Below are 132,473 nucleotides of genomic sequence, written 5' to 3'. Positions count from 1 at the left end.
GTACTTACTGTAAATGAAATCATTTATGTCAAGTTGTGTAACCTTAAATGTCTGTGTTTGAAAACCATGTTGGGGAAATCTGTTATTCTGGTGTCTTGAGTATTGTTAAGCTGAGGGTCAAGGGGGGTGGTAACTGGTAAGATAATTATGGTTTCATATTTCATAGTGACAGACTGTGTCTGTCAAAGGGGGAATGTGGTGAATTATGAATCAATAATTCTTACAATATCTCATGTTCTTGGACATAGCATATGGTGATCTGTTGTTTAGTTCGTCAGACTAGCTGGCTGGCTTAATTGGGGTCTGTCTTTGATATTCAAGGACCACCTGGGGACAGGGGTTGTTTTTACTGTGCCTTTTGTTTGAGTCCTGAGATCCTGACTCACACCTAGGGCAATCAAATGCTAAACATGGGTTCAAAGTGGCCACTCAACAAATGGCTGATCAATGCGTAAGCTGGGGTTGACTTCAGGGTAACAGTGAACACGCCTCTATTCTCACCTCTTGTAAACTGTACTTAATGTCATGCAATTGAATGTAACCAGTTCAGTCAGTTGGCCAGTCACTACCTGGTGGCTGGTCAAGGCCAGCCAGGCCTATGCTATGCTATGCTGTGTACTTCGAAATAAACATCAAGGAACATCTTACTCTGTCTGCTGCCGTCTCACAATTATCTCAATGCTCTCCCAGTGTTTTGGTTAAGTTTGTATGGTCTCGTGTCATAAGATACGACATGTGTGTGTGTGTGTGTGTGCGTGCGTGCGTGCGTGCGTGCGTGCGTGCGTGCGTGCGTGCGTGCGTGCGTGCGTGTCACTTTATTTCTCTCTGGTTGCAGACAGATCAATGATGATGTAAAACAAAATGAAATGAATAAAATTCTTTAAACAAGCTTCATTGGGTTTCCTGTTTTTGGAACGTTGTATTTTTTATTTGTTTGTATTTGTTAGGGTTAGGGTTACCATAACCCTAACTAACCCTTGCACTGTTAGGATTAGGGTTACCATAACCCTAACTAACCCTTGCACTGTTAGGATTAGGGTTACCATAACCCTAACTAACCCTTGCACTGTTCTGCACTGTTAGGATTAGGGTTACCATAACCCTAACTAACCCTTGCACTGTTAGGATTAGGGTTACCATAACCCTAACTAACCCTTGCACTGTTAGGATTAGGGTTACCATAACCCTAACTAACCCTTGCACTGTTAGGATTAGGGTTACCATAACCCTAACTAACCCTTGCACTGTTAGGATTAGGGTTACCATAACCCTAACTAACCCTTGCACTGTTAGGATTAGGGTTACCATAACCCTAACTAACCCTTGCACTGTTCTGCACTGTTAGGATTAGGGTTACCATAACCCTAACTAACCCTTGCACTGTTAGGATTAGGGTTACCATAACCCTAACTAACCCTTGCACTGTTAGGATTAGGGTTACCATAACCCTAACTAACCCTTGCACTGTTAGGATTAGGGTTACCATAACCCTAACTAACCCTTGCACTGTTAGGATTAGGGTTACCATAACCCTAACTAACCCTTGCACTGTTAGGATTAGGGTTACCATAACCCTAACTAACCCTTGCACTGTTCTGCACTGTTAGGGTTAGGGTTACCATAACCCTAACTAACCCTTGCACTGTTAGGGTTAGGGTTACCATAACCCTAACTAACCCTTGCACTGTTAGGATTAGGGTTACCATAACCCTAACTAACCCTTGCACTGTTCTGCACTGTTAGGATTAGGGTTACCATAACCCTAACTAACCCTTGCACTGTTAGGGTTAGGGTTACCATAACCCTAACTAACCCTTGCACTGTTAGGATTAGGGTTACCATAACCCTAACTAACCCTTGCACTGTTATGATTAGGGTTACCATAACCCTAACTAACCCTTGCACTGTTAGGATTAGGGTTGCCATAACCCTAACTAACCCTTGCACTGTTAGGGTTAGGGTTACCATAACCCTAACTAACCCTTGCACTGTTCTGCACTGTTAGGGTTAGGGTTACCATAACCCTAACTAACCCTTGCACTGTTAGGGTTAGGGTTACCATAACCCTAACTAACCCTTGCACTGTTCTGCACTGTTAGGATTAGGGTTACCCTAACCCTAACTAACCCTTGCACTGTTCTGCACTGTTAGGAGGTAAATAAAATGCCTGATATGTTGACCTTCCTGGAGCCTCCGACCATCGGCAAGCATTATTATTAAGGGACCAAGAAGTCATGAAGTGACTTTGGTCACTTATTAGGGACCAAGAAGTCACGTAGTAACTTATTAGGGACCAAGAAGTCACGCAGTGACTTTGGTCACTTATTGTTTTTGTGTTTATTTTTCTTCTTCTCCTTCTCCTTCTTCTTCTTCCGCCAAAAATAGCTGTTCTGACTGAATGGTGCAGTCGGTTTTCGCGAAACGCGGTAATCTGGTAGAGGGCCATGCCAAACGGTGAATATGCGAAGCCCAAGACGATTGGCCAAATGGTGGCGCTATAGCGCTCAATTGAAAATGCTAACTTTGAACGTGCATAGCTCATGAACCGTTTGACCGTTGGCAATGACACTTTGATACCCATATGCGTCTCCTCATGCTGAACAACTTTCGTGTTCTAACTTTTGACCTCTGACCTTTAGATCACCCGCCATTTTGAATTATATGATCAGTACTTCTTCTCCTTCTCCTTCCGCCAAAAATAGCTGTTCTGACTGAACCGTGCAGTCGGTTTTCGCAAAACTTGTCAACATGATAGAGGACCATGCCAAACGGTGACTATGCGAAGCCCATCATGATTGGCCAAATGGTGGCGCTATAGCACTCAATTGATGCAAAACTTGCAAACTTTGAACGTGCATATCTCATGAACCGTTTGACCGTTGGCAATGACACTTTGATACACACATGTGTCTCCTCATGCCGAACAACTTTCGTGTTCTGACTTTTGACCTCTGACCTTTAGATCACCCGCCATTTTGAATTATATGAAAAACAGTTCAAATGTAACTCCTCCCAGAATCTTTGCTCAAAATGCACGAAAACGTCTACACGTGAACTTTGGACCTATATGGACAAATAATCGTAGCACATTTTTTCTAAGTGAAAAAATGAAGTTTTTATGAACCAATAAAAATTGCTGGTTTGTGAAAATTATTCTTCTGCCTCTAATACACACATATGCTTATGTCACTTTACTATGCGAAGCCCATCACGATTGGCCAAATGGTGGCGCTATAGCACTCAATTGATGCAAAACTTGCAAACTTTGAACGTGCATATCTCATGAACCGTTTGACCGTTGGCAATGACACTTTGATACACATATGTGTCTCCTCATGCCGAACAACTTTCGTGTTCTGACTTTTGACCTCTGACCTTTAGATCACCCGCCATTTTGAATTATAGGAAAAACAGTTCAAATGTAACTCCTCCCAGAATCTTTGCTCAAAATGCACGAAAACTTCTACACGTGAACTTTGGACCTATACGGACAAATAATCGTAGCACATTTTTTCTAAGTGAAAAAATGAAGTTTTTATGAACCAATGAAAATTGCTGTTTTGTGAAACTTCTTCTGCACCTAATACCTATATGAATACTGAATGATGTTACTGTGTAGAATGAGTCGACTGACTGTGTCTGCATAGCTCAGTCGGTAGAGCTCTCGCCTTCGGACCACAAGGTTGTGTGTTCAAATCTGGGTAATGACAACTCAGTGACTGCATTACATTGTGTCCTGCAAGATTTGTGATGACTCAACTATAGAAATATTGAAGTAGATTTGACCCATTAGGCCCATTAGGCCCATTAGGACATGGCATCACAATAATAGATACTAGTAACTGTAATAGTGTAATAAGTCTAATTTTGTAATAAGTGTATTTAGTGTAATAGTGTAATAGTAGTGTAATAGTGTCATAAGTGTAATATTGTAATATTGTAATATTGTAATATTGTAATAGTGTAATAGTAGTGTAATAGTGAAATAGTGTAATAAGTCTAATTTTGTAATAGTGTAATAAGTGTATTTAGTGTAATAGTGTAATAGTGTAATGGTGTAATAGTAGTGTAATAGTGTAATAGTGTAATAAGTGCAATGTGTAATACCGTACTGTACTGTACCATACTGTGCTGTACCATACTGTACCATATGGTACTGTACTGTACCATACTGTGCTGTACTGTACTGTACTGTACCGTACCGTACTGCACCATACTGTACCGTACTGCACGCACGCACGCACGCACGCACGCACGCACGCACGCACGCACACACACACACACACACAAACACACAGTAGTAATGGATAAAGACATGCCCAAAATGAGGACACACCTTCTTGTTACCAAATCACTGAATGGTTTTAATGTTTACAATATAGTCACTGATTGTCTCTGTGTAGGTCAGTCAGTAGAGCTCCCGCCTTCGGTCCACAAGGTTGTGAGTTCAAATCCCGGTACCGACAACTCAGCTCGTCAGTCTCATTTGTGCTTGTTGTTCTTATTGCGCATTGTTCTTCTTCTATATTGGTCCCGCTTTATCGCTGCTTGCAGCTATATTTGTTTTTGTGTTTTTTTCCTTCTCCTTCTCCTTCCGCCAAAAATAGCTGTTCTGGCTGAACCGTGCAGTCGGTTTTCGCGAAACTTGTCAACATGGTAGAGGGCCATGCCAAACGGTGTCTATGCGAAGCCCAAGGTGACTGGCCAAATGATGGCGCTATAGCACCCAATTGAAAATGCAAACTTTGAACGTGCATATCTCATGAACCGTTTGACCGTTGGCAATGACACTTTGATACACATATGTGTCTCCTCATGCCGAACAACTTTCGTGTTCTTTTGACCTCTGACCTTTAGATCACCCGCCATTTTGAATGATATGAAAAACAGTTAAAATGTATCTCCTCCCAGGATCTTTGATCAAAATGCACAAAAACATCTACACGTGAACTTTGGACCTATACGGACAAAATATCGTAATACTTTTTGTTTAAGTGAAAAAATTACGTTTTTATGAGCCAACGAAAATTGCTGTTTTGTGAAAATTCTTCTTCTGCCTATAATACATACATGCTGCGTCATAAGCTTATGTCACTTTACAGTATAGTAGAGGGGCATGCCAAATAGCACTGGAAGCAGTCTTACTCCAATAGGCCAAAGGGGGGCGCTATAGCAATATTTTGAAAATAAAACCTTTGAACAGTCATAACTCATGCCTCGTGTGTCCACATGTTCCTTGACTCATCTGTCACTTTGACCAGTAAGCTCCGCCCTCAGATATTCCGCCATTTTGAGCAGTTTTAAAAATGCTTATACCTTATTTTCTGCCTGGATCTTTGAGAGATTTGCGTGACACGTTCTACACACAATCTATGGACCATTATCTGAAATACCAGTTGAAGAGAAGTTTGTACGTGAAAAGAATTGCAGCAAAACACACATGGATAATGACATGCCCAAAATGAGGACACACACTTGTTACCAAAACACTGAATGATGTTACAATTTACAATGAAACAACTGACCATATAGCTCCAGATAGCTCAGTTGGTTGAGCTCTCACCTTCAGACCACCAGGTTGTGTGTTCAAATCCGGGTAACGACAACTCAGCCTGTGATTCTTATTTGTGCATATTGTTCTTTTTGCGTATTGTCTTCTTTCTTGGTCCCGCCTTATCACTGCTTGCAGCTATATTTATTATTATTATTATTATTATTATTATTATTATTATTATTATTATTATTATTATTATTATTATTATTATTATTATTATTATAGCTGATTTGAGGAGAGGAGAGGAGAGGAGAGGAGAGGAGAGGAGAGGCTGATGCTGGCCTCCATCTCTCTCTCTCTGCAGCATCACATGGCCTCCTGGCCACTAGAGGGCGCTAGAGGAGCATCTCAGAGGGGAGGGGACGGGAGGGGAGGGGAGGGGGGAGGGGCTGATGCTGGCCTCCATCTCTCTCTCTGCAGCATCACTTGGCCTCCTGGCCACTAGAGGGCCCTAGAGGAGCATCTCAGAGAAGAGGAGAGGAGAGGAGAGGAGAGGAGAGGAGAGGAGAGGAGAGGAGAGGAGAGGAGAGGAGAGGAGAGGAGAGGAGAGGGGAGGGGAGGGGAGGGGAGGGGCTGATGCTGGCCTCCATCTCTCTCTGCAGCATCACATGGCCTCCTGGCCACTAGAGGGCGCTAGAGGAGCATCTCAGAGGAGAGGAGAGGAGAGGAGAGGAGAGGAGAGGAGAGGAGAGGAGAGGAGAGGAGAGGAGAGGAGGGGAGGGGAGGGGAGGGGAGGGGCTGATGCTGGCCTCCATCTCTCTCTGCAGCATCACATGGCCTCCTGGCCACTAGAGGGCGCTAGAGGAGCATCTCAGAGGAGAGGAGAGGAGAGGAGAGGAGAGGAGAGGAGAGGAGAGGAGAGGAGAGGAGAGGAGAGGAGAGAGGAGAGGAGAGGAGAGGAGAGGAGAGGAGAGGAGAGGAGAGGAGAGGAGAGGGGAGGGGAGGGGGGAGGGGCTGATGCTGGCCTCCATCTCTCTCTGCAGCATCACTTGGCCTCCTGGCCACTAGAGGGCGCTAGAGGAGCATCTCAGAGGAGAGGAGAGGAGAGGAGAGGGGAGGGGAGGGGAGGGGAGGGGAGGGGCTGATGCTGGCCTCCATCTCTCTCTGCAGCATCACATGGCCTCCTGGCCACTAGAGGGCGCTAGAGGAGCATCTCAGAGGAGAGGAGAGGAGAGGAGAGGAGAGGAGAGGGGAGGGGAGGGGAGGGGAGGGGAGGGGAGGGGCTGATGCTGGCCTCCATCTCTCTCTGCAGCATCACATGGCCTCCTGGCCACTAGAGGGCGCTAGAGGAGCATCTCAGAGGGAGAGGAGAGGAGAGGGAGGAGAGGTGGTGCTGATGCTGCTGATGGCCTCCATCTCTCTGCAGCATCATCCTCTCTCACTCACACACACACACACATGCTAAGCTGTTAGCATCCTCTCTCACACACACACACATGCTAAGCTGTTAGCATCCTCTCTCACTCACACACACATGCTAAGCTGTTAGCATCCTCCTCTAGACTCTCACTCACACACACACGGAGCAGACATGCTAAGCTGTTGTTAGCTCCTCACGCTAAACTGCAGCATCACTATAAACAGAGAGTGTGTGCGTGTGTGTGTGTGTGTGTGTGTGTGTGTGTGTGTGTGTGTGTGTGTGTGTGTGTGTGTGTGTGTGTGTGTGTGTGTGTGTGTGTGTGTGTGCTAGCATGAGGCTAGCGTCTCCATGCTAAGCTCGGGCAGTGAGGAACCAGAGGAGAGATGGAGATGGAGCTGAAAGAGGACGAGATGACATCATCATCATCATCATCATCATCAACGTTGTTGTTGTCCTGCTGTAGGAATAAGAGGTAAAACCCTTTATCTGTACCTGTTAATATTACTGTTGTTACATTACAGTTAATATGACCACCAGCAACGCCCGTTACCCCCCCCCCCCCCCACACATGCACACACACACGCACGCACACACACACACACACGCACACGCACGCACACACACGCACGCACACAACACACACTGGACACGCACTACTGCTGCTATTCTGTGCTCTTGCGTTTAAATTGTTGTCTCGTGCGTGTGCGTGTGTCTGTGTGTGTGTCTGTGTGTGTGTGCGTGTCTGTGTGTGTGTGCGTGCGTGCGCGTGTGTGAGAGAGAGAGGTTTTCTATGCAATGTAATGTTAATCTGCTCACAGACACATTGACGCTGCTTGTCATTGAATGCAGACATTAAATGATGGTTTATTATGAGATCAAAGGCCCACAATAACCCGTAGAATATGTATTCTGATCAATAACATATAGCCAGCTAACCCTAGGATCAATAATATAATAGTCATCTAACCTGCAGTATAAGAGCTCTGTGTGTTAATTATAGAGATGTAATTTCTGTCTGTCCATCAATCGTGACATCACTACATTGTTACAGACATGTATTTATAATGGATGTGTTCATCTCTCCTCATGTAATAATGTTAATGTGAGGCTCGGCTAGCATGTTATAATGTAATACATACATACATACATGTAATACTGTTGGTAGCATGTTACTCATGTGTTACTCATATGTTACTCTAACAATGTTACTAGTATAACATGACATATAAAACATGTAATGATGATAATGTGAGGCTCGGTTGATGCTGGAGTTGGTTGGTAGCAACATGCTATACTAGGCTATAGCAGGACAGCTGTATTATATAACTCAATGATCTAATATGTTCATTAAATATGACAGTATAAGGACTTGTGTGTGTTGTGTAGAAGTGGTTGTACAGTGTGTGTACACTGTGTGTACTGAATGTGTACACTGTGTGTACTGAATGTGTAGTATATTGTGTACAGACTAGAGACTAGAGTGTAATCTTCAATCACATTAGTGTGAGACTGTCGCTCCGTCAGACCACACGGGCTCATATGTGGTCAAAGTCCGCCCTCTGGAGGCGCCCTGCGGCCACTGCATGAAGGTGGGTCCGTTCAGGCGCAGTGCGGATAAAAAAAAACGGGACAGATCTACCAGCTCACCTAACGCTGCTGTTTGGTCTGAGAGAGATCTATCCTCTGGGGCAGATGTGCTGTAGATCTGATATTTCACTGCAGGGGCCTAGCGGCGCTTGAATTGTAGCAGGTGTGTGTGTGTGTGTGTGTGTGTGTGTGTGTGTGTGTGTGTGTGTGTGTGTGTGTGTGTGTGTGTGTGTGTGTGTGTGTGTGTGTGTGTGTGTGTGTGTGTGTGTGTGTGTGTGTGTGTGCGTCTGTGTGTGTGTGTTTATTTGTTAATTATTTGTTATTGAAACAATATAAACCCAATTAAATAAAGCTTGTTATTCAGAACCTTTTAAGATTTGCAACAATGTTGCAAACTTCTCTTCAATGAGTTACGTATATAATTATCTACTACATCCAAATTCATCCAAATTAAAGTTATTCATATATATATATATATAATTGGCTGGTCAAAGGCCTATGCTAATCATCAAATTATGCTGAATGAATATATATATATATATATATATATATATATATATATATATATATATATATACACACACACACAGGTCCATCTCAATTAATTTGAATATTTTGTGAAAGTTCCTTTTCTTCCGTAATATAATAAAAAAAGTTAATCTTTCATATATTCTCATTTCATTGTGCAGTATTTAAAACCTTTTTTTGTTTTAATCTTGATGATTATGGCATACAGCTCATGAAAATCAAAAAATCATATCTCAATGATTTAGAATATTTTATAAGACCACTAAAAAATATATTTAGAAATTTCGACCATCTGAAGAGTATATTAATGTATGCAGTTAATACTTGGTCTGGGCTACTTTTGAACAAATCATTTAATCAATGGTGCGTGGCATGGAGGTGATCAGCCAATGGGGCATGGCATGGAGGTGATCAGCCTGTGGCACCGTTGAGGTGTTATGGAAGCCCAGGTTTGCTTTGATAACAGCCGTAAATTAATTTGTATTGTTCAGTCTTATGTCTCACACCTTCCTCTTGACAATACAACCTAGATTCTGTGTGGGGTTCAGGTCAGGCCAGTTGGCTGGTCAGTTAAGCACAGTAATACCATGGTCAGTACAGCAGTTACTAGTAGTTTTAACTTTTGGTCATGCCTGCCCATCTGTACCTGCATAGATTGATTGGTCATGTCTGTCCATCTGTACCTGCATAGATTGATTGGTCATGCCTGTCCATCTGTACCTGCATAAATTGATTGGTCATGCCTGTCCATCTGTACCTGCATAGATTGATTGGTCATGCCTGTCCATCTGTACCTGCATAGATTTATTGGTCATGCCTGTCCATCTGTACCTGCATAGATTGATTGGTCATGCCTGTCCATCTGTACCTGCATAGATTGATTGGTCATGCCTGTCCATCTGTACCTGCATAGATTGATTGGTCATGCCTGCCTGAGGCCTGTCATCATGTGCTTGTTTCTAGAATGCAGCAGATTAGTTTTTCTTCACACCAGAAACTCACGTCTTTGTTTATGATTAAATATTAATGAGAAGCCTCTCTGACAGTATCCTAAATGTTAGCCTCACAATGTCAAACGTCTAATGCAAAGTTATTGTAAAGAAAGTCAGCAGTCCCTAGAGGAGATAGCCTATACTGTACAGTTGTATCCTGAGCTTTACTGGGCAACTCCACAACAACAGAGTCCGCCCTTGATTATGGAATTACTACATCATTGAAGACATCAAAGGTCATAATTGAATTGTAATTTTTGCTGAATGGATTTTCATTGATTGTTGTCCATGTTGTCTGCTGCTATGCTATGGGATACTGTCTTGTAAAGTGAGTTGATAGAAACTAGCTGTTGTTAGACTCTGCAGTCTTCAATACTCAACACTACTTTTAGGCATTTAGCAGACGTTCTTAATCCAGAGCGACTTACATTAAGCACTAACAAAAACAAATAACAAAAGCATGGCGTACATCACATATATAAAAAGTAGTTATCATGACTCAAGCGTAAACTAAGAACGTAACAGTGGAGTATCTATGTGAACTATACATACTATATTATATTATACACATGTGTACTATAAAGTGCTATGACTACATCAAAATGCAATTCTAGTGCTGTCTACGTAACAAGCTATAAGTACTACTTCAATACTAGTACTAATAGTAGTACTAGTAGTACTAGTAGTACTAGTAGTACTAGTAGTAGTACACTCTGCAGTCTTCAATACTCAACACTACTACTTCAATAGTAGGCTGCCTGGGAGAGGAGAGTGGAGAGAGGAGAGAGGAGAGAGGAGAGTGGAGAGTGGAGAGTGTGCATGTTGTCTTTGAGGAGCTCCTATGTCCAGCTGAGGGTTTGTGTAAACCAACATGATTGTGTTTGAGAAACACAAACATTGAATGCCATTGACAATGGATGGCCAGCTTTGAATGTTTGTGTAAACACAAACGCCACTGTGCCCAGGCAGATTTCCCCAGGCCAAGGTAATAACATATGCCACTGTCTATAGGACTGCACAGGGAGCAAACCAGAGCAGAGCTAGAGAGCCAACCTGGCCAGTGGGCTTTAAATACTTCTCTGTTTGTTTTGAACACCCATTTCATGTGGACACCTAACCCTGCATGAGGTGAATACACAAAACACAGTTTGATTGTGCAACAAAGGACTCACTTTTTTATTTTGGACTATTTGGCCTAGTTTTGGGTAATTGGTGGAGCTGATTCAAGTCCCTTGTTTGCACACACTACAAAGTGTGACACCATCCATTCCCACAAATGACAGTGATATGATATGAATCCAGCCATGCCCAGAACAGATCCATTCTCCAGGCATTCACACATACCGACAGTAATCCAAAAGACGGATTTCCCTCCAGTAATCAATAAAGCTATATCAGATATCTTTTTGTGTATCTCTTCAAAGGTGAGTGAGCAGTTGTTCAGCAGAAAGGGCTTTTCTAATATCCTTGCCAAGTTGTATTAGCCTTTGGTGGTGAGGTTAAACTTTATAAATTAATGTCTTTCTCATTGTACGTTAGAGTTATACTTAACTTTATAAATTAACTTCTTTCTCATTGTACGTTAGAGTTATACTTAAAGGTGATAGGCCTATATACAATTACGTTTTCAGCCAAAATTTAAAATATAATATATATATATATATCTTTCCCTATATTATGATGCTGAGGTGTTCTCCTGCAACAGGGCACTCTCCCTTTGGCCCCAACTGGCTGAACTGACTGTTTATATCCACTAGAGTTTACTGTTCTCCTCTGGCTGAACTGACTGTTTATATCCACTAGAGTTTACTGTTCTCCTCTGGCTGAATGGACTGTTTATATCCACTAGAGTTTACTGTTCTCCTCTGGCTGAAGGACTGTTTATATCCACTAGAGTTTACTGTTCTCCTCTGGCTGAAGGACTGTTTATATCCACTAGAGTTTACTGTTCTCCTCTGGCTGAAGGACTGTTTATATCCACTAGAGTTTACTGTTCTCCTCTGGCTGAAGGACTGTTTATATCCACTAGAGTTTACTGTTCTCCTCTGGCTGAAGGACTGTTTATATCCACTAGAGTTTACTGTTCTCCTCTGACTGAACTGACTGTTTATATCCACTAGAGTTTACTGTTCTCCTCTGGCTGAAAGACTGTTTATATCCACTAGAGTTTACTGTTCTCTGGCTGAACTGACTGTTTATATCCACTAGAGTTTACTGTTCTCCTCTGGCTGAATGGACTGTTTATATCCACTAGAGTTTACTGTTCTCCTCTGGCTGAAGGACTGTTTATATCCACTAGAGTTTACTGTTCTCCTCTGGCTGAAGGACTGTTTATATCCACTAGAGTTTACTGTTCTCCTCTGGCTGAAGGACTGTTTATATCCACTAGAGTTTACTGTTCTCCTCTGGCTGAAGGACTGTTTATATCCACTAGAGTTTACTGTTCTCCTCTGGCTGAAGGACTGTTTATATCCACTAGAGTTTACTGTTCTCCTCTGACTGAACTGACTGTTTATATCCACTAGAGTTTACTGTTCTCCTCTGGCTGAAAGACTGTTTATATCCACTAGAGTTTACTGTTCTCTGGCTGAACTGACTGTTTATATCCACTAGAGTTTACTGTTCTCCTCTGGCTGAATGGACTGTTTATATCCACTAGAGTTTACTGTTCTCCTCTGGCTGAAGGACTGTTTATATCCACTAGAGTTTACTGTTCTCCTCTGGCTGAAGGACTGTTTATATCCACTAGAGTTTACTGTTCTCCTCTGGCTGAAGGACTGTTTATATCCACTAGAGTTTACTGTTCTCCTCTGACTGAACTGACTGTTTATATCCACTAGAGTTTACTGTTCTCCTCTGGCTGAAGGACTGTTCATATCCACTAGAGTTTACTGTTCTCCTCTGGCTGAAGGACTGTTTATATCCACTAGAGTTTACTGTTCTCCTCTGGCTGAATGGACTGTTTATATCCATTAGAGTTTACTGTTCTCCTCTGGCTGAAGGACTGTTTATATCCACTAGAGTTTACTGTTCTCCTCTGGCTGAACTGACTGTTTATATCCACTAGAGTTTACTGTTCTCCTCTGACTGAAGGACTGTTTATATCCACTAGAGTTTACTGTTCTCCTCTGGCTGAAGGACTGTTTACATCCACTAGAGTTTACTGTTCTCCTCTGGCTGAAGGACTGTTTATATCCACTAGAGTTTACTGTTCTCCTCTGGCTGAAGGACTGTTTATATCCACTAGAGTTTACTGTTCTCCTCTGGCTGAAGGACTGTTTATATCCACTAGAGTTTACTGTTCTCCTATGGCTGAAGGACTGTTTATATCCACTAGAGTTTACTGTTCTCCTCTGGCTGAAGGACTGTTTATATCCACTAGAGTTTACTGTGGCAGCGGTGGCCGAACGGAGAGCGGCGCGGTCTAGATACCGGAAGGTTCCCAGTTCGAACCAGCCGTCCGACACGTTAAAATTACCACCGCTGAAATGCCCTTGAACAAGGCATCAACCACTACGATGAAATGTGTTCTATGAGCAGGGCCTGGCTGGAAACAAGTTCTTGAGCTTAGCCCAGATACCCTGGGTAAATATAGATTTCATTTCATTTCATTTCTCCTCTGACTGAACTGACTGTTTATATAGAATAGAATAGAATAGAATAGACTTTTATTTGTCATTGCACACAAAGCATACACTGAGCATACAACGAAATTTCAAGGGAGCTCCCACATAACCGTAGTACATAAATAAAACATAACACATAACATACAACACGAAGTAAAGTGCATGGTGATATTATAAAGTGCATGATGGATGAGAAGGGAACCAATAAATTAACACAGTCCAATTAGAGACAGAATGCATGATGCATATGAGGGGACAGTCAATGCTCATGTCGTTCGTTTAGCAGTCTGACTGCGTAGGGTAAAAAGCTGTTTTTCAGTCTTGAGCTACCAGCACTGATGGACTGGTATCTCCTCCCTGAGGGGAGGAGGTGAAAGAGATAATGTGCTGGGTGTGACTGGTCTCTGATGATACGGTGGGAGAGGCCGAGGCAGCGGGAGGTGAAGACGGAGGTGATAGATGGTAGAGGGGACCCGATGATCCTACCTGCCGCCTTTACCACCCTCTGTAGGGCCTCCTGCTCTGCCTTTGTGCAGCTGGAGAACCACACAGACACACAGTAAGTCAGTACACTCTCGACAGCACAATGGTAGAAGTTTACAAGTAGATTTCTTGGCAGGTCAGCTTCTTTCAGCTTCCGTAGGAAGTATAGGCGTTGCTGAGCTTTCCCGATCACTGAAGCGATGTTGGTGCTCCAGGACAGGGTCTCACTCACACTGAGACCCAGGAACTTAAACTCTGTGACCACCTCTACTGCCTCGTTGTTAATGAGCAGAGGGGAGTGGTCCGGCCTTGACTTCCTAAAGTCTACTATAATCTCCCTTGTCTTCTTTATGTTGAGCTGTAGGTTGTTATTAGCACACCAAGCTGACAGGCCTTCCACCTCTCTCCGATAGGCAGACTCATCGTTTTTCCTTATGAGCCCCACAACTGTGGTGTCATCTGCAAATTTTATGATGTGATTGGAGGAGAAGGAGGGAGAACAGTCATGTGTGAGCAGGGTGTATAATAGAGGGCTGAGCACGCACCCCTGCGGAGCACCAGTGCTGAGGGACAGAGTGGATGAGGTGAATTTGCCCAGCCTGACGGCTTGCGTGCGGTTTGTGAGGAAGTCCAGTACCCAATTGCACAGTGTGTTAGACAGACCCAGTGTTCGGAGTTTGCAGATGAGTTGGCGAGGTAAGATGGTGTTGAAGGCGGAACTGTAGTCGATGAAGAGCATTCTTACATAGGTGTTTTTCCCCTCTAGATGTTTCAGAACAGTAAACTCTAGTTATATCCACTAGAGTTTACTGTTCTCCTCTGGCTGAAGGACTGTTTACATCCACTAGAGTTTACTGTTCTCCTCTGGCTGAAGGACTGTTTATATCCACTAGAGTTTACTGTTCTCCTCTGACTGAACTGACTGTTTATATCCACTAGAGTTTACTGTTCTCCTCTGGCTGAAGGACTGTTTATATCCACTAGAGTTTACTGTTCTCCTCTGGCTGAAGGACTGTTTATATCCACTAGAGTTGACTGTTCTCCTCTGACTGAACTGACTGTTTATATCCACTAGAGTTTACTGTTCTCCTCTGGCTGAAGGACTGTTTATATCCACTAGAGTTGACTGTTCTCCTCTGACTGAACTGACTGTTTATATCCACTAGAGTTTACTGTTCTCCACTGGCTGAAGGACTGTTTATATCCACTAGAGTTTACTGTTCTCCTCTGGCTGAAGGACTGTTTATATCCACTAGAGTTTACTGTTCTCCTCTGCCTGAACTGACTGTTTATATCCACTAGAGTTTACTGTTTTCCCCTGGCTGAAGGACTGTTTATATCCACTAGAGTTTACTGTTCTCCTCTGGCTGAAGGACTGTTTATATCCACTAGAGTTTACTGTTCTCCTCTGGCTGAAGGACTGTTTATATCCACTAGAGTTTACTGTTCTCCTCTGACTGAACTGACTGTTTATATCCACTAGAGTTTACTGTTCTCCTCTGGCTGAAGGACTGTTTATATCCACTATAGTTTACTGTTCTCCTCTGGCTGAAGGACTGTTTATATCCACTAGAGTTTACTGTTCTCCTCTGGCTGAAGGACTGTTTATATCCACTAGAGTTTACTGTTCTCCTCTGGCTGAAGGACTGTTTATATCCACTAGAGTTTACTGTTCTCCTCTGACTGAACTGACTGTTTATATCCACTAGAGTTTACTGTTCTCCTCTGGCTGAAGGACTGTTTATATCCACTAGAGTTTACTGTTCTCCTCTGGCTGAAGGACTGTTTATATCCACTAGAGATTACTGTTCTCCTCTGGCTGAAGGACTGTTTATATCCACTAGAGTTTACTGTTCTCCTCTGGCTGAAGGACTGTTTATATCCACTAGAGTTTACTGTTCTCCTCTGGCTGAACTGACTGTTTATATCCACTAGAGTTTACTGTTCTCCTCTGGCTGAAAGACTGTTTATATCCACTAGAGTTTACTGTTCTCCTCTGACTGAACTGACTGTTTATATCCACCAGAGTTTACTGTTCTCCTCTGGCTGAAGGACTGTTTATATCCACTAGAGTTTACTGTTCTCCTCTGGCTGAATGGACTGTTTATATCCACTAGAGTTTACTGTTCTCCTCTGGCTGAATGGACTGTTTATATCCACTAGAGTTTACTGTTCTCCTCTGGCTGAACTGACTGTTTATATCCACCAGCGTTTACTGTTCTCCTCTGGCTGAAGGACTGTTTATATCCACTAGAGTTTACTGTTCTCCTCTGGCTGAATGGACTGTTTATATCCACTAGAGTTTACTGTTCTCCTCTGGCTGAAGGACTGTTTATATCCACTAGAGTTTACTGTTCTCCTCTGGCTGAAGGACTGTTTATATCCACTAGAGTTTACTGTTCTCCTCTGGCTGAAGGACTGTTTATATCCACTAGAGTTTACTAGTCGGGACGTCGGGGGGGATTTAAACTTTTTGCCAAATGCAGCGTGAGGCTGTGACGGTGTGTTCAACCCAGCAGTATTATAATGAAAACGCGATGTGATTGCGATGTATAATATTATCCCCATATCTTAGTTTCACCAACATTGTTCATGTGAAATAGTATGTTTATGATTTAATATGTAGGCCTATTGAAATTATGAGAAGCGCTATGTATAGTGCATGGTCTGGGTGGTGTGAAAACACCAGCAGCTAGCACCCCTCAGAACTCGGAGGATCCTAGAAGTCACAGAAGTCGGACCCCCATACAATATCCTGGTTACTTCAATATCGTTCATGTGGAGTTGGTTGTATGTGCTGTTGAAATGCTGGAAGTGGAAGTGATTAATAGTATCATGTCACGGTTTGTGTTTGTCACCACCGTGGCGACCACGTCTAGTACAGTCACTGGAAGGGGCTATCATGCCCCCCCGGAATTATACTTCTAATCAGTGTTTTCTTATTGGAAAAAAATTGCTGAAAATGATGAGCTATGATAAAAAGTTGTCAAAATGTCCCACCTACCTCAAAACCCCCTTTTTGGTATATGGCTCTGGCGAAATTGTGTAAAGGCAAATATTAATTCACTAAAATTACATAAATAGACATGGTGGTCTGAAATTGGTCATGGAGTATCTTGACACACAGGGGTAAGTAGCAGAACAGGATTTGGTTGGTTGCTACCATTATATTCTTAAATATGACCCACATCATCCTCAGAAACACCCAAAAAGATGGTGTCCGCTTGACTAATAACAACAAAGATGGTTATTTTCCAACACATTATGGTGAGTATCACTGCCTCACTTGTATATAGAAAACTTCTCATATCCCTAAGCTTCAATTTGAGCCCAAGATAACCTTTCTATCTTGAAAATTACTCTTTCTGTCGCCAAAATTCTGAACTATACCTCAAATCGGTGAAAATTGTATATTCAGTCAGTATCAACTATACATTTGGAATAAATGAATGAATGACTGAGTTTGAACTCACTCCACATCATGGAATATTTCTTACTTGAATACGCTATGTTAAAAAGTTAGCAAAGTGTCCCATCTACCATTTTTATGCAAATGAGTGCCTCCATTATCAAAATAATCGATTTTCACTATATCTCAGCCAATATTGCACTTAAATGAACAAATAAGGTGTCTAGACCTATGTTTTGAGGGTCAAGGATCTCAGTGAAACTATTCCTAAAGTGACCACATGTGCCCGTGGCATGCTGGTGTACAAATCAGTGCCGATTAAATCAATTCCTCTATCTCGTCGGCTTCTTGTCCATGCTCTCCAGACAGTGTCAAGGAGATCAACCAGTGAGGTTGGTAGGACTGCACTGGAGGACACACTGGATTAAAAAACTCTTTAGTTTCAACCCCCCCTGCCCTTCATCATAGGGTTTTGGTTTTTCCAAAAAAGCTTTATCAGCTCGCTTGTATAAGACACGATGGTTCTCTTCAGAGCAGAGTAGCATGGAGGAAGACGAGCCAGGTCAACTTTAGATTTAGAAATTAGTTTGTCATCTGCCCCCACCACTATTTCACTGAAGACTCACAATTCAAATAGCTCTATAGCTCAAGCCAAGCCATGTGGCCCATAGGGCAGGAGCCTAACAAGTACATTCCCTGGCATGACTAGTATGTCGCAGGGACTTACACCAATCCAACCCTTTGGTATTACCCAGCTGGGGATCGAACCCCTGACCATCCAGTCTCAGGGCGGACGCTCTAACTACAAGGCCACTGAGCTGTTGATGATATCCAGGGCCTACAGAATGGAACCAAATGGACCTGTAAGCCTTGCAGAGCCATGAGGCCCATAGGGCAGGAGCCTATCTCCTGTTTCTGTAGTAGGAGGCAGCTTGATGTACAAGTACACCCCCTGGACATGACGCTAGTATGTAGCAGGGACTTACCCCAATTTACAATTTACAATTTAGGCATTTAGCAGACGCTCTTAATCCAGAGCGACTTACATTAGGCAAGAACAAAAGTATGGGAATACATCACATATATAAAATGCATTTATCAAGAAACATGCGTAAGCTAAGAACGTAACTAGAACATATCTATATAATGACACTATACATATTAAATATACATATATACTATACTATGCTATACATATGTACTATGATGTGCTATAACTACATACAATGCAATTATTGTGCTGTCTACATGACATGCTAGAAGTCTGTTTCAAATGCTATCTAAGTCTAAAAAGTGCTATCTAAGGGGGTAGGATAAGTGCTATGGGCCATGATGGAGTCTGAAAAGGTGGGTCTTCAGACTACGGCGGAAGATTGGGAGTGATGCTGCAGTTCTGATTGCAACGGGGAGTGCATTCCACAGTTTTGGGGCCAGAAGGGAGAAGAGTTTGGGACGTGTGGAGCGTTGTCCCGGCGTTTTTAGTGAGGGTACTTCCAGCTTTCCTGCGTTGGCTGATCTGAGGGCGCGGGAGGGTTTGTAGGGTTCAATCATGCTTGCAAGATAAGGGGGAGCCATGCATCAATCCAACCCTTGATGCTGAATGCCAAGCAGGGACAAGCAGGGAGGTACTGGGTTCCATTTTTCTGAGTCTTTGGTATGACCCGGCCGGGGATCGAACCCCGACCTCCCAGTCTCAAGGCAAACGCTCTGACCACAAGGCCACTGAGCTGTTGATATGCAGGGCCCCTTACGGGTGTGCAACTCTGAATGTACAAATGGAACCAAATGGACCTGTAAGGGTTATGGGGGTCCTTCAAATGTGCCTTGTGCTACACTATATGGAACAGATCCTTAATTAGTATAGTTGGAGCAATGCATCTGTCTGCTGTATGGACAGAGTTGCGAGTCTTCAGTATGGTAAATGGTGCATTTATAAAGCGCCTTTATCCAAGGCGCTTTACATAGATACATTTCATTCACCCATTCACACACACATTCATACACTGATGGCAGCGGAAACCATGCAAAGCACCAACCTGCACATCGGGAGCTGTTAGGGGTTCAGTGTCTTGCTCAAGGACACTTCGACACTAACTCTGGGGGAGCCCGGGTTTTTGCGGTTGCCATCCAGCCACTCTACCCCTGAGCCACCGCCGCCCCAGTGGACGTCACCCGTGCCAAGTTGCTGCGGACAATGGTGGGGGCAAATGACAAACTCCTTAAAACTAAAGTTGACCTGGCTCGTCTTCCTCCATGCTACTCTGCTCTGAAGAGAACCATCGTGTTGCCTTATACAAGCGAGCTAATGAAGCTATTGTGGTAAAAACAAAACCATATGAAGGGCAGAGATGGATGAAAATCCTTGTCATTGGAGACCATGGACAAGAAGACAAAAAGACTGATGAGTTCTATGAACACGATGACTGATTAATGTGACATTTGTGCATTTTGTTCTTTATGGTGCAGGCTAGGGTGGTCACTGTTTGTACACTGTTTACATTTTTGCCTTTGAGTGTGTATAGGAATAGGATGGAATACTGTTACAGGATTGTGTGACTGTTTGAATTTTGTACTGCATATTGCAGGCCATTCTATAGCGTGTATACTGCCGTAGACTATTGTTCATACTAAGGATGTTTTTAGTTTGTGATGTTATGCTACAGTATATTCTAAATTATAAAGCTTGCTTAAAAGCACAGCACCTGTCCAGATACCTTATTTGTAAAGTTATATGCAATATTGGTATCTCTTACTTGGTATAAATGTGACTTTATTGTAATGGCAGCACTGATTTATACACCAGCATGCCATGGGCACATGTGGTCACTTTAAAAATAGTTTCACTGAGATCCTTGACCCTCAAAACATAGGTCTAGACACCTTATTTGTTCATTTAAGTGCAATATTGGCTGAGATATAGTGAAAATCGATTGTTTTGATAATGGTGACACTCATTTGCATAAAAATGGTAGATTGGACACTTTGCCAACTTTTTAACATGGCTTATTCAATAAATATTCCATAATGTGGAGTCAGTTCAAACTCAGTTATTCAATCATTCATTCCAAATGTATAGTTGATACTGACTGAATATACAATTTTCACCGATTTGAGGTATAGTTCAGAATTTTGGCGACAGAAAGAGTAATTTACAAGATAGAAAGGTTATCTTGGGCTCAAATTGAAGCTTAGGGATATGGGAAGTTTTCTATATACAAGTGAGGCAGTGATACTCACCATAATGTGTTGGAAAATAACCATCTTTGTTGTTATTAGTCAAGCGGACACCATATTTGTCTCCACCAGGCCGAAGGCATGGGGAGAGAGTATGTTTTGCACTCCGTCCGTGTGTGTGTGTGTGTCCGTCCGTCCGTGTGTCCGTGTGTCCTTCCGTCCGTCCGTTACCAGCTAATCTCCGGCACCGTTAAGCCGGTCGATGCCAAACTTTGCACACACACTCCCTGGATGCCAATGATTAACCTCTGCCCTGCATTTTCCAGAACGGCCTGTTATAGCGCCACCATGAGGCAGCTTTTCACATTGTTTACCTAAAACTGCACCGATCTGCGTGAAACGTTGCATGCACACTCCCTAGAGGCCAAGCACAAACCTTTCGCCTGCATTTTCCGCATCTGCCTTTTATAGCGCCACCAGGAGGCCGACTTTTGTAAAACAAATGTTTTGATATTACTCCTCCAGATTCTGTCCAAAAATCTCACAAATCGTTACGCAGTATCTCTATGGTCATGTGCTCAAGTCGGATCTGTCCGATATTTCATATTCCATCCTAATTGGCTATAATTGGCTTTCACAGTTTGCAAGATTGCCCCGTTTTGAACAAAAGCCTCAAATCATGAACGCAGCATGCAATTTACGTGAAATCTTTCACACATTTTCTTACTAGGCTGAGGAATATATCCCACCCTTTTCACATTGGCCTGTTATAGCGCCACCAACAGGTTGATTTTTGCAAAACACATTTTTGGAACAAAATGCCTCAAGTCATCCAATTGCCATCAAAGGCAAACATGTTTATATTACTCCTAAACATTTTGCCAAACATCTCACACAGTCCTATCCTCCTGGTGGAGACCTGTGCCCAGAAGGGCACTTTTTCTAGTTCTTTGTGTTTCTGAGGATGATGTGGGTCATATTTAAGAATATAATGGTAGCAACCCCCCAAATCCTGTTCTGCTACTTACCCCTATGTGTCAAGATACTCCATGACCAATTTCAGACCACCATGTCTATTTATGTAATTTTAGTGAATTAATATTTGCCTTTACACAATTTCGCCAGAGCCATATACCAAAAAGGGGGTTTTGAGGTAGGTGGGACATTTTGACAACTTTTTATCATAGCTCATCATTTTCAGCACATTTTTTCCAATAAGAAAACACTGATTAGAAGTATAATTCCGGGGGGGGGGGGGGGGAAGGTACCCCCTTCCAGTGACTAGACTCTGCCTGCGGGCTTGAAGCATGCATTCAACCCGTGCTCGCCAACGGTGACAGGCAGCCGTTGCGGATCATCATAGCGATTTTTCTTCATTGCAATGAATAACTGTGGACAGAGTAGTTCACATTAACGATGCTGTAGTGGCTGGGGCATTTGAGGGGCAATATATATGTTTTATATGCACGATTACAAATAAAAGAGAATGTATATGTTGAGAGCCAGTGATAGTCTCTACTTCCTCATTTGCGACTACTATGGGACTCATCGTGTCAGTCGTGTGATATTGCGATTATGCTACAGTTACCCTTAAAAAAACGTGTCAAGTCAATGTCATTGTTGTAACTAAGATATCGATAGAAATTCATATTTTTTTAATATCATATTTAGCCATACGAGCGCAATATCCATAGCGTCCCTCCCAGCAGCAACAACAATCCCATAGCCTGAAGTGACCTGGCTCGGCCAATAAAATGACAGGGGGAGGGGGGTGGAGCTATTAATTGAATATAAATGTATTTGTACAAACACTGGAAACCTGTCTATATCACCTTTAACTTTATAAACACTGGAAACCTGTCTATATCACCTTTAACTTTATAAACACTGGAAACCTGTCTATATCACCTTTAACTTTATAAACACTGGAAACCTGTCTATATCACCTTTAACTTTATAAAACCTGTCTATATCACCTTTAACTTTATAAATTAACTTCTCATTGTACGTGAGAACTGCTGGACAGTACTTAAGTACTGTACAGTTAGCCCCTTTCGGGACCCTCGGTTACCTTTTCTGAATTTTGGACGGCGGTCCCCTAGGGTCCCCTAGGGTCCCCTAGGGTCCCTCGTAGGTTACCCTAGGGTACCCTAGGGTCCCTCGTAGGTTACCCTAGGGTACCCTAGGGTCCCTCGTAGGTACCCTAGGGTCCCTCGTAGGTTTTTCCACCCTCCATAGGACGCAGATTTACCTACTGTCTGTTCACGGAGACCTGCTCGGTTGCTTGAGTGTTGGTGAGATGTTTCAAAGATGCAACCACAGCTTTAGGAGACAACAGAAACGTGTGCGAAAAGGCGCTAATCGGAGTTGACGTTAAGTATTTTTAATCTTTTTTTAAAGTTTTGGCTTCTCTGAAATCCTCTCTTCCTCACTTCCCATGTCCCGCCTCCAACAACACAACAGCATTATAAACATCCTGCATGTACGTGGTCGGCCAATCAGAGGCAGCTAGCCAGTCTCGGTGCGGGAGGCGGTACAATGGGAAGTCAACAAGGAAGTCAAGGAAGAGAGAGGAGAGGAGTTCAGCGAATCAAAATTTAAACGGAAACTCTGATTAGCGCCTTTTCGGTACAGTAGTAGAGGCTAGTAGGGAGACTGCAGCTGCTAGTAGTACAGACAATAGTAAATGGTAAATGGTGCATTTATATACAGTAGCGCCTTTATCCAAGGCGCTTTACATAGATTGTGCATTACATTCACCCATTCACACACACATTCATACACCGAGTGCGGCGGAAGCCATGCAAGGTAACAACCAGCACATCGGGAGCAATTTGGGGTTCAGCAGCAGCAGCAGCAGCAGCAGCAGCAGCAGCAGTAGTAGTAGCAGTAGCAGTAACTACAGTAGTAGTAGTAGTAGCAGTAGCAGTAACAGTAGTAGTAGCAGTAGTAGTAGCAGTAGAAGTAGCAGTAGTAGTAGTAGCAGTAGCAGTAGCAGTAGTAGTACTACAGTAGTACAGTAGTAGAGGCTAGTAGGGAGACTGCAGCCAGCACGGCCTCAATGAGGCAAAGCCTGGAACAGTTCCTGTTTGTTGTGTTCTTAAAAGTTTAGCCATCAAGTGGTAATTTTTGGCCAGCATTATTTACGTTTGTACGTTGTCGCCGGCTTGCTCTGCATGTCTAAGGACCTTCAGAAGGTAAATAAAATGTACTTGTGGACCTTGTGGTCTACTTCCTGGAGCCTCCTGATAGGCCAGCATTATCATGAACCCGCCCCATGGTGTCTGCATACTGAGCCCTGATTGGCTGCCCCATGGTGTCTGCATACTGAGCCCTGATTGGCTGCCCCATGGTGTCTGCATACTGAGCCCTGATTGGCTGCCCCATGGTGTCTGCATACTGAGCCCTGATTGGTGCCCATGATGTCTGCATACTGAGCCCTGATTGGTGCCCATGATGTCTGCATACTGAGCCCTGATTGGTGCCCATGATGTCTGCATACTGAGCCCTGATTGGTGCCCATGATGTCTGCATACTGAGCCCTGATTGGTGCCCCATGATGTCTGCATACTCAGTATCCAGACATACAGAGTGGCAGTGCCATTGCAACTGATTGGTGCCCCGCGACTCTGGGGGCAGATTGGTCTGCATGCTGTCCAGGCTAGATGGACTCTGGGGGCAGATTGGTCTGCATGCTGTCCAGGCTAGATGGACTCTGGGGGCAGATTGGTCTGTCCATGCTAGATGGACTCTGGCCCCCAGAGTCTGGGGGCAGATTGGTCTGTCCATGCTAGATGGACTCTGGCCCCCAGAGTCTGGGGGCAGATTGGTCTGTCCATGCTAGATGGACTCTGGCCCCCAGAGTCTGGGGGCAGATTGGTCTGTCCAGGCTAGATGGACTCTGGCCCCCAGAGTCTGGGGGCAGATTGGTCTGTCCAGGCTAGATGGACTCTGGCCCCCAGAGTCTGGGGGCAGATTGGTCTGTCCAGGCTAGATGGACATATAACGTTGCTTTAACTCTTCACTGTTTCCACCTGACCGGCTGTAACTCTGTGTGTGCGTGCGTGTGTGTGTGTGTGTGTGTGTGTGTGTGTGTGTGTGTGTGTGTGTGTGTGTGCGTGTGCATGCGCGTGTGCGTGCGCGTGTGCGTGCATGTGCGTGTGCGTGTGTGTGTGTAGCTGACTGGTTTAATGTAAGGCCCGGGGTCGAGGGGTCAAAGTTCAAGGATCGTATAACTATGGTGAGGTTCGGTTAAGTTCTCCCGCTGCACCCCCCCCCCCGCGCTCTGCCCCCCCCCCCCCCCCCCCCCCCCTTCCTCTTCTGACCAGAGAGCTGATTGGCTGAATGCACTGAAACTTCCTCTTGGCTTCTGGCACCTCCCCACTTTTCACTTCCTTCCTGTTCGGTGCTGATTGGCAGATTGGTGGAGGCTGAGAGACAGGAAATAACTGCAGACGTCACCTGACACCTGGGCACCAATGGAAAGACAGCATTTCCCTGCAGAGTATTTCCAGTTGTGTATTGTAGTAAACAGAGTACTTCCTGTATCTATTCAAGGAAGCTCTGAGAAGGAACAGAAGTGGTCACGTGACTGGGCTGCGCCATGACACTTTCATGGGAGCCAAACTCACACTGGAAGTGCAATGAATACATGGCAGTGAATGGAGCCGGCTGGACCAGCTCATAACAAACACTATTTATGAACAATTTACAATTTACAATTTAGGCATTTAGCAGACGCTCTTAATCCAGAGCGACTTACATTAAGCAAGAACAAAAAGCATGGGAATACATCACATATGTAAAATGCATTTATCGCGAAACATGCGTAAGCTAAGAACGTGACTAGAACATATCTATATAATGACACTATACATAAACTATAACTAGAACATATCTATATAATGACACTATACATATAAACTATACATATATGCTATACTATGCTGTACATATAAACTATGAAGTGCTATGACTACATACAATGCACTTATTGTGCTGTCTACATGACATGCTATAAGTCTGTTTCAAATGATATATAATTGAATGCTATACAATTGAGACCTTTTGTAAAGTAATCACTTCTGGAAAAAAACAGAAGACATGTAACACATTATTGTCTGCTGTGTTGCTATTCGATGTGTACACTGTGTCATTTTTATAGAGGTATGGTATCTAAAGAGCACAAAGTACCTGGCAGCCAAATCTCGCGATACTTCGGGGCCAGAAACGATACCTGCTGCTGTTTAGATCCTCAGATAAAATGATATACTGTGCACTCTGTGCACATCGAAGAGTAAGTGATTAGAAAACAACCTGTGATATGTCTTCTGTTATTTTCCAGAAGTGATTACTTTACAAAAGGTCTCAATGGTTTATAAATAATGTTCTTATGAGCTGGTCCAGCCGGCTCCATTCACTGCCATCAGTGCCATGTATTCATTGCACTTCCAGTGTGAGTTTGGCTCCCATGAAAGTGTCATGGCGCAGCCCAGTCACGTGACCACTTCTGTTCCTTCTCAGAGCTTCCTTGTATGTATTGTAGTATACAGAGTACTTCCGGTATGTATTGTAATGTATTTGTACAGATATTTCACTCTGCAACATGTGTGGAGTCATTTAACCCCTTTTGGTGTTTTAAGCATTATGTTATGAACAGCGCTCGAGCGCTCAGTTTTCGGACCCCTCAATGTCGCAACTCTGTCTTACTCTATGGCTCTGGTGTAGACCCGCCTCCTGGCTACTCTGTCCAATAGAAATTAAGCGGGGAAATGCTGTAGCCCCGCCCCCTGGCTACTCTGAATGCTCAGCGATTGAATACTTTGCTTGGTGTGATTATTTTCACTATGACGTCGTACACACTGTACCTTTAAGTATTTCACTATGACGTACACGTTGTACTTGTACCTTTAAGTATGAAGTACTGAAGCTGTACTGTTGTACTTGTACATTGAAGTACTGAAGCTGTACTGTTGTACTTGTACATTGAAGTACTGAAGCTGTACTGTTGTACTTGTACATTGAAGTACTGAAGCTGTACTGTTGTACTTGTACCTTTAAGTACTGAAGCTGTACTGTTGTACTTGTACCTTTAAGTACTGAAGCTGTACTGTTGTACTTGTACCTTTAAGTACTGAAGCTGTACTGTTGTACTTGTACCTTTAAGTACTGAAGCTGTACTGTTGTACTTGTACCTTTAAGTACTGAAGCTGTACTGTTGTACTTGTACATTGAAGTACTGAAGCTGTACTGTTGTACTTGTACCTTTAAGTACTGAAGCTGTACTGTTGTACTTGTACCTTTAAGTACTGAAGCTGTACTCTTGTACTTGTACCTTTAAGTACTGAAGCTGTACTGTTGTACTTGTACATTGAAGTACTGAAGCTGTACTGTTGTACTTGTACCTTTAAGTACTGAAGCTGTACTGTTGTACTTGTACATTGAAGTAATGAAGCTTCACTGCTACTAAAACGCAGAACAAGCTGTCCACCCAAAGACATGACGTTGTTTCTATTGGTTCAGTCGTGAGTTGTCTGTCCAATCAGAGCCAGGTTCATGTTTTGGGTGAACTTCTCGCTACTAAAACTGACACTGCAGCTGAAAACACTGTTGCGTTCTGTTGGCTGCTCATTTGCTGTTACTGTCCAGCAGCCAACCTTCTGTTGGCTGCTCATTGGCTGTTACTGTCCTGAACCTTCTGTTGGCTGCTGATTGGCTCTCACTGTCCTGATCACACAAACCTGAACGAACGTTATGTACGTTTAACCGTGTCAAAGGTCAAAGGTTATGGTTAAACCTAACCTAACAGGGTCAGCGTTAGCGTTAGCATGGTTAGCTAACATAGCTAATACAAGAGAACTGCTTAATTATCTCAGCTCCACTGGTTTATTGCTTCAACGCTTCGATCTGGTTGGATCCGGTTGGATCCGGTTGGATCCGGTTGGATCCGGTTGGATCCGGTTGGATCCGGTTGGATCCGGTTGGTCCGGTTGGTCCGGTTGGATCTGGTTGGATCCGGTTGGATCCGGTTGGTCCGGTTGGATCCGGTTGGATCCGGTTGGATCCAGTTGGATCCGGTTGGTCCGGTTGGATCCGGTTGGATCCGGTTGGGTCCGGTTGGTCCGGTTGGATCCGGTTGGATCCGGTTGGTCCGGTTGGTCCGGTTGATCCGGTTGGATCCGGTTGGATCTGGTTGGATCCGGTTGGATCTGGTTGGATCCGGTTGGATCCGGTTGGATCTGGTTGGATCTGGTTGGTCCGGTTGGATCCGGTCTTCAGGAATATAAGATCCAACCTGATCTAAATGTTGAAGGAATAGACCAGCTGCGAGTATTAACCCTTTGTTTAGATACAGCCTTAACTCTGTCAGGGTTAGCGATAACTCGACTCTATTTCTTCTCTAGGTTAGGTTTAACTCTATCAGGGTTACTGACAGCGTTAGGGTCACTGTTCGGGTTACTGACAGCGTTATCACTGTCAGCGTTATGGTTACTGTCAGGGTTACTGACAGCGTTATCACCGCCAGCGTTCAGTTTATAACTCTGACCCTGATCCAACATTGAGTGATTTATGCTCTAACGTCTCAAAGGTGTTTGTGATGTCAGGACAGTCCAGGTAAGGATGAGCTTTATAGCAGAAAACCTGCGGAAAATATTACAGCACAACACCTGAAATACACTGTCTGTCTGTCTGTCTGTCTGTCTGTCTGACTGACTGACTGACTGACTGACTGACTGACTGACTGACTGACTGACTGACCGACTGACTGATGTGCAGACAGACAGACAGACAGACAGACAGACAGACAGACAGACAGACATGACCTTTGACCTCTGATCAGGCCAGCATAACTCTGCATGCTGATTGGATGGCCTGCAGCATGGCATGAAGCAGCATGGTCACTGTTCAACCAATCACATGTCTTCCTTTCAACCACTGGACACTGGACCAATCATGTGACAGACAGACAGACAGACAGACAGACAGACAGACAGACAGACAGACAGACAGACAGACAGACAGACAGACAGACAGACAGACAGACAGACAGACAGACAGAAGCGTAAACGTTGTTTTTGTAACATGAAACACATATTATATGAATGGACATTTGAGTATTTTGTCCTTTTGGACTTGGAATGTGAGATGTGCTACATTTAACATATTATAATGAGGGAAATACAGTTTGATATCTTACAATATAACATTTACAAGTAAAGTAACAGTACATTTCAGCACAGTACCATTAACAGTAACAGTTTGTAATTGTAACAGCACAGTAGATAAGTGTTGGTAATTGTATTCCATACGCTATGTCATATATAAAAGACAGACATACACGCAGACAGACAGACAGACAGACAGACAGACAGACAGACAGACAGACAGACAGACAGACAGACAGACAGACAGACAGACAGACAGACATATCCACAGAGAACATGGGTTATGATGTTAATTGGTGTTAATTGGTGTTTGTTTTCTAACAGATAAATGGCTCGTTTAAGCTGGGCGCAGCGCGGGTTCTGTCCGGCTGGCAGATGCAGTGTCTAGTTCCTGGTCTCAATGACAACAACAACATGAATGGAACGGCAGAGCAGGTGGACATTTTACCACCTAACTGTATGGTGAAGGACCGATGGAAAGTAGTAAGTTATACCTCTATACCTAAACCTACTCCTTCCACTAAACCTAACCCTTACAGAGCAGCATCTTACCACCTAACTATATGGTGAAGGACCGATGGAAAGTAGTAAGTTACAACACAAACCTTACCCCTTACCAGTACCCCTAACCCGTACCTTACCCCTTACCCTAAACCTACCCCTATCCCTTCCACTAAACCTAACCCTTACCCTAAACCTAACCCTATCCCTTCCACTAAACCTAACCTTTACAGAGCAGCATCTTACCATCCAACTGTATGGTGAAGGACCGATGGAAAGTAGTATGTTATACCTCCATACCTAACCCTTACCTAAACCTAACCCTTACCCTAAACCTAACCCTATCCCTTCCACTAAACCTAACCTTTACAGAGCAGCATCTTACCATCCAACTGTATGGTGAAGGACCGATGGAAAGTAGTATGTTATACCTCCATACCTAACCCTTACCTAAACCTAACCCTTACCCTAAACCTAACCCTTACCCTAAAACCTAACCCTTACCCTAAACCTAACCCTTACCCTAAACCTAACCCTTCCCTAAACCTAACCCTTACCTAAACCTAACCCTATCCCTAAACCTTTTTAACAGCTAAAGAAGATCGGAGGTGGAGGTTTCGGGGAGATCTACAAGGCCTTGGATCTTCTCACCAGGGAGGGTTAGGTTAGGGTGGTGGTGTTAGGGTCTGGGTGGTGTTAATGTATAGATTACAGCTAAAGCAGATCGGAGGTGGAGGTCTGGGTGGTGTTAATGTATAGATTTTTCAACAGCTAAAGCAGATCGGAGGTGGAGGTCTGGGTGGTGTTAATGTATAGATTTTTCAACAGCTAAAGCAGATCGGAGGTGGAGGTCTGGGTCGTGTTAATGTATAGATTTTTCAACAGCTAAAGCAGATCGGAGGTGGAGGTCTGGGTCGTGTTAATGTATAGATTTTTCAACAGCTAAAGAAGATCGGAGGTGGAGGTTTCGGGGAGATCTACGAAGCCTTGGATCTTCTCACCAGGGAGAACGTTGCTCTGAAGGTGGAGTCGGCTCAGCAACCCAAACAGGTTCTGAAGATGGAGGTGGCTGTTCTGAAGAAACTGCAGGGTAACAACATGATAATGACATGTATATTCTAATAACACCATGTCTTTCTCTATGCCCAAATATGGATTGTGTTGTCGTCTAACCTCAATGTGTCGTATGAGGATAAAAGGACATCATTTTAACCCCTAAAGGTGGCCTTACACTAGCCGATTTTTTTCAATCTGAAATCTGATAGCACCACACACTACAGGATAATCAGAGCTGGGCAGAGCAAATATCAAACATTCTTGATGTTGATCGGGCCGATCCCGATCGCGCTTTGAGCGGTCGGGCACCGCCCGATCGTCAAAAATGCCTGATTATCGGCTAGTGTAAGGCCACCTTTAGGCATGGTCATCTGTATAATGTCAGATAACCCTGACCTCTAACCCTAACCCCTAAGTGTAGTGTTAATATGGTACAATAACTGGTACAAATAATAATCTCTACCAGTATAAATTGTAATTGCCTATTGATTCTAAAGTCTAACCTGCTTGTGTTTTCTTTCAGGTAAAAACCATGTGTGTAAATTTATTGGTTGTGGGAGAAATGACAAGTTCAACTATGTTGTCATGCAACTACAGGTACGAACATATGATCATAATGACAGCATAACATACATAACAAACTGTATGTTATGTCATCTCTAACATACAGTATGTATGTTGTATATACATGTACAATACATGTATAACTATGTATTCACAGCAGTAATAACATGTTAACACCTTAAGGGCCCGGGCCTATTTAATCCATTAATAAAATATGCCCATCGTTAATAGCGCCAGGACCACTTTTACCGACGGACCGGATGTTGTTGTGAATGTGTGTGTAGCAGCTAACATTAGCCACACCACTAAAAATGCGATCGACAACAACGGGAGGTAAGATAAAATCTATCGCGACTAGCGACTGGACCGCGGAGGGCCGTCAAACACAGGATCTTTTTTCATAATTAAGCGGGATGATTTAGATCGCAAGTTATTAACGTTTTAAGATTTTCGTTGTCGTCGGCTAAACAGGCAGGGAACATTTTCGATGACGTGTCACTGTTGTGCAACACCGAGGCTTGAGCAACAAGCGCTTCTAGGCTGTGGAGCGATGTGACCCGTTTTCATATCACTAATTTGACGGAGATTGGGAACATGACGTGACCTTGAACTTGACGGTGATCTACGTCATGAGCCTTTAAACTGTTAAACTGTAATTATATATATTTGTATAATTTAAGCAGAGTCGTAACTTGGCAGACCTGTGTTAGTAATAGTAGTTATAACAGTGTAATTGCATGTATTTACAGCAGTAATAACAGCATTATATCATGTGTAATTTAAGCAGGGTCGTAACTTGGCAGACCTGTGTTAGTAATAGTAGTTATAACAGTGTAATTGCATGTATTTACAGCAGTAATAACAGCATTATAACATGTGTAATTTAAGCAGGGTCGTAACTTGGCAGACCTGCGCCGTTCGCAGCCCAGAGGGACCTTCAGTATGAGCACAACGCTCCGCCTTGGGAAACAGATCCTGGAATCTATAGAAGCAATTCACTCTGTAGGGTTCCTGCACAGAGACATCAAGCCTGTAAGTTCAATTCACTCTGTAGGGTTCCTGCACCGAGACATCAAGCCTGTAAGTTGTTGTTATTAGTATTAGTATTAGTATTAGTATTAGTATTAGTATTAGTAGTATTAGTAGTAGTAGTAGTAGTACGAGACATAAAGCATGTAAATACTGCAATGTACAAGACAATTCACTCTGTAGAGTTCCTGCACCGAGACATCAAGCCTGTAAATTGTTATTAGTATTATTATTAGTAGTATTAGTAATATTATTAGTCATGTACACAGCACAATAAGTGCATTGTATGTAGTCATAGCACTTCATAGTATATATGTACAGCATAGTATAGCATATATGTATAGTTTATATGTATAGTGTCATTATATAGATATGTTCTAGTTATAGTTTATATGTATAGTGTCATTATATAGATATGTTCTAGTTACGTTATTAGCTTACGCATGTTTCGCGATAAATGCATTTTACATATGTGATGTATTCCCATGCTTTTTGTTCTTGCTTAATGTAAATCGCTCTGGATTAAGAGCGTCTGCTAAATGCCTAAATTGTAAATTGTATTAGTAGTATTAGCATTATTATTATTATTAGTAGTAGTAGTAGTAGCAGCAGCAGTAGTAGCAGTAGCAGCAGCAGCAGCAGCAGTAGTAGCAGTAGTAGCAGTAGCAGTAGCAGTAGTAGTAGTAGCAGTAGCAGTAGCAGTAGCAGTAGCAGCAGCAGCAGCAGCAGTAGTAGCAGTAGCAGTAGTAGTCCGAGACACCAAGACATAAAGCATGTAAATACTGCAATGTACAAGACAATTTACTTAATCCAGAGTGATTTACATTAAGCAGAACAACACATGGTGATACATCACATACAGAACAATAGAACAACACATGGTGATACATCACATACATAACGTATGGTTACACGGTAACCTTTGTTCTCTGAGTGAAGAGACCATCTCTCCACCCAACATATTTCATATGTAAGGGGAATGTCCCCACTTCACTTGTGACGTGGATATCTCTTTAAGACACACCAGTTGTACTGGCACGCACGGGTATATAAGGCCCAGGTGTGCGTGATTACACTGGTTTATTTGATCGACACCGCTTCTGAGCGACATCTTGGTGGAGAGATGGTCTCTTCACTCAGAGAACAAAGGTTACCGTGTAACCATACGTTCTCTATCGTATCAGAGACCATCTCTCCACCCAACATATTTCATATGTAAGGGGAACTCTGTAAGACACCTCGCGAGGAAGCGAAGCAGTCCCAGAACCCCGAAGACACCGCCAGTGTGCTCCGACCCAGCACATACTAAATTTTGAATTATTTATCATGTATGTTCAATGTAATGTATTTACAACCCCTGGAACGGCCGGACAGCCACGCCATCCGCCGCCAAATGCTCAGGTGCTAGACGCCACCCAGAGCCCGGCCCTGCAAGGCACTAAGGCCCGAGACCGCAGGGGTGAAGGGCCGCCCAAGCCAGCCCACCAGACGCAAGGCTGGCTTGACTGGTGAAGGTGACAATGACACCCGCCGCTGAGTAGCATGCGAGACCAACTCCCCGAAGGGAGCGAATGCTGCATGTTCAGCCGGTATAACCGGGTGAATGTAGACGGAGTAGACTAAGTCGCCGCTGTGCAGATCTCTGTCAGAGACGCACCTTTCCGCAGCGTCCCCAGGTGGAGTGTGCCTGCCCTCCAGGCGGCACTGGTACTCCTGCCTGTTTGTGTGCTGGATAACCTCTGTGATCCATGCACTCTCACTCGAAGCACTCAAAGAGTTGGTCCGTTATTCTGTGGGCCTTGTGTGGCCCTGACGTCCGACTCTAGTGCTCCGATAGGGCAGAGTGGGGACCGACTCCATCTCTGTACGCCGACTGTCTGTATGACGATGGTAGGGCAGAGCTCAACCACCTGGTTGAGACATGCCCTTTTGAAAACATTGGGGAGAAAGGCCGGTTTGGGGCATAAGACTATACCATCATCCATAGGCCTGCAGAGCTCAATATGGATTGACAGCTCGCAACTCCCCCGTTTCTCCTTGCAGATGTGACGCCGACAAGACTGCTGTCTTGAGCATGTCAGGCTCACTGACTAAGGGTCGTAGAGCCTCCAGGGCTAACCCCAGATGGGCCTGATTGGGTCCCTAACCTGAGCCCCTCTGAGCCTCAGGGCACCCTTCAGGAAATGCTCTTCTTTTCTTTGTAACGAGGTTACTGCAGTCTGCAGGGCCTGCGCTCCCGCTCAAGTCAGCCTGCCGAAACTCGGTCAGCTGACTGTTGAAGCCCTGTTCTCAGAACCAGAACGATCCTTATGGTCGCATCACAGTTTTACAAGTAAAAAGTGGATGGCCTTCGTTTTTGTGCATAGTTCCCATCGCGTTTATGCTGCGGAGCTAAGCACACACACAGTGAGAAGGGTGCTGGCCGCCACACTGATACCACATACGGTAGAACCTGATAAATGCTGACAGCGTCGATCAAGAGGCTGTCCCACAGATCTCAGATTGGAGGGCACCTCAAAGCCCATGTGGCAGCGAGGCCCTGTGTGGAATGTGTACATGTTCCTGTTGGGGCTGGCCTGCCTGCCCACCTATCCATTGCAGCCCAAGTCTCCACGGGCTTAATTGGCTCTCTAACACCGTTCAAGTCTGTCACACGTTCGAGACCCTGAGGCCAACGAAAGTTTGTGTGGAAGCAAAAACTGGCTGTTTCTAGCCGCGTTACAGACCGTCACACAGGTAATTTATAGTAGAACTAACTACAACGCTAGCTAGGGCCACGCCGGGCCACTATGCAAAGCTAAATTCCCCTCCAAGTTAGTATTAACCCGGTAAAAGAAAGCGGACTTACCGTCTTTCTTCGACTTGAAGCCTCGGAGAAAGGTAGTTTCCGCGGCACCGAGAAACCTTCTCGTCCTTATGGAAATAATCAGATACCAATCGGGAGACTTCGCTGCGGTGTGTGTTACACATGAGAAGAACGTATGGTTACTTGGTAACCTTTGTTCTCTGAGTGAAGAGACTACCTCTCCACCCAACATATTTCATATGTAAGGGGGAATACCTCTGGATGAGGAGGGAGCTCACTCCGTGGCTTCGGTAGCCGGTCTCCAACACACAGAATTACACCCAGGTGTTTACACAGCCATGCCGTAATACAACCTTATGGTGGTTCTGCTCACCCCTGACAGTCACATTCTGCTGTGTGAACAGACAGAATTATTCGCTGGAACAACGTGGAACGTGTAAACTGACGCTGTCAACGATACGCCCGCGTAGTGCATGACTGTGAATGACAGATAATGCACTGGCCGCATGTTCAGAAGAGCCGGAGACACAAAGTGCACCGTGACTGCCCTCGGCCCTAAGGGGCGGAGGCACAGCCTGAAGGTGGCCCGACTCACTAGAGCAAGGGACCGAGTCCCTGCTTTGCCCTCTAACACATGCCGAGGAGCGCTGTGGACTGTGAGAGTTGACGCCTGCAGGGCCTCTTGTCGAGGTGCCCAAAGTGCTGCAGGTGCCTAGCCACATTGTTGTGGCACTGCACCTCTGAGCGAGCACACATCATTCGGTTATCCAATTTAGGATGCAAAGGCCCTCCCGCCAAGGACTGCGTCCAATCGGGGGGCTAGACATATGCCGAATGGGAGGATACGGGACTCAAAGGTTCCGTCGTCTAAGACAAGCCGGTCAGTGCGTCAGTATGTCCGACCCGGGATCTGAGTATAAACATCCCCGGTCGAGCATGGCAAGCCGGTCGTCTTGGAGGATGGCTTGCCAGACCCTCAGCCCTTCCTTGCCAGGAGAGTGCTGTAAGCAGCACACCACCCCCCCGAAGACATAGTGGAACCCACCCAGGGGTCCACCTGAATTGTCTTCCAGGACAGCCGCTGTCCCGAGAGACAGCGGGTGGGGTCTGGGGCCTTAACTGTCAGGACTGAGGGATGGGCTTAGCCCGCCGAGCACCTTTTAGCCATACCCCGCCGGTTGGCCTGTAACCGGACACGTAGGTCCCTGGAACTGCCAAACCTGACTGGGGTTGCACAGCCTGAGGGCAACCGAGGCAAGCTGCTCACGGCTGCTTGTGGAGGTGCACATCCTGTACACCTCCACAGCCTCCTTAGGATGCTGTAGCAAAGCACTGGCCTTTTTTGGCCAAACATGGCCGACGGCTCAATAGGCAGCGTCATTGGGGGAGCTTGGTCCTCCTATCGCAGCTTGGATTGGGGCCGCCACAGACGGCGCCTCATCAGAGGGCATCGATAGCATTGCCCGCTGCTGCTGCCTGGGGAGCCTGGAAGCCAGTAGCTGGAGCTCCTAAAGGTCCGGGCCATTATGGTCACATAAGCGCCGCATATAAGCCGGTGCTGAAGTAGTGACAAAATAGGCCTGTGTTGACTGGCTGCGCCTAGATGGCCATAGTGCATTCTCGGGATGAGAAGGAGCTTACTTTGTGGTTTCAAACCGGTAACTGGATTATACCATGCAAGTTTACACCTATAGGTGCGTGAACGGCCTTGCCGTGATACACCGTACAGTGTACTCCGCCCGACAGCCGCGGCACACTCCGCTGTGTTACCGAAATTGGCGAAACTACATCACGAACGCGTGAGCTGACACCGTCAGCAATACGCCGTATATACAGTAGTGTGCAAGGGGCTGTGATTTCAGGGCTTGCTCCTGGCAGACTCAGACTCAGACTCAACGCAGACGATGGCTGCCACGGCAGCCATACACTCGTGTGGTGTTTGAATAGACTGTCTGCTCTGATCCCAAGGGATTTGGTAGTTTTAACTACAAAAGAGCCACGATCGAGCCCCGAGAGGGACGACTCAGCGTCAGCTTTCTGAACTGCAGAGTGCAGTGGCTCAATTCGGAGGAAGACTTGCTCCGTGGCTTCCCCCGTCCGCACGGGTTCTACCACGCAGTCTGCACCGGAGTGCGTGAGCGGTTTTTGCCGCAATACACCCCAGGGAGCTCTCTCTCACGAGGCGAGGCAAAAAACACAGCCCTACAGACGCGGAAGTCGCCCCAGCGACAATCCGCCTGTATAGTGTGCTGTGTTCAATGCTAGCCTGGCAGGACTGTTGTTTCGCTGCGCCGCCGCAGGTCAACTCCAGCCCACGGAATATGCCCCACGGATGCGTGAATTGACGCTACGCCAACAATACACCCGTATAGAGCTTTATTCCACTGCCTTTATCAAGGATTACCGCGCCACTTGTCCTGTCTGTGTCCCTGCCCACAGGTCGACAGACAGGCTATACACCACAGGACGCGTGAGCTAACGCTACGTCAACAATACGCCTGTAATGGTGTTTTTGGCTGGTTACCCTGCCTATATACACTATTATTTTAATTATATTATATTATATTATAATAATTATAATTATAATTATATTATAAAGAAAATAAATACACATTCTGTTTGGACATGCTCAAAGACGGGGAGTATAGTAATGTGCTTGAGAAGTGAGGGTCACAGTTTACGCTGCTGTCTCTCAGTCACATATTGATATTCATGTGTTGTTGTTTTGTTTTTGTTTTGTTGCAATTTGTAACATGTTTCGTGTGGATCCCAAAAGACTAGCTGACTGCCATGGCATCAGCTAATGGGGATCTTTCCGAATAACCAAATAAATAAACAACAGCCAGCAGAGCATCTATAATCTCTCTCTATCTCTTCCTCTGGAGGAAGGTCGCACCTGAACTCCACAGCTGAGCTGAGGCACAGAGTGTTTGAGTTGGAGACAACCCTCTGCTCCAACCCTTTTGCATTATATTATATAGTGTATATACGTATGCAGATTTCCACTGTTTGGCCCATGCTTAGAACGGGGATCGCTTTCCAGGGAAAAATTACCCTACGATATATCACCGTGATGTCACGGGGATATCCCCCACAGGATTCCCTACACAGCACTGGAGACCAGACTTTGTTTGTTGTGGAATTAATGTCGCGCTGCATGCGTGAGTTGGCATTCAGCTCGTCCTGTCTATGACAGAACCACCACCGTCGCGTGAGTTGACCAGTCAGCAATACGACAGTACGGTGCGCTGACTGCCTTTCCCAATTCGGAGAACTTGCTCCGTGACGTCACACGGGATTCCCTTCGTGTCGTCTCACTGTCAGTGTGGAGTTTTTGGGAAGTTTCGGAGGATACGCTTGCTCCGTGGCTTCCACCGTCCGCACGGGTTCCACCACGCAGTCTACGCCGGAGTGCGTGAACGGTTTTATGGCCGCAATACACTCAAGCGAGCGCTCTCTCACGAGGCGAGCAAAGACACAGTGCTACAGACGCAGAAGTCGCCCCGGCGACAATACGACTGTGTTGTGCTGTGTTCAATGCTGGCCTGGCAGGACTGTTGTTTCGCTGCGCCACCGCAGGTCAACTCCAGCCCACGGAATATGCCCCACGGATGCGTGAATTGACGCTACGCCAACAATACACCCGTATAGAGCTCTATTCCGCTGCCTTTAGCAAGGGTTACCGAGCCGCTTGTCCTGCTGTGTCCCTCCCCGGAGGTCGACAGACAGGCTATACACCACAGGACGCGTGAGCTAACGCAACGTCAACAATACGCCTGTAATGGTGTTTTTTTTTGTTTTTTTGCTGGTTACCCTGTCAGATTACAAACGAGTTGAATTGAATGAGACAACCCTGAGAGGGGCGAATGTCACGCCAGCTCTCTACCCGCAACCTGCGGTGGGTCTATCCGGTCTCTATTCCAACCCGTATTAATTTAAATTAAGTATTTTTAAAGAAAAGAAAACAGAAACCAATAATTCAGAAGAATTTTGCTGGATGTAGCTGTTAGCTTCTCTGCTGTCGAGACGCCACGTCTGTCTGGTGACTAGTGGAGATCAAAAAATCAGTGTAATCACGCACACCTGGGCCTTATATACCCGTGCGTGCCAGTACAACTGGTGTGTCTTAAAGAGATATCCACGTCACAAGTGAAGTGGGGACATTCCCCTTACATATGAAATATGTTGGGTGGAGAGATGGTCTCTGATACGATAGAGAACAATAGAACAACACATGGTGATACATCACATACAGAACAATAGAACAACACATGGTGATACATCACATACAGAACAATAGAACAACACATGGTGATACATCACATACAGAACAATAGAACAACACATGGTGATACATCACATACAGAACAATAGAACAACACATGGTGATACATCACATACAGAACAATAGAACAACACATGGTGATACATCACATACATAGAGATAGAACAACACATGGTGATACATCACATACATAGAGATAGAACAACACATGGTGATACATCACATTCATAGAAATAGAACAACACATGGTGATACATGACATACATAGAAATAGAACAACACATGGTGATACATCACATACATAGAGATAGAACAACACATGGTAATACATCACATACATAGAGATAGAACAACACATGGTAATACATCACATACATAGAGATAGAACAACACATGGTGATACATCACATACATAGAAATAGTCATCAAGAACCTAACCTCCGTCTAACAGTGGAATAGATATAATGAAACTGTGAGTATTTACTATATAGCGCTATGTCTACATAAAATGCTATTTAAGTAACATTAGTTGAGTCTTTGCATACGCCTGTAACGTCGTCGAGGCTAGGGGAGGGGCTACGGTCTAAGAGGTGGTTTTTCAGACTACGGCGGAAGATTGGGAGTGAGTCTTTAGTTCTGACTGCAATGGGAAGTTCATTCCATAGTTTAGATTGGGAGTGAGTCTGTAGTTCTGACTGCAATGGGAAGTCCATTCCATAGTTTAGATTGGGAGTGAGTCTGTAGTTCTGACTGCAATGGGAAGTTCATTAAATTAACACTGAGGGTTTTTTAATTTCTTAATTGACAAAGCACTTGTTAACTGTTAAGCTTTAAGTTCTGTTCAGGGAAAAACAGTGTCATAGGACTTAAATTAAGTGTCGGAACTGTATTTGGTAGTCAAAGTTAAATCCAACACTTTATTTATTTTAATTGTATTGGTAGGATATCTGTCTTGAGAAGCCAGAAGTGATAGATAGATAGAACAAAAAAACAAAAACAGGAGCGGGATGGGAGCGGGAGTCATTTCAAGTGGGAGCGGGATGGGATCAGGAGTCATTCTACAGGAGTGGGACAGGATGGGATTTTTTTTTAAACTCTGGCCCAGGATTGGGACAGGACAGGATTTTTTCTGTGGGAGTGGGACAGGACAGGAGTGAAAATCCACTCCCGTGTCAGTCTCTAGTCTGTAGTTCTGACTGCAATGGGAAGTCCATTCCATAGTTTAGATTGGGAGTGAGTCTGTAGTTCTGACTGCAATGGGAAGTTCATTCCATAGTTTTAGAGCCAGAACGGAGAAGAGTCTGGGACGTGTGGAGCGTTGTCCTGTTTTAACTACCCTTTTGCTGCCACCTAGCGGCATCAAAATAATTAATAGAAATATTCGGTCCACTCCTAACCGACATTGAAGTGCTACCGACATTCTAAATAATTTAGCATAGCAACAGCTTTTAAAACGAGACTCAATTCTGAATAATTTAGCTTTTAAAACAGTAACTGAGAAACGTAATTGAATAAAAACCCACCAGCTCTATGAAACCAAATAAACGTGACTCTTGTGTGATTTGTGTCTTTGTTTTTTCGCTGCAGTCAAACTTTGCGATGGGCCGACTCCCTTCAACATACAGGAAGTGTTACATGCTGGACTTTGGTTTGGCTCGACAATATACCAATACGACAGGAGAGGTCCGCCCGGTGAGTCTGTCTGTCTGTCTGTCTGTCTGTCTGTCTGTCTGTCTGTCTGTCTGTCTGTCTGTCTGTCTGTAATGGTAACATAATAAATATTGTCTCTCTCGAAACATCTTGAACATGGATTTGATTGGTTGTGGTTCTGGCCACAGACAGATCGGTCACCCTTCAACCTCCCAGACAATAAAATGTTATTAAATGTTATTTGGTGCGTGCGTGCGTGCGTGCGTGCGTGCGTGCGTGCGTGTGACGCGTGCATGTATACATATGTGCTTAATTATATATATAATTATATATATCATTTGTAAACATATTTATATTTCATTTTGAAGCATTTTCATATTTTTATTTGCTTATGTTTGTGTTTTGTTGACCTTTGTTTGACCTTTTGTTGTTTTGTGTTTCAGTTTGAGTTCCTTTGGACACTTATGATTTTATTCTGCATGGAGAGACCTGAGTGACAGCTGTCAATCAATCAATCAATGGATCAATCCATCAATCAGGGCACAATAAGTAGGATGGAGCGTTTGTTTCACTCCAATAGAATTAGATATCAGTAAATTCAGTAGATGAATTTTATGCATCCTGTCATTTTATAATTGTATTATTGTGTTTCCTTTCCTTGTTGTTCTGTGAAAACCTCAATGCGCAACATGTTAACACCCCGAACGCCAGAACACCCGGGGTAATTTAACCCATTAAATCAGACCGCCCGGGGTAATTTAACCCATTAAATCAGAGCGCCCGGGGTAATTTAACCCTTTAAATCAGACCGCCCGGGGTAATTTAACCCTTTAAATCAGACCGCCCGGGGTAATTTAACCCATTAAATCAGACCACCCGGGGTAATTTAACCCTTTAAATCGGAGCGCCCGGGGTAATTTAACCCTTTAAATCGGAGCGCCCAGCGATTTATAGCAGCGGAGCACATTTAACGACGGACCGGATGTTATCCCGGATGTAGCTAAATGTAGCCAAAACACTCTAGAGCTGATCGACAACAACGGGATGTATGATTAATTCTAACGCGACTAGCGACGGGACGGCGGTGGGCCGTCTGACACATAATCTTTTCTTAGAATTGGACGGAATGATTTAGAATGGATCTAGAGTTATTCACGTTTTAAGATTTCCCATCTCGTCGGCTAAACAGGGGGGGAAGATTTTCTATGACGTCCCACGGCTGCACAACATTGAATGTTGCGCAACAGACGCTCCCATACTGTGGAGCGATGCGATCGGTTTTGATATCAATAATTTCCGTCCTTTTGATCAATCTCCGTCTTGAGCGCTGGGCGTTACTAATTGATAGGGCGGAGAACTCCGTCCTGTGCGCTCAGGTTAATATGATTATATTAGGAATTGTTAATATTTTAATGAATATTAATGAGGTTCATATTTGTCTTTTCAGCCGAGGACGGTAGCTGGATTCAGAGGGACAGTTCGTTATGCTTCGGTCAACGCCCACAAAAACAAAGTATGTACATAAGTACACCAATACATCACAGAGTATAATGTATAGTACAATAAGTACACCAATACATCACAGAGTATAATGTATAGTACAATAAGTACACCAATACATCACAGAGTATAATGTATAGTACAATAAGTACACCAATACATCACAGAGTATAAATGTATTGTACAATAATACACCAATACATCACAGAGTATAATGTATTGTAACAGAACAAAACAATTGTTCTTATTCATAATGTCTGTAAATGATTCATTGAAATAACAACAGGACACACAGACACACATCATTATGATTAATGAATGTAATGATTTTGTGTTTAATTGCATTTAATACATTAATAAATTATCCTCAGGAAATGGGTCGGCATGACGACTTGTGGTCGTTGTTCTACATGCTGGTGGAGTTCGCTGTGGGCCAGTTACCCTGGAGGAAGATCAAAGACAAGGTTATTATTATTATTATTATTATTATTATTATTATTATTACATTATTATTATTATTATTATTATTATTATTATTATTATTATTATTATTATTATTATTATTATTATTAAATTATTATTATCGCTGTGGGCCAGTTACCCTGGAGGAAGATCAAAGACAAGGTTATTATTATTATTATTATTATTATTATTACATTATTATTATTATTATTATTATTATTATTATTATTACATTATTATTATTATTATTATTATTATTATTATTATTATTATTATTATTATTATTAAATTATTATTATCGCTGTGGGCCAGTTACCCTGGAGGAAGATCAAAGACAAGGTTATTATTATTATTATTATTATTATTATTATTATTACATTATTATTATTATTATTATTATTATTATTATTATTACATTATTATTATTATTATTATTATTATTATTATTATTATTAAATTATTATTATCGCTGTGGGCCAGTTACCCTGGAGGAAGATCAAAGACAAGGTTATTATTATTATTATTATTATTATTATTATTATTATTATTATTATTATTATTATTATTATTATTATTACATTATTATTATCGCTGTGGGCCAGTTACCCTGGAGGAAGATCAAAGACAAGGTTATTATTATAATATTATTATAGTTACCCTGGAGGAAGATCAAAGACAAGGTTATTATTGTATTATAATATTATTATAGTTACCCTGGAGGAAGATCAAAGACAAGGTTATTATTGTATTATAATATTATTATAGTTACCCTGGAGGAAGATCAAAGACAAGGTTATTATTATAATATTATTATAGTTACCCTGGAGGAAGATCAAAGACAAGGTTATTATTATAATATTATTATAGTTACCCTGGAGGAAGATCAAAGACAAGGTTATTATTATAATATTATTATAGTTACCCAGGAGGAAGATCAAAGACAAGGTTATTATTATAATATTATTAGAGTTACCCTGGAGGAAGATCAAAGACAAGGTTATTATTATAATATTATTATAGTTACCCTGGAGGAAGATCAAAGACAAGGTTATTATTATAATATTATTATAGTTACCCAGGAGGAAGATCAAAGACAAGGTTATTATTATAATATTATTATAGTTACCCTGGAGGAAGATCAAAGACAAGGTTATTATTATAATATTATTATAGTTACCCTGGAGGAAGATCAAAGACAAGGTTATTATTGTATTATAATATTATTATAGTTACCCTGGAGGAAGATCAAAGACAAGGTTATTATTATAATATTATTATAGTTACCCTGGAGGAAGATCAAAGACAAGGTTATTATTATAATATTATTATAGTTACCCTGGAGGAAGATCAAAGACAAGGTTATTATTGTATTATAATATTATTATAGTTACCCTGGAGGAAGATCAAAGACAAGGTTATTATTGTAATATTATTATAGTTACCCTGGAGGAAGATCAAAGACAAGGTTATTATTGTATTATAATATTATTATAGTTACCCTGGAGGAAGATCAAAGACAAGGTTATTATTGTATTATAATATTATTATAGTTACCCTGGAGGAAGATCAAAGACAAGGTTATTATTGTAATATTATTATAGTTACCCTGGAGGAAGATCAAAGACAAGGTTATTATTGTATTATAATATTATTATAGTTACCCTGGAGGAAGATCAAAGACAAGGTTATTATTGTATTATAATATTATTATAGTTACCCTGGAGGAAGATCAAAGACAAGGTTATTATTATAATATTATTATAGTTACCCTGGAGGAAGATCAAAGACAAGGTTATTATTATAATATTATTATAGTTACCCTGGAGGAAGATCAAAGACAAGGTTATTATTATAATATTATTAGAGTTACCCTGGAGGAAGATCAAAGACAAGGTTATTATTGTAATATTATTATAGTTACCCTGGAGGAAGATCAAAGACAAGGTTATTATTGTATTATAATATTATTATAGTTACCCTGGAGGAAGATCAAAGACAAGGTTATTATTATAATATTATTATAGTTACCCTGGAGGAAGATCAAAGACAAGGTTATTATTGTATTATAATATTATTATAGTTACCCTGGAGGAAGATCAAAGACAAGGTTATTATTATAATATTATTATAGTTACCCTGGAGGAAGATCAAAGACAAGGTTATTATTATAATATTATTAGAGTTACCCTGGAGGAAGATCAAAGACAAGGTTATTATTATAATATTATTATAGTTACCCTGGAGGAAGATCAAAGACAAGGTTATTATTATAATATTATTATAGTTACCCTGGAGGAAGATCAAAGACAAGGTTATTATTATAATATTATTATAGTTACCCTGGAGGAAGATCAAAGACAAGGTTATTATTATAATATTATTATAGTTACCCAGGAGGAAGATCAAAGACAAGGTTATTATTATAATATTATTATAGTTACCCTGGAGGAAGATCAAAGACAAGGTTATTATTATAATATTATTATAGTTACCCTGGAGGAAGATCAAAGACAAGGTTATTATTGTATTATAATATTATTATAGTTACCCTGGAGGAAGATCAAAGACAAGGTTATTATTATAATATTATTATAGTTACCCTGGAGGAAGATCAAAGACAAGGTTATTATTATAATATTATTATAGTTACCCTGGAGGAAGATCAAAGACAAGGTTATTATTGTATTATAATATTATTATAGTTACCCTGGAGGAAGATCAAAGACAAGGTTATTATTGTAATATTATTATAGTTACCCTGGAGGAAGATCAAAGACAAGGTTATTATTGTATTATAATATTATTATAGTTACCCTGGAGGAAGATCAAAGACAAGGTTATTATTTTATTATAATATTATTATAGTTACCCTGGAGGAAGATCAAAGACAAGGTTATTATTGTAATATTATTATAGTTACCCTGGAGGAAGATCAAAGACAAGGTTATTATTGTATTATAATATTATTATAGTTACCCTGGAGGAAGATCAAAGACAAGGTTATTATTGTATTATAATATTATTATAGTTACCCTGGAGGAAGATCAAAGACAAGGTTATTATTATAATATTATTATAGTTACCCTGGAGGAAGATCAAAGACAAGGTTATTATTATAATATTATTATAGTTACCCTGGAGGAAGATCAAAGACAAGGTTATTATTATAATATTATTAGAGTTACCCTGGAGGAAGATCAAAGACAAGGTTATTATTGTAATATTATTATAGTTACCCTGGAGGAAGATCAAAGACAAGGTTATTATTGTATTATAATATTATTATAGTTACCCTGGAGGAAGATCAAAGACAAGGTTATTATTATAATATTATTATAGTTACCCTGGAGGAAGATCAAAGACAAGGTTATTATTGTATTATAATATTATTATAGTTACCCTGGAGGAAGATCAAAGACAAGGTTATTATTGTAATATTATTAGAGTTACCCTGGAGGAAGATCAAAGACAAGGTTATTATTATAATATTATTATAGTTACCCTGGAGGAAGATCAAAGACAAGGTTATTATTGTATTATAATATTATTATAGTTACCCTGGAGGAAGATCAAAGACAAGGTTATTATTGAGTGGTGCAAACCACTCCAACAACTGGCTTTGTACCCGGGTACCCGTGTTTGTTCGTACCAAAGAAATCACACCCGTGTGAACTGAGTGGTGTAAGGTATTATATAAGGTAAGGTATTATATAGCCTGATCAGCTCTGATCTGACGTAATGAAATCACACCCGGATGTGATTTCACAACTGGCTTTTTTTGTGCAGAAAAAATGAGCATGGTTGCTACGGTCATCCAGTTCACCCGGGTGTGATTTAATTACGTCAGAAATTATTTTGAACATAGCAACCATGCTCATTTTTTCTGCACACAAAAGCCAGTTGTAGGAGTGGTTTACACCACTCAAAAACGATGGTTGCTATGGTTAGTATGTGACGTCACTGACATCACAGATATCACGTCAGAGTACAGTACAGTAACTATAACAATAAATGTGTAGTTGCACCACTCAGTTCACACAGGCGTGATTTTTATTATTATTAAGGGATTGGAGACATGTTGGGGACAGGGATTGGAGACAGGTATTGGGGACATGTTGGAGACAGGGATTGGGGACATGTTGGGGACAGGGATTGGAGACAAGGATTGGAGACAGGGATTGGAGACAAGGATTGGAGACAGGGATTGGAGACATGTTGGGGACAGGGATTGGGGACATGTTGGAGACAGCGATTGGAGACATGATGGAGACAGGGATTGGAGACATGTTGGGGACAGGGATTGGGGACAGGATTGGGGATTGGAGGTGTGTTCCATCTGCCAGTACTAGCAGGAATTCCCCCGGCCGGCGTCCAACGAGAGGCTGCTGCCCTCGCCTTAGCAGAGGCTGCTGAACCTCACCTTAGCAGAGGCTGCTGAACCTCACCTTAGCAGAGGCTGCTGAACCTCACCTTAGCAGAGGCTGCTGAACCTCGCCTTAACAGAGGCTGCTGAACCTCACCTTAGCAGAGGCTGCTGAACCTCACCTTAGCAGAGGCTGCTGAACCTCACCTTAGCAGAGGCTGCTGAACCTCACCTTAGCAGAGGCTGCTGAACCTCACCTTAGCAGAGGCTGCTGAACCTCGCCTTAGCAGAGGCTGCTGAACCTCACCTTAGCAGAGGCTGCTGAACCTCACCTTAGCAGAGGCTGCTGAACCTCACCTTAGCAGAGGCTGCTGAACCTCGCCTTAGCAGAGGCTGCTGAACCTCACCTTAGCAGAGGCTGCTGAACCTCACCTTAGCAGAGGCTGCTGAACCTCGCCTTAACAGAGGCTGCTGAACCTCACCTTAGCAGAGGCTGCTGCCCTCGCCTTAAAGGTGAAATGAAAAATACGTTTTTCACACTTTTAGACCATCTCCGTGGTCATCATATGGGCATACCTAACAATGGAAGCCAAATAAATGGGACAATTCTAATTTTTGTGTGTTTTATATCAACAGTCCATACAAATATATTTTTTATTACTTCCTGAAAACGAAAACGTGCTGCGTGATGACGTGTCGAGGCCCACATCGATAAAAGCCAATACAAATGAAGCTCACCCGTTTAATTCCCCATATCTCCGCATCCGTCCAAACAGGCCAACACAGCTGCTACTGATTACAAAGATCCTCCGTTTCAACTTAATCATCACGCTAAAATATGTATCTGAAAACATTATAGGGTAGAAATAAGCCACATAACAGTAAACTGGTACAGCTGGCCGTCTATCTGAATTGTAAACAAACACACAGCATGCGCTGGTATAGCATAGCGACCGTCCCTAGCTACCGTCCCATCGCCTGAAGGGATGTGACGCTCTGATTGGTTCAGAAACTTCAGACCGGTGTTTCAACTTGAAACCGTTTGAAACTTCAAAATAAAATGTCCACCATTTCCGTTGCATTACACCTTTAACAGAGGCTGCTGAACCTCGCCTTAGCAGAGGCTGCTGAACCTCACCTTAGCAGAGGCTGCTGAACCTCGTCTTAGCAGAGGCTGCTGAACCTCACCTTAACAGAGGCTGCTGAACCTCACCTTAGCAGAGGCTGCTGAACCTCACCTTAGCAGAGGCTGCTGAACCTCACCTTAGCAGAGGCTGCTGCCCTCGCCTTAGCAGAGGCTGCTGAACCTCACCTTAGCAGAGGCTGCTGAACCTCACCTTAGCAGAGGCTGCTGAACCTCACCTTAGCAGAGGCTGCTGCCCTCGCCTTAGCAGAGGCTGCTGAACATCATCTTAGCAGAGGCTGCTGAACCTCGTCTTAGCAGAGGCTGCTGCCCTCGCCTTAACAGAGGCTGCTGAACCTCACCTTAGCAGAGGCTGCTGCCCTCGCCTTAGCAGAGGCTGCTGCCCTCGCCTTAGCAGAGGCTGCTGCCCTCGCCTTAGCAGATGCTGCTGAACCTCACCTTAGCAGAGGCTGCTGAACCTTGCCTTAGCAGAGGCTGCTGAACCTTGCCTTAGCAGAGGCTGCTGAACCTCGCCTTAGCAGAGGCTGCTGAACCTCGTCTTAGCAGAGGCTGCTGAACCTGACCTTAGCAGAGGCTGCTGAACCTCGCCTTAGCAGAGGCTGCTGAACCTCGCCTTAGCAGAGGCTGCTGAACCTCGCCTTAGCAGAGGCTGCTGAACCTCGCCTTAGCAGAGGCTGCTGAACCTCGCCTTAGCAGAGGCTGCTGAACCTCACCTTAGCAGAGGCTGCTGAACCTCGCCTTAGCAGAGGCTGCTGAACCTCAACTTAGCAGAGGCTGCTGAACCTCGTCTTAGCAGAGGCTGCTGAACCTCGCCTTAGCAGAGGCTGCTGAACCTGACCTTAGCAGAGGCTGCTGAACCTCACCTTAGCAGAGGCTGCTGAACCTCGTCTTAGCAGAGGCTGCTGAACCTCGCCTTAGCAGAGGATGCTGCCCTCACCTTAGCAGAGGCTGCTGAACCTCACCTTAGCAGAGGATGCTGCCCTCACCTTAGCAGAGGCTGCTGAACCTGGCCTTAGCAGAGGCTGCTGAACCTTGCCTTAGCAGAGGCTGCTGAACCTCACCTTAGCAGAGGCTGCTGAACCTCGCCTTAACAGAGGCTGCTGAACCTCGTCTTAGCAGAGGCTGCTGAACCTCGTCTTAGCAGAGGCTGCTGAACCTCACCTTAGCAGAGGCTGCTGAACCTCACCTTAACAGAGGCTGCTGAACCTCACCTTAGCAGAGGCTGCTGAACCTCACCTTAACAGAGGCTGCTGAACCTCACCTTAGCAGAGGCTGCTGAACCTCGTCTTAGCAGAGGCTGCTGAACCTCACCTTAGCAGAGGCTGCTGAACCTCAACTTAGCAGAGGCTGCTGAACCTCGTCTTAGCAGAGGCTGCTGAACCTCACCTTAACAGAGGCTGCTGAACCTCGTCTTAGCAGAGGCTGCTGAACCTCACCTTAGCAGAGGCTGCTGAACCTCACCTTAGCAGAGGCTGCTGCCCTCGCCTTAACAGAGGCTGCTGAACCTCACCTTAGCAGAGGCTGCTGCACTCGCCTTAACAGAGGCTGCTGAACCTCGTCTTAGCAGAGGCTGCTGAACCTCACCTTAGCAGAGGCTGCTGAACCTCGTCTTAGCAGAGGCTGCTGAACCTCGTCTTAGCAGAGGCTGCTGAACCTCACCTTAGCAGAGGCTGCTGAACCTCACCTTAGCAGAGGCTGCTGAACCTCACCTTAGCAGAGGCTGCTGAACCTCACCTTAGCAGAGGCTGCTGAACCTCGTCTTAGCAGAGGCTGCTGAACCTCACCTTAGCAGAGGCTGCTGAACCTCACCTTAGCAGAGGCTGCTGCCCTCACCTTAACAGAGGCTGCTGCCCTCGCCTTAGAAGAGGCTGCTGAACCTCGCCTTAGCAGAGGCTGCTGAACCTCACCTTAGCAGAGGATGCTGCCTTAGCATATGCTGCTGAACCTCACCTTAGCAGAGGCTGCTGAACCTCACCTTAGCAGAGGCTGCTGAACCTCACCTTAGCAGAGGCTGCTGCCCTCGCCTTAACAGAGGCTGCTGAACCTCACCTTAGCAGAGGCTGCTGCCCTCGCCTTAACAGAGGCTGCTGAACCTCACCTTAGCAGAGGCTGCTGAACCTCACCTTAGCAGATGCTGCTGCCCTCGCCTTAGCAGAGGCTGCTGCCCTCGCCTTAGCAGAGGCTGCTGCCCTCGCCTTAGCAGAGGCTGCTGAACCTCACCTTAGCAGAGGCTGCTGCCCTCGCCTTAGCAGAGGCTGCTGCCCTCGCCTTAGCAGAGGCTGCTGCCCTCGCCTTAGCAGAGGCTGCTGAACCTCACCTTAGCAGAGGCTGCTGAACCTCACCTTAGCAGAGGCTGCTGCCCTCGCCTTAGCAGAGGCTGCTGCCCTCGCCTTAACAGAGGCTGCTGAACCTCGCCTTAGCAGAGGCTGCTGCCCTCGCCTTAGCAGAGGCTGCTGCCCTCGCCTTAGCAGAGGCTGCTGAACATCGTCTTAGCAGAGGCTGCTGAACCTCGTCTTAGCAGAGGCTGCTGCCCTCGCCTTAGCAGAGGCTGCTGAACATCGTCTTAGCAGAGGCTGCTGAACCTCGCCTTAACAGAGGCTGCTGAACCTCACCTTAGCAGAGGCTGCTGAACCTCGCCTTAGCAGAGGCTGCTGAACCTTGCCTTAGCAGAGGCTGCTGAACCTTGCCTTAGCAGAGGCTGCTGAACCTCGCCTTAGCAGAGGCTGCTGAACCTCACCTTAGCAGAGGCTGCTGAACCTCGCCTTAGCAGAGGCTGCTGAACCTCGCCTTAGCAGAGGCTGCTGAACCTCACCTTAGCAGAGGCTGCTGCCCTCACCTTAGCAGAGGCTGCTGAACCTTGCCTTAGCAGAGGCTGCTGAACCTCGCCTTAGCAGAGGCTGCTGAACCTCGCCTTAGCAGAGGCTGCTGCCCTCACCTTAGCAGAGGCTGCTGAACCTCGCCTTAGCAGAGGCTGCTGAACCTCGCCTTAGCAGAGGCTGCTGAACCTCGCCTTAGCAGAGGCTGCTGAACCTCGTCTTAGCAGAGGCTGCTGATCCTCGCCTTAGCAGAGGCTGCTGAACCTGACCTTAGCAGAGGCTGCTGAACCTCACCTTAGCAGAGGCTGCTGAACCTCACCTTAGCAGAGGCTGCTGAACCTCGCCTTAGCAGAGGCTGCTGAACCTCGTCTTAGCAGAGGCTGCTGAACCTCACCTTAGCAGAGGATACTGCCCTCGCCTTAGCATATGCTGCTGAACCTCACCTTAGCAGAGGCTGCTGAACCTCACCTTAGCAGAGGCTGCTGAACCTCACTTTAGCAGAGGCTGCTGAACCTCACCTTAGCAGAGGCTGCTGAACCTCACCTTAGCAGAGGCTGCTGAACCTCACCTTAGCAGAGGCTGCTGCCCTCGCCTTAACAGAGGCTGCTGAACCTCACCTTAGCAGAGGCTGCTGCCCTCGCCTTAGCAGAGGCTGCTGCCCTCGCCTTAGCAGAGGCTGCTGAACATCGTCTTAGCAGAGGCTGCTGAACCTCGTCTTAGCAGAGGCTGCTGCCCTCGCCTTAACAGAGGCTGCTGAACCTCACCTTAGCAGAGGCTGCTGCCCTCGCCTTAGCAGAGGCTGCTGCCCTCGCCTTAGCAGATGCTGCTGAACCTCACCTTAGCAGAGGCTGCTGAACCTCACCTTAGCAGAGGCTGCTGCCCTCACCTTAGCAGAGGCTGCTGAACCTCGTCTTAGCAGAGGCTGCTGAACCTCGCCTTAGCAGAGGCTGCTGAACCTGACCTTAGCAGAGGCTGCTGAACCTCGTCTTAGCAGAGGCTGCTGAACCTCGTCTTAGCAGAGGCTGCTGAACCTCGCCTTAGCAGAGGCTGCTGAACCTGACCTTAGCAGAGGCTGCTGAACCCCACCTTAGCAGAGGCTGCTGAACCTCGCCTTAGCAGAGGCTGCTGAACCTCGTCTTAGCAGAGGCTGCTGAACCTCACCTTAGCAGAGGCTGCTGAACCTCACCTTAGCAGAGGCTGCTGAACCTCACCTTAGCAGAGGCTGCTGAACCTCACCTTAGCAGAGGCTGCTGCCCTCGCCTTAGCAGAGGCTGCTGCCCTCGCCTTAACAGAGGCTGCTGAACCTCACCTTAGCAGAGGCTGCTGCCCTCGCCTTAGCATATGCTGCTGAACCTCACCTTAGCAGAGGCTGCTGAACCTCACCTTAGCAGAGGCTGCTGAACCTCACCTTAGCAGAGGCTGCTGAACCTCACCTTAGCAGAGGCTGCTGAACCTCACCTTAGCAGAGGCTGCTGCCCTCGCCTTAACAGAGGCTGCTGAACCTCACCTTAGCAGAGGCTGCTGCCCTCGCCTTAGCAGAGGCTGCTGCCCTCGCCTTAGCAGAGGCTGCTGAACATCGTCTTAGCAGAGGCTGCTGAACCTCGTCTTAGCAGAGGCTGCTGCCCTCGCCTTAACAGAGGCTGCTGTACCTCACCTTAGCAGAGGCTGCTGCCCTCGCCTTAGCAGAGGCTGCTGCCCTCGCCTTAGCAGATGCTGCTGAACCTCACCTTAGCAGAGGCTGCTGAACCTCACCTTAGCAGAGGCTGCTGCCCTCACCTTAGCAGAGGCTGCTGAACCTCGTCTTAGCAGAGGCTGCTGAACCTCGCCTTAGCAGAGGCTGCTGAACCTGACCTTAGCAGAGGCTGCTGAACCTCGTCTTAGCAGAGGCTGCTGAACCTCGTCTTAGCAGAGGCTGCTGAACCTCGCCTTAGCAGAGGCTGCTGAACCTGACCTTAGCAGAGGCTGCTGAACCCCACCTTAGCAGAGGCTGCTGAACCTCACCTTAGCAGAGGCTGCTGAACCTCGCCTTAGCAGAGGCTGCTGAACCTCGTCTTAGCAGAGGCTGCTGAACCTCACCTTAGCAGAGGCTGCTGAACCTCGTCTTAGCAGAGGCTGCTGAACCTCACCTTAGCAGAGGCTGCTGAACCTCACCTTAGCAGAGGCTGCTGCCCTCGCCTTAGCAGAGGCTGCTGCCCTCGCCTTAACAGAGGCTGCTGAACCTCACCTTAGCAGAGGCTGCTGCCCTCGCCTTAGCAGAGGCTGCTGCCCTCGCCTTAGCAGAGGCTGCTGAACATCGTCTTAGCAGAGGCTGCTGCCCTCGCCTTAACAGAGGCTGCTGAACCTCGTCTTAGCAGAGGCTGCTGAACCTCACCTTAGCAGAGGCTGCTGAACCTCACCTTAGCAGAGGCTGCTGCCCTCGCCTTAGCAGAGGCTGCTGCCCTCGCCTTAACAGAGGCTGCTGAACCTCACCTTAGCAGAGGCTGCTGCCCTCGCCTTAGCAGAGGCTGCTGAACCTGACCTTAGCAGAGGCTGCTGAACCCCACCTTAGCAGAGGCTGCTGCCCTCGCCTTAGCAGAGGCTGCTGAACTTCGTCTTAGCAGAGGCTGCTGAACCTCGTCTTAACAGAGGCTGCTGAACCTCGCCTTAGCAGAGGCTGCTGAACCTGACCTTAGCAGAGGCTGCTGAACCCCACCTTAGCAGAGGCTGCTGAACCTCACCTTAGCAGAGGCTGCTGAACCTCGCCTTAGCAGAGGCTGCTGAACCTCGTCTTAGCAGAGGCTGCTGAACCTCACCTTAGCAGAGGCTGCTGAACCTCACCTTAGCAGAGGCTGCTGAACCTCACCTTAGCAGAGGCTGCTGAACCTCACCTTAGCAGAGGCTGCTGCCCTCGCCTTAGCAGAGGCTGCTGCCCTCGCCTTAACAGAGGCTGCTGAACCTCACCTTAGCAGAGGCTGCTGCCCTCGCCTTAGCAGAGGCTGCTGCCCTCGCCTTAGCAGAGGCTGCTGAACATCGTCTTAGCAGAGGCTGCTGAACCTCGTCTTAGCAGAGGCTGCTGCCCTCGCCTTAACAGAGGCTGCTGAACCTCGTCTTAGCAGAGGCTGCTGAACCTCGTCTTAGCAGAGGCTGCTGCCCTCGCCTTAACAGAGGCTGCTGCCCTCACCTTAGCAGAGGCTGCTGAACCTTGCCTTAGCAGAGGCTGCTGAACCTCACCTTAGCAGAGGCTGCTGAACCTCGCCTTAGCAGAGGCTGCTGAACCTCGCCTTAGCAGAGGCTGCTGAACCTCGTCTTAGCAGAGGCTGCTGAACCTCGCCTTAGCAGAGGCTGCTGAACCTCACCTTAGCAGAGGCTGCTGAACCTCACCTTAGCAGAGGCTGCTGAACCTCGCCTTAGCAGAGGCTGCTGAACCTCGCCTTAGCAGAGGCTGCTGAACCTCGTCTTAGCAGAGGCTGCTGAACCTCGCCTTAGCAGAGGCTGCTGAACCTGACCTTAGCAGAGGCTGCTGAACCTCACCTTAGCAGAGGCTGCTGAACCTCACCTTAGCAGAGGCTGCTGAACCTCGTCTTAGCAGAGGCTGCTGAACCTCGTCTTAGCAGAGGCTGCTGAACCTCGTCTTAGCAGAGGCTGCTGCCCTCGCCTTAGCAAGGAAAGCCTGAATACACGACTGGCATATCCTGCACAACAACTTTGAAAACATTTACTTTGTCCTTGAGGGAATGTTTTGATCCCAATAGAATAGATTCTGTTTTACCAAGGAGTAGTGAGAGATACGATCACAGGATTCTACTGAAGTGTGTGTGTGTGTGTGTGTGTGTGTGTGTGTGTGTGTGTGTGTGTGTGTGTGTGTGTGTGTGTGTGTGTGTGTGTGTGTGTGTGCCTGTGCCTGCGCGTGTGCGCGTGCGTGCATGTTTTTTAGGAACAAGTGGGTCAGATTAAGGAGCGTTATGATCACAGAATTCTCCTGAAACACATGCCTCCAGAATTCAACGTCTTCCTCGACCATGTTCTGGCCTTGGATTACTACACCAAGCCAGACTACCAGGTACACATATCACATTACTATATACATATACTGGATTTTACAATAGCTGAGATGATAGAAGACCCTCCGCTACGCGTCGGGTCTGCCTACACCTCTCAGCCATTGTAAAATCCACGGTAACCTGAGACCTCTTGTGGCTTATTGCTTTATTAAACTCTGTTCATTGTTAATGGTGTTTAATGTTTGTGTTAGAGACAAAACAAACATTATACTTTGTTCATTGTTAATGGCGTTTTTAATGTTTGTCTAGACAAAACAAACATTAAACCTGTATATAGGAGGGGCTGGCGCCCCTCAACAATATGTCATGTATACAGGTATGTTATAAATGTTACATATATTCATGTAATGTTTCATATAGATATTATGTAATGAATATATGGCAGAGTTCAACAATAATGCAAAAGACTGTGTAAAGAAATGGGAAACTGTCATCTAACCACATGCTTCAAAGACACGAAAAGAAGAAGAAGAATGAATATTCAACGTTATATTTTCCAGCTGCTGATGTCAGTGTTTGACAACAGCATGAAGGAGAGAGTCATCACAGAAAACGAGCCTTTTGATTGGGAGAAAGGAGGAGGAGATGTTACGCTGTCGACTAGCGCGTCCACGCAGCCGCAGCAAAACACACGGCCCACTGCTGCTATGGGGTGAGAAATATACATGAAAATATATCTATTCATACATTATTAACCCTAATGCAACCTCACACGGCCCACTGCTGCTATGGGGTGAGAAATATACATGAAAATATATCTATTCATACATTATTATGTATATATATATTATTTAATTTTTTTACAGGGCTGTAGTATAATGTATATATATATATATATGTATTATGTATATATTTACAGAGCTGTAGTGACTCCCGGGCCCGGCGACCCCCAGAGGGTTAGGGTTATGTATAATGTAGTATAATGTATATATATATGTATGTATTTTTTATATTTACAGAGCTGTAGTGACTCCCGGGCCCGGCGACCCCCAGAGGGAAAACACAGACGATGTTCTACAAGACGAACACCTCAGCGACCAGGAGAATGCCCCGCCCACACAACCTGGACGGCCAATCGGAGAGCAGGGCAGCCAGGCCCCCGGCGAGCTGATTGGTGGAGGAGAAGGGTGGGAGGAGACTGACTTCAACCGAAACAAACTCAGGATCAGTCTGGGCAAGGTGAGTCAGGTGGACGATTCATACCAGGTACCTCCAGGTACCATACCAATACAGTACATCTACAACACAATACCCTCTACGATTCATACCAGGTACCATACCAATACAGGACGATTCATACCAGGTACCATACCAATACAGGACGATTCATACCAGGTACCATACCAATACAGGACGATTCATACCAGGTACCATACAAATACAGGACGATTCATACCAGGTACCATACCAATACAGTACATCTACAACACAATACCCTCTATCTACCCTCTACGATTCATACCAGGTACCATACCAATACAGTACATCTACAACACAATACCCTCTATCTACCCTCTACGATTCATACCAGGTACCATACCAATACAGGACAATTCATACCAGGTACCATACAAATACAGGACGATTCATACCAGGTACCATACCAATACAGTACATCTACAACACAATACCCTCTATCTACCCTCTACGATTCATACCAGGTACCATACCAATACAGGACAATTCATACCAGGTACCATACAAATACAGGACGATTCATACCAGGTACCATACCAATACAGTACATCTACAACACAATACCCTCTATCTACCCTCTACGATTCATACCAGGTACCATACCAATACAGGACAATTCATACCAGGTACCATACCAATACAGGACAATTCATAACAGGTACCATACAAATACAGGACGATTCATACAAGGTATGTATAATACCAGGTCTTAAAATACAAGGTGAGTCAGGTGGACGATTCATACCAGGTGTTAAAATACAAGGTGAGTCAAGGCTCATACATAGTCTGGATTTTCGGTGGTGAGGTGAGTAAAAACAGAGAGAGGGGCTGGAGCGGTGGCGGTGGTTTGCTCTTCACCGCGGCTCGTGACGTCATGTTGTAGTTCGGTGGTCACCTCACCACCGAAAATCCAGACTATGTGGACGATTCATACCAGGTGTTAAAATACAAGGTGAGTCAGGTGGACGATTCATATGCTATTGTTAATGAAAATTAACATATGACCTTTAATCCTGATAAAAGTAAGTAAAATGCCCGTAATATATATTGTTTTGTGATCATTAGAATGTCTAGAACATGTTGAACTATTTAAAATGTCCACAGCAGCTGGCACAAAAGTATTACAATTAGGGCCGGGACTTTAACACGTTAATTGAGATTAATTAACTACAGAAAATATAACGCGTTAAAAAATTAACGCATTTTAATCGAACTATTTTTTTCACCGCGGAACGTTGTCACTGGACAGTTTTCAGATGGACCGGAGCACCACCCAGTTCACCGAGTGAAGTGTCCGTGTCCTCTTCAGACAATAACACCACCAGACAGTTCACCAGACCGGGGGAAGCCGCTGAGATCACTTTGCTTGTCCCCGTGGATTGAAAATAGGATTTAAAAGACTATCCGATGATAGCGTGGATTACAGCACAGTTGTGTGTAATTATTCAATAAAGAATTTGCATATCACCGAAGACCGCACCTCATCAAGCCTCCAGTATCGGCTCAATGCGAAACATGTTGCACCGAGCCTAGCCTGGAAGCTAACTGGTAGCTCTGGTCCTTAGCGTAGTTAGGACTCAGGAGGAGTTCTATGGTACTTAATTTGATCCTTTTCCCTCACACCCGCGGAAGTGCAGGCTGTGCAGCCCCTCGTTTTTAGCACAAACAAATATGTGAAAGCCTACTTTCCTCCTTCTAACACTATGGATCAGAGCTAACGTTATTCCAACTACCAGTAGCAATTCAAGGACCCGACCAGATGACATGGTTTCTAACTAAACGGTTATGGCCAAATAAAATGTAAAATCTGTTAATGGCTGTTACTGTATGTCCACGGAAGAAACACAGAGGTGCTTTCTTATGGTCATGTCACATATTTCAGCTATAGTAGAAGGCTACATTATGAGAGTCAGGACAGTCCTGTGAGCTTCATATAGTAGAAGGCTACATTATGAGAGTCAGGACAGTCCTGTGAGCTTCATATAGTAGAAGGCTACATTATGAGAGTCAGGACAGTCCTGTGAGCTTCATATAGTAGAAGGCTACATTATGAGAGTCAGGACAGTCCTGTGAGCTTCATATAGTAGAAGGCTACATTATGAGAGTCAGGGCAGTCCTTTGAGCTTCATATAGTAGAAGGCTACATTATGAGAGTCAGGGCAGTCCTGTGAGCTTCATATAGTAGAAGGCTACATTATGAGAGTCAGGACAGTCCTGTGAGCTTCATATAGTAGAAGGCTACATTATGAGAGTCAGGACAGTCCTGTGAGCTTCATATAGTAGAAGGCTACATTATGAGAGTCAGGACAGTCCTGTGAGCTTCATATAGTAGAAGGCTACATTATGAGAGTCAGGGCAGTCCTGTGAGCTTCATATAGTAGAAGGCTACATTATGAGAGTCAGGGCAGTCCTGTGAGCTTCATATAGTAGAAGGCTACATTATGAGAGTCAGGACAGTCCTGTGAGCTTCATATAGTAGAAGGCTACATTATGAGAGTCAGGACAGTCCTGTGAGCTTCATATAGTAGAAGGCTACATTATGAGAGTCAGGACAGTCCTGTGAGCTTCATATAGTAGAAGGCTACATTATGAGAGTCAGGGCAGTCCTGTGAGCTTCATATAGTAGAAGGCTACATTATGAGAGTCAGGGCAGTCCTGTGAGCTTCATATAGTAGAAGGCTACATTATGAGAGTCAGGACAGTCCTGTGAGCTTCATATAGTAGAAGGCTACATTATGAGAGTCAGGGCAGTCCTGTGAGCTTCATATAGTAGAAGGCTACATTATGAGAGTCAGGGCAGTCCTGTGAGCTTCATATAGTAGAAGGCTACATTATGAGAGTCAGGACAGTCCTGTGAGTTTCAGCTCGTAGAATTGGACAAAAAGAAACACCGATTCAATGTGGCTTCCTGTTTCAGGGCGCTCAGGAGGAAGAGGCAGGCAGAGGGGCGTGTCCGGTGTCTCCGGGTCGAGGCGGTGTCCCAGAATCCCCCGGGGCTCAGGTCCGATCTCTGAGATACCGACGAATAAACAGCCCCGAATCTGACCGTCTGTCTGCGGCCGAGGGCCGAGTGGACTACGGGACACGGTAATATAACCTCATTCAGGACGGGAACCCCTGTTGGTGTTTTAACTATTATTTTATACTTTTAACTATTGAAACATAGCACATCTACAAGCTCGTAGCGCAGCACCGAGTGCCGAGCTTGTAGATCTGCTATTTTTCCACTTTCCACATGGCAACACTTCCTTCAGCCAGGTTTTGCCATGTCTGCTTATTATAAGTGACCTTTTGCTTGGTTGCTAGGTCTCATATGGAGATGCTAGGGTCTAATGTATTATGTGTGAATGCTAGGTCTCATATGGAGATGCTTGGTTCTAATGTATTCTGTGTGGATGCTAGGTCTCATATGGAGATGCTTGGTTCTAATGTATTCTGTGTGGATGCTAGGTCTCATATGGAGATGCTAGGGTCTAATGTATTCTGTGTGGATGCTAGGTCTCATATGGAGATGCGTGGTTCTAATGTATTCTGTGTGGATGCTAGGTCTCATATGGAGGTGCTTGGTTCTAATGTATTCTGTGTGGATGCTAGGTCTCATATGGAGATTCTTGGTTCTAATGTATTCTGTGTGGATGCTAGGTCTCATATGGAGATGCTTGGTTCTAATGTATTCTGTGTGGATGCTAGGTCTCATATGGAGATGCTTGGTTCTAATGTATTCTGTGTGGATGCTAGGTCTCATATGGAGATGCTTGGTTCTAATGTATTCTGTGTGGATGCTAGGTCTCATATGGAGATGCTAGGGTCTAATTTATTCTATGTGGATGCTAAGGTCTAATGTATTCTATGTGGATGCTAGGGTCTAATGTATTCTATGTGGATGCTAGGGTCTAATGTATTCTATGTGGATGCTAGGGTCTAATGTATTCTATGTGGTTGCTAGGTCGCGCATGGAGATGCTAGGGTCTCCGTCTCGTCACGTCTACTCGTCGCAGCCGGCTCAGATGCTGTCCATCGACGCTGGTTGCCGTGGCGACCGTCAGACCAGCGCTGGTCGTCAGGGCGACTCTGCAGCGCCCTCTGTGGACCAGGAGGCTCACAGCAACGCCTTCATCCGCTCCGTCCCATTGGCCGAGGAGGAAGACTTCGACAGCAAGGAGTGGGTAATCATCGACAAGGAGGCGGAGCTCAGGGACTTCCAGCCAACCACGTCCGGGACCACCGATGACGAGCCTGAAGAACTCCGCCCCCTAGAGGAGCAAGAGGAGAGACGCAGGCTTAGAGCTTCAGGTAATTAGACTAAATACTACTAGTACTACTACTACTACTACTACTATCTATCTATCTACTATCTACTACTACTACTATCTATCTATCTACTATCTACTACTACTACTATCTATCTATCTATCTACTATCTACTACTACTATCTATCTATCTATCTACTACTACTATATATCTATCTATCTATCTATCTATCTATCTATCTATCTATCTATCTATCTATCTATCTATCTATCTATCTATCTATCTATCTACTACTACTACTACTATCTATCTATCTATCTACTATCTACTACTACTACTATCTATCTATCTACTATCTACTACTACTACTATCTACTACTACTATCTATCTATCTACTATCTACTACTACTACTATCTATCTATCTACTATCTATCTACTACTATCTATCTATCTATCTATCTATCTATCTATCTATCTACTATCTACTATCTACTACTACTACTATCTATCTATCTATCTACTATCTACTACTACTACTATCTATCTACTATCTACTACTATCTATCTATCTATCTATCTATCTACTATCTACTACTACTACTATCTATCTATCTATCTATCTATCTATCTACTATCTACTACTACTACTATCTATCTATCTACTATCTACTACTACTATCTCTCTATCTATCTATCTACTATCTACTACTTCTATCTATCTATCTACTATCTATCTATCTATCTACTATCTACTACTACTACTATCTATCTATCTATCTATCTATCTATCTATCTATCTATCTATCTATCTATCTACTATCTACTACTACTACTACTACTACTACTACTACTATCTATCTATCTATCTATCTATCTATCTATCTATCTACTATCTACTACTACTATATATCTATCTATCTACTATCTACTACTACTATCTATCTATCTACTATCTACTACTACTACTATCTATCTATCTACTATCTACTACTACTACTATCTATCTATCTACTATCTACTACTACTACTATCTATCTATCTACTATCTACTACTACTACTATCTATCTATCTACTATCTACTACTACTACTATCTATCTATCTACTATCTACTTCTACTACTATCTATCTATCTACTATCTACTACTACTACTATCTATCTACTATCTACTACTACTACTACTATCTATCTACTATCTATCTATCTATCTATCTACTATCTACTACTACTACTATATATCTATCTATCTACTATCTACTACTACTATCTATCTATCTATCTATCTATCTATCTATCTATCTATCTATCTATCTATCTATCTATCTATCTACTATCTACTACTACTATCTACTACTACTACTATCTATCTATCTATCTACTATCTACTACTACTACTATCTATCTACTATCTACTACTACTACTACTACTATCTATCTATCTACTATCTACTACTACTACTATCTATCTACTATCTACTACTACTACTACTACTATCTATCTACTATCTACTACTACTGCTACTATCTACTACTACTACTATCTATCTATCTACTATCTACTACTACTATCTATCTACTATCTACTACTACTACTATCTATCTATCTACTATCTACTACTACTGCTACTATCTATCTACTATCTACTACTACTACTATCTACTACTACTACTACTACTATCTATCTATCTACTATCTACTATCTACTACTACTACTACTATCTACTACTACTGCTACTATCTATCTACTATCTACTATCTACTACTACTACTATCTACTACTACTACTACTACTACTACTATCTATCTATCTACTATCTACTATCTACTACTACTACTACTATCTATCTACTATCTACTACTACTACTACTATCTATCTACTATCTACTACTACTACTATCTATCTATCTACTATCTACTACTACTACTACTACTGCTACTATCTATCTACTATCTACTACTACTACTACTATCTATCTATCTACTATCTACTACTACTACTATCTATCTATCTACTATCTACTACTACTACTATCTATCTATCTACTATCTACTACTACTACTACTATCTATCTACTATCTACTACTACTACTATCTACTATCTACTATCTACTACTACTACTATCTATCTATCTACTATCTACTACTACTACTATCTATCTATCTACTATCTACTACTACTACTATCTATCTATCTACTATCTACTACTACTATCTATCTATATACTATCTACTACTACTATCTATCTATCTATCTACGATCTACTACTACTACAGGCTCAGAGCTTCATGATAGTTTGCACTCACGCTAACATGATAGCTAACATTAATGTTACCATGATATATTAATTTGTTTGGCTAAAGGGGCGGAGCTAGTGGTTAATATTACCATGATATTGTGTGTTTAGCTAAAGGGGCGGAGCTAGTGGTTAATGTTACCATGATATTGTGTGTTTGGCTAAAGGGGCGGAGCTAGTGGTTAATATTACCATGATATTGTGTGTTTAGCTAAAGGGGCGGAGCTAGTGGTTAATATTACCATGATATTGTTTGTTTGGCTAAAGTGGCGGAGCTAGTGGTTAATGTTACCATGATATTGTGTGTTTAGCTAAAGGGGCGGAGCTAGTGGTTAATGTTACCATGATATTGTGTGTTTGGCTAAAGGGGCGGAGCTAGTGGTTAATGTTACCATGATATTGTGTGTTTAGCTAAAGGGGCGGAGCTAGTGGTTAATGTTACCATGATATTGTGTGTTTAGCTAAAGGGGCGGAGCTAGTGGTTATGTTACCATGATATTGTGTGTTTAGCTAAAGAGGCGGAGCTAGTGGTTAATGTTACCATGATATTGTGTGTTTAGCTAAAGGGGCGGAGCTAGTGGTTAATGTTACCATGATATTGTGTGTTTGGCTAAAGGGGCGGAGCTAGTGGTTAATGTTACCATGATATTGTGTGTTTGGCTAAAGGGGCGGAGCTAGTGGTTAATGTTACCATGATATTGTGTTTGGCTAAAGGGGCGGAGCTAGTGGTTAATATTACCATGATATTGTGTGTTTAGCTAAAGGGGCGGAGCTAGTGGTTAATGTTACCATGATATTGTGTGTTTAGCTAAAGGGGCGGAGCTAGTGGTTAATGTTACCATGATATTGTGTGTTTGGCTAAAGGGGTGGAGCTAGTGGTTAATGTTACCATGATATTGTGTGTTTGGCTAAAGGGGCGGAGCTAGTGGTCCGGCCCAAACAACACACGCGGGACAGCAGCCGTTGTGGGATGCTAACGCTAACCGAGGAGGAAGCATCGAGGCGGAGCAGTGGTGGAAGCCCCGCCCAGTCGCCCTGTCACTCACTGCCATCGACCCGCCCCCGACGCAGAGAGTCTGAGCCCATTGGACCCCAAAGACAGGTAAGACCCAGAGCCGGCCAATCAGAGGGGAGAGCTGTGTGGGTGGAGCCAATGCACAGGCCGCCTCCTTGAAAGCTACGTTTCACCACAAAGCTATAAATAAATAAATGTGATAAATTAAATGATACATTAATTCACAATAATGACCAACGTATACATAAATATGATAAAACATCTATGGACTCACAGACGTGTAATTACCTTTTCAAGTTAAAAGTACTTGAATTATCCAGCTTGGTGACGATAGACGCAGCAGTGCATTGTGGTCCATTTCACAGTTAAAGGTGATTCAAATGAAGCCCTGATGTGTATTAATTAGTTATTATTAATTACTATAAAAACATGTTGTTTATGAATTAGGTTACTGTACACCACAGGGTACATGTGATGTTTATGAATGAGGTTACTGTACACACCACAGGGTACTGTACACACCACAGGGTACTGTACACACCACAGGGTACTGTCACTGCGCTAAAAGCATGGAATACGGATGTGTATATTACAGGAAACTCCCGTTAAACTTTCCGGTAAACTGAATAAGTGACTGAATTGTACCATCACACCTGTATATTACCGTATATTACTGTATATGCTGCTAAACTTGAGGTTTATGGGCAAAATACAGTGCCCATAATTGCCCGTTAACTCCTTTTCACGCAGTGTGTACTGTACATGACACGCCACAGGTTCGATGCCTCTGGCTTCCATCTGGCTGTTTATTTATTTATTTTTTCATGTATTTAAATTATTATTATTTGATGTTTACATCACTTCCTGTCTTTAGTTCTCATGGATGAAGCAGCAATGTGTTTATGTTGTTGATGTGGACACACACACACACACACACACACACACACACACACACACACACACACACACACACACACACACACACACACACACACACACACACACTGATTATCTCTCTCTGGTGTTTGTGATCAGAACATGGAGGTTCACATTGATTGATTGATTGATTGATTGATTGATTGATTGATTGTCATAATTATACATAAGCATACATATTTGAATAATCAAATATTTGCATAAATAAATATTTGCATAAGCCTATGTATGGTGTGTGTGTGTGTGTCTGTGCGTGCGTGTGTGCGTGTGTGTGTGCGTGTGCGTGTGCGTGTGTGTGTGCGTGTGCGTGCATGTGCGTGTGCGTGTGCGTGCATGTGTGTGTGTTAGAATAGAAGTGGTTCGCTGGTGGTTCAGTAAATGGTTTATATTTAACTCTAACAAGTAAAATATTTTAAAATACAACTGAAGATCAAAGGCAGGAATAAAAGAACAATCAGTCAGTTTAATGTTTGATGTTCTTTTTATTCCTGTTTTTCATTCAAATAATACTTTTCATTGGTTTATAGAACATTTAAAGGCTCAGTTTACCGTTTTCAAATCAGCGTCACGGTTAGTGACAATGCTAGTTAGCATTGTTGTAGCAATGCTAATAGAAACATATGGAATCAGTTAGCTACAGTGTTGTAGCAATGCTAATGGAAACATATGGAATCAGTTAGCTACAGTGTTGTAGCAATACATTGCTAATAGAAACATATGGAATCAGTTAGCTACAGTGTTGTAGCAATGCTAATGGAATCAGTTAGCCAGTGAAGAAAGCGCTTTGTTTTTAAAGGTCGTGTGTGACGAAATTTGATATGCTGAGGAAACGTTGCATCCATAAATGATCAAATGTCTTCTTCTATGGTCATTCAGCTGTTACCATAGTAACTTTAGTTAGCATTTAGCCGTTAGCACAAAGTCTCCATTTTCTTTCCTCTGCGCTTTTTTGTCCACTTTGACATAACAACTTTATCGCTTAAAAGAACAGTAACAGTCACGTGTCACTCACCTGAGAGGAGAGAGGGTCTCCATGGCAACCAGACAACCAGAAGAAATAAAGTTTTATTTTGGGGTAAGCAAGTTTAGGACAGTCATGTTGTTTAACTCCTTTTGTTCTTTCTTTCTTTCTTTCTTTCTTTCTTTCTTTCTTTCTTTCTTTCTTTCTTTCTTTCTTTCTTTCTTTCTTTCTTTCTTTCTTTCCTTCCTTCCTTCCTTCCTTCCTTCCTTCCTTCCATAGAGAACTGAAGTCTGTCCCTCTGGGTCACAGAGTTTTAACCCTATAATAGCATTGTTTAAATGGAACACACACACTAATTATAGAGGTCAAGGGTCAACTAGGGTCAAGGGTCAACTAGGGTCAAAGTACTAATTCATCCAAAGAGTGAGAAAATCTATGATGTTATGAAATGTAACTCGATATCACTGGGTTACAGTTAGGTTTATATCATATAGTTCAGGTTTATTTCGTAAAGTTATGTTTATATCATAATATTCCCTAAACCTAACCCTTATGGCATAACAGTACGTTTTAACATCAGGCGACACCTTATTGGTCTAAGGCAGCGGTTCCCAAACCTTTTTGGCCATGCACCCCCCGTTACCTCCTGACCTAGCTGATGCACCCCCTGTTACCTCCTGACCTAGCTGATGCACCCCCTGTTACCTCCTGACCTAGCTGAGGCACCCCCCGTTACCTCCTGACCTAGCTGATGCACCCCCTGTTACCACCTGACCTAGCTGATGCACCCCCTGTTACCTCCTGACCTAGCTGACGCACCCCCTGTTACCTCCTGACCTAGCTGATGCACCCCCTGTTACCTCCTGACCTAGCTGACGCACCCCCTGTTACCTCCTGACCTAGCTGATGCACCCCCTGTTACCTCCTGACCTAGCTGACGCACCCCCTGTTACCACCTGACCTAGCTGACGCACCCCCTGTTACCTCCTGACCTAGCTGATGCACCCCCTGTTACCTCCTGACCTAGCTGATGCACCCCCTGTTACCTCCTGACCTAGCTGATGCACCCCCTGTTACCTCCTGACCTAGCTGACGCACCCCCTGTTACCTCCTGACCTAGCTGACGCAACCCCTGTTACCTCCTGACCTAGCTGAGGCACCCCCTGTTACCTCCTGACCTAGCTGATGCACCCCCTGTTACCACCTGACCTAGCTGATGCACCCCCTGTTACCTCCTGACCTAGCTGATGCACCCCCTGTTACCACCTGACCTAGCTGACGCACCCCCCGTTACCTCCTGACCTAGCTGACGCACCCCCTGTTACCACCTGACCTAGCTGATGCACCCCCTGTTACCTCCTGACCTAGCTGACGCACCCCCTGTTACCTCCTGACCTAGCTGACGCACCCCCTGTTACCTCCTGACCTAGCTGAGGCACCCCCTGTTACCTCCTGACCTATAGCTGATGCACCCCCTGTTACCTCCTGACCTAGCTGACGCACCCCCTGTTACCTCCTGACCTAGCTGATGCACCCCCTGTTACCTCCTGACCTAGCTGATGCACCCCCTGTTACCACCTGACCTACCTGATGCACCCCCTGTTACCTCCTGACCTAGCTGATGCACCCCCTGTTACCTCCTGACCTAGCTGAGGCACCCCCTGTTACCTCCTGACCTAGCTGATGCACCCCCTGTTACCTCCTGACCTAGCTGATGCACCCCCTGTTACCTCCTGACCTAGCTGACGCACCCCCTGTTACCTCCTGACCTAGCTGATGCACCCCCTGTTACCTCCTGACCTAGCTGATGCACCCCCTGTTACCTCCTGACCTAGCTGATGCACCCCCTGTTACCTCCTGACCTAGCTGATGCACCCCCTGTTACCACCTGACCTAGCTGATGCACCCCCTGTTACCACCTGACCTAGCTGACGCACCCCCTGTTACCACCTGACCTAGCTGATGCACCCCCTGTTACCTCCTGACCTAGCTGATGCACCCCCTGTTACCACCTGACCTAGCTGACGCACCCCCTGTTACCTCCTGACCTAGCTGATGCACCCCCTGTTACCTCCTGACCTAGCTGATGCACCCCCTGTTACCACCTGACCTAGCTGATGCACCCCCTGTTACCTCCTGACCTAGCTGACGCACCCCCTGTTACCTCCTGACCTATAGCTGATGCACCCCCTGTTACCTCCTGACCTAGCTGACGCACCCCCTGTTACCTCCTGACCTAGCTGATGCACCCCCTGTTACCTCCTGACCTAGCTGATGCACCCCCTGTTACCACCTGACCTAGCTGACGCACCCCATGTTACCTCCTGACCTAGCTGACGCACCCCCTGTTACCACCTGACCTACCTGATGCACCCCCTGTTACCTCCTGTCCTAGCTGACGCACCCCCTGTTACCTCCTGACCTACCTGATGCACCCCCTGTTACCCCCTGACCTATAGCTGATACACCCCCTGTTACCTCCTGACCTAGCTGATGCACCCCCTGTTACCACCTGACCTAGCTGACGCACCCCCTGTTACCTCCTGACCTATAGACACACCCCCTGTTACCTCCTGACCTAGCTGAAGCACCCCTTGTTACCTCCTGACCTATAGACACACTCCCTGTTACCTCCTGACCTAGCTGACGCACCCCCTGTTACCTCCTGACCTAGCTGACGCACCCCCCATACATGCAAATAAAAATGGCATAAGCTATATATATTTCCTATATAACACATATATGCACATATATTAACCTGAATATGGCATATATATGCAGCATAGGCTATATTCTGCATATACTTTCCATATGCATATATTGGCTTAATATGTTAATATATTTATAATAAAACCATAGCACCACCATTAGCCTTTTCATGTCGCGCACCCCCTAGAAGGCGCTCGCGCACAGCAAGGGGTGCACGCACCACAGTATGGGAACTACTGGTCTAAGGGACCCGGCGACTACCGGCGATAGCCGGCAAACAGGCTATGGTCGAAAAGTGGGTACGTCGCCCGAAAATATACAAAAATAATTCATATTTTTGGGCGATAACGGGCGATTGGGCGATGTGTCGGTCGATGCTCGCCTGCTGTTAAAACGCACTGTAAGGGGTAGGTTTAAATATCATAACATTTAGCTTTTGGTTTATATCATAAACTCGCTGGGCTGGTTTGTTTATGTTTGGAACACAGTTCTTATATGAGGTGATTCTAACATTACTTTATGGGATTTTCAACAGAAATAATGCTTATGTGACCCAGATGTTGGGAGGTAGCGGGAGGGAGTCAGGACTTCTGTACTCTAAACACTGTTATCCTCCTCCTCCTCTTCCTCCTCCTCCTCCTCTTCCTCCTATTCCTCATCCTCATCCTCATCCTCCTCCTCTTCCTCATCCTCATCCTCATCCTCTTCCTCCTCCTCCTCCTCTTCCTCATCCTCCTCCTCCTCCACCTCCTCATCCTCATCCTCATCCTCATCCTCATCCTCCTCCTCATCCTCATCCTCATCCTCATCCTCATCCTCCTCCTCCTTCTCTTTCACCTCCTCCTCCTCCTCTTCTTCGTCTTCTTCTTCCTCCTCCTTCTCCTCCTCGTCTTCCTCTTCCTCCTCCTCTTCCACCCCCCTCTCCTCTTCCTCTTCCTCTTCCTCTTCCTCTTCCTCTTCCTCCTCTTTCTTTTCCTCTTCCTCCTCCTCTTCCACCCCCCTCTCCTTCCCCTCCTCCTCTTCCTCTTCCTCCTCCTCTTCCACCCCCTCTCCTCTTCCTCTTCCTCTTCCTCTTCCTCCTCCTCATCCTCATCCTCATCCTCATCCTCATCCTCATCCTCATCCTCATCCTCATCCTTCTCTTTCACCTCCTCCTCCTCCTCTTCTTCGTCTTCTTCTTCCTCCTCCTTCTCCTCCTCCTCTTCCTCTTCCTCCTCCTCTTCCACCCCCCTCTCCTCTTCCTCTTCCTCTTCCTCTTCCTCTTCCTCCTCTTCCTCTTCCTCTTCCTCCTCCTCCTTCTTCTTCGTTGGTGTGTTTGTTGTTGTGTGTGCCTGATGAGTCCATGTCTTCCTCTATGGTTTTGTTTACTGCATCATCTCCATGGTATCGTGGTAACCATGACGACCCGGCAGGTTGTCTGTAGATCTGTTCTGGTGACCTTGTGACCTTTGTGGTTTTCCTTTTTGTTTTGTTTTTGCAGTGCATTGTGGGATTTGGGGTTTGGGATGCACACTGTCCTTAATGTTAATGGCCTTTGACTTGTAGTTAAAATCATGAAACTGTATTGTCTGTCTGTCTGTCTGTCTGTCTGTCTGTCTGTCTGTCTGTCTGTCTGTCTGTCTGTCTGTCTGTAGGACAGGCAGACGGTTGTTTCCTTTCTTTGTGACGTTTGCCCCCCATTCCACCAGTAGGGGGCAGTAGATGTTAAACGTTGAAATAAATAAAAAACGTTTAATAATTGAAGTGGTGTTTTTGTTTTTTCTTCTTTCCGCTCTTCACTCTTAACGCGGCCCCGCCCCTTCCCTCTTTTCTCTTCTGATTGGTCTGTTTTTGCAGTTGGGGGAGGAGCCCAGTGTTGACAGGCAGCATCCGCGACCCAATCAGCTGCGGCGGCTGGCCTCCTACGTCTTCTCGTCATCTACGCTAGAGACGGAGCATTACCCTCACGGGCCACAGGGGGGCGCCACCTTCATTCAGCGCAGCCGCTCCGCCGAGAGCAGCCCCGCCCATGTGGCCGCGTCCAATCGGAGAAGAGCTCACGGTCTGCAGAGCCCCAGTGGAGGCGTGAATCCGACCAATCCACGCAGTCGACTGCATCTGAGCCGCGCACAGCTGCAGCAACTGCTCAGTAAACTGATGAAGAGACCTGAGTACACATGAACTATACTAACTATGCTAGACACTAAACACTAAATACTACACACTACACACTAAACACTATACACTATACACTACACCATACACCATACACCATACACTACACATTACACATTACACATTACACACTACACACTACACACTACACACTATACACTACACCATACACCATACACCATACACTACACATTACACACTACACACTACACACTACACACCATACACTATACACTACACATTACACATTACACATTACACACTACACACTACACATTACACACTACACACTACACACTACACCATACACTATACACACTACACATTACACATTACACACTACACACTACACCATACATTACACACTACACACTACACACTACACACTACACCATACACTATACACACTACACATTACACATTACACACTACACACTACACACTACACCATACACACTACACATTACACATTACACACTACACACTACACACTACACCATACATTACACATTACACACTACACACTACACACTCATCGGTTTAGAGAGCTGCAACAGCTGCTGTAGAAACTGATGAGTACACATGAAGAACACGCACGCACGCACGCACGCACGCACGCACGCACGCACGCACGCACGCACGCACGCACGCACGCACGCACGCACGCACGCACGCACGCACACACACACACACACACACACACACACACACACCCTGAGGAGATGAGGAACAGAACGCTGTTTAAAAAGGGACATATAAACTGTGTATGAGCACACTGAGAACGGCCTGATGCTAACGGCCTGATGATAACGGTCTGATGCTAACGGCCTGATGCTAACGGCTAACTGTTCACGCTTTCTGCCTTTTTTATGTTAATGCTAATGTCATGGTTACAGATACACTAATCTGTTGTCATGGTTACAGATACACTAATCTGTTGTCATGGTTACAGATACACTAATCTGTTGTCATGGTTACAGATACACTATTCTGTTGTCATGGTTACAGATACACTAATCTGTTGTCATGGTTACAGATACACTAATCTGTTGTCATGGTTACCAGATACACACAGCGTCTGTCTCTCTGGGGACAAACAGAACAAATCAATGGACAGAATTACAATGTGATCATGTGACTCAACCCTATTAACCCTAAACCTATCACAGCTGTCGTTAGTCAACCCTATTGACCATAAACCTATCACAGCTGTCGTTCCTATCGTTGCATTGAAACAACTATCACTGTTTGTAAACATATGAATCGTTCTGGCCGTGTCTAAAACCCAAACCAAGAAACCATGCTGCAGTTTGGCACTGCTTATAGCTCAGATATAACCCTCACCCATTAGGATCACTGCTTATAGCTCAGATATAACCCTCACCCATTAGGATCACTGCTTATAGCTCAGATATAACCCTCACCCATTAGGATCACTGCTTATAGCTCAGCTATAACCCTCACCCAATAGGATCACTGCTTATAGCTCAGATATAACCCTCACCCATTAGGATCACTGCTTATAGCTCAGATATAACCCTCACCCATTAGGATCACTGCTTATAGCTCAGATATAACCCTCACCCATTAGGATCACTGCTTATAGCACAGCTATAACCCTCACCCAATAGGATCAATGCTTATAGCTCAGCTATAACCCTCACCCAATAGGATCACTGCTTATAGCTCAGCTATAACCCTCACCCAATAGGATCACTGCTTATAGCACAGCTATAACCCTCACCCAATAGGATCACTGCTTATAGCTCAGCTATAACCCTCACCCAATAGGATCACTGCTTATAGCTCAGCTATAACCCTCACCCAATAGGATCACTGCTTATAGCACAGCTATAACCCTCACCCAATAGGATCACTGCTTATAGCTCAGCTATAACCCTCACCCAATAGGATCACTGCTTATAGCTCAGCTATAACCCTCACCCAATAGGATCACTGCTTATAGATCAGCTATAACCCTCACCCAATAGGATCACTGCTTATAGCTCAGCTATAACCCTCACCCAATAGGATCACTGCTTATAGATCAGCTATAACCCTCACCCAATAGGATCACTGCTTATAGATCAGCTATAACCCTCACCCAATAGGATCACTGCTTATAGCTCAGATATAACCCTCACCCAATAGGATCACTGCTTATAGCTCAGCTATAACCCTCACCCAATAGGATCACTGCTTCTAGATCAGCTATAATCCTCACCCAATAGGATCACTGCTTCTAGATCAGCTATAACCCTCACCCAATAGGATCACTGCTTCTAGATCAGCTATAACCCTCACCCAATAGGATCACTGCTTATAGCTCAGCTATAACCCAATAGGATCACTGCTTATAGCTCAGCTATAACCCAATAGGATCACTGCTTATAGCTCAGCTATAACCCAATAGGATCACTGCTTATAGCTCAGCTATAACCCAACTCGATGCATAAAGTGAATTTAACATTGTTTAATACTGTCAGATTTGTCAATCGGACTTTTCTGTGTGGACGTATGGGCTGTCAATCAGATAGGACTTTGGTTGAAGTGAGGTTGTAGGGTTGATTGACAGGCTGTAGGGTTGATTGACAGGCTATAGGGTTGATTGACAGGCTGTAGGGTTGATTGACAGGCTGTAGGGTTGATTGACAGGTTGTAGGGTTGATTGACAGGCTGGTTGTAGGGTTGATTGACAGGTTGTAGGGTTGATTGACAGGTTGTAGGGTTGATTGACAGGTCAAAACAGTGACAAACAAACAGTGTTGTTTTACATTTAACACTTTTTACGACACTGTTCACTGACACATGCATGAGCTCCACTCTAACACACACACACACACACACACATACACACACACACACACACACACACACACACACACACACACACACACACACACACACACACACACACACACACACACACACACAGCACTGTACTGTATCTTTAGAGCCAGATGTAACATATTGTAAATAATGAAGTGACGCTCACGGATCAAGGATTACGTAACCGTCACATGTACAATCCGCTGGCTGTTAAAATTCATCACTCTCGAAGTGATACAAATAATATCTTGTGTTTAAATGTACATTTCTTCAAGATGTTAACGTGTGTTTACTCTTTGGTCAGTGGGTGGCTGAGCGTGCGTGCGTCCGTGCGTGCGTGCGTGCGTGCGTGCGTGCGTGCGTGTGTACGTACGTATCCATTCTCATTAGTTGTCATGTGACCAGGACGTTTTGTAAGACACGTGGTAATTCATTAGTGGTAATTTAACACTTCTGGTGCCGCCAGAATCTTTCAGAATAAAGGCGCTATAGTGCCAAGCAGATGAGGGAGATTTTACTCTGAAAACCCCCGCCTTCCATTTCCAGAACCGGGAGATAAAATCTAATCATCCAGCCTACGTCTGTTTAGAAGTGTTAATATTATAACATTAGGACAGATCAGCACCATGGACAGCGCCGTAGACTCTGAGAACATTGGGAGGTTTGTCAGGCCGTGAAGCAGGAAGTAATGGCTGCACGCGGCGCGCACCCAAACAGGAAGCAGGAAGTAATGGCTGCACGCGGCGCGCACCCAAACAGGAAGCAGGAAGTAATGTCTGCACGCGGCGCGCACCCAAACAGGAAGCAGGAAGTAATGGCTGCACACGGCGCGCACCCAAACAGGAAGCAGGAAGTAATGTCTGCACGCGGCGCGCACCCAAACAGGAAGCAGGAAGTAATGACTGCACGCAGCGCGCACCCAAACAGCGGGCTGAGCGAGGCATTGCCTAGCAACGTCTGCTGTCAAAAAATGGATTTTAGCGATGGCGTTTTATTACATGTATTATGTAATGACATATTATATTATAATTATATAAAGTGCAACACAGCATCCATTTATGTTAATTAAGTTTGTTATCACATGAACACTGCTCAGTTTGACCGTTTTCCTGAGAATATTTGCAATAGAAAGTGGTGAGGGAGTTTTGTTTGTTAGTTTGAGCGGAGATGCAGGGTTAGGTGAACCCTAAACCTAGTCTAATAGCAGGTCAGGTGAATCCTAACTAGCCCTAGTCTAATAGGGGTCAGGTGAATCCTGGCCCTAGTCTAATAGGGGTCAGGTGAATCCTAACTCCTATCCCTAGTCTAATAGGGGTCAGGTGAATCCTAACTCCTAGCCCTAGTCTAATAGGGGTCAGGTGAATCCTAACTCCTAGCCCTAGTCTAATAGCAGGGTTAGGGGGAACCCTATACCCATCCTAACCCTAACCTGATAGAAGGCGTAGAAGGTGATCCGTGGGTGTCTTTAACTTATACATATCTTTTGTTTTTCTATCACCATGGTACTGTACAGTACTATAAAGGTATTGTACAATACTATACAAGTGTACAGTTACGGCTTGTATAATTTACAGTTAAAGCATGTATTTTAAACTTCTTTTTTTGTAAATCCACAGTATGTACTTTATGTACATAATATACAGAAGTATAGAATTGAGCTTCCATTAGGGTTGGGGTTAGCCTAGCCCTAACCCATTAGGGTTGTGTTAGCCTAGTTAACCCTAACCCATTAAGGTCCGAGGGTTAACCTAGTTAACCCTCGGACCCTAGCCCATTAGGGTTGGGTTAGCCTAGTTAACCCTAACCCTAACCATTGGCATGCTGGTTAGTTTTAGGATGTAAATATTGTATGTTTCAGACTTTATGACACATGGAAACACTTGAACCGTACAGGGAAGATATGGGCAGACAGGGGCAGATTGTCGGACGGGGTACGGGGCAGATAGGGGACTGTGGGGCAGATAGGGGACTGTGGGGAAGATAGGGGACTGTGGGGCAGATAGGGGACTGTGGGGCAGATATGGGACTGCGTACTGGGCAGATAGGGGACTGTGGGGAAGATAGGGGACTGTGGGGCAGATAGGGGACTGTGGGGCAGATAGGGGACTGCATACTGGGCAGATAGGGGACTGTGGGGCAGATGGGGGCAGGTTGCGTGCTTTCAAAGACTAAAAAACTCTGCAATGCATTTTTGTGCCTTTTATATCAATGTATGTATTCTAGACAATCTGGAAAAGCTTGTGTTGAAAAAACCAAAATGACATTAAATGGTTTTGGGGGCAAATGTTTGTGTCTGACCTTCTTTCTTCATTGTTACATTTTCTGTTGACCTTTCTTTCAGGTACACACACACACACACAGACACACACACACACAGTTCAGAAACCATGCCTACCTGTGATTTCAAATATGAAATCCCCATTGATGATGTCACTGGTAGGCAGGTTTCTTAACTGTCCACAATCCACCAATGAGAAAGAGTCAGAAGAAAAAAACAAACACAGTATAATGCGAACCAATGAAGATAACGGTGGGGTGGCCATTTAAGAGATGAACCAATGAAGATAACGGTGGGGTGGCCCTTTAAGATATGAACCAATGAAGATAACGGTGGGGTGGCCATTTAAGAGATGAACCAATGAAGATAAGGGTGGAGTGGCCCTTTAAGAGATGATTCCCCTTTTCCATTCCATTATAAAAAAACATTGTCTTTTGGCTCAACCGTCTGGGCCCCTAGAGGCTGCTGAGCCAGGCTGACGGTTAGCTCAACCGTCTGGGCCTCTAGAGGCTGCTGAGCCAGGCTGACGGTTAGCTCAACTGTCTGGGCCTCTAGAGGCTGCTGAGCCAGGCTGACGGTTAGCTCAACCGTCTGGGCCTCTAGAGGCTGCTGAGCCAGGCTGACGGTTAGCTCAACCGTCTGGGCCTCTAGAGGCTGCTGAGCCAGCCTGACGGTTAGCTCAACCGTCTGGGCCTCTAGAGGCTGCTGAGCCAGCCTGACGGTTAGCTCAACCGTCTGGGCCTATAGAGGCTGCTGAGCCAGGCTGACGGTTAGCTCAACCGTCTGGGCCTCTAGAGGCTGCTGAGCCAGGCTGACGGTTAGCTCAACCGTCTGGGCCTCTAGAGGCTGCTGAGCCAGGCTGACGGTTAGCTCAACCGTATGGGCCTCTACAGGCTGCTGAGCCAGCCTGACGGTTAGCTCAACCGTCTGGGCCTCTAGAGGCTGCTGAGCCAGGCTGACGGTTAGCTCAACCGTCTGGGCCTCTAGAGGCTGCTGAGCCAGGCTGACGGTTAGCTCAACCGTCTGGGCCTCTAGAGGCTGCTGAGCCAGCCTGACGGTTAGCTCAACCGTCTGGGCCTCTAGAGGCTGCTGAGCCAGGCTGACGGTTAGCTCAACCGTCTGGGCCTCTAGAGGCTGCTGAGCCAGGCTGACGGTTAGCTCAACCGCCTGGGCCCCTAGAGGCTGCTGAGCCAGGCTGACGGTTAGCTCAACCACCTGGGCCCCTAGAGGCTGCTGAGCCAGGCTGACGGTTAGCTCAACCGTCTGGGCCTCTAGAGGCTGCTGAGCCAGCCTGACGGCGTGCCGCGGGTTCGACTCCCGAGCCCGATGGCTCACTCCCCATCTCTCTCCCCCTTTCCTAAGTCTAATTACTGTACCCTATCAATAAAAAAACGCCAAAAAATATATCTTAAAAAAACCCCAAAAAATATTGTCTTCTAACCCTTTTATCAGCTGGAAACCATTAATATGTGGTTGAAATACCTTACTGAGCCACCAGGCAGCGCCATTTATAGTTAATTAATGATTTAAAGTATGATATGACATTTGTTTGGATTTGTTGTCTGTTACCTAGGCAACAGATAATCTGTCATTGTTTGTAACCTAGGTAACAGGACCTCCCACAGAGCAGAAGTCTCCGCCCCCTGTCTCTCCGGACTATAGGACCAAGTCACCTGTCTCTCCGGACTATAGGACCAAGTCACCTGTCTCTCCGGACTATAGGACCAAGTCGCAGAACGACCAGAATAAGGAGAGCTTCCACTTCCTGCCGCAGCTCCAGGCTAAGAGAGCCGACTTCCTGTCTGTCATGCTGACCGGCACGTTGCCGCAGCGACGCCCCCAAGCTCCACCCCCTCCTGAACCGCCCGCCCCCATTGGCCCCGGTGACGATGATGTCACCAAGAGCGACGGTGATGTCACAAAGAGCGAGGAATCCAACAGTGAGGCCAAGAGCAGCTGTCAGAGCCAGGAGGGCGGAGCTAACTCCACCCTCATGGCCGACGACCAACGAGGCGCAGCGGGAGGCGTGGCCTCTGGCGGGGGGGTGGGGCTTCAGAAGGAGGAGGAAGATGGCTCCAAGACGCTGGTGCTGTTTCTAAATCATTCTATTTCTATGATCCATTCTATCATTCTATTTCTATGATCCATTCTATCCTTCTATTTCTATGATCCATTCTATCATTCTATATCTATGATCCATTCTATCATTCTATATCTATGATCCATTCTATCATTATATTTCTATGATCCATTCTATCATTATATTTCTATGATACATTCTATCATTCTATATCTATGATCCATTCTATCATTCTATTTCTATGATCCATTCTATCATTCTATATATATGATCCATTCTATAATTCTATTTCTATGATCCATTATATCATTATATTTCTATGATCCATTATATCATTCTATTTCTATGATCCATTATATCATTCTATATCTATATCATTTTATATCTATGATCCATTCTATCATTCTATTTCTATATCATTTTATATCTATGATCCATTCTATTTCTATATCATTTTATATCTATGATCCATTCTATTTCTATATCATTCTATATCTATGATCCATTCTATCATTCTATATCTATGATCCATTCTATCATTCTATATCTATGATCAATTATATAATTATATTTCTATATCATTCTATATCTATGATCCATTCTATCATTCTATATCTATGATTCTATATTATTCTATATATATGATTCATTATATCGTTATAACATTATACGTTTCATTCAAGACTATATTATATCATCATTGTGTGTGTGTGTGTGTGTGTGTGTGTGTGTGTGTGTGTGTGTGTGTGTGTGTGTGTGTGTGTGTGTGTGTGTGTGTGTGTGTGTGTGTGTGTGTGTGTGTGTGTGTGTTGTAGGTGCTGTTTTCTCCGGGAGACACCAGGAAGTCCCCGTCGGGTCCTGATGATGGAGAGCTGGCCACACCCTTAGCCACGCCCTCCTATGCCATCCCTTTGTGTGACCCCGCCCCCCAGCCATGTGACCCCGCCCCCCAGCCATGTGACCCCACCCCCCAGCCACGTGACCCCGCCCCCCAGCCATGTGACCCCACCCCCCAGCCACGTGACCCCGCCCCCCAGCCATGTGACCCCACCCCCCATCCATGTGACCCCGCCCCCCAGCCATGTGACCCCGCCCCCCAGCCATGTGACCCCGCCCCCCAGCCATGTGACCCCGCCCCCCAGCCATGTGACTCCGCTCCCCAGCCATGTGACCCCACCCCCCACTCCGCCCCCCAGCCATGTGACCCCACCCCCCAGCCATGTGGCCACGCCCCCCAGCCATGTGACCCCGCCCCCCATCCATGTCACCACGCCCCCCAGAGGGAAACCGGACGCCTTTCGCCGGCGCTGAGGTATCTGGAAACCCTTTACTTGTATTGTAAATTAGAGAGAGAAACCCTTTACTTGTATTGTAAATTAGAGAGAGAAACCCTTTACTTGTATTGTAAATTAGAGCGAGAAACCCTTTTACTTGTATTGTAAATTAGAGAGAGAAACCCTTTACTTGTATTGTAAATTAGAGAGAGAAACCCTTTACTTGTATTGTAAATTAGAGCGAGAAACCCTTTACTTGTATTGTAAATTAGAGAGAGAAACCCTTTACTTGTATTGTAAATTAGAGCGAGAAACCCTTTACTTGTATTGTAAATTAGAGAGAGAAACCCTTTACTTGTATTGTAAATTAGAGAGAGACACCCTTTACTTGTATTGTAAATTAGAGCGAGAAACCCTTTACTTGTATTGTAAATTAGAGAGAGACACCCTTTACTTGTATTGTAAATTAGAGAGAGAAACCCTTTACTTGTACTTTGTGTGTTAAAAGTGCTCAAATTGTCTTCTTCCCAGGTACGATCTGCGCCCCCCCTCCTCCCCCCCCTTCACCAAGGTGGAACGTACGTTCGTCCACATCGCAGAGACGTCTCACCTCAACGTCATGAGGTCGTCCAACGGCCTGGCCGAAGCCACGCCCCCCTGTCTCCCTCTACAGGAAGAAGAGTCGGCCATCTTGTCTCTGGGGGCGGGGCCTGTCCCAGAAGCAGTGCATTGTGGGAGAAAGGAGCCGAGGATGAAGAGTCGCATCCCGGTTCTGATCTGTGAGGAAGACTCTTCCTCGGATCGCTCTTCATCGCTGTCCGGACGCACTCGGCTGCAGAGGCGCTGCAGACAGGTGACATCATCAGAATATAATAATATGTCTCTAGCGCTCCCTGGTGGCGAACAATGGCGGAGGAAATGGTTGCAAATTGCAATCGCTTCTGCCATGTTGCTTCTACTTGCTTGTGCTGCTTTTCAAAAAAAAGGTTTTCGTTTTATCGTTGACTCTTGAGAGTGCAGACTGAACGTGGTATATATATTTAAGGTGGTATATATATTTAAGGTGGTATATATATATTTAAGGTGGTTTATATATATTTAAGGTGGTATATATATTTAAGGTGGTGTGTATATATATACATTTAAGGTGGTATATATATATTTAAGGTGGTATATATATATTTAAGGTGATATATATATTTAAGGTGGTATATATATATTTAAGGTGGTATATATATATTTAAGGTGGTATATATATTTAAGTTGGTATATATATATTTAAGGTGGTATATATATTTAAGGTGGTATATATATTTAAGGTGGTGTGTATGTGTTTTTAAGGTGGACCTGGCTCGGCTGGTGGTGGAACGACAGCAGAACAGGAGAACATCCTCCATGTCTTCTGGAGAGGACACGCCCCCTCGGGCCTCGGAGGACACGCCCCCTCAGGCCTCAGAGGAGGCGTGGTCTAAGAGGAGCAGACTCCCCAGACCTCTCACGCCCATCAAGAGGCCCCCGGCTGCCCCCGCGCCACCGCTTTCCCTGCCAGGAACCAACGGGTAGGAACCATATCCACCTTCATCATACTGTAGCTTCAGGACTCAAATGACTGTAACACTGTATGAACCAACGGGTAGGAACCATATCCACTTCATCATACTGTAGCTTCAGGACTCAAATGACTGTAACACTGTATGAACCAATGGGTAGGAACCATATCCACTTCATCATACTGTAGCTTCAGGACTCAAATGACTGTAACACTGTATGAACCAACGGGTAGGAACCATATCCACCTTCATCATACTGTAGCTTCAGGATTCAAATGACTGTAACACTGTATGAACCAACGGGTAGGAACCATATCCACTTCATCATACTGTAGCTTCAGGATTCAAATGTAACACTGTATGAACCAATGGGTAGGAACCATATCCACTTCATCATACTGTAGCTTCAGGATTCAAATGTAACACTGTATGAACCAATGGGTAGGAACCATATCCACTTCATCATACTGTAGCTTCAGGATTCAAATGACTGTAACACTGTATGAACCAACGGGTAGGAACCAAGCCCCCAGTAAGGCTATCCAACGTTGAAGATGCCACTACCTACTGGCGAAATGTGGAATTGCAGCACTTAATGGAAGTGGATGGACGTTCATGACATCACGTGAAAAGCCCGGACCTCAAAATTGAGGTCCGGGGCTAGGCTAGGCTAAAATTCCGCTCGCTCGAGCCATTGAGTTATAATTATACTTCCGGAAGTCTTCCGGGTGCTTCAAAACGCCACTGAGCAACTTCCACTGAAATGAATAGTGGGGGGGCGGGACTAACGCTCCAGTTCGGTCTCTATCCTTCTTTATACTCTATGGTAGGAACACTCATTGGGCTAAAAACGGCCATAGTCGTCATCACAAATGTGATGATGTCAGCACATTTGTGGCTATGGCCAAATTTAGCCCAAGTTTTTACTCCAACTACTGCTTGGAATGGATTCAGCATAATGAAAACCCCCTAGTTTGACAAGTCACATTCTACTTAAAGCATCATGAAAACCCCCTAGTTTGACAAGTCACATTCTACTTAAAGCATCATGAAAACCCCCTAGTTTGACAAGTCACATTCTACCTAAAGCATCATGAAAACCCCCTAGTTTGACAAGTCACATTCTACTTAAAGCATCATGAAAACCCCCTAGTTTGACAAGTCACATTCTACCTAAAGCATCATGAAAAACCCCTAGTTTGACAAGTCACATTCTACTTAAAGCATCATGAAAACCCCCTAGTTTGACAAGTCACATTCTACCTAAAGCATCATGAAAAACCCCTAGTTTGACAAGTCACATTCTACTTAAAGCAAAGGGTTAGGGTTAGGGTTAGGGTTAGGGTTAGGCTAACCCATTCTACTTAAAGCAAAGGGTTAGGGTTAGGGTTAGGCTAACCCATTCTACTTAAAGCAAAGGGTTAGGGTTAGGGTTAGGGTTAGGGTTAGGCTAACCCATTCTACTTAAAGCAAAGGGTTAGGGTTAGGGTTAGGGTTAGGCTAACCCATTCTACTTAAAGCAAAGGGTTAGGGTTAGGGTTAGGGTTAGGCTAACCCATTCTACTTAAAGCAAAGGGTTAGGGTTAGGGTTAGGGTTAGGCTAACCCATTCTACTTAAAGCAAAGGGTTAGGGTTAGGGTTAGGGTTAGGCTAACCCATTCTACTTAAAGCAAAGGGTTAGGGTTAGGGTTAGGGTTAGGGTTAGGCTAACCCATTCTACTTAAAGCAAAGGGTTAGGGTTAGGGTTAGGGTTAGGGTTAGGCTAACCCATTCTACTTAAAGCAAAGGGTTAGGGTTAGGGTTAGGGTTAGGCTAACCCATTCTACTTAAAGCAAAGGGTTAGGGTTAGGGTTAGGGTTAGGGTTAGGCTAACCCATTCTACTTAAAGCAAAGGGTTAGGGTTAGGGTTAGGGTTAGGGTTAGGCTAACCCATTCTACTTAAAGCAAAGGGTTAGGGTTAGGGTTAGGCTAACCCATTCTACTTAAAGCAAAGGGTTAGGGTTAGGGTTAGGGTTAGGGTTAGGCTAACCCATTCTACTTAAAGCAAAGGGTTAGGGTTAGGGTTAGGGTTAGGGTTAGGCTAACCCATTCTACTTAAAGCAAAGGGTTAGGGTTAGGGTTAGGCTAACCCATTCTACTTAAAGCAAAGGGTTAGGGTTAGGGTTAGGGTTAAGGTTAGGCTAACCCATTCTACTTAAAGCAAAGGGAAATCTAGAAAATATTTGCCTTATATAGGATGTCTATGGTGGCCATACTGTACATACTGTACAGGCCATTTTCAACACTTTCCCTTCAGACAGGGTTAGGGTTAGGGTGACCACAGACTACTTATTTTCTGTTATTCAGGATATATTGAAGATACAAAATCAGCTGAGTTTGGCAATTAGTTTGAGGTCAATTTACATTATTTGTATTACTGGACTAAATGGACAAAATCATAATCTTGATTTATTTTCTTTATTTTTCCACAATTTTCTGTGTAATATTTAAAAGCACTGCTTCTATTTAACTCAATACTGCCACCATCTGGTGGAGTCAGGTTATAAAAGCACTGCTTCTATTTAACTCAATACTGCCACCATCTGGTGGAGTCAGGTTATAAAAGCACTGCTTCTATTTAACTCAATACTGCCACCATCTGGTGGAGTCAGGTTATAAAAGCACTGCTTCTATTTAACTCAATACTGCCACCATCTGGTGGAGTCAGGTTATAAAAGCACTGCTTCTATTTAACTCAATACTGCCACCATCTGGTGGAGTCAGGTTATAAAAGCACTGCTTCTATTTAACTCAATACTGCCACCATCTGGTGGAGTCAGGTTATTAAAGCACTGCTTCTATTTAACTCAATACTGCCACCATCTGGCGGAGTCAGGTTATAAAAGCACTGCTTCTATTTAACTCAATACTGCCACCATCTGGCGGAGTCAGGTTATATAAGCACTGCTTCTGTCTCCTCTTCTCTCAGAATCCAGAGGAAATCCAAACCTTCCACCAGATCCACCTCTTCCTCTGCTAGGCCCCGCCCCCTGCCTACAGGCTCCGCCTCTTCCTCTGCTAGGCCCCACCCCCTGCCTGCAGGCTCCGCCCAGCCCAGTGGAGGAAGCCATGCCCCCCAGCCCAGCGGCGTTAACCCCCGCATGCCTCTACGCGTTCTCTTTGGAACCCGACGTAGCCTTAGCTCCTCCCACTGCCGGACAGACAGCCCCTCCCCCCAGAGAGTCTGCCCAATCAAGCACCAACCCCTCTCCGTGCGCGCCCCCACCGCCCCCAACCTGAGGCCCAGGACCGCAACTCCCATCAGGCGTAGCGCCTCGCAGGAAGTTAGCATGCCCTCGCAGGAAGTTAGCACGCCCTCGCAGGAAGTTAGCAAGCAGCTGCACACGTCTGCGATCTCAACAGCCAGAAGCAGAAGCAGAACCTCCGCTGCGATGAAGACCCTAGGGGGCGCTGGAGAGAAGACAGACTCCGCTAGATAATACAAAGACACTCAATCCTTCACAATCATACAGAGACCAGGACCACCCGGGTTACACATGTAACACATGGAACCAAATGGACCCTTACAGCTCTGTAACACTGACAGTGTAACACATGGAACCAAATGGACCCTTACAGCTCTGTAACACTGACAGTGTAACACATGGAACCAAATGGACCCTTACAGGTCTGTAACTCTGACAGTGTAACACATGGAACCAAATGGACCCTTACAGCTCTGTAACTCTGACAGTGTAACACATGGAACCAAATGGACCCTTATAGCTCTGTAACTCTGACAGTGTAACACATGGAACCAAATGGACCCTTACAGCTCTGTAACTCTGACAGTGTAACACATGGAACCAAATGGACCCTTACAACACTGTAAATCTGACAGTGTAACACATGGAACCAAATGGACCCTTCATTTCTACATTACAGGGGTATTTCACTTTACAATAGTTCTCTGGTAATCTTTTTGTCTACTATGTCTTTTGTGTTTCACTGATTATTTTGAGACTTGCTATTCATCTGATCAGACTCCTCTTATAAAAAGAAACATTGTAACTTCAAACTCCATTTGAACCATTTAGGAGAGTAATTGAATACACAAGTCCTGCTTCTGGTGACTGGTATTGTTCTACTGAATATTAAGTCCGATAAGTGCTTCAAGCCAATCTATCCATGTGTTTTCAATGAGTCTAACATTCATTAGGAGGACAATATCAGTCACCAGAAGCAGAGACGTGTGTTTTCAACCAGTCTAACATTCATTAGAAGGACAATATCAGTCACCAGAAGCAGAGACGTGTGTTTTCAACCAGTCTAACGTTCATTAGAAGGACAATATCAGTCACCAGAAGCAGAGACGTGTGATTTCAACCAGTTTAACAGAAGGAGCTCTCCTTCAGTCTCTAGAGGAGGCCTCAAACTGTGTTGGTCTTTATCTCAACGAGATGAAAAGTGAATACATAAATATATGCAAATCCAACAATAACCACATTATAAAAACACTTAACAACACTACTTCAGGTTGAAGTATTTGTGTTCATATATATCTTCTTCCCAAAAGGACTTTCAAACTAGGAAGGGTATGGCCTGGTCAGCCTGCAATGACATGCATAAGAACTGGTCATCCCAGCTTACTTCAAAGTAAAAATATTAAGGACGACCGTCGAGCCGATTCTTTCAAAGAAATTAGAGAAACGGTTGGCCGTACTTAGTTTAGACTAGTCATTGGTTAGACCAGTCATTAGTCCTACAACTTATGTCAAACCCTCACCCTAACATCCCACGAGGCAGCACACCTAAACCTAACCTTAACCCTATCCCAACCCTTAACGCACACCTTACCAACCTTAATCCGGTTGTCTTAAATGCCGCTAATGAGAGTGCAAAACTATTTTGGAAGAGCCACCCATCGACTAATCTAATATACGGCAATCTTCCCTGTGTTTCTACACTAGTCCACCCATCGACAAATCAGTTTTCCGGCCACCGCTACAGAGCTGACAATGAGGTAGAAAACTGTGGTTCCCTGATGTCATCTCTAGGGACACATGATGTCATCGCTAGGGACACATGATGTCATCGCTAGGGACACATGCATCAGTAAGCAGGAACTGGGGATGGCGATGAAGGACCGGGAAGTCTGGCATGGCATTGTGAAATCTATGATCTCGACCGAAATGATGATGAGGTCAATATCAGTCTCCAGAAGCAGAGACGTGTGTTTTCAATGAGTATCAAATATCTGAATATCTGTGGTGCACATAAAAAGCCATACATAGTGGACATTACAATTACCTCAGAAATATATTGAAAAATCCCCCATAACAAAATGTGGGTCCCAGAGAAAGCAAAGTGTATCATATGGGGGTATATATATATATGAGATGTTACAACTGTACAAACCATGGACTGGAGTCACTCCTCCATGGACTGGAGTATAAACCATGGACTGGAGTGTAAACCGTGGACTGGAGTCACTCCTCCATGGACTGGAGTATAAACCATGGACTGGAGTGTAAACCATGGACTCAACTGGAGTATAAACCATGGACTGGAGTGTAAACCATGGACTCAACTGGAGTATAAACCATGGACTGGAGTGTAAACCGTGGACTGGAGTCACTCATCTATGGACTGGAGTATAAACCATGGACTGGAGTATAAACCATGGACTCAACTGGAGTATAAACCATGGACTGGAGTGTAAACCATGGACTCAACTGGAGTATAAACCATGGACTGGATTCACTCCTCCATGGACTGGAGTATAAACCATGGACTGGAGTCACTCCTCCATGATGATGATAAACTTGATTTCAGACACAGTGACTCCATATATATGGAGTGGTCCATGGTCCATATATGGAGTGGTCCATATATGGAGTGGTCCATATATGGTCCATATATGGAGTGGTCCATATATGGAGTGGTCCATATATGGTCCATATATGGAGTGGTCCATATATGGTCCATATATGGAGTGGTCCATATATGGAGTGGTCCATATATGGTCCATGTATGGAGTGGTCCATATATGGAGTGGTCCATATATGGAGTGGCATTAGAGCAGAGCTCCTTCTCCACACGCTTCCAGCATGGTGCTTTTCACCATATTAACCAATATAAGCTGCATGCATGGTAGGCTATGCATAATATCCCTCTGGGTGGACCCTATGGGTGGTCCCTGGACCCTATGGGTGGTCCCTGGACTTTATGGGTGGTCCCTGGACCATATGGGTGGTCCCTGGACCCTATGGGTGGTCCTGGGACCCTATGAGTGGTCCCTGGACCCTATGGGTGGTCCCTGGACCCTATGGGTGGTCCTTGTCTCTTTCCCTTCGGGGTGCATAAGCCAAAATGATCTAAATAGTGGTTTAAAACATATTGTATTTACAAACTGTATTTATTGTGTAATCTCCACATCCTCCTAGTTTATTGAGCATGCTTCTATAAATATAGTGTATATAATATTAATCACTTGTCATAATGGCATCTTTATTTTTTATCTTGCAAAGCGAAACCTGTACATTTCAATCCTTGAAGCTTCAATCGGGTTAGAGTAAGAACCCTTACCCCCCCCCCCCCCCCCCCCCCTGAAGACCAGACCCCCCACCCCCCCCTGAGGACCAGACCCCCGCCGATGACCTCCCCCCCCCGGGGAACACCCCCCCCCCCCCCGAGGACCAGACCCCCACCTGAGGATCAGACCCCCCGAGGACCAGACACCCCCCCACCCCCACGAGGACCAGACACCCCCCACCCCCTGAGGACCAGACCCCCCTCCCGAGGACCAGACCCCCCCACCCCCTGAGGACCAGACCCCCCTCCTGAGGAACAGACCCCCCTCCTGAGGACCAGACCCCCCCCCCCGAGGACCAGACCCCCACCTGAGGATCAGACCCCCCGAGGACCAGACACCCCCCCACCCCCACGAGGACCAGACACCCCCCACCCCCTGAGGACCAGACCCCCCTCCCGAGGACCAGACCCCCCCACCCCCTGAGGACCAGACCCCCCTCCTGAGGAACAGACCCCCCTCCTGAGGACCAGACCCCCCCCCCCCCCCCTGAGGACCAGACCCCCCCCCCAAGCTGGGTTAAAAGTCTTTATGAATAAACATTGTGTTGACGTATGTACTGTGTTGTCTGTTGTCTGTTGGATGGATGGATGGATGTGTCTATTCATAAGTGAAGACAGTGGGACCTCCTTTCTCTCATTAATCGCACTGGTTGCTGCTCTGATGCACCTGTAGCTGTAGCTCTGACTGTAGGTGTAGCTCTGACTGTAGCTGTAGCTCTGACTGTAGGTGTAGCTCTGACTGTAGGTGTAGCTTTGACTGTAGGTGTAGCTCTGACTGTAGGTGTAGCTCTGACTGTAGGTGTAGCTCTGACTGTAGGTGTAGCTCTGTCTGTAGGTGTAGCTCTGACTGTAGCTGCTAGTTCTGACTGTAGGTGTAGCTCTGACTGTAGGTGTAGCTCTGACTGTAGCTGTAGCTCTGACTGTAGGTGTAGCTCTGACTGTAGGTGTAGCTCTGACTGTAGCTGTTAGCTCTGTCTGTAGGTGTAGCTCTGACTGTAGGTGTAGTTCTGACTGTAGGTGTAGCTCTGACTGTAGGTGTAGCTCTGACTGTAGCTGTAGCTCTGACTGTAGGTGTAGCTCTGACTGTAGCTGTAGCTCTGACTGTAGGTGTAGCTCTGACTGTAGGTGTAGCTCTGACTGTAGGTGTAGCTCTGACTGTAGGTGTAGCTCTGACTGTAGGTGTAGCTCTGACTGTAGGTGTAGCTCTGACTGTAGGTGTAGCTCTGACTGTAGGTGTAGCTCTGACTGTAGGTGTAGCTCTGACTGTAGCTGCTAGCTCTGACTGTAGGTGTAGCTCTGACTGTAGGTGTAGCTCTGACTGTAGGTGTAGCTCTGACTGTAGGTGTAGCTCTGACTGTAGGTGTAGTTCTGACTGTAGGTGTAGCTCTGACTGTAGCTGTAGCTCTGACTGTAGGTGTAGCTCTGACTGTAGGTGTAGCTCTGTCTGTAGGTGTAGTTCTGACTGTAGGTGTAGCTCTGACTGTAGCTGTAGCTCTGACTGTAGGTGTAGATCTGTCTGTAGGTGTTAGCTCTGACTGTAGGTGTAGCTCTGACTGTAGGTGTAGCTCTGACTGTAGGTGTAGCTCTGACTGTAGGTGTAGCTCTGACTGTAGCTGTAGCTCTGACTGTAGGTGTAGCTCTGACTGTAGGTGTAGCTCTGACTGTAGCTGTAGCTCTGACTGTAGGTGTAGCTCTGACTGTAGGTGTAGCTCTGACTGTAGGTGTAGCTCTGACTGTAGGTGTAGCTCTGACTGTAGCTGTAGCTCTGACTGTAGCTGTAGCTCTGACTGTAGGTGTAGCTCTGACTGTAGGTGTAGCTCTGACTGTAGGTGTAGCTCTGACTGTAGCTGTAGCTCTGACTGTAGGTGTAGCTCTGACTGTAGCTGTAGCTCTGACTGTAGGTGTAGCTCTGACTGTAGGTGTAGCTCTGACTGTAGGTGTAGCTCTGACTGTAGCTGTAGCTCTGACTGTAGGTGTAGCTCTGACTGTAGGTGTAGCTCTGTCTGTAGGTGTAGCTCTGACTGTAGGTGTAGCTCTGACTGTAGGTGTAGCTCTGTCTGTAGGTGTAGCTCTGACTGTAGGTGTATAGCTCTGACTGTAGATGTAGCTCTGACTGTAGGTGTAGCTCTGACTGTAGGTGTAGCTCTGACTGTAGGTGTAGCTCTGACTGTAGGTGTAGCTCTGACTGTAGGTGTAGCTCTGACTAGGTGTAGCTCTGTCTGTAGGTGTAGCTCTGACTGTAGGTGTAGCTCTGACTGTAGGTGTAGCTCTGTCTGTAGGTGTAGTTCTGTCTGTAGGTGTAGCTCTGACTGTAGGTGTAGCTCTGACTGTAGGTGTAGCTCTGACTGTAGGTGTAGCTCTGTCTGTAGGTGTAGCTCTGACTGTAGGTGTAGCTCTGTCTGTAGGTGTAGCTCTGTCTGTAGGTGTAGCTCTGACTGTAGGTGTAGCTCTGACTGTAGGTGTAGCTCTGACTGTAGGTGTAGCTCTGACTGTAGGTGTAGCTCTGTCTGTAGGTGTAGCTCTGACTGTAGGTGTAGCTCTGTCTGTAGGTGTAGCTCTGACTGTAGGTGTTAGCTCTGACTGTAGGTGTTAGCTCTGACTGTAGGTGTAGCTCTGACTGTAGGTGTTAGCTCTGACTGTAGGTGTTAGCTCTGACTGTAGCTGTAGCTCTGACTGTAGGTGTAGCTCTGACTGTAGGTGTAGCTCTGACTGTAGGTGTAGCTCTGACTGTAGGTGTAGCTCTGACTGTAGGTGTGGCTCTGACTGTAGCTATCATAGACATATACAGGTCCATCCCATGTAATTAGACTATTGTAAAAGTTCATTTTCTTTAAAACCTATTTTTGTTTTAATCTTGATGATTATGGCGTACAGCTCATGAAAATCGAAAAATCATATCCCAATGAATTAGAATTCACGAGACCACTAAACAAATGTTTTTTTTAAACGAGAAATGTCGACCATCTGAAAAGTATATTAATGTATGCAGTTATTACTTGGTCTGGGCTACTTTTGAACAAATTATTTCATCAATGGGGCGTGGCATGGAGGTGATCAGCCAATGGGGCGTGGCATGGAGGTGATCAGCCTGTGGCACCGTTGAGGTGTTATGGAAGCCCAGGTTTGCTTTGATAACAGCCATAAATTAATTTGTATTGTTCAGTCTTATGTCTCACACCTTCCTCTTGACAATACAACCTAGATTCTCTGTTATGTTCAGGTCAGGCCAGTTGGCTGGTCAGTTAAGCACAGTAATACCATGGTCAGTACACCAGTTACTAGTAGTTTTAACACAGTAATACCATGGTCAGTACACCAGTTACTAGTAGTTTTAACACAGTAATACCATGGTCAGTACACCAGTTACTAGTAGTTTTAACACAGTAATACCATGGTCAGTACAGCAGTTACTAGTAGTTTTAACACAGTAATACCATGGTCAATACACCAGTTACTAGTAGTTTTAACACAGTAATACCATGGTCAGTACACCAGTTACTAGTAGTTTTAATACAGTAATACCATGGTCAGTGCACCAGTTACTAGTAGTTTTAACACAGTAATACCATGGTCAGTACACCAGTAGTAGTTTGAATACAGTAATACCATGGTCAGTACAGCAGTTACTAGTAGTTTTAACACAGTAATACCATGGTTAGTACAGCAGTTACTAGTAGTTTTAACACAGTAATACCATGGTTTCCAGACCCAGAGTGGGCACTGGACAAAAGACGGCTCCGCGAGGCAACTGTTGTGACATACGCACGTGTTCAGGGAGATATCCTCTACCACACCCCACTCTCCGCTAAGCGGGAGAGGTGTAAAATTCCGAGCAGCAGACCTTCTACTGCTGTCAACGGTAAAAAAAAGTGCCGTTTCCAGACCCAGAGTGGACACTGGACAAAAGACGGCTCCGTGAGGCAACTGTTGTGACATACACACGCGTTCAGGGAGATGTCCTCTACCACACCATACTCTCCGCCAAGCGGGAGAGGTGTAAAATTCCGAGCAGCAGACCTTCTACTGGTGTCAACGGTAAAAAAGTGCCGTTTCCAGACCCAGAGTGGACACTGGACAAAAGACGGCTCCACGAGGCAACTGTTGTGACATATGCACACTTTTTTTACCGTTGACACCAGTAGAAGGTCTGCTGCTCGGAATTTTACACCTCTCCCGCTTAGCGGAGAGTGGGGTGTGGTAGAGGACATCTCCCTGAACGCGTGCATATGTCACAACAGTTGCCTCGCGGAGCCGTCTTTTGTCCAGTGTCCAATTAATAAAGTCCATGCACTCCAGTGAATAGCATTTATCCATTTAGATAACTTTTTTACGTTATTGAATTACTTATTTTTACACAGAAACATAATGTGTGTCTTATAGCATCATATAGCATCATTTAAATGCTTCATTTGTAGTTTTAATGTGCAAATTAATATTTTTTTCAATACTCTAGAGTACTATTTTGAAGAGATCGTCCACCGGAAGTCTTATATTTGCTAGCTTAGATTTGCCAAAAAAAACAGTGCCTGCTGTCTGATGCTGACCTAACAATAATATTGTTGTGGTGAAAAGACTTTTGCAAAGACAGTAATTTTGCTGCTCATAATAAATGATACAGTAGCAGGAATTATGTTACATATATTGAACCGAGTCGTCTTGTCTGAACGAGCGGGTCCATTTGGTTCCATTGCCAAAGTTAAATGACGTTACGTGTTGAAGTATCTGGACTACACAGAGAGAGACTGCTTTACCTCTATATAAAGCCCATGAACAAACTACTAAAATACTCAGAAGAAAGTCTGAAACAGACAGATGAATGAAGGTTTCGGAGTCCAGATTTATTGCATAGAGTACAAGTCACAGCCATGGGGCCGGAGCCCCATGCAATGCATACATCCGTCAGCCTGAACGGCCTTCAGGACACTGACCCCCAGACAAATAGTTCTGACAGTATATATAGAAGCTGAATACACATTTGAAACAGACAGTCGTTAACACCCAAACCAAAATGTTCTAAGTCACCATAGGTGTGGTCACAGGAAGAACAACAGGAGACCTATCTAGTCTAGGTGCTGCTAGATCAAAGTAGGCCTATAGCTATTTAGCATAGAGTACAAGCTGTGACCTGGTGCCTAAATGTCTGCCCTGTTGGTCAGTTCTATAGCTAGTATTAATCAGGCCTACAAATGTAGATGTGAATTTAGTCTATGTCTAGTTTAACATTATTAAGCGATATTAATGAAATGTGGTTCCACCAGATACGACATTCCTCCCTTGATAAACGTACACACGTTTATCACAAAAGAAAAGGAACCACATTTGGACCCTCCTCCCTTGACACTTAAGAAAAGATAAAATTAAAAAACAACAAATAGGCCTATATGACAAACAAACAATTACATTAGAATTCAAATGGTTACAGAGACAGACGGAATCAAGGTTACATAACTTCTTCAGGCTATTCTCATTACACACTTTATACATAACTACATTTCGGTTCAGCATAAGTAGAATCTTTTAGTGTTCTATTAAAATCTAATCTGAAATGTTGAAATTGATCCTTACCCCCCACTAGGCGTATCCTAGCAGCCGGGTGAAACTTAAGATGAAACTCCCCTTCTGTAGAGTTACTAAGCTAACTTACACAATAACTAAGCCAATCAACACATTAAATACTAGACACCACTATAAAGCGAAATAACATCCTATACTACACTGCAATATATTTTTCTCGGCTGTCCTATTTGCCTAGTATGCAATTAAAAATCACTTTCACAATCATACACACACACACATAGTATGGATGTATGTATGTGTGTGTGTGTGTGTGTGTGTGTGTGTGTGTGTGTGTGTGTGTGTGTGTGTGTGTGTGTGTGTGTGTAGGATCAAGCGCATGGCAGGGATGAAAGAGTCTCAGATCTCAGCAGAGATTGAGCTGCTGCCGACCAACGACAAGAAGAAATGGGCCCGCCCCCCCATCTCCATGAACTTTGAGGTTACACTCACTCACACACACACTCCTGTCCCCTGTGTGTAACGTCTAAACGTGTCCCCTGCTCTCCTTAACGGTGTGTGTGTAACGTCTAAACGTGTCCCCTGCTCTCCTTAACGGTGTGTGTGTAACGTCAAATGTGTCCCCTGCTCTCCTTAACGGTGTGTGTGTAACGTCTAAATGTGTCCCCTGCTCTCCTTAACGGTGTGTGTGTAACGTCTAAACGTGTCCCCTGCTTTCCTTAACGGTGTGTGTGTGTAACGTCTAAATGTGTCCCCTGCTCTCCTTAACGGTGTGTGTGTAACGTCTAAACGTGTCCCCTGCTCTCCTTAACAGTGTGTGTGTAACGTCTAAATGTGTCCCCTGCTCTCCTTAACGGTGTGTGTGTGTGTAACGTCTGTGTCCCCTGCTCTCCTTAACGGTGTGTGTGTGTAACGTCTAAATGTGTCCCCTGCTCTCCTTAACGGTGTGTGTGTAACGTCTAAATGTGTTCCCTGCTCTCCTTAACGGTGTGTGTGTGTAACGTCTAAATGTGTCCCCTGCTCTCCTCATCGGCCTGTGTGTAACGTATAAATGTGTCCCCTGCTCGGTGGTGTGTAACGTCTAAATGTGTCCCCTGCTCTCCTCATCGGCGTGTGTGTAACGTCTAAATGTGTCCCCTGCTCCAGGTCCCCTTCGCTCCGTCCGGGCTGAAGGTTCGCTACCTGAAGGTGTTCGAGTCCAAACTCAACTACAGCGACCACGACGTCATCAAATGGGTCCGATACATCGGACGCTCGGGGATCTACGAGACGCGCTGCTAATGTCCGACACGCAGCCCCCCCCTCACCCCCCCTCCTCTATCTCATATAATTACCCCCCCCCCCCCCTTCTTCCTCATTAAGTAATTGTCAGAGATTAAATATGTCATTTAAAGAAGTTAAAATAAAGAAAATAGAATTGGATATTTTGCAACATGTTGAAGCATCTCGTTATCGTGTATTTTATCATTAGTGATCCGAGTACAACAGCAGTAGTAATACAACTACTACTGTATTAGTAGTAGAAGGGTTACCCTAACTAACCCTAACCCTAACCCTACTGTATTAGTAGTACTACAACAAGTAGCGAAGACAGAGGGTTAGGGTTAGGGTTAGGGTTAGCCTAACCCTAACCCTGTATTAGTAGTACTACAACAAGTAGCGAAGACAGAGGAGAGACATTTCTCCTCCTCGCGTCCTCGTTAGGAGAGAGAGGAGACACATTTCTCCTCCTCGCGTCCTCGTTAGGAGACAGAGGAGACACATTTCTCCTCCTCGCGTCCTCGTTAGGAGAGAGAGGAGACACATTTCTCCTCCTCGCGTCCTCGTTAGGAGACAGAGGAGACACATTTCTCCTCCTCGCGTCCTCGTTAGGAGAGAGAGGAGAGACATTTCTCCAGACTCAAAAAGCTCTCTACCTCCTCGCCTCCTGGTCCTCTCAGCGCCCTCTAGTGGTGTTACAGTGAAACTGGTGATCTGCTGAATTATGTGACCAACAGGAAGGTTAATGTCCAAACATGAATCACTGATTAGACTAGGTTTAACTAGAGTTAACCTAGCCTTAACATCTAGTTTAGACCAGGTTTAACTAGAGTTAACCTAGCCTTAACATCTAGTTTAGACCAGGTTTAACTAGAGTTAACCTAGTCTTAACATCTAGTTTAGACCAGGTTTAACTAGTTAGTTTAACATCTAGTTTAGACCAGGTTGAACTAGAGTTATCTTAACATCTAGTTTAGACCAGGTTTAACTAGAGTTAACCTAGCCTTAACATCTAGTTTAGACCAGGTTTAACTAGAGTTAACCTAGGCTTAACATCTAGTTTAGACCAGGTTTAACTAGAGTTAACCTAGTCTTAACATCTAGTTTAGACCAGGTTTAACTAGTTAGTTTAACATCTAGTTTAGACCAGGTTGAACTAGAGTTAGCTTAACATCTAGTTTAGACCAGGTTTAACTAGAGTTAACCTAGGCTTAACATCTAGTTTAGACCAGGTTTAACTAGAGTTAACCTAGTCTTAACATCTAGTTTAGACCAGGTTTAACTAGTTAGTTTAACATCTAGTTTAGACCAGGTTGAACTAGAGTTAGCTTAACATCTAGTTTAGACCAGGTTTAACTAGAGTTAACCTAGGCTTAACATCTAGTTTAGACCAGGTTTAACTAGAGTTAACCTAGGCTTAACATCTAGTTTAGACCAGGTTTAACTAGAGTTAACCTAGGCTTAACATCTAGTTTAGACCAGGTTTAACTAGAGTTAACCTAGGCTTAACATCTAGTTTAGACCAGGTTTAACTAGTTAGTTTAACATCTAGTTTAGACTAGGTTTAACTAGAGTTAGCTTAACATCTAGTTTAGACCAGGTTTAACTAGTTAGTTTAACATCTAGTTTAGACCAGGTTTAACTAGAGTTAGCTTAACATCTAGTTTAGACCAGGTTTAACTAGAGTTAGCTTAACATCTAGTTTAGACCAGGTTTAACTAGAGTTAGCTTAACATCTAGTTTAGACCAGGTTTAACTAGAGTTAGCTTAACATCTAGTTTAGACCAGGTTTAACTTGAGTTAGCTTAACATCTAGTTTAGACCAGGTTTAACTAGAGTTAGCTTAACATCTAGTTTAGACCAGGTTTAACTAGAGTTAGCTTAACATCTAGTTTAGACCAGGTTTAACTAGAGTTACGCTAGATTACTTTAAACTCTAGTCTACTCCACGGAGGTCTCACATCAGCCTTCTCTAGTCTTTTCTATATCTATAGTCTATATATAGTCTATATCTATAGTCTATATATATAGTCTATATCTATAGTCTATATATCTATAGTCTATATATATAGTCTATATCTATAGTATATATATATATAGTCTATATATATAGTCTATACATCTAGTCTATATCTATAGTATATATATATCTATAGTCTATATATATATAGTCTATACATAGTGTAATATAGCTGGGTAACAGCTGTCAGGACGTAATATTTCAAATATCAATATTCATAATTTATGAATATTAATTATTAAAATATTACAATATAATAATGATATTGCTCACGTCACTAATGTAACATGAATTATTGGACAGACTTGCAATAAATATTCCAACGGTACTTGTACTGTAAATATTGAGATATAATACACAACGACTTCTTAATGAAAATCATATAAATTTATTATAACAAAATAAATCAAATGTGTACAAACAATCCCAAAAATGGACACAGGTTTAAATGAAACCTTTTGATCAAAGTAAGGTCAGGTAAAGGTAAATAGTGATAGCTCATGAAATGAATAAAGGGAAAAGAAACATGAAATAATAAAAGAGAGGTTTCGAAAATAGCAGATCTACCTTCCAAAATAACATCTACCCTAGCCTGAATGCTACACTAAGTTGCCATTGATGTGTCTTTTCCTCAGGGTTCTGTGGAGATTTTACTAAGTTGCTTTTGGAATGAATATGGAGATCCAAGCAGGCACATAATCCTTATTTCCGTTTATTGGTCAGCAATCAGTTACAGACAGGTTACAGATATCATCGTTCCATCATATTGAGGCCTGCATCTCATGCAGGGCCCCCCTTGTCTCTCTCTCTCTCTGTCTCTCTCTGTATCTCACTCACTCTCTCCTTACTTATTCCCTGCATCATGTCTTATACATTCTTAACATGTGGGTGTCGCCTTGTTCCTGCGTGTGTGTGTGTGTGTGTGTGTGTGTGTGTGTGTGTGTGTGTGTGTGTGTGTGTGTGTGTGTGTGTGTGTGTGTTGACCCACAGGGTCAGCAATCAGTCACCACAGCAGGGGTCCTTCTGTTGCAAACATTCTTTGGGTGGTAAAAGTCACTGCGTCTACTATATATGACAGGAAGAACTCACAGCTGTTATTTAAGATAGCTGACTACCCAAAGTGTCCCTGGGCCACTTTTAGTGACCTGCTATACTTGATGAACCTTCCACTCAGGCATGACACCTGCACCCTGCAAGTGTTATGTGTACGATTATGACATATGTTGAGATGCATAAGCTATCAAAATATACATCAGACCCCCCTTCTGGGGAATTAAATATTCCCCAGACATAATTCATATTTTATAAATGACCAAAATTAATTTTCCAAAAAAATGTTCACTTTTTTCTTTTTTCTCAAAAAATCCCAAAATGTTCAAATTCCCCAAACGGTCTCCCTTCGTAGGTAATTACCCTCTTCCCCCCTGGATAATGAGAAGGTAACACAGTCAGGTTGACACAAAACTCAAAACAAAATGAACAAAATCAATCTGTTAGACAATGACCCTATCAGTCCGAAGCTGTTTGTTGTCACACCCAGATAAAATAAATTCAAGTGAACTGTTCCTAGGCTAATTACTATACTATTTTTAATTTGTTCCCCAACATTAGATAGGCTGATTCCTGTACCTGTATAGACATCAATATTTGTTTGGAAGTGGATTCCAATATCGACTTAATAAGAAATAATATAATATTCCCTTCTCCCCCCCTTCTTAGTTAGTGAGCAACTTTCATGGAATAATGGATGAATGGCCCTGCAGAAACCATCCATCCGACACTCGGAAAGTTGCACACAAACTAAGAGCTAACATGTAATACTCACGGTGAGTGTCAACCTGTATCAATATTATATGTGACTATTAACATAGTAACATTATACTGACTCCATCAGTTCAACATTGTCTGCAATATATTACTCGATAACCTAAAGCCTACGGGTTACTTCATCCTGTTTTAGTACTTGGTAATGTTCAGTACTTTGGTCTGTTCCACCCATATAAACAAGCACACAGAGGCGACCCCTGTGAACCCTGCCACCCCAGGCAGACGAGTCAATTTAGTGCATGTGTATACAGGTCCCAATACCAACTCACTCACATCTTCTGACGTTAACTCATTATCCTAATGTAGGCCTATTTTAACTAACAATCAAACAACATTTGTATTACTAACTAGAATATAATACTCATTTTTGGATTGGATTTGAACTGTGATACTTAAGGAAGTTATCTAAAATGAACTCATATTATTACCATTAACTATCATAGACCCCCCTGGACACAGGAGCATTTTTTTTTTTAACTACCTATATTGTACCAAATTAGAACCGAACAAGCATGGGGCTTGTTCTGTTGTAACAGAAATTAAACTCCTTATATAACTGAAATCCTATTTAGACTAAATCAAATTCCTATATTGATTGAATCCTGTAAATGAAAAGTTAACACTCATAGCATGACAAAATGGTTAATCATAAAAACAAACATCCCTAAAACAGTACTATTTCAGTACCTTGTTATATCTACTTTGACCTGTCAGCACAGAATACAACATTTTCCAACATTAATCACAATTCAGATGAACCGCGATTTTTTCCCATGACGCAAATTGTTCAGACGTTCAACGCGCTAGGGAAATGGTTCCCACAATTCTTTTTTCGCCTACAGAATAAAAACGCTTGGGAAATCCTTCTTGATTCTCAGAGCTTGCACATAGCTCTCAGATCTGTAGGTTTGAAGCAGACAGTTGTCCCCATACGCTTACAAATGTAGTCCTTAATTGCGACCTACTTGTTGACATCAGACTCCAAAAGCAGACTTTCTTCCCATCTTTTTCTCTAAATAGCACCCCCAATAAACAGCTCACAGCGGGTCAAACAGAGGTAGGAGGTAAAGACAGGACAGGACAGGAGGTCCACAGGAGGTCCCTAAAGCCCTCTCCCTGTTATCTGAAACTAAACAAGGTATTTATTTTAGGGTGAGAAGGAAATTGCTCTCTCCCCCCTCTTTCCCCTAAAGCACATTCCGTCAGAGCATGCTAAAATTGTCATTGCAATTCCCCACACGTAGCTCTGTATGTATTTACTCATTTAACTATCACTTTTAGAATGGCTCCTACTAGCAATATTTCACCGGACATAGCTTCATACATAAGTGCGGCGGTGGCTCAGGGGTAGAGTGCCTGGATGGTAACCGAAAGGTTGCCAGTTCGAACCCGGGCTCCCCCAGAGTTACTAGATCAAAGTAGGCCTATAGCTATTTAGCATAGAGTACAAGCTGTGACCTGGTGCCTAAATGTCTGCCCTGTTGGTCAGTTCTATAGCTAGTATTAATCAGGCCTACAAATGTAGATGTGAATTTAGTCTATGTCTAGTTTAACATTATTAAGCGATATTAATGAAATGTGGTTCCACCAGATACGACATTCCTCCCTTGATAAACGTACACACGTTTATCACAAAAGAAAAGGAACCACATTTGGACCCTCCTCCCTTGACACTTAAGAAAAGATAAAATTAAAAAACAACAAATAGGCCTATATGACAAACAAACAATTACATTAGAATTCAAATGGTTACAGAGACAGACGGAATCAAGGTTACATAACTTCTTCAGGCTATTCTCATTACACACTTTATACATAACTACATTTCGGTTCAGCATAAGTAGAATCTTTTAGTGTTCTATTAAAATCTAATCTGAAATGTTGAAATTGATCCTTACCCCCCACTAGGCGTATCCTAGCAGCCGGGTGAAACTTAAGATGAAACTCCCCTTCTGTAGAGTTACTAAGCTAACTTACACAATAACTAAGCCAATCAACACATTAAATACTAGACACCACTATAAAGCGAAATAACATCCTATACTACACTGCAATATATTTTTCTCGGCTGTCCTATTTGCCTAGTATGCAATTAAAAATCACTTTCACAATCATACACACACACACATAGTATGGATGTATGTATGTGTGTGTGTGTGTGTGTGTGTGTGTGTGTGTGTGTGTGTGTGTGTGTGTGTGTGTGTGTGTGTGTGTGTGTGTGTGTGTGTGTGTGTGTGTGTGTGTGTGTGTGTGTGTGTGTGTGTAGGATCAAGCGCATGGCAGGGATGAAAGAGTCTCAGATCTCAGCAGAGATTGAGCTGCTGCCGACCAACGACAAGAAGAAATGGGCCCGCCCCCCCATCTCCATGAACTTTGAGGTTACACTCACTCACACACACACTCCTGTCCCCTGTGTGTAACGTCTAAACGTGTCCCCTGCTCTCCTTAACGGTGTGTGTGTAACGTCTAAACGTGTCCCCTGCTCTCCTTAACGGTGTGTGTGTAACGTCAAATGTGTCCCCTGCTCTCCTTAACGGTGTGTGTGTAACGTCTAAATGTGTCCCCTGCTCTCCTTAACGGTGTGTGTGTAACGTCTAAACGTGTCCCCTGCTTTCCTTAACGGTGTGTGTGTGTAACGTCTAAATGTGTCCCCTGCTCTCCTTAACGGTGTGTGTGTAACGTCTAAACGTGTCCCCTGCTCTCCTTAACAGTGTGTGTGTAACGTCTAAATGTGTCCCCTGCTCTCCTTAACGGTGTGTGTGTGTGTAACGTCTGTGTCCCCTGCTCTCCTTAACGGTGTGTGTGTGTAACGTCTAAATGTGTCCCCTGCTCTCCTTAACGGTGTGTGTGTAACGTCTAAATGTGTTCCCTGCTCTCCTTAACGGTGTGTGTGTGTAACGTCTAAATGTGTCCCCTGCTCTCCTCATCGGCCTGTGTGTAACGTATAAATGTGTCCCCTGCTCGGTGGTGTGTAACGTCTAAATGTGTCCCCTGCTCTCCTCATCGGCGTGTGTGTAACGTCTAAATGTGTCCCCTGCTCCAGGTCCCCTTCGCTCCGTCCGGGCTGAAGGTTCGCTACCTGAAGGTGTTCGAGTCCAAACTCAACTACAGCGACCACGACGTCATCAAATGGGTCCGATACATCGGACGCTCGGGGATCTACGAGACGCGCTGCTAATGTCCGACACGCAGCCCCCCCCTCACCCCCCCTCCTCTATCTCATATAATTACCCCCCCCCCCCCCTTCTTCCTCATTAAGTAATTGTCAGAGATTAAATATGTCATTTAAAGAAGTTAAAATAAAGAAAATAGAATTGGATATTTTGCAACATGTTGAAGCATCTCGTTATCGTGTATTTTATCATTAGTGATCCGAGTACAACAGCAGTAGTAATACAACTACTACTGTATTAGTAGTAGAAGGGTTACCCTAACTAACCCTAACCCTAACCCTACTGTATTAGTAGTACTACAACAAGTAGCGAAGACAGAGGGTTAGGGTTAGGGTTAGGGTTAGCCTAACCCTAACCCTGTATTAGTAGTACTACAACAAGTAGCGAAGACAGAGGAGAGACATTTCTCCTCCTCGCGTCCTCGTTAGGAGAGAGAGGAGACACATTTCTCCTCCTCGCGTCCTCGTTAGGAGACAGAGGAGACACATTTCTCCTCCTCGCGTCCTCGTTAGGAGAGAGAGGAGACACATTTCTCCTCCTCGCGTCCTCGTTAGGAGACAGAGGAGACACATTTCTCCTCCTCGCGTCCTCGTTAGGAGAGAGAGGAGAGACATTTCTCCAGACTCAAAAAGCTCTCTACCTCCTCGCCTCCTGGTCCTCTCAGCGCCCTCTAGTGGTGTTACAGTGAAACTGGTGATCTGCTGAATTATGTGACCAACAGGAAGGTTAATGTCCAAACATGAATCACTGATTAGACTAGGTTTAACTAGAGTTAACCTAGCCTTAACATCTAGTTTAGACCAGGTTTAACTAGAGTTAACCTAGCCTTAACATCTAGTTTAGACCAGGTTTAACTAGAGTTAACCTAGTCTTAACATCTAGTTTAGACCAGGTTTAACTAGTTAGTTTAACATCTAGTTTAGACCAGGTTGAACTAGAGTTATCTTAACATCTAGTTTAGACCAGGTTTAACTAGAGTTAACCTAGCCTTAACATCTAGTTTAGACCAGGTTTAACTAGAGTTAACCTAGGCTTAACATCTAGTTTAGACCAGGTTTAACTAGAGTTAACCTAGTCTTAACATCTAGTTTAGACCAGGTTTAACTAGAGTTAACCTAGGCTTAACATCTAGTTTAGACCAGGTTTAACTAGAGTTAACCTAGTCTTAACATCTAGTTTAGACCAGGTTTAACTAGTTAGTTTAACATCTAGTTTAGACCAGGTTGAACTAGAGTTAGCTTAACATCTAGTTTAGACCAGGTTTAACTAGAGTTAACCTAGGCTTAACATCTAGTTTAGACCAGGTTTAACTAGAGTTAACCTAGGCTTAACATCTAGTTTAGACCAGGTTTAACTAGAGTTAACCTAGGCTTAACATCTAGTTTAGACCAGGTTTAACTAGAGTTAACCTAGGCTTAACATCTAGTTTAGACCAGGTTTAACTAGTTAGTTTAACATCTAGTTTAGACTAGGTTTAACTAGAGTTAGCTTAACATCTAGTTTAGACCAGGTTTAACTAGTTAGTTTAACATCTAGTTTAGACCAGGTTTAACTAGAGTTAGCTTAACATCTAGTTTAGACCAGGTTTAACTAGAGTTAGCTTAACATCTAGTTTAGACCAGGTTTAACTAGAGTTAGCTTAACATCTAGTTTAGACCAGGTTTAACTAGAGTTAGCTTAACATCTAGTTTAGACCAGGTTTAACTTGAGTTAGCTTAACATCTAGTTTAGACCAGGTTTAACTAGAGTTAGCTTAACATCTAGTTTAGACCAGGTTTAACTAGAGTTAGCTTAACATCTAGTTTAGACCAGGTTTAACTAGAGTTACGCTAGATTACTTTAAACTCTAGTCTACTCCACGGAGGTCTCACATCAGCCTTCTCTAGTCTTTTCTATATCTATAGTCTATATATAGTCTATATATATAGTCTATATATATAGTCTATATCTATAGTCTATATATCTATAGTCTATATATATAGTCTATATCTATAGTATATATATATATAGTCTATATATATAGTCTATACATCTAGTCTATATCTATAGTATATATATATCTATAGTCTATATATATATAGTCTATACATAGTGTAATATAGCTGGGTAACAGCTGTCAGGACGTAATATTTCAAATATCAATATTCATAATTTATGAATATTAATTATTCAAATATTACAATATAATAATGATATTGCTCACGTCACTAATGTAACATGAATTATTGGACAGACTTGCAATAAATATTCCAACGGTACTTGTACTGTAAATATTGAGATATAATACACAACGACTTCTTAATGAAAATCATATAAATTTATTATAACAAAATAAATCAAATGTGTACAAACAATCCCAAAAATGGACACAGGTTTAAATGAAACCTTTTGATCAAAGTAAGGTCAGGTAAAGGTAAATAGTGATAGCTCATGAAATGAATAAAGGGAAAAGAAACATGAAATAATAAAAGAGAGGTTTCGAAAATAGCAGATCTACCTTCCAAAATAACATCTACCCTAGCCTGAATGCTACACTAAGTTGCCATTGATGTGTCTTTTCCTCAGGGTTCTGTGGAGATTTTACTAAGTTGCTTTTGGAATGAATATGGAGATCCAAGCAGGCACATAATCCTTATTTCCGTTTATTGGTCAGCAATCAGTTACAGACAGGTTACAGATATCATCGTTCCATCATATTGAGGCCTGCATCTCATGCAGGGCCCCCCTTGTCTCTCTCTCTCTCTCTGTCTCTCTCTGTATCTCACTCACTCTCTCCTTACTTATTCCCTGCATCATGTCTTATACATTCTTAACATGTGGGTGTCGCCTTGTTCCTGCGTGTGTGTGTGTGTGTGTGTGTGTGTGTGTGTGTGTGTGTGTGTGTGTGTGTGTGTGTGTGTGTGTGTGTGTGTGTGTTGACCCACAGGGTCAGCAATCAGTCACCACAGCAGGGGTCCTTCTGTTGCAAACATTCTTTGGGTGGTAAAAGTCACTGCGTCTACTATATATGACAGGAAGAACTCACAGCTGTTATTTAAGATAGCTGACTACCCAAAGTGTCCCTGGGCCACTTTTAGTGACCTGCTATACTTGATGAACCTTCCACTCAGGCATGACACCTGCACCCTGCAAGTGTTATGTGTACGATTATGACATATGTTGAGATGCATAAGCTATCAAAATATACATCAGACCCCCCTTCTGGGGAATTAAATATTCCCCAGACATAATTCATATTTTATAAATGACCAAAATTAATTTTCCAAAAAAATGTTCACTTTTTTCTTTTTTCTCAAAAAATCCCAAAATGTTCAAATTCCCCAAACGGTCTCCCTTCGTAGGTAATTACCCTCTTCCCCCCTGGATAATGAGAAGGTAACACAGTCAGGTTGACACAAAACTCAAAACAAAATGAACAAAATCAATCTGTTAGACAATGACCCTATCAGTCCGAAGCTGTTTGTTGTCACACCCAGATAAAATAAATTCAAGTGAACTGTTCCTAGGCTAATTACTATACTATTTTTAATTTGTTCCCCAACATTAGATAGGCTGATTCCTGTACCTGTATAGACATCAATATTTGTTTGGAAGTGGATTCCAATATCGACTTAATAAGAAATAATATAATATTCCCTTCTCCCCCCCTTCTTAGTTAGTGAGCAACTTTCATGGAATAATGGATGAATGGCCCTGCAGAAACCATCCATCCGACACTCGGAAAGTTGCACACAAACTAAGAGCTAACATGTAATACTCACGGTGAGTGTCAACCTGTATCAATATTATATGTGACTATTAACATAGTAACATTATACTGACTCCATCAGTTCAACATTGTCTGCAATATATTACTCGATAACCTAAAGCCTACGGGTTACTTCATCCTGTTTTAGTACTTGGTAATGTTCAGTACTTTGGTCTGTTCCACCCATATAAACAAGCACACAGAGGCGACCCCTGTGAACCCTGCCACCCCAGGCAGACGAGTCAATTTAGTGCATGTGTATACAGGTCCCAATACCAACTCACTCACATCTTCTGACGTTAACTCATTATCCTAATGTAGGCCTATTTTAACTAACAATCAAACAACATTTGTATTACTAACTAGAATATAATACTCATTTTTGGATTGGATTTGAACTGTGATACTTAAGGAAGTTATCTAAAATGAACTCATATTATTACCATTAACTATCATAGACCCCCCTGGACACAGGAGCATTTTTTTTTTTAACTACCTATATTGTACCAAATTAGAACCGAACAAGCATGGGGCTTGTTCTGTTGTAACAGAAATTAAACTCCTTATATAACTGAAATCCTATTTAGACTAAATCAAATTCCTATATTGATTGAATCCTGTAAATGAAAAGTTAACACTCATAGCATGACAAAATGGTTAATCATAAAAACAAACATCCCTAAAACAGTACTATTTCAGTACCTTGTTATATCTACTTTGACCTGTCAGCACAGAATACAACATTTTCCAACATTAATCACAATTCAGATGAACCGCGATTTTTTCCCATGACGCAAATTGTTCAGACGTTCAACGCGCTAGGGAAATGGTTCCCACAATTCTTTTTTCGCCTACAGAATAAAAACGCTTGGGAAATCCTTCTTGATTCTCAGAGCTTGCACATAGCTCTCAGATCTGTAGGTTTGAAGCAGACAGTTGTCCCCATACGCTTACAAATGTAGTCCTTAATTGCGACCTACTTGTTGACATCAGACTCCAAAAGCAGACTTTCTTCCCATCTTTTTCTCTAAATAGCACCCCCAATAAACAGCTCACAGCGGGTCAAACAGAGGTAGGAGGTAAAGACAGGACAGGACAGGAGGTCCACAGGAGGTCCCTAAAGCCCTCTCCCTGTTATCTGAAACTAAACAAGGTATTTATTTTAGGGTGAGAAGGAAATTGCTCTCTCCCCCCTCTTTCCCCTAAAGCACATTCCGTCAGAGCATGCTAAAATTGTCATTGCAATTCCCCACACGTAGCTCTGTATGTATTTACTCATTTAACTATCACTTTTAGAATGGCTCCTACTAGCAATATTTCACCGGACATAGCTTCATACATAAGTGCGGCGGTGGCTCAGGGGTAGAGTGCCTGGATGGTAACCGAAAGGTTGCCAGTTCGAACCCGGGCTCCCCCAGAGTTACTGTCGAAGTGTCCTTGAGCAAGACACTGAACCCCTAATTGCTCCTGATGTGCTAGTTGGTGCCTTGCATGGTTTCTGCTGCCATCGGTGTATGAATGTGTACAATCTATGTAAAGCGCCTTGGATAAAGGCGCTATATAAATGCACCATTTACCATTTACCATAAGTCTAGTATGAAGTACATTCAATCATTCATTCACTCACACATACATTATTCTCAATCAATTCTCGTGATTTCATTCACACTACAAACACTCCCAGGCTTGTGTGACCTTCTCATTGAAACCCCTGGCTGGTGTCTACCCCAAACTCAAGCTTCATATGGCCTGGCAAACATACTGTACGTTTCTTCTGACACCTGTGACAGGTGTACCAAGCCATAAATCCACCACCAAAATAAAAAAGATCAACCGTAGACAAGTCTACCATTGCTATGCCATTTTCAATGAGAAGTTCCCTTGCCTGTATACACTCTCATACAGAGTTGATTCAAAATACTACCACAGTGTAGTAGTATTATTTTCCAACCCTTCAAACATAACTCACCTAACTCACTCACTTCACACAGTCGAACAGAGAGGGGAGAGGGACCCCCCTCGTCTCACTCACTCATGCACTCAATCAGGCGGTGTCCCCTTTCACACACACATTTCAATAGAGAGGGGCGTGTCAAGTCAACTGTCAAAAGAAGAGCATGGCACTTCTCCTTTAGCTGTAGGTCCGGTCAACTTGACTTCCCTCAAAGTTTCCCATTGTGGTTTCTGATCACATTGTCCAGAAAAATGACCATATATCCCACATTTATGGCAAACACCTCTCATCCTCCAGCTTTCCGGGCTGTGACGTGTCTGTGGCTGCACTGCCCCCTGATAGGGTCGCACAGGTGGCTGACATCCCCATTGTTGCCATCTCTGCTGTGCCGGGTTCTCCCACTGCGGCCTCTGTTGTGGCCCCACGAAACCAGGAGTCTCTCGTACTCTCCATGGCAGAAGTGGTTGTGGAGGTTCCCACTGTTGTGGCAGCGGACGGTTCGGCAAAACAGCCGTGCAAAAACGCTGCAAGTGCGTCACATCGCCACACCTATAACAGCCTGTGTAATAACGTGGTCCACTCGGCTTGGGATTATGTGGACGAAACTGTTCGGGCTGAGTCTTGTCAACCCTGGGTGCACTGGGTAGGTCAAGAGCCGCCTGGGGCTCAACCCCAGCTGTCACGACAGCCGCTTGTATGATCTGTTGTGCGCCCTCCAACTGGGTCTTGGTCAGCAGTCGAACCATTTCTGTGTGACTTTGTTCCTGCTCATCTGCCTCCTTGCGAGCAAGTCCAACACAGTGCACAATGTGTTCCACATATTGTACGAGGGGCAATCTCACCAGGCCAAACTCTGTCTGCAGATTGGCCCTGACCTTCTCAGGAAGACCTTGTTCAATTTTTGAGTGGACCATAGACCATTCAAGATCATTACGCTCAGGGTCCTTTCCTGTGGCATCCATCCATTCCTGGCACACGCGGGCGACATATTTACGTGGTGGTTCGGAGACCCCCAGCGGAGATATCGTAATCGTATCCGGATGTACGACAGTGGGGTACAAGACTCTCAGCGCACGCCATAGTGCTCCTCTGTGACTCAAGAAAAGGTCTGCGTCTCCAGCCGTCGTGCCTGCGTACAGTCGAAGTCCCGCACGGTCAAGAATGTCATCTAGGCCGTCTATGTCAATCAGCTTTGCCAGAAGTTGTTTTAAGTCACCCACAGTTAGCTCTGTCCCAGTCAAAAGGTCCTCAAACTTCAATATCCAGCGGTGCGCACCATCCCGCAAAAGGGGAAGTTGACGCACAATGTCAGTCATGTCGACGGACGCCCATGGCTTGTATTCCATATGTCTGCCCTTCCCCAGCATCGGGAGCATCCTGGGGCAGTTATCATCAATGTCAGGTGTGGGCCTCTTTGATCTGCATGGGCATTTGTTCAAGGCCCCCCTGGAGTCTTTCACACGTCTCCGGCTTGAACGTGTGCGAGTGCCGGAATGGCTCTCACAATCACTGCTGTCCTGTTCAAAATCCTCATCACTTTTGTTGACGTACTTCCTCTTACTCCCACTCTGCCTGTCGTGACTCGGTAACACACGTTTCTCCGTGCGTCCAGCAGCTCTGTCACGGCAGTGTTTGCTCTCCAGCTCTTTCAACGCATCAGAATGGTCATTGTACAATCGAACCAAGTCTTTTTCTTGAGCAGCCAATCCAGCCAAACGCTCCGCCAGGTACGTAGTATCGGCTGAATCAATATTCTCCCGCTCAATATCCTCTGTCACAAAAATCTGCCCACGAAGAACGGTGAGACTATCACCAAGAGAGTTCAGCATCATGACAGCGTCCCCCCTCACTTCCTCCTGTGACAGGTTGCTGCCGCTCATGGCCGGATTGGGGCTTGCTGTCCTTCTGTAGATGTCATCACCTCCATGTAAACTGTGGCTGTGTGCAGCCTTGTCACTGAGATCACCGATCAACTGTTTCTCCCTCACTGAAAGTTCATTCAACTGCGTCTCAATCATACGCAGAAAATGTCTGTGTGCCCTCGTCGACACAGTCAATTCACTGATCAAGTCCCTTTTCAGGCGCCGGACCGATCCCAGCTCCTCTTTAATACAGTCTGCTTGTAGCCCAGGTTTTGACTGCTCAGATGTTCTCACGTCCCTGTTGTCCACCTCAGTCTGTGCTGAGTTGTTGCTGTGACCCTCAGTGTCAATGCACTGGTTGTCTGTGCTGCAATCAGCGGAAATCTTCTCATCGGGCAGTACTGACACAGGAGACAATGGTACGGACAATTTCCTGCTCATCTCCTCACTGTCAATATGACTCGTTCTCAGCTGTCGACCTATTTTTACTTGAATCTGATGCCATTTTTCTGAAATTCTGGGAATATTCTTAGATGAGAATTTGTTTTGCACAATGCGCACTAGAGTGGCAGCCATAACTACTAAATTGTAGATAATCTCACTCACTGTCATAAATTCTGGGTGATACACTCTGTACTCTGACTGCAGTCTCCTCTCACCTCACACAGACACGCATACTCATTTGCATACTAGCCCCAAAGAATGAGTAGATAGTCTACAAACTCATGTAAAAACATGTAATACTTTCTCTCTCACACCATCCACACAGGAAAATGTAACATAAAGAAATGAGAGACAAACTACACATAAAAATAAACATAGAAATGCCTCTATATATATTTTTGTTTAGACTAGCAGCTCACTGACTTAGGGAAGAGATTGACCCCCCTGCATGCACTCTAAGGCGCGATTCATACTCCTATTTTAGAGCCGAATAAAAGTCGGTTCGGCTCTGTAGAGCCTACAATGTGACGTCATTTGAGGTTCGGGGGGGCGGGTACCGTCCTAAAGTCGGCGCTTCGGTGCTACTGGAAATTTCTGACGAGCCGAAATCATTTCGGCACTACAGCGCCGAAACAGCGGTAAAATAGGAGTATGAATCGGCCCTTAGCAACTGTTTTGTCCCAGAATCAAATTACCCCTGCAGGCTATATTTTTTTGACTAAAATAAAAAACCTGTATGCTTAACCATCCAAATTAACCTATCTAATTTTACAAAGGATAAATGAAATATCCTAAATGTGATAATTTACAATGAGAAATGTATTCTCAATTACCTCCTAAATTAGCTTGGACCCCCAAATTAAAGCCAATTTAACCTGAATTAAATCCCCATTTTAATATCTATATTACTCCCCCCTCAGAAACATGTCCCACATGCTTCAGAAATACCTAAAAGAAAAAATAATACTATAGGCCAACCCAAATAATAACACCCAAGCCTAAAGCATAAAATCCTCCCCCGCTCCGTCGCAAAGACAAAGAAAAAGGCCTCCCCAGCATGCGGCATTCAACCCCAACTCACAAAGATGCTCTAGCACACACATGTACGCACAATCATACCACATAAGCTACACTACCATCTAACTCTTAAACCCTGTCAACACCCTAACAGAAGCAGACTCCAAGTACCTAATCACTAACCTAACCAATAACCTGCCTAACACAGCGTCCAGATGTACACTATGGCCCTAACACGTACGCTTAACACAAGAATCACAAACCTATTCCATCATCCTAACTTCAGTCCCAGGTCCCATCCAAAGTCACGTCAAAAGCAACAAAAAATCCACAGATACGCAGGTCCGTCTCGCGTGGCGCAGAAAATCCCCAGACTTTTCCTCACCAACCTCCCTCCAACGTCTGGCGCCATTTGTGATGTGTCTTTTCCTCAGGGTTCTGTGGAGATTTTACTAAGTTGCTTTTGGAATGAATATGGAGATCCAAGCAGGCACATAATCCTTATTTCCGTTTATTGGTCAGCAATCAGTTACAGACAGGTTACAGATATCATCGTTCCATCATATTGAGGCCTGCATCTCATGCAGGGCCCCCCTTGTCTCTCTCTCTCTCTGTCTCTCTCTGTATCTCACTCACTCTCTCCTTACTTATTCCCTGCATCATGTCTTATACATTCTTAACATGTGGGTGTCGCCTTGTTCCTGCGTGTGTGTGTGTGTGTGTGTGTGTGTGTGTGTGTGTGTGTGTGTGTGTGTGTGTGTGTGTGTGTGTGTGTGTGTGTGTGTGTGTGTGTGTGTGTGTGTGTGTGTGTGTTGACCCACAGGGTCAGCAATCAGTCACCACAGCAGGGGTCCTTCTGTTGCAAACATTCTTTGGGTGGTAAAAGTCACTGCGTCTACTATATATGACAGGAAGAACTCACAGCTGTTATTTAAGATAGCTGACTACCCAAAGTGTCCCTGGGCCACTTTTAGTGACCTGCTATACTTGATGAACCTTCCACTCAGGCATGACACCTGCACCCTGCAAGTGTTATGTGTACGATTATGACATATGTTGAGATGCATAAGCTATCAAAATATACATCACCATCTATCATGTGACATATGCTCGCCTGTGTGTAGAGGTCAGCAGTGGATGGCAGCCATTGTCTGTAGCGGTGACCATGTGGTAGCTGGGCCGTGGTGCTGTCGAGCTAGCCAGAGGCTAGGGGCGGTGGATGGCAGGCCCAGAAGGATGTCGCTGGGCAGGGGTTTAGTAGTCGTCAGAGGCAGCTGTGTGCAGGCATCGGTTTCCCTTGTCGGGATCAGCTTGGTGGCGCTTGGCTTAAGCTGACCCTCTTGAAGATTCGAGCGGCAGAGGAGACTTGGGATGTCTTATCCTCGCTGTGGCGCTGAGAGTCTCGTAGAGAGAGAGAACCTGTCGTCTGGTCAGTTTTGGGTTGCCTCACGGTCTCTGGGAACCGGCCGCTGTGGCGCTGAGGTCTTACCCAGAAACTTGGAACTTCTGTGGTGGGGACAGAGTCAACCCAGGGCCTGGTCAGAGGACAGCTGTGTGTGTGTGGGCGGGGACGTGCGTCAACCCTCCCTTGTCCTCCGTCGTCCCAGTAGAAGTTTTTAAGAGAGCGATGGCTGCTTGAGCATGGCTGCTTATATCGAAGAGGCGGAGACTGGCTCCTTGTCATGCAAGGAGCTGCAGGGTCCGGACGTGTGTGAGCTGAAGGGGCTGTCCCCTTAACCCATGAACCATAAAGCACATGAAATACTAACTCGTCACTAGTGGTTCTGGGGAGCTCCTATTAATACATCTGACTAAATATTTGCACTCAGCATGAATTTCCACATGTGGAGATATCAAACAGTACAGCCGTATGTAAATTAGAAGTCAGGCAAGCCAGAATATAATTATATATATAATATATAATACACTCATCACATTAATTCAACACAATATATATATATATGGTTGAACCCCAATAGATAGTATACAAATATATATATATATTCGTGGTTCAAAGGCATAATACGTGAACAGTTTTATTCAAATTGTATTGTTTCATTGTGTAGTCTTAGAGAGGTTGCTATCCGCATCCTGCATGCTTATGTAGCCTGCATTCCAATGGGCAATAAAGCTCACATTACGTAGGGGTCCTGGTTCAGCCCCCCCCCCCCCCCCTTCTCTTGTAAGTAGAGTCAGTCAAGCAGTGTCAGGGAGAACATGGGGGGGGGGGGTTATGTACCGTGCCTCCAATGTGTTCATTTGGTTATGAACAAAAATCCATCTGTGTTCATATCCGTCCAGGTCCCACGCTACATGTCCCCCCTTTGTCCTCAGTATCATGACGAAACGACACGTTGAGTCCTTGATCTTTGAGGGCAAAAGTAAAAAGTGAGAGGATGAACACAGAGTACACAGAGCATATACATCGCATGATTAAATGGCAACTTCTTATCTGCTAAACTGTTCTGGTGACTGTATAACTCTGGACTTCTTGAAAGAAAGTTCTCTTATAGGCCGTGGCTCTATAGTCAGAGGCTTCAAGTTAAACACAAAACAAGTCTACACAAAATTGAAGGAATAAGGCCAAAAACACAAAAGGAAAAACTCCTAAAAATGCACATAAATTACTGTATGTTTTGTTTACTATGTGGAAAGAAAGCATACTTGTTCTACTCACTGTGACGTGAATAGATTGATTAACTCTAGTACAAACTGATTTGTTGAACAACAATTCAAAACAAAGAAAACACAGGTAACATACAGGTAATCTCAAATAGAGCTGAGACTGTTTAGAAAACTCCTATTATAATGTAGGCTATAATTGGAGGAGTGATGTGTTAGCATTTGTCATGCCTTTTTATCAGAGCACTTCTTTCTAAGATCTGTTTTTGTTTACCATAGTTTAATTTAAGCAGTGAGTTCACTCTAACTGACGTGAAGTAGTCACGTGTAGTTTAGCTACCGGTTAGATTGGGTTTGATTGGGTCTAGCTACGTCAAAGGTTTGCTGTAGGCTTTAGACCTATAATAGTAGGCATCTCTCCTAGTCACCGAAATGATGAAGTGTGTGTGGAGACATCATTTCTATATAGTTGTAATTGACAAAAATGATGGCCTTAGATTCACAAATTGGACATGCACATGTGGGTTACTGTCCCTAGCAAATTGGTATAGTGTTTTAAGCATTACAGCCATTGTTCCTCCTATCACTACAGATCAACAGTTCATGACTCTGTTATCCTGTGAAAAGAGGGACTAATGTCACAGTTGTAAAAGTGACATGCAGAGCCCCTACATCCCCACCCTGATCAGGGGCGAGGAATCAAAGCTCCTGATTCACTCACAACTTATATGCTTAAAACAAATACCACTAAGCTTTGTACAGTGCACGAATCCCTGTGAAGTCGGCCAGCAGTATTAACAGCTGTCATCTGCGATGGACAAAGGTCAACCATGGTTGGCCCTTGTCTGTCAAACATATTCCTTGATATATTACTTATCAGTTTAAATCACCTTTGATAGGGCAAAATCACAACCAATGTGGGTGGAGCTACAGTGTAGTTAATACATGCTGTTACCTCACCTATGGTTAGTAAAACAAATAATGATCAAGGCACACAGATAATGTTCATCATCATGGAGTGACTAAAAAAGTTTATGTTGCCGTATCTTATACACTCGTTTATATACATGCAAACGTGTTGCCTGTGTATAAACATCTCAAACTGTTATGAGACATACGTGACACAAAGTGTACAAACAGATGTATATAATTACTGCAAACAACAGGTGTAACACTGTATCCCCCCGAATGTTTCAAATGACACAAACTATATAGTGTAGTGGTCGTCTGAAACATTCACGTACAAAGAAATAACCACCGTGTTGTTTAGAATTATCAAGGTGTATAATCCCTCATAGATTTTCTCCAGTCATTATCAGTGGGGCTTGAAACCTGTCTGGCAGCGTAGATGCGGGATTTCTTTTGTCTACGAGATTCCTTTGGGGAATTCTTTACCAACACAGGGCTCTGATGACTTTCGGGGAGACAGTCATCGATTTGGGTGCTGACAGTTACATAAGATGCTTCATGGCATTCTCTGTCAAACGCTTCCTTTGCCAAGGATCGCAAAACAACGGCACGTATGTCCTCAGAATTGATTCCGAGAGGGAAGTGTTTTGTAACAGAGGGAAGTAAATTATTTAGGAACAACGCCTTGAAATGTACATCTTCCTCCATCTTTGGGCTATTTTTACTGCCGAAAAATGCTTTCATTAAACGTTTATAAAATACCCTAACATCTTCCTGCTCATGCTGTTTAACCTCCATGGCCGAAATCAGCCCACTTTTGGCAACATCGTGGTCAAACTCCCCGATTATTGCCTGACAGACAGAATGCCAGTCTAGTAGTGTTTGACTTGCCTGCCGCCTAAGGCAGGAGGCAACTTCGCGGCTTGAGGTTAAACGGATGAGATTCACCTTTGTTTCCACCGTGACTGGTTAATACGAACGTAAACTGTCAACAATACAGTCCAGGTATGCTTGGGAATCTGTATTGCCTGAAGCCTGTGGGTAAAAATGGTCTATATGTTTAGAGATTTTCCACAGGACATCATTCCCCAGGGTCTTAGCATGTGCCTGTGTGTTAAGGTCAGGATCTACTTGATTTGATGGTGGAGGTGACCCGCCTACATCATATTGTGCTCTGACCAAATCTGGAGTCTGACCACCAGTTGACCGGGTCACAACCCCGGACCGATAAGGATGTTGACTGACCTGGGGTCGCTTTGGCCATGTTGAGAAAGGGGTTAAAAGTTTAGTATCAGGCACATAGGAGGTTGGGGAGGAAACAGGATCCAGCCCCCCCCCTCCTTGTTGACTGCTAATGAGAGGAGATGTGTTATTGCACGTCCTGTGGTTTTCCCACTCATTTTTGTCAATTTGGTCTATTTTAGCTTGCAGCATTGAAATATGCTGTACGCTAAAATTAAGGCTAGCGTCCTGTGAAGCCACAGTGTTCCGTAATTGATCGATTTCTATATTTAGTTTGTTCACATTAGAATTCAATTCTGAGATTACTTTTGACTGATTAACCCCCAACTGGGTCTGCTCCACAGGTCCACAGCAAAGCTGACCATTGCGTGCCTGAGTTTGACCTCTGACCTCGGTCAGGAGGTCCTGAAAACATTTAACCATATCATCATTAGCGGTACATTTACGACTCTCCAGGCATGCGATCCTGTCTTGCAAATTTATGACAGAACTCTGTAGTTTACAGATTTGAGTCAAATCACCATATCTTTGCATTGTCACATTTTCCTGTTTTAAAACATCTCTCAGCAGTTCGATCTTTTGACTCTTAGCTGTTGATAACGGTGTAATCAGTTGACACATGTCTGTATCACAATCAATTCGCAAAGTATTTTTCAGTTTGGGATCAAAATTTAGCCCTCTTATTGCTTGTGCTACCACATATGCCATGTTATGCAGCATATTTGAGCAATTTTTGAGACAAGGACTGCTGAGAGATAGTCACTGGGAAAAAAAAAATTATGAGATTTCTCTTCGGCTGGCAAAAATAGTTATAATGTACCACTTGTCAGTATATAATCGTGACTTAGGGAACTAGAAGTGTGTTTGGTCTACTTAAAATTAAGTTGAAAATTCTAACTTTGATAGTTCGAACAAGTTTAAAATAGAATTTAGTTGTTTCCCTGGAAGTTAAATAATAACTTCTAGGATTCTGAACTGATTGTAACCAATCTGTTCTGCCAAAATGAATTAAAGCTTAAGTCTAGATCATAATGGAACTAAGTTGGATAGCATTATAATTAGTTTTGAGGTTAACAAGAACACATTTGCCACTGAAGTGAATCTCTCACAATTTGGTACAAGACATGTACAAGACACAAGGACTTTCACAGCCTACACAGAGGAGAGAGTTTAGAAGTAAACTACTAGTATATATTCTGCAAAATTGGTGATAGGAGTTTGTCTCTCTCTGTCTGCATGGCCCAACACAGGGGAACAGGCCCAGAACCCCCCCTTCTTCCTCTTCGATTTGAAGAGATGAAGAAAAATGGGTGGGGGTCAGGGTCTGCCGTGTGGCTCTGGAGGCCAAAACTAAACTGGTTGTTGACTCAGCTAATCCTGCCTGGGTTTATGGCCTGGAACCAGGATGGACTACCCCAAAAGGTTTACAACACTCACACCCCTTTTCAATGATTGATAACAAATCTTCAAAGGGGGTTGTGTGTTGTGTGTGTGTGTGTGTGTGGGTGTGTGTGTGAGGGCCAAACATCTAAAATGGTTCCGGTCAAACACACACAGTGCACACAAAAACTTCCTCTCTCACCCTAGGCAGAGAGATGCTTAACTTTAACCATTTGGCCAAGTTAAATACAAACCAACAACATGGTACACATTTAGTTTCAATAAACACCTCGATCAAAAACCCTAGCTTGCTTGGAGCCAGAGGCCAAGGTCTTATAATGTGAGGCAGGAATTAAAACCAAAACATATAACCTGTTGCCCTGCTGATCTGTGCAGAATTTTGCTCCAGCAAAATTTCACACCAACTGCTACTGTGTCACTAATAGGCTACAAAAGGAAAACAAACTTATGACAAGCTGCTTACGTCCAATCACTAACCTGAGTGTCACAGTTTCACTTCTATTTAACCAACAGTATGCAGTTATGACTATTGGTAAATAGTAGTTATAGTTACACCTGAGAATTAGTGATAGACCTATAACACTTAATTTTTTACTCTACAGGAAGTGAAACAAAGCTGTATTTCAAAAACGTCCTCTAGTTATGGAGAGGGCATCCAAACAATGTCAAGATCTACTCGATTTGACACAGATATTATGAATCCAATGTGTCAGATGGAGGATATTTGACATACACATTTCACGCCACTATAGCCACATTTGCTTGTCTAGATCGCTAATCCTGAACAAAGCTTGATGACTCAGTGTATCCAGAGTCGATCATATATGATATGATTATGACAATATTTAATATATTATCATAACTTGGGGAGTCCCCACAAAAATGACTTTGACAACTACTGTTAACACACCTTCTCTAACTTCCTCAGGGGTTGGAAAGAAAGGGATTTTTGGAATAGTGCCTATTTTGAAACGCTTTCACTCAAATTCTGTTTTTAGATTTGAATCATTCTACAACTAACTTCCAACCAGACATTGATCAACTTAAATCACTGAACTCGATTACGAAAATAAGAACAACAATACTAGGCCTGTATTATTATTGTTATTTAAAAAAAAAACTTTTTCCAAAAATATTTTTTTTTCTCGAAAATATTAATTTTAATCTCAGAATTTACAGTACGTACAGTTGGAATAATAGTCTGCCTCACACGGGGCACCATCTGTAATATAGCTGGGTAACAGCTGTCAGGACGTAATATTTCAAATATCAATATTCATAATTTATGAATATTAATTATTAAAATATTACAATATAATAATTATATTGCTCACGTCACTAATGTAACATGAATTCTTGGACAGACTTGCAATAAATATTCCAACGGTACTTGTACTGTAAATATTGAGATATAATACACAACGACTTCTTAATGAAAATCATATAAATTTATTATAACAAAATAAATCAAATGTGTACAAACAATCCCAAAAATGGACACAGGTTTAAATGAAACCTTTTGATCAAAGTAAGGTCAGGTAAAGGTAAATAGTGATAGCTCATGAAATGAATAAAGGGAAAAGAAACATGAAATAATAAAAGAGAGGTTTCGAAAATAGCAGATCTACCTTCCAAAATAACATCTACCCTAGCCTGAATGCTACACTAAGTTGCCATCTATCATGTGACATATGCTCGCCTGTGTGTAGAGGTCAGCAGTGGATGGCAGCCATTGTCTGTAGCGGTGACCATGTGGTAGCTGGGCCGTGGTGCTGTCGAGCTAGCCAGAGGCTAGGGGCGGTGGATGGCAGGCCCAGAAGGATGTCGCTGGGCAGGGGTTTAGTAGTCGTCAGAGGCAGCTGTGTGCAGGCATCGGTTTCCCTTGTCGGGATCAGCTTGGTGGCGCTTGGCTTAAGCTGACCCTCTTGAAGATTCGAGCGGCAGAGGAGACTTGGGATGTCTTATCCTCGCTGTGGCGCTGAGAGTCTCGTAGAGAGAGAGAACCTGTCGTCTGGTCAGTTTTGGGTTGCCTCACGGTCTCTGGGAACCGGCCGCTGTGGCGCTGAGGTCTTACCCAGAAACTTGGAACTTCTGTGGTGGGGACAGAGTCAACCCAGGGCCTGGTCAGAGGACAGCTGTGTGTGTGTGGGCGGGGACGTGCGTCAACCCTCCCTTGTCCTCCGTCGTCCCAGTAGAAGTTTTTAAGAGAGCGATGGCTGCTTGAGCATGGCTGCTTATATCGAAGAGGCGGAGACTGGCTCCTTGTCATGCAAGGAGCTGCAGGGTCCGGACGTGTGTGAGCTGAAGGGGCTGTCCCCTTAACCCATGAACCATAAAGCACATGAAATACTAACTCGTCACTAGTGGTTCTGGGGAGCTCCTATTAATACATCTGACTAAATATTTGCACTCAGCATGAATTTCCACATGTGGAGATATCAAACAGTACAGCCGTATGTAAATTAGAAGTCAGGCAAGCCAGAATATAATTATATATATAATATATAATACACTCATCACATTAATTCAACACAATATATATATATATGGTTGAACCCCAATAGATAGTATACAAATATATATATATATTCGTGGTTCAAAGGCATAATACGTGAACAGTTTTATTCAAATTGTATTGTTTCATTGTGTAGTCTTAGAGAGGTTGCTATCCGCATCCTGCATGCTTATGTAGCCTGCATTCCAATGGGCAATAAAGCTCACATTACGTAGGGGTCCTGGTTCAGCCCCCCCCCCCCCCTTCTCTTGTAAGTAGAGTCAGTCAAGCAGTGTCAGGGAGAACATGGGGGGGGGGGGGGGTTATGTACCGTGCCTCCAATGTGTTCATTTGGTTATGAACAAAAATCCATCTGTGTTCATATCCGTCCAGGTCCCACGCTACAATAGTCTATATCTATAGTCTATATCTATAGTCTATATATATATATAGTCTATATCTATAGTCTATATATCTAGTCTATATATATATATAGGCTATATCTAGTCTATATCTATAGTCTATATCTATAGTCTATATCTATAGTCTATATATCTAGTCTTATCTACAGCAGTTTTATGGGAACAATATCCTACGAAGAAAACACTGTTAGTATTTCTAACAAAGTATTTGTTGTTGTGAGTGACCCTATGGTTTAATGCCCAGTGAGTGACCCTATGGTTTAATGCCCAGTGAGTGACCCTATGGTTTAATGCCCAGTGAGTGACCCTATGGTTTAATGCCCAGTGAGTGACCCTATGGTTTAGTGACCAGTGAGTGACCCTATGGTTTAGTGACCCTACTCTGCAGTTTGATTGTTTGTTTCCATGTGGTTTGATGTGCAGCAGATTAACTAACCTAGCTCTGTTTCCATGTGACCCTAGTTCTAGGGCTAACCCTAGTCCTAGGACCCTAGACTTTAGGGCTAATCCTAGGACCCTAGGCTTTAGGGCTAATCCTAGGACCCTAGTAGAGCTTTAGGGCTAATCCTAGGACCCTAGTAGGGCTTTAGGGCTAATCCTAGGACCCTAGGCTTTAGGGCTAATCCTAGGACCCTAGTAGGGCTTTAGGGCTAATCCTAGGACCCTAGTAGGGCTTTAGGGCTAATCCTAGGACCCTAGGCTTTAGGGCTAATCCTAGGACCCTAGTAGGGCTTTAGGGCTAATCCTAGGACCCTAGGCTTTAGGGCTAATCCTAGGACCCTAGGCTTTAGGGCTAATCCTAGGACCCTAGTAGAGCTTTAGGGCTAATCCTAGGACCCTAGTAGGGCTTTAGGGCTAATCCTAGGACCCTAGGCTTTAGGGCTAATCCTAGGACCCTAGTAGGGCTTTAGGGCTAATCCTAGGACCCTAGTAGGGCTTTAGGGCTAATCCTTGGACCCTAGGCTTTAGGGCTAATCCTAGGACCCTAGTAGGGCTTTAGGGCTAATCCTAGGACCCTAGGCTTTAGGGCTAATCCTAGGACCCTAGGCTTTAGGGCTAATCCTAGGACCCTAGTAGGGCTTTAGGGCTAATCCTAGGACCCTAGGCTTTAGGGCTAACCCTAATCCAAGTGCTCGCATCCCTGTGTCATTTCTCAAAGCAGATAGATTTATGACACAAAGTGAAATATTTCATGCATCTCTGTTTTGGATTCTGGATCATTACAGTAGCTCATTTACATGCGATGAATTCATTCCTTAAATCGACAATGGTCAAAATCATGTACATTTTTGTATTCATTTTGTAATTTGCCTTGACATTCCTAATCATTCACTTTCCACTGTTTTTATTATATTTGTATGATGCCCCCCCCCCCCTCATGAAATCAGCTGCAGTCAAATGGAAATGAAATGATATGTCCCTCATTGCATCTAATAGACAATACATAATGAATCATTGCATCTAATAGACAATACATAATGAATCATTCATCTAATAGACAATACATAATGAATCATTGCATCTAATAGACAATACATAATGAATCATTGCATTTAATAGACATTAAATACATAATGAATCATTGCATCCATTCATCTAATAGACAATACATAATGAATCATTCATCTAATAGACATTAAATACATAATGAATCATTGCATCCATTCATTTAATAGACAATACATAATGAATCATTGCATCTAATAGACAATACATAATGAATCATTGCATCCATTCATCTAATAGACATTAAATACATAATGAATGAAATGCATTGATTTCACCACCAAATGAAATGAAACATTGAATCAAATTAATATAAAATATATCATTCCACCGCTAGTGGACCACTTGTGACATCATCATGTTGTGTTTTCTTCTGCCGAGACTCTTCTGTTAGGGCGCCCCCTGGTGTTCACCCCCCGTCACTGATGTAGTTCACTGCTTCTCCATGTTTGTAGTCCTGGTGCTGTTCTGTAGTCCAATAAAAACTGACCATGTGTCCGACCAATCCCCTCTGGCGTTGCTGTTTTTATTTAACCAACCTATCACCTCTGCTGTTGCTGTTTTCCTATGGGGGGGGGGGGGGGGGGGTAGCCTCTCTTATGCCCAGGAGGGGCTCTTTCACAGAGACCTGTTTTTTGAGTGGTGGCAACCACTCCAAGGAACAGCTATGTCCTAACCTATGTGACTATGTCCTAACCTATGTGACTATGTGTCTTAACCTATGTGACTATGTGTCCTAACCTATATGACTATGTGTCCTAACCTATGTGACTGTCCTAACCTATGTGACTATGTGTCCTAACCTATGTGACTATGTCTAACCTATGTGACTATGTCTAACCTATGTGACTATGTGTCCTAACCTATGTGACTATGTGTCCTAACCTATGTGTCCTAACCTATGTGACTGTGTCCTAACCTATGTGACTATGTGTCCTAACCTATGTGTCCTAACCTATGTGACTATGTGTCCTAACCTATGTGTCCTAACCTATGTGTCCTAACCTATGTGACTATGTGTCCTAACCTATGTGACTATGTGTCCTAACCTATGTGACTATGTGTCCTAACCTATGTGACTATGTGTCCTAATCTATGTGACTATTTGTCCTAACATGTGACTATGTGTCCTAACATGTGACTATGTGTCCTAACCTATGTGACTATGTGTCCTAACCTATGTGACTATGTGTCCTAACCTATGTGACTATGTGTCCTAACCTATGTGACTATGTGTTGGACTATGTGACTATGTGTTGGACTATGTGACTGTCTCCTAACCTATGTGACTATGTGTTGGACTATGTGACTATGTGTTGGACTATGTGTTGGACTATGTGACTGTCCTAACCTATGTGACTATGTGTTGGACTATGTGACTATGTGTTGGACTATGTGACTATGTGTTGGACTATGTGACTATGTGTTGGACTATGTGACTATGTGTCCTAACCTATGTGACTATGTGTTGGACTATGTGACTGTGTTGGACTATGTGACTATGTGTCCTAACCTATGTGACTATGTGTCCTAACCTATGTGACTATGTGTTGGACTATGTGACTATGTGTCCTAACCTATGTGACTATGTGTTGGACTATGTGACTATGTGTCCTAACCTATGTGACTATGTGTTGGACTATGTGACTATGTGTTGGACTATGTGACTATGTCCCAATGTTTAGAGTACCAGTAGGGGCAAAAGTGGCGCTGTTGTGCCAGAAACAGAGAGAGATATAGTGTTGCACTGTTGCCTGCTAATTACAGAGAGAGGCAGGGGGAGAGGGGAGTTGCACCACTCAGTTCACACGGGTGTGATTTTGTTTTTGTTTTTGCAAAACAACAAGCTAAATGCTATAACTAATTAGCCTCAGGAAGGATCCCTCAGGAGGAACTTAAACTAATGTTGCTCTAGAGAGGGAAGTCTGTAGCTCTCTGGTGGAGCTGTTGCCCCCGCGACCCGACTACGGAGAAGAGCTCTCTGGTGGAGCTGTTGCTCCCGCGACCCGACTACGGAGAAGAGCTCTCTGGTGGAGCTGTTGCCCCCGCGACCCGACTACGGAGAAGAGCTCTCTGGTGGAGCTGTTGCCCCCGCGACCCGACTACGGAGAAGAGCTCTCTGGTGGAGCTGTTGCCCCCGCGACCCGACTACGGAGAAGAGCTCTCTGGTGGAGCTGTTGCCCCCGCGAGTGGGCCGCGACCCGACTAACTTTGCAAGGGATGCTTTTTGAAACCAGTAGAAATCTTTAGGGACAAACGGCAGCATGTTTCCCTCTCAAAACTATTTAATAGTCTCTAGAAGCTTCAGATATTAACATGGTGACATCCACTATGAATATGAATGTTATACTAACACTAGTTTAACTAACTAATTTAAAATAATCCATTCGTAAAAATAACCAACTAATTTAAAATAATCCATACAAAATATTTATATTATTTAACTAAAACGTTATCTCACACTTTACATCGGTACATTTATTTACCTTCGTATTATAATTATGATCCTCGAACGGGAGGCGAACCAGGGTCTTCGTACATACGAGCCGCGTACGTTACTATTCGGCTAAAGAGCCATGATAGGAAGGTGTGTACCGCCACCCACTATAGCCTACAGTGAAGGTGGAGTGTGCCGAAAATAGCGGATCTACAAACCCACAGCGCGTCTCTGATGCAGCTCGTTGTGGGCTTGTAGCTCTGACGATAGCGCCCCTAGTGGTTAATCTACCAATTTTGTGTGTTTTTATTAGTAATTGAATATTTGGACGATGATGATGATTAATATATTTACCCAGGGTATCTGGGCTAAGCTCAAGAACTTGTTTCCAGCCAGGCCCTGCTCATAGAACACATTTCATCGTAGTGGTTCAATGCCTTGTTCAAGGGCACTTCAGCGGTGGTAATTTTAACGTGTCGGACCGCTGATTCGAACAAAAAAATAGCTAAATAACGAATTAACTAATTAATTTAAAATAATCCATTCATTAACATAATTTAATAATATTTACTTTCGCCCGGTACATTTATGAACCGTCGTTTGACGGTGCAGAGCGCCGAAAATAGCAGATCTACAAGCCCACAGGGTGTCGGATGCAACGCAACCGTCACTGCTTTGAGCTGCACTGTGATGCAAAATGTATTGAAAAGTGGATAATAGCGCCATCTGGTGGTTATTTTAGTAATGTGCGTTGTCAAGTTAAAGCTCGAAATTCTGAGGTTAAACGCTGCATTTCCGCTTTCCCTTCAAAATACAACGGTTCTACTCGTCAAGTTAAAGCGTCAAAATGCTGACGTGAAACGATGCATTTCCGCTTTCTCTTCAAATTAAAACGTGGCAGCTTGCGTTAGCTTTAGCTATTATTTATTTATTTGCTCTTCATTCATACGTGTTGCATGTTTTAATGTTGTAAAGGATAGATTTTTAACACAAACTGTCGATTAAATAAAAAATGTTTTACAACAAATACAGTTTTGTTTTTTTCCCGTTTTACTACATTGATTGATTGAAATATTTATTAACAGTTTGCAGAATTACAGTACATTTATTAACAGTTTGCAGAATTACAGTACATTTCAACCACAACAGAATTACAGTACATTTCAAGCACAAACTCAATACAAAGGCTGTTAACTGTGAGTGGACAACCCAATTAAGCATTACACTTGTTTACAACAGGGTCCACCATGTTCAAATCATCAAAACATTTAGAGACGTACAAATAGACACTTCTATATAGACAAAGAACAGTACAGGAATTCATCATAATGGAGGTAAAAAGGGAAAATAAACATATACAGTGAGGGGAAAAAGGGGGGGGGGGGGGCGGTGGGGGGGGATTCAGATTTTACGGGGGCCAGTTTCGAATTGCAGCCATCCGTAGGTGCCCTTTGAGAGCGGTTTTGAAGGAGTCAAGGGATTCGCATGTCTTAATGACTGTTGGTAGGGTGTTCCACATTTTGGTGGCATAGGAGCGAAAATAATTTAGTCCCTTGTTTGTGCCGAATCTGGGTTGAACATGGTTCGTTGCACTCCCTCTGGTGTTGTGGGTGTGGACTTTGTTAACATTAAGGAAGTATCTACACAGGTACATGGGTATCTTGGTGGAGTATCGAATCTTGTGGACCAGACCCATTGCAAGATGCTGTACTCTGTCGCCGACCCTAAGCCATGCCAGTCTGTCAAAGTGGGCAGGGGTGAGGTGGGTTCGGGGGGTGAGGCCAAGTAGGAGCCTGACCAGTTTGTTTTGGGAGGTCTGGAGCCTAGTTTTAAGGGCCTTTGAGGTGCTGTGGTGGAGGTGCATGCATAGTCAAAGAAGCCTTGTACAAGGTCTCCTGTTAAGGTCTTCAAGGTGTTTTTGTCGACCAGTGAGGAGATCCTGTAAAGGAATCTTGTTCTTTGGTTGACTTTTTTGATTACGTTGGTGGCCATTTTATCACCGGAAAGATTAGCCTCCAGGATGGAACCTAGGTAGGTAATTTCATCTTTACGTGTGATAACATTGTCACCCACTCTAACCAAGAAGCCATTTGCCTTGCTGAGATTACTATTAGATCCAAAGAGAATGGATTCAGTTTTTCCCAGGTGTAAAGATAGTTTGTTATCAGCGAGCCAGGTGCAGATTCTACCGAGTTCAGAGCTGAGGGCATTTTCAACCTGCAGTTTGTCCCTGTCCGAGACCAGCAGTGCCGAGTCATCTGCGAACAGGAACAAGTTGCAGTCACAAGCTGAAGTCATGTCGTTAACATATATTAGGAACAGTAGAGGCCCTAGTATGCTTCCTTGTGGAACGCCACAGCTCACTGGGAGGGGGGGGACAGTGTTCCGTTCACTTCCACCATCTGTGCTCTCACCTCCAGGTAGGATTGCATCCAGCTCACTGATGTGCTATCGAAACCAATTGCTTTTAGCTTGTTAACCAGTATGGAGTGGTTCACTGTGTCAAAAGCCTTTTGGAGGTCCAGCATGACCATGCCGCAGTATTTGCCAGCGTCCACCTCTTGTTTGATGTGGTCGCTCAAATAGAGAAGGCATGTGTCAGTGGAGTGGGATGTTCTGAAGCCAGATTGGAACTCGTACAATAATTTATTAGTGGCAAGATACTTTTCAACCTGTTCATAGACTATTTTTTCCATCACTTTCGAGATGGAGCTTAGAATAGAAATAGGGCGGTAGTTGCCGGGGTCTAATTTACTCCCTTTCTTGTGCAGGGGGGTTACTTTGGCCAGTTTGAAATCTAGGGGGACCTGTCCCTGTTTGATGGAGAGGTTTACTATGTGGGTGATGATTGGAGCTATGGAGATGGCTGAGTCTCTGAGATAGGATAGATATATGTGTGATGAAGGAAGAGACGGGACAGAAGGCACACTGAATAGACAATCAAAGGCCAACACTATGGGGGAGGGTGGTCGGCTGAGAACTGGTGAAACAAGGTCTCATGGCCAACACTCTAGGATAAACTGAGCCTCTGAATAGGCCTATGTTACGTAAATACACAGAATATGAAATATGTAGGCTAGAATTATAGGTTCCGGAGATACTTCAAATGCTATACTATACCAACACTATAGGCTAGTATTACTACAGATGAAACGAATGACATAAAGCTTGCTCTACTTGAAAACCATGACAAAAGAGAAGCATGCACATCCCCACCCCAACCTAGGGCCAGGTGCTGAGCGACAAACGGTAAGCAGAGCAGATTAAATAAATAAGCATCTGTCTCTGTGTGCGAGTGTTTATTCTTCTTTGATTTACTTGAAAATCAACCACCACTATAGCCTAAGCCTTAATGACACGGCAAGACTGAAAGTGCTACACTCTTCTATCTATTGATTGATTGAAAAATGTATTAACAGTTTGCAGAATTACAGTACATTTCAAGCACAAACTCAATACAAAGGCTGTTAACTGTGAGTGGACGACCCAATTAAGCATTACACTTGTTTCCAATAGGGTCCACAATGTTCAAATCATCAAAAACATTTAGAGACGTACAAATAGACACTTCTATAGAGACAAAGGACAGAACAGGAATTCATCATAAAGGAGGGAAAAAGGGAAAAGAAACATATACAGTGAGGGAAAAAAAGGGGTGGGCGGTGGGGGGGATTCACCTATCTATCTATCTATCTATCTATCTATCTATCTATCTATCTATCTATCTATCTATCTATCTATCTATATATCTATCTATATATCTGTCTGTCTGTCTGTCTGTGGGCGACTGTGGCTCAAGAGGTAGAGCAGGTCGTCCAATGATCCATGGGTCGGCGGTTCGAATCCCGGCTCCTCCTGTCTACATGTCGAAGTGTCCTTGGGCAAGACACTGAACCCCAAATTGCTCCCGATGTGCTGGTTGGTACCTTGCATGGCTTCCGCCGCAATCGGTGTATGAATGTGTGTGTGAATGGGTGAATGTAATGCACATCTATGTAAAGCGCCTTGGATAAAGGCGCTATATAAATGCACCATTTACCATTTTCCTATACTTTACAACAGAGTATAATATAGGCTATGTTATCTCTCTTCTTTTATGGTTCTTTAATCAACAAAATGTTTATAATTTATTCATGATCATTTAATTGAATATATTAAACGTTTTTGAGTGCATGCAGGCTCCCTACTTCCAAGTTCCACCACTTGCCTCTGTGACTTGTAACAGTCAGTATGCAGTGCCGGTTGGTGCCACAGGGTGGTGCACTGCTCCTTTTTGTATCGCTGTAGTACAAGATCTGACGTCAGTGTGACAGACTGTATGCTCCGTTCACTTGACACTTATGTTTATTATATTGGTATTGTCTGCCGTGAGACCTGGCTTGATATGGTCAATAATGAATGCTCTATTAGTTGGCTGCTAAATAAACCTTGTCTGTGTGAAATTCCTGGACATCTATTCTGCTGTCCACACACAGCTGTGACCCCTTCACTTTGACTGACCAATGACCGACGGACTTTCCAATGACGTAGTTCAACTGCGCGGAATCAGTAGGCGGGGCTTTAGATTTAAAATGGAGTCACATACCGTTCAACAGCATTATGTTTGGGGCGTGCTGCTGAAAGGTAAGATTTGTTTGAGAACCACGAGGTTTTGTTTTAATCCACCATTAACTCTGTTATTGTTTAAACATTTGTGCTTTGAACAATGTTTTGCTTGAAGCAAAACATTGTTCAAACTGTGGTGGAAAGTAAATAATTACATTTAGTGGTATACAGTATACTGTGAACAATGTGCTCCACCACTATTTGGATACTTTTAATTACTAGTTACTTTGTCGATTTGGGCTTATTAAAAAAACATAGCCTGGCTACATTGCGATTTACCACTACAGACATATTTTGGCTATTTGAAAGTAGCTGATCTACAAGCTCATGTGACACACTGAGCTTTTTTCCTGCTTAATGAGTACGACATTTTTAAGTACATTTTGATGCCGATACCTTAATTTTACTTGAGTACATGATGGTAACACAAGTTGTAACGATAGCATACGCATTCATAAGATTAATCTAAAAAATGTCTCTCTGCTGGATGGAAAACTCAAATGTACAAACTACTTTTGTTTGTTTTGATTTTAAAGTCTGGGGGCCACACATTTGACCGTCAGTAGCCTCGGAAACCCAGAGGTTTTTTATTTCCAGGGAGAAAAGTCTGGGTCCGAGTCCACTTCAATTCGGCATACAGTAGAGCAAACGTCGCTTTCCGATCGTCTGCACCTTTGTTAAATTGATGTACACAGTCACACGCACTCCTCTCCCTCTGTCGCTCTAATTAGTCTCATGTCACGCAGCTGCGTCTAGATTCTCCCGGCGGATCATGTCAGGAGCTGCCTATGCCATAGAAAGCATAGGTGGACCCCACCCATGTCAGTGACATGGTACTGTTTTGTGTCCAGTATCGCTACGCCAGAATCACAACATTTCCATGTTACAGAGGGCTCACTAGTTTTGTGGATTAATTATTTTTTTAATGAGTGGCCCCCAGTCAGTGCCCCCCACCACACCTTTTTTAAAGCTGTTTTTTTCTACAATGTATAAAATCTGGATAAAGAGTAATGTTGGTATATGTGTATGTGTCTTACAGGTTGATCATGTGAACATGGTGTCATGTGGTGACCTTGGATGCCGTCATCAGGAGATGGCTGGTATAATAGAGTGTCTACTCAGGAAAGGGGGCGTGGAGATTGAACCTGGGTGTTTCAGTAGAGAGCCCCGAGAGCTGAAACGTATAACGGTGCCAACGGACGCTCTCCCTGAGATTACGAGGCGAACGGTGCTCTGGACGTATCCTTCGTGGCTCTATTAATACCAGCTATCTTCAACCGAGCGACAGAAGGCCCCACACGGTATGTACCTGGATTACATGGGGCTGTAGTAAAAACTAGGGCTTTGTCACCATTAGGCTACAACATATTAAGTTTGTCATACAAATTATTGCGATTAACAATTGTAATTGTGTTTGACGTTTAACATATACGTTTTAATTTCTTTATGGCTTAGGCTTCATAAAAAAGTTGCATGAGGCAGATATGACTAATTATATGCATGAATTACATTTATACTTTTCCAAAAATACATTAAAGGGACACTTCACCCCTTTTGTCTCCCAAACATTATTAAAATAAAATCTGGTTGCAAAACATTTTCTTGGGTTTGATGTGGGTAATATGTGTTTTATTTATTTAGATATTTTAGTATTTCAAAGTATCCATGATGTCATGGACACTGGGCCACCTCCTTCCCATAATTCTTTGGTGCACTGCTCCTTGTGGATAGGGGTCGGTTAATTTGACTATTGGGACGCTTCACCCCTTTTGCAACCAGATCTTATTTTAATTATGTTTGGGAGACCAGAAACACTTTCTTAGGGACTTTATGTGGGTAATATGGATTTTTAGATATTTTTGTATTTCAAAGTGTCCATGATGTCATGGACACATGTGGAAAAAACAAACCTATTATACACATAAACCCCCAGAAAAGTGTTTCTTGTGTGCTAAACATCATTAAAATAAGATCTGGTTGCAAAAGGTGTGAAGTGGCCCCTTAATGGGTTGAATCGTTAATCACAATTTGTGTGACTATATAAAGTAAAATAATGGTGACACAGCCCTGTCAGTGACTGTTATGACTTTCAAAATGTCTTCCTGTAGGCCGACGACTAATTATTTTCTTCCCCCCCCCCCCTGCCATTTTAGAACGTGAAGCTGACAGAAGGTGTGAACTCTATGCTGTTGCCACTGCTGGTTGCTGTTAGCAGTGAAGGTTAGTTAACCGTCTTGTTCCTGCTGCTCCTTGTGTAAGTGGGCTACATGCTTCCATACAGTAGGTTGTCTTTCGCGCCATGTATCGTTTCACGTAATTTGCGTGTATAATGCCAGTCCACATCACATGCTGCTATGTGATCTTTGTGGAGGCATGTGATTTATTTATCATTTAACTTAATTTACGGGTAAACTCTGTCCACATCACATATGTATGTTCTCTTCTAGTGTCTCCTTTCTCTTCTCTATTCTTTGCTTTTAATAAAGTTATTTATTTTTTGTTGTCAGAGTTTTTAATCGCATTTCGCTTTATTTGTTTATAAGTAATTTATTTCTTCTTGCCTTTGCCCTAGTTCTTCACTAGTGGTTTTTGTGTGTACAAATGTGATGTGGAGGTATGCGATTTATGGTAGCATGTAGCCCCTTAACACTGTTTACAGCCTACTATGCTGTAGGTCTGTGCAAACTTAACAGGGGAAGCAAATGATGGCCGCTGTGTCATTTGCTTCCTTGGTTGGTGTGTGTATTGAGTTAAGTGGCTGATATTGAAGGTAAGTGAGCTTAGTTTATTATCTTTGGCTGTTGGGCAGAAACCTTGTATCTCCATAGTCTTTTGTAAATTAATTTCCTTACTTACTAAAGTAGCAAAATAGCCGATCTACAAGGCAAAGATCATCAATTATTGAATATTTTCATTTTATTTAATATAACATGTATTGTATTTTATATTTATATTGTGGGGGTTTTATATCGAACCTACAAGAGTTTGACTAAATAACATTGGAACACAGATATTATATTAATAATATCATTGGATCACAGGGTTTTTTTGGACGTACAAGGTTTCTACCCGACCTTAATCTTTTCTCTCTATTCTTTGCTTTAATAAAATTATTTGTTTTTGTGGTCAGAGTTTTTAATCGCATTTCGCTTTATTTTCTTTATAAGTAATTTCTTTCTTGCCTATCTATGACACTAGTTCTTCACGTGTGTGTGTGTGTGTGTGTGTGTGAGATTCGGGTTGTGTCTCTTGTACAGTTTCTCATTTGGAGCAGTATCGTTTCATGTAATTTGCCAGTAAAGCGTCATCACGTCAGTTCACATCAGATATGAACACAGGCCCGGTATGTGATGTGCATTTATGTGATTATTTCACAGCAATTGCGACTAGCTCGTCATTCACGTCGGTCGGCATCGTTCACGCCATACACTTTGTATGTCGTGTTCTAATGTCATCCATAGTAGTGTTGTGTACTAATGTTCATAGTATTGCTGACAAATACTGGGGTGCAAAGAATGCTGTCATTGCATAATTTGCACCTCGTATAATTTATGTCAATCGTCCACAAATGGCATAAATTGTTTGTTTTTTCTTGTATGCAATTATTTTGATACCACGTTTTACTCTCTCCACAAACCTAAGGCCAACTGCTTGGGTGGAGACCAAGAGAATTTATTTTGTTCATGTTTATAAAGCGCTCCAAGTGCTTAAAGTGAAAAGTGCATCACCAAACATCTAGGTCATAAGACTATTGTTGGTGCTATATTATCAGATCTAATTTGTGAGTAAAGCTTCATCACGTAAGCCCACATCACCTATGAACACAGGCCCGGTATGTGATGTGTGTTCATGTCTCATTTCCCATTTGAGTAAGGCTTCATCATGTCATCCCACATCACATAATGAACATAGGGTTAGGTTAGGGCTAGGTATGTGATGTTGGTTGATGTGATGTCTTATAATGTGCGAGTGAAGCTTCATCACGTCAGTTAACATCACATTATGTGGTGTATATTGATGTGATTTATGCTGCCATTTGCAGCTAAAACTTAATCATTCATGCCGGTCAGTAGGCGAGGCATTGACGATGGGCCGATGACCCAAACGTTTTCTGCTGCACTTTTCACTTTTAGCACTTTGCGGTACTTTATAAGCACGAAAAAATAAAAGCTATTTTCTTTGTCTGAGGAGTTTTCCTTAAAGGAGCATTCAGTGATTTGAGTGATTTGGAAAACCACCCAGTCCGCCCTGGTAACAAAATGTGCACATGCACGCTCTACAGTGGGGGGAAGTGCAACAGGCCAACAGCATGTGCATCAAGGCCCACCCCCACTCGATCATGATTGGAGGAAGGCCCCTCTCATCCTGATTGGATGAAGGCTTTGCCACCTGCCACCAAAACTGAAACTAGGTTTTTTTTGACCCCAGGGGCTCACTGGGGACAGGGAGGAACTCCTTATATGGTCAGCACACTCTATAGTAGGGAGGATTATCCAGAAAAAAAGAAAAAATAAGTGATATTTAGATTAAGTCAAATCACTGAATGCTCCTTTAAGGTATTTGTGGAGAGTCTTCTTCTGGTTTTCAATTGTATAAATACATGGCTATCATAGTCTTATGATGCAAATTTGAAATGTTAGCTTTTGCTTCTGTATTTTAATATATTTCCTACAGTATAAATTGTGAAATGATTACTGTTTTAATCAATGTGATTGATTTTGGGCCTGTAAATTACAAAAAAAAACTAAGGCACTGGTGTGGTACTACTGGTTTACCAGAATGGGGTTCAACTCCCTGCGGTGCCCTCATATTTGT

At 43.8% G+C, this 132,473-nt stretch overlaps 3 protein-coding genes across 3 annotated transcripts; all 3 read left to right on the top strand.

Annotated features, from left to right (window-relative positions):
• Positions 1-29,238: 29,238 nt before the first annotated feature.
• Positions 29,239-84,107, top strand: ttbk1a (tau tubulin kinase 1a; the record flags this gene model as incomplete). Its single annotated transcript, XM_079499533.1, has 18 exons — positions 29,239-29,361; positions 30,322-30,469; positions 30,959-31,032; positions 31,891-32,031; positions 40,707-40,811; positions 42,217-42,282; positions 42,641-42,733; positions 54,968-55,093; positions 55,595-55,746; positions 56,054-56,273; positions 59,209-59,378; positions 60,238-60,584; positions 63,757-63,944; positions 77,394-77,810; positions 78,620-79,116; positions 79,610-79,931; positions 80,420-80,637; positions 83,597-84,107. The coding sequence occupies exons 1-18, from the start codon at positions 29,254-29,256 to the stop codon at positions 84,105-84,107; spliced, it is 3,903 nt and encodes a 1,300-aa protein (XP_079355659.1). The 5' UTR covers positions 29,239-29,253.
• Positions 84,108-93,082: 8,975 nt separating this feature from the next.
• LOC306921692 (AP-2 complex subunit mu-A-like) lies at positions 93,083-94,093 on the top strand. Its single transcript, XM_079498937.1, has 2 exons — positions 93,083-93,196; positions 93,862-94,093. The coding sequence occupies exons 1-2, from the start codon at positions 93,095-93,097 to the stop codon at positions 93,994-93,996; spliced, it is 237 nt and encodes a 78-aa protein (XP_079355063.1). The 5' UTR covers positions 93,083-93,094; the 3' UTR covers positions 93,997-94,093.
• A 5,993-nt stretch (positions 94,094-100,086) lies between these two features.
• Positions 100,087-101,097, top strand: LOC306921660 (AP-2 complex subunit mu-A-like). The gene is made up of 2 exons (XM_079498894.1): positions 100,087-100,200; positions 100,866-101,097. Exons 1-2 carry the CDS (start codon positions 100,099-100,101, stop codon positions 100,998-101,000), a joined length of 237 nt encoding a protein of 78 aa, XP_079355020.1. The 5' UTR covers positions 100,087-100,098; the 3' UTR covers positions 101,001-101,097.
• The last annotated feature ends 31,376 nt before the right edge of the window (positions 101,098-132,473 follow it).

This window comes from Electrona antarctica, assembly GCF_951216825.1.
Source record: "Electrona antarctica genome assembly, chromosome: 4".
NCBI lineage: Eukaryota > Metazoa > Chordata > Actinopteri > Myctophiformes > Myctophidae > Electrona > Electrona antarctica.
This window is presented reverse-complemented; position numbering and strand designations above follow the sequence as displayed.

Bases quoted from the DNA above. Each gene is read 5' to 3' on its own strand.
- LOC306921660 (XM_079498894.1), top strand. From the start codon at position 100,099: ATGGCAGGGATGAAAGAGTCTCAGATCTCAGCAGAGATTGAGCTGCTG. The intron at 100,201-100,865 runs GTTACACTCACT...CCCCTGCTCCAG, and splicing joins CCATCTCCATGAACTTTGAG to GTCCCCTTCGCTCCGTCCGG.
- LOC306921692 (XM_079498937.1), top strand. From the start codon at position 93,095: ATGGCAGGGATGAAAGAGTCTCAGATCTCAGCAGAGATTGAGCTGCTG. The intron at 93,197-93,861 runs GTTACACTCACT...CCCCTGCTCCAG, and splicing joins CCATCTCCATGAACTTTGAG to GTCCCCTTCGCTCCGTCCGG.